The 140,161-nt window shown below is 38.6% G+C and overlaps 4 protein-coding genes, 2 long non-coding RNA genes and 1 pseudogene across 12 annotated transcripts; 5 read left to right on the top strand and 2 right to left on the bottom strand.

The window, feature by feature from the left end:
• Nucleotides 1–14,756: 14,756 nt before the first annotated feature.
• LOC125916919 (uncharacterized) lies at nt 14,757–37,152 on the top strand. Its single transcript, XR_007456060.1, has 3 exons — nt 14,757–21,561; nt 26,724–26,859; nt 32,205–37,152. It is a non-coding gene; the product is annotated as an uncharacterized LOC125916919 (long non-coding RNA).
• A 17,082-nt stretch (nt 37,153–54,234) lies between these two features.
• LOC125916925 (60S ribosomal protein L21-like) lies at nt 54,235–54,719 on the top strand (annotated as a pseudogene).
• A 1,637-nt stretch (nt 54,720–56,356) lies between these two features.
• LOC125916926 (uncharacterized) lies at nt 56,357–58,037 on the bottom strand. The gene is made up of 2 exons (XR_007456061.1): nt 57,479–58,037; nt 56,357–56,573 (listed from the first exon to the last, which is right to left on the bottom strand). It is a non-coding gene; the product is annotated as an uncharacterized LOC125916926 (long non-coding RNA).
• Nucleotides 58,038–58,048: 11 nt separating this feature from the next.
• On the top strand, nt 58,049–88,096 carry LOC125916922 (protein FAM133B). Of its 5 annotated transcripts, none has more exons than XM_049623171.1 (11): nt 58,049–58,174; nt 68,857–68,954; nt 70,777–70,855; nt 71,753–71,827; nt 71,940–71,972; nt 72,439–72,501; nt 73,067–73,159; nt 74,457–74,507; nt 81,820–81,912; nt 83,466–83,507; nt 86,601–88,096. In XM_049623171.1, exons 1-11 carry the CDS (start codon nt 58,151–58,153, stop codon nt 86,685–86,687), a joined length of 738 nt encoding a protein of 245 aa, XP_049479128.1. In that variant the 5' UTR covers nt 58,049–58,150; the 3' UTR covers nt 86,688–88,096. The 5 variants fall into 5 exon arrangements, with proteins under 5 accessions (XP_049479128.1, XP_049479127.1, XP_049479131.1 ...); XM_049623170.1 differs by having other exon boundaries at nt 83,466–83,513; XM_049623172.1 differs by lacking the exon at nt 58,049–58,174 and adding an exon at nt 58,344–58,523 and having other exon boundaries at nt 83,466–83,513.
• A 93-nt stretch (nt 88,097–88,189) lies between these two features.
• Nucleotides 88,190–110,119, top strand: LOC125916924 (calaxin-like). Of its 3 annotated transcripts, none has more exons than XM_049623177.1 (6): nt 88,190–90,389; nt 99,718–99,873; nt 100,126–100,230; nt 101,896–102,047; nt 105,263–105,367; nt 110,036–110,119. In XM_049623177.1, the coding sequence occupies exons 1-6, from the start codon at nt 90,242–90,244 to the stop codon at nt 110,072–110,074; spliced, it is 705 nt and encodes a 234-aa protein (XP_049479134.1). In that variant the 5' UTR covers nt 88,190–90,241; the 3' UTR covers nt 110,075–110,119. The 3 variants fall into 3 exon arrangements, with proteins under 3 accessions (XP_049479134.1, XP_049479132.1, XP_049479135.1); XM_049623175.1 differs by lacking the exon at nt 110,036–110,119 and adding an exon at nt 107,289–107,383; XM_049623178.1 differs by lacking the exons at nt 88,190–90,389; nt 110,036–110,119 and adding exons at nt 94,761–95,722; nt 107,289–107,383.
• On the bottom strand, nt 107,850–115,022 carry LOC125916921 (RNA-binding protein 48-like). The gene is made up of 5 exons (XM_049623169.1): nt 114,805–115,022; nt 113,963–114,153; nt 111,894–112,039; nt 109,859–110,421; nt 107,850–108,032 (listed from the first exon to the last, which is right to left on the bottom strand). Exons 1-5 carry the CDS (start codon nt 114,913–114,915, stop codon nt 107,946–107,948), a joined length of 1,098 nt encoding a protein of 365 aa, XP_049479126.1. The 5' UTR covers nt 114,916–115,022; the 3' UTR covers nt 107,850–107,945.
• A 186-nt stretch (nt 115,023–115,208) lies between these two features.
• LOC125916920 (peroxisome biogenesis factor 1-like) lies at nt 115,209–140,154 on the top strand (the record flags this gene model as incomplete). The annotated part of the gene is made up of 13 exons (XM_049623168.1): nt 115,209–115,402; nt 120,506–120,649; nt 123,450–123,533; nt 123,939–124,053; nt 124,142–124,827; nt 126,709–126,828; nt 129,029–129,112; nt 129,890–130,013; nt 130,259–130,359; nt 131,251–131,333; nt 132,449–132,581; nt 138,224–138,320; nt 139,984–140,154. Coding segments are annotated over exons 1-13 (2,071 nt in total), but the record flags the coding sequence as incomplete, so codon positions are not given.
• Between the last annotated feature and the right edge of the window lie 7 nt (nt 140,155–140,161).

Here is a 140,161-nt window from a genome sequence, read left to right as displayed (position 1 = left end):
AAAGTGAGCTCTTGGTTTTTTGTAACCTACTTTTCTCATGCAAAAATACATCCTGACCCTGGGGCAGCTGGGTGGCTCAATTGGATAGGCATCCACTTCAGCTCAGGTCATGATCTCACGGGTTCGTGAGTTTTAGCCCCGCATCATCTGTGCTAACAGGTTGGAGCCTGGAGCCTGCTTCAGATTCAGTGTCTCCCTCTCTCTCTGACCCTTCCCTACTTGCTCTCTCTGTTTCAAAAATAAACATTAAAACATGTGTGTGTGTGTGTGTGTGTGTGTGTGTGTATACATACATATATATATATATGTATGTATGTATACACACACATATCCTGATCTCATTTATGTGTATATAAACATTCACGGGCACATAGTAAGCATGTAGCAGATATTTATTGAATGAGTGAAATTTGCAAGAATTTTTAAAGCATACCTGTTATACCTGTTCTGATACTAAAGTTTTCCACATTTTCACGACGGTTTCGTTGGGACTAATTCCTGGAAGTGAAATAGTGTGGTGAAGAATATTAACAAACCTAAAGCCTTTGATGCATGGAACCAATTTGTCCTCCAGAAAGATTTTTATTCTTTATTTATGACAGTGGTGTCTTAAACACATGCCTTTCACTACATTTTTAAAGAGAAAGATTGGGATTGATGTGTTTGAAATACCATCCAGAGTAGGACGTAACAGTTGTCAGTTAGAAAATAATAATCGTCAAGTCCTCCTCTCTCTATGTAGATAGATTCTGTCAGGACCAAAAGATGAGGACTACTAACAATTTCCCAAACCCTTTACTCATCTAATGGAAAATTCTGTTAATGCAGAAAGCTCCAAGGTGGGATAGACTCTGATTTTTGCTGAGCCAACCATATATTATATCATATACCATACCATCCTCTCTTAGTATCACCTGCACTAGGCCTGGAGTCTGCTATGTCAAGGTAAATGATGACGAGAAAAACCAGGTTCCTGACTGTGATAGGCTAGCATTGAGTGGTACCTCCATTATCAACACAGAACCTCCAAGAGGGCCTCCTTCACTTGGACTTTGATGCTGGATACTTAACATCCTTGAACACCAGCATCCAGTGCAGTTTCCAAAGGTGGACAGTGCAAGGTGAAGGATACAGAGGCATTCTGTGGGCAGCTGAGCACTTTGCCCTCTTATGCCATGGCAGCCCTTACCAGCTGACTTCAGCCTCCAGCTGGTTGTAGCAGGAGGGTATTATGTCCTGATCCACACATTAGGCAGATCACTAAGGAGAACCAAGTAGAGGATATCCAGAGAGGTACTTTTGGATTCAGAAGATGAGAAATCAGTAGAACTACACCATGATTTGGATTTGCTTCTATTTTCCCTTTTGGCTTCACTGGCTCTCATGTTCTCAAGTGATGACAGTTAGGCTGATTGAGAGCCGTTAGTCAAATCCAGTAATAGTATTAATCTGTGGTTGGAAATGACTGTTAAAGTAAGTGCCAGCCTATTCAGTTGTGGTTTTTCTTCCAGCTTCCAATTGTGCCAGGCTTCCAGCAGAAGGAATAGAGGCTGTGGTAAAGGAAACCGTTGATAAACGAAAGAAACCAGAAACTGTCACTACCCATAACAACGAAACAACAACCAAAAAGTTAGAGAAAAGGTGGGGGAGACAAAGGAAATTGTACAAAGCGGCTTAACCCTGCACAGTCTGATGGGATCTTTGGGCATGAAGCTAACATGGTGGTACTCAGGCACTGACTCCAATTTTCCAGTGAGAACAGGAAGACTTTAAGTACCAAACCCGAGCTCTCTGGTAATACTGCTGAGCAAGAAAGCTTCTCTTGAGGGAAGAGAATGACTGGAGCTTAACTGAAGCTATTTTTATCAGCTTCCTAACATGCTCCTCAGTCCACTAATACACAAAGGAAGCTGGAGGTCTGGTCACCAAATTGTGTCAAAAGAGTTTACCCTATAAATCCTCTTTACTGAATTTTCCATGGCGAGTATTCAGTAAAGTTGCTACCACTCGTCAGTTATCAAGAAGTGCATGTTGTAACTGAGAAGTGCTTAGCAATCAAGGTTTCTGTTTGCTGTTTTTATTTTAAGAACTTTAGACTGACAGCTCTCCATGTTTTTTCACCAAAGCTCCAATTTTTTTTTTTAATACTTTGAAAAAAAAAAAACTATAAGTAAATCTGTATTCAGTGAACTGGAAAATTAAATGGATCTCTAAAGCAACAGAAGACACAAGTTCCAGAGTAATATTGAAGAGAGTCTGAACACAATACCCGGAATATTTCACTACCTCCCTATGAGAAAATAACTATTTTATCAGCTATTCTACCCTATTTCAGTGTTTCCGAGATGTTCATTTTTTTTTCATATTTGATTATTTCTAGAATCAGGATATAATTTGCGACTGGTAGCATCTTACATTTGATGAGATAGGGTGGTTGTGCTTGAAAAGCAGAAGTTAGTAATTTTCTTTGTACCATTGGTATCCAAGAGCTGGTTAACTCTGAGGGTCAAAAGACATTTTTCAAGCATTAGTAGGGAAAATGTATTTAATTTGTGGACATTTTCGTTATAACTTCGTATGTGAGTGATGGGACATTAAAGGAGTAGACTAAGGAAACAGAGTTCATGTTGTTCTCTTGGGTCACAGCTGGTCAGTGGCAGAGCAGGTCTGGAGTCCATGCCTGCTCTGGAGGGTCCATACAGGGTGTGTTGTCCTTCTGTCTGTCTGTTAGAGCCCACGCCTTGCAAAAGCAAGACTCTGTGAGGCAAACCCCATTTTCTCTGAAGCGTCCTTCTATCTGAGCATTGACCAAACGCCCAAACAAGTGGGAAGAGGTACCAGAAAAGGTCAGCCTGAAATGAGTGCATCAGTGAAACCTGAGACAGTAGGACATTGTTCTGTGACAGCGCTGTGGGATCGGTGTGGCTACGCAACTCAGCCACTCCTAGCTGAGCCTGAACACTCTTCCCTGGTATCAGAGACTTCCACTTCTCAGGTGCCAGGCTTATCTTTTGAAATAAATCGTGTATTTAAAGAACAGTACTCATGTTAATAAAATAATAACATCAAAGATATCCTAAAGGTATATTTTGGTAAATTAACATGCTGTTAATTATATCATATACCATACCATCCTCTCTTGGTGTCACCTGCACAGTTGATACTGCACACAGGAGAGTGGTTTGGTTACCGCATAAAGAAAATTTAAATGTCTTTGAGACTTCAGAGCATGAAAACCCGAAGTAATCCAAGGTGTGTGTTGGTTACATGCTAAAGCAACACAACCTGAAAGTGGTTTTTTTTTTTAATGTTTATTCGTTTATTTCGGGGGGTGGGGCAGAGAGAAGGGGAGAGAGAGAATCCCAAGCAGGCTCTGCACTGTCAGTGCCAGAGGGTGACATGGGGCCCAAACCTACAAACTGTGAGATCACGACCTGAGCTGAAATCAAGAGTTGGACACTTAACCAACTAAGTCACCCAGGTGCCCCCTGAAAGTACTTGTCTTAACCAAATGTTTCATTTGTATGACTGGCATAAAACCTCTTGCCCATGATAACCCTTCTCTTATAAAGTCAAATACGTGGCAGATAGACTCCTACCTCCCTAGAGAATATGCAATGTGAACAGATTGTAAGTAGAATCCTCTGCCCTCAACCTCCTCATTCTTATAAATTCATTTGTTTTCATAAATAAAACAAAGACTGTGCTGAGGCCAAAGACTGACCTTAATATTTGTTTGGTAACATACGTTTTTCAATGTGCTTTGGTAGATTGCATTTAATATATGATAAAATAGTATCAAGAAGCAGTCGGAATTAGCAATATTGATTCCAGCTCCTACACTTACCACATACATGACTGCGTCTGTTTAAGTTACAAAACTCTCCTGAGCCCCAGCTTCCTCATCCATAAAATAAAGCTAGTAAGGACTACGTTTCAGAGTTGCTTGTAAGGATTAGCAAAGTATGTCTTACCTATCATTCTTACCCCATTTCATTAAGCAAAATTTATATGCCTGTGTTAGAACTGAGAAGTAGAAATTCACAGAAGTGTTACCAATGATAAATAAATATAAGAATTAAAATGTTCAAACTCACTACTAATGGGGGAAATACACATTCTAATAATAATTTATTAATGTGTTCAGAGAGAGGGAGTGTATTTCATTTACTACTGTACTGAAGAGGGAGAGGGAATGATCTAACTAATGAGCTTTACTGCCATGGATACTCAATAAGGAAACACATTTCCCCCCATATTTGTCCTTTTCCTGACTGCATCATCTTTAAATTTTCTAAGCCAGTGATCTTTATGAATAGCCCAGCAGAATATCATGGGTAAATTAAATTCAGAGATTTTTGTTCAGAGATAGGACCAAAGCAACAGCATTGCATTTTCTTTGCACATTGAGACACAATGAGAAAAAGAAACCACGAAGGGGGTAGGAATGGGGGGGAGGTAACACAATATTAAGCAAAAAGGAATAACTTTGGAATGAAAGTTCATTACATTTGCTGTTTGATAGATAGCATTACTTCCACTGAGAAGCTAATTTTACTTCTCACTGGCTCTAACTGCTTCATCCACATAATTTATTATTTTGGTAGCACGTCTGTGGTATAGAGTAGGGCAGAAGCTGTGATAACCGTCCTTTAACAGATGAGCAAGAGGTTAAGTGGCCTGCCTGCCTGCACTCAGTGATTTGTTAATCAGTTACAGAGTCAGCATTAGGAGCTGGGTCTTCTGTCTCCTGGTTTATTCTCCTTTCCATTACACATGGCTGAGTGCTTCTATCTTGTTCTACAGAAGTCTCTACAGGGCACACACCCCTGCCCTGTTCTAGAAATAGCATTGTTACCCGATAGGCTGGTCTGCCAGGGTGACCATTTTCAAATGTTTTGGGGAGCTAGGATATAACAGGGTTTTTTTCCCCAAGAGGAAGTAGCAATGAATCCTGCACCAAAAATAACGCCTTAACTGCTAATTCTGCTTAGTAGGTGGTTTCCCAAGGATGATCCAATGCAGTGAGTCATCAATCTGAGTGCTTATTAGCACATTATTTCTCTTTTTTTACTAACCCCTGGTGCTTTGGGTTGCATGTTTTTTAACCTTTACAGCCTTTCTGGGAGGTTTATAGTCTTCATACTATGAATATAAACCATTCCCCCCAACATCTCCCTCTTTTCCTTCTTCCTCCACTCTTCAAATCTAAGATAACCCATGACTCAAGAACAGTCAGGATTATGACCTCAGACAACAGAGTGACATGTCTTCAGAGTTGGTAGTAGCTCCATTTCATTCCCAGTAAAAATTAAAAATGTAGACTCAGGGGCGCCTGGGTGGCTCAGTCGGTTGAGCGTCCAGCTTCGGCTCAGGTCATGATCTTGCGGTTCGTGAGTTTGAGACCCACGTCGGGCTCTGTGCTGACAGCTCAGAGCCTGGAGCCTGCTTCAGATTCTGTGTCCCCCTCTCTCTCTGCCCCACCCCTGCTTGTGCTCTCTCTCTTTCAAAAATGAATAAACATTAAAAAAAATTTTTTAATGTAGACTCATGTGAACAAATGTGTGGGACCTATATCCAGAAAACTATAAACTTGATCGAGAGATCTAAAATGCCTACATAGATGTAGAGAACAGTTAAATGTTAGAAAGATGCTACATCTTCCTGAATAAGAAAATTGAATATTGAAATTAACTCATGGGTTTATGCAACTTCAATCAGAATCCCAGGGGGATTTTCTAAAATGCATCTGAAGAGTTAAACTCGTGAAAATAGCCAAGAATTAATTAATACACACACACACACACACACACACACACACACACACACACGAAGGGAAACTCTCCACCGCGAACCACTAAAATGCATTATGCAGCTACAATAATGAAAACAATTTAGTACCAGCAGAAGAAATGATAGACATTTATAGAACTGAATAGAGACCCCAGTTTAGGAAGTGATGTGACTTATCAAATTCACAAATTCTGGAGGACAGACTGGCTTGTTCAACAAGTAAGATAGGGTAACTAGTCAACTTGTTAGGGAGGGTGGGTGGGGAATGATAATCTAATTACTTAGCGTGGAGCAAATAATAGTTTATTTAAGTATTAGAAATGAAACCATAAAAGGATAAAGAAACTACAGGAAATACTTACAACCTAAGAATGGAGTAGACTTTCAAAGCATTAAAAAGTCACAAAGAAACAGACGCCTGGGTGGCTCAGTTGGTTAAGCATCTGAGATTGAGCCCTGCATCACTCTGGACTGAGAAGTACGGAGTTTGCTTGGGATTTTCTCTCTGCCCCCTCCCCTGCTTGCTCTCTCTCAAAAATAAATAAATAAACTTTTTTTTTTAAGTCACAAAAATATTTGACTGTATAAAAATTGAAAACTTTAGTTCATCAAGAAATAAAAATACCTCAAAAAGCATACGGTAATCTTGGAAAAAATGTTTGCAATGAGTATGACAAAGGCATAATAGACTTCATGAATAAAGAACTCTTAAACCAATAGCATACCTCAGTGTAGCTATACCATTTTCCTATCACATTATGCCCATGTCACAATGCTAATAAACAGGTTTTGTAAACAGTACAGTTCAGATGACACAAGAGAATGAGAGAAATTTAGATCTTATTTTTCATTCACATATTCTTTGTTCAAAGGCAGTTTAAGGAAACTACACATTATGCTATAAATACTTGAGGACAGTTTGTCCACATTGACACTTCCATTTCCTAAAATGAAACCCTCAGTGGCCCACAGGGAGAAAAAAGCCTGGCTTTGTTAACCAGCTTTATTTCAACAAGCACATCCATATGGTAAGAACTTCCTCTGATGAGTCATCCACAGTTGTCAAACATCAACTTTCCTTTGTTTGACCCGTGCAGAAATAAGGTCTGTGGAAGCACAATGCAAGAGTCTGAATCATTTAATTGTGTTTTTTTTCATATCTGAATTTGCATCCGTCACAAACCCAGTGTGTACACCCTGAAAAATTACATTCCTCAAATATCACTGAAAAAATCCCATTCAAATGGGTCTGTTCTGTCTAGATAGTCTGTGAAATTTCTAAGGAATGTTGTGGGCTTTGCTTCCTGTGCTAAATTGTTGAGTTATCACACATTATTGGATTCTACCCAAAATGTACTGGATAGGAATATTATATTCATACAGGATACCAGTTGTCTGTAGCATTCAGAAAGGAAAAAAGAATAAGATGACTGCTGCTCCTTGTCATAAGATATAAACTCTATCTAAAAGGATAGGTAGAAATATGTGTGCAAAATATTTTTTTCTTAAATATGTCCTTGATTCTTCTCTTTATAGAGACTTGAGTTGTATTCATTCACAGCTTTGTTATGACTGCTAACCACTGTCTTGTCTCTTTGTTCTTGTTCAAACCAAGGACTACAGAGCTGGGATTCAGATTCTGCTGTGGGGCATGGTACCATCCTTAGTTTATTTGAAAGGGAAGACATCTTTAGAGATACCATCTTATCCATTTGTATATAAAAAGAGAAAAATAATTGAAGTGATGCTGTGTGATTTTTTTTCTTCCACATACTTTTCTCTATTTTCCAAATTTTCTTCAGTGCATATATATTTTATAATCAGCAAAATAACTTGTTATTTTGTTTTAAGTAGGCTCCTTGCCCAGTGGGGAACCCAAGGCAGGGCTTGAACTCAGAACACTGAGATCAAGACATGAGCTGAGATCAAGAGTCAGATGCTTAACTGACTGAGCCACCCAAGCACCCCATATTGGTTATATATTTTAAAGTACCCACCCATCGTTAAAAATATAAATGCAATAGGGACACCTGGGTGGCTCAGTCGGTTAGGCGTCTGACTGGCTCAGGTTATGATCTCATGGTTCCTGAGTTCGAGCCCTGCATCAGGCTCTGTGCTGACAGCTTGCTTTGGATTCTGTGTCTCCCTCTCTCTGCCCATCCCCTGCTTGGGCTCTGTCTCTCACTCAAAAGTAAATAAATAAACATATGTGTGTGTGTGTGTGTGTGTGTGTGTGTACATACGTACATACATACATATATATATATATATATATATACACAATATATAAGCCTTTTATTTTTTTAAGTTTATTTATTTATTTTGAGAGAGAGACAGAGTGCAAGGAGGGGAGGGGCAGAGAGAGAGGGGGAGAATTTCAAGCAGGCTCCGCATTTCAGCACAGACCCCAACTCAACACTCGAACTCACAAAACTGTGATATCATGACCTGAGCTGAAATCAAGAGGCAAACACTCAACCAACTGAACCACCCAGGTGCCCCTAAATAAGCTTTTTAAAAAATTAAGGTGGCTCTTGAGTCAATAAAATTTTATCCAGAGAGAATAAATGCTAACTTTTGCTGACTGATCACTGCACTAATTTTTCAATCTTAGTGTCATATGTAGACATCACTAACGTTTAAGGGCCAGCACCCATATTTGTATGCTAAGCAGATTTTTTTTTTAAGGAAAAAATGAGAAAATCAGTCTTCCACTGTTTGGAGTATTTTTAACCAAAGATTGAATCCAACTTAAGGATATTTTTGGATCATTTGTAATACTCTCCGAGTGATACTTTTGGTTCTCTTTTGAGCAGAGCTTTTTTTTTTTTTTTTTTTTTTAATAAGCCACTTCAACCAACAGACACTTCTATTTGAGAAAATTTCTAGTGATTATTTTCCCCCAAAATCAACATTAAAAACCTTCATCCCTGGATTATGTCATTTAGCTGACAGATGGTTGATGTCAATATTACAGTGTTTGCAAGAGAAAGCATGTGTAAGTGAGCATAAAGGAGGTCAGAACTGCCTACTAAAAGACCCACAACAGAGCTTGTAAGACTCTCTTTGGTGAAAATATTGTGTCAAAGACAAAGTCTGATGGATTCCTAGAATAAATTTAAGAAGTGGATTTGAAAGCCACATTTTTGTTACCTTAATATGTGTAATATTTGCTCTTGGAGTATGTCATTATTAGACAGGCTAACTTTTACATTTGCTAACTTTTATTCCTTGTGTATTGCTTTGATGTCAGTTTATCAGAGAGAAAAAATTTGATTCGCCTGGGTCACCTTGATTGCCATGGCTAGTTTATTTTCCATATGTGTTCCTGATTAGTCTCCGCCCTCTCTCCTGCTATACCTAGGCAGTACTTCAGAATTATTCTCAGCCCAGCTCACAGCCTATTGCTACCAGTCGATGAGGTTGAACAAGATGAATACTTCTTGTCATCTTAGATGAGTAACTCCACCCCAGTCTGTATTGGTGGTCACCTCTTTAGATCCTGCACTTCCCTCAGACTGGGTCACCATACTGTAGACAAAGCCGCTGGCAGTGCTCTTTCCTTAGGCAAGATACACAGTTGACCCTTAAACAACAACTGTATTTGCTACAGTTAAAGGCACCAAACCCCTCCCCAGCACAGTTGAAAATAGGTATATAACTTTTGGCTCCCCTCAGACTTAACTATTAATAGCCTACTGTTGACTGGAAGCCTTACCAAGAACATAAACACTTATTTTATATGTTAGATGTATTCTATGCTGGATCCTTCCAAGAAACCTGGGGAAAAGAAAATGTGACTAAGAAAATCATAAGAGAGTATTACAATACTGTTAAAAAAAAAAAAATCCTCATACAAGTGAGCCCATGCAGTTCAAACCTGTGTTGCTTAAGGATCAACTATGTATAGCTTTATGAGGTCATTTGCTAGAAGAGAGTAATAACATCTTGAATTATGGTAGGAGGAGGGAGCTTACCAATAATCTAGTCCCTTATCACATAATAGCAGTCAGTTGTTAGGAAAAAAAGAGAATGAAACCTGTCTGAGCCACCTTCATTCTTACTGTTTTGAGAGATGTTTCTCTGATTTTTCAAAACAGCCCTCAGAAATAACAATGAAAAAAATTTTTTGTAGATTTCTCTCTCTCTTTTTTTAATTTCCTTTTCTACACCCTCTTGTTCTGGGTTTCCTGGATAGTGTAACCAACCACCCCATTTGCCTGGAACAGAAAAGCTTCTTGGGATACAGGATTTTCAGTGCTAACACTAGGTCCATTGTGGGTAAGTTGGTCACCCTGTTTCTGGGGTGCTCTACCCAAATGGCCAAGTACTGAGAAGCATGGGTGCTAAGGTTCTCATTCATGAACCGGCTAGCTCCCTATTACAGCTTTTCTTTCTCTCCTAGGAAGGCACAGTATAAAGAAAGGCTAGGACTGTGGACAGATGATTTTATGATGGGGTCTAATGAGTTTCAAGTTTGGTTGAAGAAGGTCTCTAGTTCACAGTTCTGCAGAGTGAAGGTAATTAATAATTAATTATTAATTATAGCCCAATTAATAATAAATTAATTAATTTATTATTTAGCCCAATTAATAATAAAAAGCCTGACTAATTAATCTATGGCACCGATTCAGCCAGATGTCCTGGTAATCTCTGATCATTTTTCTGTGTTTCCACATACCACCATCACCCTTGCCCCAAATGATCTTCCAACAACATTATCATTAAAGTTTCTCAATACCAAGCCCAACATAAAATATAGTGAGTATTACAGCTATAGTTTCCATATGGGAGAAAGATCCATGCCCTGGGTTTGTTTATATGACAGACCAGAAGACCGCTTTCCCCAGGGCACTGAACCTAAGATGTCTGGCTGTTAGTGAAGCTTACTGCCCATGAGGCGCGAGGTGCTTCTAATAGGCGTCACAGGTCACACATTCTGGACTGTCTCCAGTTTCCTGGTAATTAGTAATACTGATATAAATGCTTCACCTTGCGAGTTACCTCCTTTTAGGTTTGACTCAGATTTATTTTCCCTGTGCTAAAACTTTCTTTCAAATGCAGTATTATATAGTATTTGGTCAGACAACAGGGCAAGAGTGAGGACAAAAATGTAATAATGCAACTAGGAACCCAGCTGGTAGAAAATGCTCAACGTACGGCCATTTCTTCCCTGCCTTAAGAACTCCCCTGAGCCATATGAAGGGAGAGCAAGAGATAAGGGAGGCACTGGTAGAGTAATGAACATGTAATTTGGCAAGAAAACTTACCAGAAAGTATGTAAAATGAGTACTTGGATCCCAGACATGGAATGAGACAAATCATGTTTGTTGCTCCTATTGGAAAAGAACGCGTCCAGCTTTCTAACTTTAAAAGTCGGAAGGGTATTGTATTTAGTAATATGAGGAAGGAAGTGTTACGGACTGAACATTTGTGTCTTACCACCACTACCGCCAAACTAAGATGTTGAAGCCTTAACCTCCAATTTTGATGTTATTTGGACACAGGGCCTTTGGGATTATTCGGGGTTAGATGAGGTCAGGAGGGTGGGTCCCCCATAATGGCATTAGTGCTCTTAAAGAGAGATCAAGGGAGCTTGTTGCAAGTGAGTACACAGCAAGCAAGTGGCCATCCACGAACTGGGGAGAGAGTCCTCACCAGACACCTTTGTCTAGGACTTACAGCCTCCAGAACTATGGGAAATACCAGCCTGTGGTGTTTTGTTACGGCATCTCAAGTTGACTGAGACAAGAAAAGCTGGCGCTGGAAGAACAGAAAGATAATTCTGTAATTAAATAGGTATTTAAAAGCAATGATTATTTCTGGCAAACAATAGATAATTAATACTTATTGAAGTGCTTAGAAATGATCTTTTTTTATCTTCATGACCACTTAGGCTTCTTGAGTCATATATAAAATTGACTAAGTCAGTAAATGTATTAATTTGTAAGTTTCGTAATGTTTCAGAAGTCTCAAGTGGTTTGGTGAAGTCTGGTTTAGTTTTAATTCTCAATTTTGAATTGAAAAGTGGTGGGGTTTTCCTCTCTGCCTCTCTCATGTTCTCTCTCTCTCTCTCTCTCTCTCTGTCTTAAGGAAGTTACTCATACATATGAGCCCTCTATGGAGAAATAAATTATTCACATCTGGTAACAAGGAAAAAAGTAAATTCAGCTATTTATTTGTAAGGAAATGACCAGACTCCAAATCCCCTACTATGGACAGATAGGGCAGCACACTCTCTAAATTGTGTTCATCTGGCCTTTCCTGTGAGGGGCACCTCCCTTTCCTGGTAGAGGTTTTTTCCTATCTGTCTCTGTCTCAGTGACAGAACTTCATCTCAGATTCTTCTTTTTGCCCTAGTACTTGCCTTGTATTACTTGGGCTTTTAATTTTTTTTTTTTTTTTTTTTTTCTCACTTGCTCTTTCCCACCAGCCCTTCCTTTCTGGGCTGGTTTCCTTCCAGAGCCTCTTTCCCCTCCACACCCTTTTTAATCCTTCACTCTGTTTGGCCTTTGCTACACTTCTTTTCATCCCTTCTCTTTCTTTGTCTTCCAAAGAGCCCATCCCTGGCCTGCCTACCTGATGAAGTAAAGCACCTGAGGGCAAAGTTCCTATCCAGCATGCCTCTTGCTGCTTCTCGGGTGATTTCGGTGGCATTTGAGATGTAGGAGACCAATGGTCAGCCAGCCCACATTTTTAAATACCCATTAGTTGCAGGATGATACCGTCTAGTAATACAGTAACACAGGCCAGTTAAAGCATAAACAGATACAACAATATAAATCAAATCGGTTTTGGCTCTAAATGCCTACACATCTATTCATATATATATATGTGCAAATACACATGCTCACACTTGAATTTCCCAGAGATGAACCAAGGGCATGAATTTTGAGATGAGAAGAACTGACGTTGATGGGAAGAAGGGAGAGAAGGCCTTCTCAGTGCAGGGAACAGTAACCACTCCTGTGTATTAAATGAGTGCCAGTCATGGACAGAGTAAGCAGTAAATTATGTGCCCTGGATACAGAAGCAAGTAAGGGTTGGCCCTGTCCACAGAGAGCTTCCAGTTTGGCTGGACACCAACAAGTAACCGAGTAATAGAAGTGGGTTAGCAGAAGACATGGGAATGCAGAAGTGAGGTGGGCAGATTGCATTCATTTAGTACTGTATTGCAAGTAACAGTGTTGGGGGTTTTTTCTTCTGATTTTAAAAAGTTATTAGGGCTCATAAAATGCTCAGTGAAGAATATTAGAAAAATGCAGAAAACAAATCACCCATAATCTTGCCATCCAGAGGAAAGCAAAAGATAGTAGTTCTGTAAGCCCTTTTTGTACAAAGACTTTTTTTGTCTTATTATTTAGTTCTAATCTGATAAATCAAATGTTTGGGGAAATCCAGATTCTTATTAGTAGGTTATTCAGAACTTCCAGAGCACATGTCTTCAAATGGGTACTTGACCGAATATATGGTAAAATAAATGTTTGTCATTGTATTCTAATACCATGTACTTAAGCCTTTTTATATATATATTTAGGCCTAAATCAGTTTTTTTACTGTCCTTCTGAATCTGTAATGTTTGCTTGGAAATACAGTTTCTTAACTATTTTTTAAAACTGCTTTATTGACATAAAATTCACATACCATACCATTCACCAATATAAATTGTATAATTCAGTGGGTTTTAGTTTAGTATATCCAGAGTTGGGCAACCATCACCACAGCCAATTTTAGAAGATTTTTATCAATCCAGAAAGAAACTGTATACCCATTAGCAGGCACTCCTCATTTTCCCCCAAGCCCCCTAAACTTAAACAGCCATTAATCTACTTTCTGACTCTCTAGATTTGCCTCTTCTATATAAATGGAATCATATGATAAACATGGTCTTTTGTGACTGGGTGCTTTTACTTAGCATAATGTTTTCAAGGGTCATTCATGTTGTAGTAGTGCTTCATTCCTTTTTATGACTGAATGAAACTCCATTGTATGGCTCCACGGCATTCTGTTGACATTCTGTTATCCCGTTGTTGGTTGGTGAACATTTGGGTTGTTTCTACTTTGGGGCTGTTATGAATAATGCTGCTGTGTGCATTCATACATTTCCAGTGTTTGTGTGCACATACATTGCCAGTATTCTCGGGTATATACCTAGGTGTGCTAAACTATCATTTGCATGTTTTTCATTCTCAGATTTCAAAGCATTGTTTTATGCATTATTTTGTATTGTAAAGGAACATATTTAAAATTAATTACCTTCCAATCTTCTCCCCACACCACCATCTCCCCACCTTTTTCATTAAGCTTGATTTTACTAATACTGGAAACTTAAAACCACACTGCTTCTCCCAAGTCTTGTTGAGCCTTTTTTTTTTTTTTTTTTTTTTTTACCAAATTCAGATCACCTTCCCTTAAATGTCTTTGTGGCCTTTCCCATTTGCTTGTCCACCTAGTTTAGGTCCTTGTCATCTCTTTCATACACTGACCTCCCCACTGGCGCCTCTAGTTCTGTCTCTGTCCCCTCGGAGTGACTCAGTAAATCTCTGCCATATTAATCTTTCTAAAACACAGCTTCTGTTTCCTGCTCATTGGAGTCAGATAGACCAACTTAGCCACTTACTGAATAGAGTTTCCTTGGATAAGTTTCTTTAGTTCTCATCTGTAAAAGGCAGTTAATCAGACCACCTCCCAACATTCTAGTAAAGATTAAATGATTGCCTTGAACTTTTGTCTCCCACCAGTAAAATGAGATAAACATCTTTAATTCATGATCCTGCATTTGTATCTCTTGTCTCCCAGAAAGGCAAGGATCATTATGGTGATGTGTAATACATATATCTTGTAAATATTATACATTTATATTGTAATGTATTTATATCAAAATGTGTAATATAAGTATATGTATAGTATATATTAAGACCATATATTATATAATATTTATATTTAATATATTTTTAGGGGGAAGGGTTCTCTCCCAGCACCTAATGCAGCCCTGTGTGCTTAGTGAGTGATCACTCAATTAGTGTTTACAAAGTAAATCAATTAATTGGTTTTCTGCTTAAGGTGGTTATTTGAATAGGTGGTAATTGAAAGGTGATAACATTTTTAAGTGAACAGATAATAGCTCTATCTAAAACTGAACATGGGAGCAAGTATAAAATAGTAGGAAATATTTTTCAAAAGGTCATTTTATGAACATGGAAAATTGCTCTACTAATCAAGAAAGATAGCAGTTAAAGCATAGCTGCAGGTCAAATACAGGTTACAGAGGTGTTCTATAGAGTGATCCATGATTTCCTCATCTTTTTAGTACAATGAACATATTGTAACCAAACGTAAGCTTTTCATCTTCCTTTATGTGTGAATCATTTCCTTTCTATAGCAGACTTATCAGCATACACGTCTCATCTGCTAGAAAACATACCCTACTTCTAAATGTTTTCCACTGTTTATTGAGCTTATGAATGACATTTATATGTTCTTTTAGTTGTTTGTTTAAAAAAGCATGTAATCTGAAATGTGGTACCCTTTGTAATTTGACCCAAGGAAATTCACTTCATGGTTAAAAGATAGGGTGCGTGAGTGTGTTGCCAAAACTACATACAGAGGAAGAAATTATATTGCCAATTCAAAATTAATCAAACTTTATCTGAAAATTTGACATTCTTTCTTTCTTTTCTTGATGATAAAGGTGTAAAAGTTGTAAGGGTGTATGACCCTAGCAGAAGAACTACTAGGCTTTAATATGATTTGGGCATCCACCAGGTGGTGACAAATGTCCTCTTCCTTTCTGGTTCACTATGTGAAATACTTTGTCATCTGTGTATAATAGTGGCCAAGGAGCAGGAGAACTATCTACCATGTGTGAGTGTGAGAAGGTATGTGTGTTTAGTTGCCATTTATTTTATAGGTCTGCTATAAACTGGACATTTTACAGATAAAGCAAATAAGATTCAAAGAGGCTAAGTGACTTTCCTAGGGTCATTCAGACAGAAATGGCTGAGTGGGGATTCACACCCAAGATAGTCCATCATCAAAGTCTATGCCCTTTCTCCAGTCCTGAAAAATCAACATGTCAGGGGAGGGGGACTGAAGGTGGTGTGCATTAAGGCTGAAACTCACAAATTCAAAAAAACTTTGGGAAAAATCCTTGCTAAAGAAGACCCCAAGAACCATTCTTGTTTTAATATGACAGTGCCTACGCTCATATGAGAAGAAAATTGAGTTTGCTGTGGTTTGAAACGAATGCAATCTGCCATTATATTTGGCAACAATCCTTTTAGTTAGAAAAAATGCTTATATGTATAAATTAAAATTTTTTTTTCAGAAAGAGTTTATCTTATCAGCATTAACTATTACCAAGTATAACAGTGAAGGAAGATATTTGAAGAAAATACTTGGAAATAACCTAAAATTCTCTTTCATCAAAACATAGTGATACTCAGTTTCAGATATTTCCCCCAAATATGATGTATCTTGTCAAATAAATTGGCCTCAAAGGTTGAAATGGTAAGGCCTTCCAGTACAGTCTTCTGTAGTTTAGGTGGGAATTTGAAATAAAAAAGAGGTTGAGAGCCATGAGAGGCAGAAGGAGGTTTATGCAAAAGAATGTGAATAGTCCTAGCAAGTGAGTGTGGAGAAAATCTTCTGAGGAAAACGGAAGACCATAGGCCAGGTGAAGGGAAAAGAAATGTATAAAATTAAAAATGGTTTCATGAAATGTAGATGCAACAAAGGTCTTTAACAGATAATATTTGCAAGCCACTACCCAAACCTTTGCTTAAACTACTGAGAAGTGATCTGAAGCAACTAATAAATCAGAGTTTTTTGTTATAGTAAAGTGCATAAAAGTTACTGACCTTAAGTAAGGTCAGTATAATAAATAAATAAGTAAGTCCTGTATAATAAAGGGATTTTTTAATATATTAATCCAGTAAAACAATTGCACAGTTTTTATTTGGGAATGTTCTTGATAGGCATAATCTTTCCATTTTACTAGTTAACCCCTCCAAAAACTGTGTATATAAAGAAATGTTTTAAAAAATGTAACACCAAACTTCAGATTTACTGCTTTCAGCAGAATATCTCTTCTATTAATTTTACTTTTAAGTAATTAGTGTAAAAGAATTAGTAAGTATGTTAGCTGGGAGGCTTATGGGATAATTTAGTGGATCCTCTCCCTACAGTGACTCAAAAAAAAAAAAAAAAAAAAGACTTTTTAAGAGCCTTTGTCTCATGATATATAATAGAATATTCCCCTTTCATCTTCAGTTTTCAAGAACGACCTATATAAATATACCCTAGGATTTCCACAAGAGATAGACTTTTAGGCACTAGGCAGAAACAGAGTTCAGAGTTATTTTGGACCTCCTCACATTGTCTCTGTCTGATCATCTCTAGCTCAGTCTGTGTTTCAGTCTTCTGTGTCTTACTCTCCCCCATGTTGGTCCTTCAACCCTCTACTTCCTTCCTTCCAGCTCAGCCCTATGTCATGGTAATAAAGAACTAGCCAAGTTTGACTCATGTATTTGTGTGTTTTAGCTGAATCATTCGTACAATTATAAAAATTATTCAAGGCAGTAGAATTAAACTCTCCCTCACCACTAAACCAAAGAATATAGTCAAAGATTATGTCCATAATGGTCCACCTAAGATATGACATAAATTATATGAATTGAAGGATATTTAACTCAGCTTATCTGAGGAAGGAAGAAATTTTCAAAGTAACCTCAGTGAAAATACAATCCTTCTGGCCTGATGCACACAGGTCAGAGACCTGATACAGCCAAGACTTATGACCATGGAGCCTTAAAGACAGATTGTATCGGGGCGCCTGGGTGGCTCAGTCAGTTAAGCGGCCGACTTCGGCTCAGGTCATGATCTCGCGGTCCGTGGGTTCGTGCCCTGCGTCGAGCTCTGTGCTGACAGCTCAGAGCCTGGAGCCTGTTTCAGATTCTGTGTCTCCCTCTCTCTGACCCTCCCCTGTTCATGCTCTGTCTCTCCCTGTCTCAAAAATAAATAAAACGTTAAAAAAAAATTAAAAAAAAAAAAGATTGTATCATATAATGTCCTTGATGATCTTATTCTTCCATTTCCATACTCTACCATAGCACCCCCAAGAATTCATCGTGATGGAAGGTTTCATCTTTCCTCTAACTCCACCTTAACTCCCCATGGTCCTGACAAACTTAGCATCCTCTGTCATAAAACCAGCTCAAACTTGAGAATTTTCAGTCAAAAACTGAATGGATGGTTCTAAGAGTTTGATCACATTCATGACCAACCTTTTGGTCAACTAAGAGTATCAGTACCAGTACCAACTAAGTAGGTCTGTTACCCACTTCATGTGACTCCTTTTGATCATCTTGTGACTTTGTTTTTGCATCCAGAGACCTATCTTATAGGAGTTATTGCATGCAGTCAGGATTTAGTGGTTCTGTATAACTCAAGCTAATCCATATCTCTTATAAAGCCAAATTAATAGACTACAGAGTCACATGCCAGGTCTTCCTGTGTGGCAAAAGTCATCTTGGGCTGTACACTGAATTGTTGCTTCCAAGTTTCTAGTATTCCCCATAGCAGGTCACAGAAAAGTGGTTATGATTAAGACCTTCTGCTTGTTGCACTCATCAAAGGATGCCAAACTAATGGGCCAGTTCTAACTCAAGGATGTAAAGCACATTCCATTTTGTGGGCCAAGTCCAGCCAATAGAGATAAAACTTTAGGCTCTCACAGTGTGGTAGACTATATGACTTGAAAGCCCTCTGCTAAAACATGTAGCAAATGTAAGATAAAATATAGCAAGCATTTGCTTGACTGCACAGGGGAGCTAGCAAAGATGTTAAACTATTGCCAAGAAAGAAAAAAGGGAGCTGAAAACCAAACCAGTAAGGGCATAAGCCACTGCTACCCCTGAGCTTCAGGCTTGGGTCTTGGTACCCCTCTCTGGAAAAAGGTGCTCTTCTCCTTTTACCTGGGAACAACATCCATTTAAGTTAGTCTTGCTTTGTTTATTTCCCAGTAGCCACGGCCAGTTGATTTTAAACGGTTCCATGATTCTCAAAGACAATTTCACCCTTGCCTCTGTGGATACCAGTCTTCTCCATGAAGGGTGAGGGGCTTGGCATGTTTACAAAGCTGCCTGACCAGCTCATCAGATTAAATGCATGCTCTCTGTTCCCTCTGGGCCTACTCACCTGGCATGTCCATCACTCGAGCCATGTGAGATACCTGCTAAACAAAGAGGGGTCATTTGTGTTTGTCCAAACCTTGTAATGCTGGTTACACTTAGTTTTGTAATTTCATACTTTAATATTAAGGAAACAGATGAGTGTGAAAAGAAGGAGCAGTGTTGTTTCTGTGCAACCCAAGTTCTATGCTTTGGAAAGGAAAAAAAAAAAATAACGTACCAATTAAGATGTGAGCAGAACAGCTGTAAAAGACTACACTGGGGGAAAGAATGTAAAAATCTAGAAGGGCCTAACACTGTATGTTAACTATACTAGAATTAAAATTAAAATTTTAATTTAAAAAATCTAGAAGGGCCATCAGACAGTAAGTTTATGGAAAACATAGAAAACTTCAGTCAGTCTGGTGGATTGCTTTGTTCCTTGTTAAAACGGCAAGAATTTAAAGACACTTGGACAGTTGCAGAGTAGTATGGGTACAGAATCCCGCAGACACCTGCTTGTGAGACACCACATTCTCTATAAAGTGCCCTTCACACATTCTCTGTGCTGTTTCACCCCACAGCCTCAGCGATAGGTACTGTCTATGAGTGCAGAGGACATTAGTAAACAAAATAAATGTATCATAATATAATAATGAAGCAGATAGGCTTTGGGGCAGGGCAGACCTGTTTTGAATTTTAAGTCTGCATTTTGTTATTTGTCCTTAGGTAAGTCATGAAACATCTCCAATCCTATTAGCTCAACAGCAAATAGGGATAATAATAATAACTACCTTGGTCCTGAAATTTTTGTGAGAATTAAATGAGATAATGTTTGGGGAGCACATGGCACTATGTCAGATTCAACATTAGTGTTCTGGAAATAACAGCTGTTAAGATTCCATTGTTTGGCTTTTCTAAAACTTGCTCTTTGAAGACCTGTCTGGATGGCTTTCAAAAGCCGTCTCCCTGGTTCTTTCCGAACTTGGCTGCATTAGTGATGTGGGAGTTGCCTATCTTAGTTTGCTATGGCTGGCATAACAAAATACTAAACGCTGCGAGGCTTAAACACCATAAATTTATTTTCTCACCATTCTGGAGGCTAGAATCCAAAATCAAGGTGTCAGCAGATTTGGCTTCTTCCGAGGCCTCTCTCCTTGGCTTGCCTTCCTGCTGGGTCCTCACATAATCATTCCTCTGTGTGCACACATGCCCCTGATGCCCCTGTGTGTCCAAATTTCCTCTTTTTATAAGGACACTAGTCAAATGGGATTAGGGCTCACCCTAATGACCTCATTTTAACTTAATCACCTCTTTAAAGACCCTATTTCCAAATACAGTCAGTCCTCTGACTGGGGGTTGGACTTCAGCATGAATTTTGGAGGGGATACAGTTCAGCCCATAACATTGCCACAAATTAATTATTTTTGGCTGCATTTGCAAATAACCCTTTTAAAGAATAAGAACCTGAAAAAAATTAAAAAGAATAAGAACCTGAATAGAAACTATGGTTGAGGGATTTTAAGATATCTTCTAGCCACTGAAATGCTAGGACTTTGCAGGATTCTCTATATATGATCTATATAACAAGTTTACTTATTATGCCTAAAAAATATTTAAAAGGTTTAAGGCTTTATAAAATAATATATAATACTTATATTTATAACTTGTATATAACATTTTTAGAGTACGGTCTCTGGTAATAGGCTAAAAATAGTTTTTAAAGCACATTGTTGAAAAATGCCTGTGAGGCATTGAGCAGGGGGTTAAGAAACATTTATGTGTGTACCATAGGAATATATTAAATGAAATATTTATTAACTGAGCACCTGTTCAGGTACAGCATTAGGCCAAAGATTAGGGGCAAACCAGAGAAGTACTTGCCCTTGAGGGGTATTGATCTACTTGAGAAAATGCCAGAAATGTCACCAAGTGAGCTCATTTAATTGCCAGTTAAATTCTCAGTGTAGACACTGAGGCCTGTGTGTTCACAGTCACCTCTGAAGCCAGGAGTGATGGTTGGCTTCCATAATGTGACAAAGGAAGGTGAAAATCAGAGAAATAGGTCCAGGGGTTTTCTCACTGCAGCGTCAGGACAAATGGAAACAGAAAGCCCTGAGGAAGTACTGTATAGCAGAGAGGTGGGGCAAGGGTGCTCAGAAAAGAATCTGACTAAGAGCAGTTTCCAAGCCCACAGACCCCGCGGTTCAGACTAGGACAGTGATGTGTTCCACCCTTTCACTAAGTTAAGTAGGATTTTGAAACTGAGGAATGTATATGCTGGTGGCACTGTTTTGGAATGAGTAAAAATAGGATAGCCATGGTTAGAAAACGTGGGAGTCAGGTACCACCAGATACTTAGGAGAGATCCTCACCATGAAGTGAAATGCAAGAAAAACCTTCATTTACCAAAGGAAAGAGGTCTCACTTCTTTACCTCATCCTCACCCTTAAGGAATATTTTACTTCGCGTAAACCATGGTAATGACCAATATGATGGAAATGTAACTTGAGAAAATCCTGTTTAATGTGTATCTTTACTCTTCTAGGCCTCTTTTTCGTGGAAGTTCAGACGTTGATCAACTTGGAAAAATCTTGGAGTAAGTAGTAACTCTAATTTTGCATCAGCATCTGTAGCATTAAAACATTTACAGTGCCTTTCATCTAAAATGTTTATCTCTTGTCCTTCCTTCCCCAAGCTGCTGCCTCAGACAGTGTTACTATTTGTGTGGTGAGTGGGGACATGGCAGACATGCTGTTTTATGCAGAGCCCATCATGACATGTAGCCTATCCGGGCTCTGTTCTGGCAGCTTGTATGTTGTTCGTGTGGATCTTTTCGCTAATCCTCCTTCTCCATTTGGCTGAGCTCCAGTTCTTTTCAGATGTGTTGTGTGCTTGGGCCGTTTCAGATGTCCACTGTCAGAGGTGGGGCGCTTGGTAGCCTGGTAACCCATTCTTGCCCACTGGGCTTCCTGTCCCCATTGAGTATCCTTTTGTTATCCAGATTGGTTTTGCATTGTTTTGTTTTCCTGGGCAAAAGATGGTATGCTACACAACCCATTTTTCTTGGGAGCACCAAAATAGGAAATGAGAATCCTAGATTCTAACCCTACATCTGTTGCTAAATAACTATGCAATGTTGAGAAAGTCATTTAAAATGCCTCATAAAGTGCTTACACAGTGCCTGGTGCATAGTGAATACTTTAAAAATGGTAGCTATTATTATAATTCATCCTTAATTGTTTAACCTTTTTGTTCCTTAACTTCTTCACCTGAGTAATGAAACTTTGGATGTAAATTCTAGGATTCTTTCTTGTGCTTAACATTCTTTGGTTCTAATTGTCTGTTACTTGGCTTGTTGATGATTTGCAGAGTTCCATTCATGTCTACATGTTTATGCATGTGGGGGTATGTATGCTTTTATGTTTCTAGAATGTTCAGAGGGAGCTTTTCTTCTCACAAAGCATGAAGCATGGCATCCTTTTGGGATATGTGCTTGTGCCAAGCCCCATCAGAATTGGGGGGGGCAGAAATAGGGCGCCTGGATGGCTCAGTCAGTTAAGCATCTGGCTCTTGATTTTGGCTCAGGTTATGATCTCCCTGTTTCTGAGTTCAAGCCATGTATCGGGCTCTGCTCTAACAGTACAGAGCCTGCTTGCGATTCACTCTTTCCCTCTCTGCCTCTCTCTCTGTCTCTCTCTCTCTCAAAAATAAATAAATAAACTTAAAAAAAAAAAAGAATTGGGGGGAGTAAGAAAAAAGTGGGGATTCTAGAAACAAAAATAACCCTGATCATTGGTCTATAATATTTTATAGGAATCCCAGAGATTTTTATGATACTTTCAGTCCATCTGTAAAACTGATGAAAAGTATCCCTAAAGAAAAGAATTATATTTTAACACTGTCTACTCAAACAGGACTGCTTAAAACAGTTGGAATAAAACTGGAACCTGAGTTTTGTCTTTTAGTGACTAGAAAGCTTCAGTAGGCTTCCATTGGTGCTATTGCCACTGCCGAATCAGAACCCAGTGGCCTTAAGGCCTAAAAAATATTTGCTGATTTTATTGCCTGGGGGCTTCCCAGGTCCAGGGAAGCTGCCAAGACTACCACTCCTCCTCTTCCTCCCTCTCCCCCCACCCCCCCCAAAGCCACCTCCTACCACTACTACGGCGTAGACAGTGACTATTACTGCTATTACTGTCACTCCATAAGGTAGACAGATTCAGGACAAAACTCATGTTCTCCCTGCTTCTGAATGTCAGCTTCTCTGATCATACAGTGATAAGCCCTCCATCTATTCTTCCCCCTCACTGTGTATTTTGTGTGCAGTGCAGTGGGAACTTGAAGCAGGAACTGTGAAAGTCAGACCTACCAGTGACTCTGTTTAAAGGAAAAATGATCTTGACCGAAGCCAGCTTGCCAGACATTGAAACCTGTCACCACCTTTCCCTTACTGACACTACTGGGGCGTTCTCTCCAGCCCCGGGGTCTGCTTGTTTCGGGTCTGAGATGGACCCGAAAGAACCTTTGACAACCATGTTTGACTTGCTTCCAGTGGAAAGCCAGTTCCACTTTTGGCAAAGGCCTGAGACCCTAGGTTGCCAGCAAAAAAGAAGCCATAAAGTTCTATATATGTTGTGCCTTCAGATATTACTTCTTGGTTTCTGGCGTTGTTTCACTGAAATTATGTTCTGTTTACTCTGCGTTTGTTACTTTGGCATAAAGAAAAGGGACAATGCTGCACCCTAGTGTCATTTCTAAAGTACTTGAGAAATGATTTCTGTCCCCACTGCCATTTATAGGTTTTGTGCTCTGTCAGTCTTTCCAGTACAAATGTCAACTTTTAAGGCTTATATTCAGCTGTCCAAATACTGAAACTTGATGCAAGCACTTGTTAATGGACCTATCAGAATTTCACAACACTCATATATGGGCCATAAAAGTTCATACTGGATGTTAAACTGAAAAAAATTTTTTTTTGAGGAAAGCCACATTCACATTCTCTTAAGGGCAGAAATGTTTCTGCACTTGGAGACATTTATACTTTCAAAGAACAACAAGTACTTTGAAAGTGAAACTAAATGCTTTTAGCTCGTGACATTTTAGAGCATTTTTAGGAGCAGAGTCATAGTTAAATGGAAACAAAATATTGGATTTGGAATAAGGAGAACTGGGTTCACTCGAGTGAGCTGAACTCGCTGTGTGTGACTTTGGCAGTTGATTTCACTCCTGTCCTTAGTTTCCACATCTATAAAAAGGAAGTAATAACTGACCTACATGTCTCAGAAGGTTGTTATGAGATCAGAGGAGGTGATAGATTTAAAAATACTTTTGAAAGTTATTTCTATAGGTAGCTATGTATATATACATGTAATTATACACCACATATACACATACATACAGAGACGCTGTTTCTTTAAGGGCTTTTGGCAGTCAGCTGCCCATATCGCCAGATTTATTTCGACATAAGTATATTCAAAGCTGCAAATAAAAAGATTTTAAATTGTTACTAAGAATTATTATAACTGATTTCTAGATGATTGGTGATGATATGCAAAAAATGATATACAAATGGCTAAAAAGCTGAAAATAAAAGGAAGAAAATTTTTAAAGTTTTTAATAAGTATTCTTTTTTCTTCCTCTGCCTATTCCATTCTATCCAAACACACACATTGATGTCCTTTAATAATCAATAGTGCTATCTTTTTTCTCTTTGCTCTTATTCTAGATCTTGCTATTAAGCAAATTTGTATGTTGCCCAAGTTATTTCCATTTATTTGTTCTGGTAAATATGTCCAAGAATCTGTCTTTATTTGCCTCAACAACATGGCTTTCCCAGCATGTCCAACAGATACAGGCATACAGTGTCTTTCCCCGGACACCCAGTAACAGGTGCAATTATGGTATGAGTATTTGCTCTTCCCAGGTGAGGTCTGTGACCTGGGCTCTGCTGAAATAAGAGAAGGAGGAACAAAGCCTTACAGAGAGCCTGTGATTTTCACCACCACATCTTCCTAAAACCTGGGAAACCCAATCAGGAGAACATATCTCAGGACCTCAGTCCCAGGCCAGCACCATCTCTAACTGTAGTTAAAGTAATTTGGTCATGGGGCACCTGGCTGGCTCGGTCAGTAGAACATGTGCCTCTTGATCTCAGGGTTGTAAGTTTGAACCCACCTTGGGTGCAGAGATTACTTAAAGATAAAATCTTAAAAAAAATAGTTTGGTCAATTTGAAAGCTATATATTCTGTCCACTAAATTATAACTTTTAGTTCGGAGTTAATCAGAGTCTGTAAGTGAGATGTAATTTCTTGTGTCCCTTAACTTCCCTTGTTCAAACCTACTTACTATCTATACATAAACTTTAAATAACATCTCTATAGTGTATAAGTTGCATAAGGCCACTGACAATATTTCTGAAGAACCTCGGCACATATCAGTAGGACTCAAGCAGTTCATATTTTTAGCATGATAGCAATGCATTGCCCACACATTTTAGATTAATAGCATTATTTTCTTCTCATGATAATAATAATGGGTAATGTATTGATATTGACAAGTACTGTTTATCAGGCACTGTGCTATGCACTTTATATAAATTATTGCTGTAAATTATCATTTTTTTCTTTTATTTGTTTATTTTGAGAGAGAGAGAGAGAGAGAGAGCATGTGTGCTTGAGCAGGGCAGGAGCAGAGGGAGAGAGAGAATCCTAAGTAGGCTTCACACTTAGTGCAAAGCCTGATGCAGGGCTCAGTCTCACAACCAGGAGATAATGACCTGAGCCGGAATCAAGGCTCGGACGGTAAACCAACTGAGCCACCCAGGCACCCCTAAATTGTCGATGTCAATAAAGAAAGACACTAAGAAAGAAGCTAACTAATTTGTCCTTACCTAGCAATAAGTGGTAGATGCAGAATTTGAACCTAGGTCTACCTTTTCTAAAGCCTGTGCTGTTTTTTTTTAATTTATTTTTTGTATTTGAGTATAGTTGACACACAATATCTATGCTGTTTCTATATCATTGGATCCTCTCTCCATGTTTCTGATTCCAGAATGATTTTCAGCAGAAACATAAATGATACTGTCTTTCGTTATTGTTTACTCTGGAATACCATAAAATAGTTTGGTAATATAAAATATATATAAGCTAAGTTTAATTCAATTAATTTGAAATTAAATTATAAAATAGCGTGTGCCTGATAGTTACACAAGATTAACATACTTTTTAGCCTCTTTTTGGTCTGATTCTAGTGTATATAATTACTGTTTGGAGAATTATTCTTTAACCAAAAGTGCAACCAAATTTATGTGTTAATCATGTTAGATGAGCATCATAAAGCATGTCAGTATGAGTGTTTGATCAGAACACAAAAAGCATTCTCGGGTGTAAAGGAAATATTATATGCTCTTATGAGCCTCCTTTGAACATATAGGTTCTACTCTGTCAGTACATCAGGACTTACTGGTAATATAATAATTTCCATTTCTGCATCATCCTATATATTTGGTATCTGCTACCAGAGTAATCTTTTATCTCTTCCCAGTGAATTATACAATTCTCCCCTGAGATCACCCTGTGATCACCATACTGCAATAGGACAGAAAGAGATGAGAATCCCGCCAGTAATATAAGTGAGGGGCTCCTGGGCTCTGTGTCCCCCATACCTGCCTCTTAGACTGTACCATCATCTAGAATTTGGTAGGAAAACAGCTTCAGCATAGCATCTAATGCTTATGTTCACATGTGGTTCTTTTGTAGTGTAATTGGACTCCCAGGAGAAGAAGACTGGCCCAGAGATGTCGCCCTTCCCAGACAGGCTTTTCACTCAAAATCTCCTCAACCAATTGAGAAGTTCGTAACAGATATTGATGAACAAGGCAAAGACCTACTCCTGGTAAGTTCATGCGGTGCAGAGTTGGTCTGCACTGGGCGGATCAGAGCCTTGCCCTGTCCACTGGGTGGTCTGCTAGGTGGTGGGCACAGTATCAGTTCAGCATCATGTGCCACAACCACACAGGGCCGAGGCCACAACCACACAGGGCCGAGGCCACAACCTCTCTCTGCAGCTTTCATTTCCACACCTGCAGCAGCTGGTGGCTTTTGATTCTGGAATGTCTTCATTTCCTATAGAAAGAGAAAGAGAAAGAGTCTGATCCACAAACTTTCAATCTGCCATCTTTAAATGTTCGTTTGAATGCAGCCTTTGAAGCCTCTCAAATTCATCTAGACATATGCTTCTAATAAGTATTGAATGTGCCATGCACATATAAAATACCTCACTGAAAATAAGGACTCGTGTTCAGCTTAAGATTCAGACTCGTAATATTTGGCCTTGTATGTAATTCCCTAACGTGGAGGACAGAAAAGTAGGTAGAGGAGTATACCTGTTGAGCTACTCTTGGTGTTCAGAACCCAGTGACTGATGAGTGTTTCCTTTACCTACTGAATAACAACCTATGATAGCTAGCCAAGAAAGTACTCCTAGACCTGGAGGAGCTAGTGCTCCCATTCTGTCAGTGTATTCTAAATTTCAAATATAGACCTAAGAGTCTATAGGTCTCAGTAGAAATGTTATACCTTAGCTCTGTGTGGACACAGCCATTGATTGGCATGTTTGCAGAGCCACGGATTCTCCCGGTGAAAGCCCTAAGTCCCATCTTCACCTGATGGGGGCTCATTTTCTGATGCTTACTCTACGGTTCCCTCCACTGCAGCATTATGGAGAAGGACAGCTATTTTCCCTCCCCACCGTTTATTTCTAAGACACTCACTGAGAACTTTGGCCCACATCCTTTGAAACAAATTCTTATTAGAAGGGAGAATATTCTCCTATACCAAAACTCACTATATATACACACTTGCTGGCTCACCTACTATTTAGGAAAATTTTTTCTTGGTTTCAATTAACAGACAAGTATTTGCATTACCTTAAGAAAAGGAGGTTTGATGGAATGTTTCATGTGGCCTGGAAGTGAAAAGCCATCCAGAGTGTAAATGCTCTCCCAGTCCTGCTAAGAGCATCACCTGCTCTTAGCAACTCTGCTTTTCTCTGCCCTGCAGGCCTTTTCTCCTCTTCATTATTTCTTTTCAGTTGTGCTGTCTGCTCCCCTTAACTTTGGCTGGCCCCTGACTATCAGAATTTCAGCTAACTCATGGATCCTTTCAGCTCTAACCCCCACCACTAACATTTGCTCTGTTAGTATTTCCTACATCAGATTCCTGAAAGGAAGAATGTGGCTGACACGCCTCACCTTTTTGCCAACCCATGATATGGGTTGCTGCCTAGGGCCTGCATTCCTGGTCCAGTCAGCTATGCTAGGAGGGAGGGAGAGATGATGTGTTATAAAATATGGCCACCATAGGCTTTCCTTTTCAGCAAGAACTCTGAATGAAATGCTCCTCTTAGAAGAAGATTCTGGACAGTCAGTCACAATGATAAGCAACTTTAGTAGTGAAGTATTCCACTTCTTCAGCTACTGGGACATCCAAAGACAACTCAGAGTCTCTCAACATCATTAGGAATCACCAAAAGGAACTTAAAATGTAAAGCTAGTGGACAGTGCCACATGCTCATTCATTCAGTGTCTCCACTGGTGGTGCTGGCTTTCAAAGTCAGACCACACACTAGTGCTGGACTAGAGAAGTAGCAGGAAACAAAGAAGAAAAAGGAACAAAGAAACTACCAAAGAGAGAAGGAAGAGGGTGGACAAGGAGTGTCAACAGAGATTAGAAAAAGCAAAGGAAGGGAATAAGAAGCAGATTCAGTGACCTCAGGACTAGAAGCAACTTAAGGACAAAACATAGTAATCCGAGGGCATTCAGGGAAAGGATAGCCCAAGACTTCAAAGCCTAGAACCCCCTGAAAGCTCTCACTGTTTCATGCTAGAGGGACAGAAGGTAGAACTGTTATAATGCAGAAGAAAGCAGGCTGTTCAGTACCAGATAGGCAGCTGAGATCCCGGCAGGACTTGTTGCCTCTATTGAAATTTATTCAGTAAGGAAGGAAAGTGAAGGGTATTTTAGGAAGTTGTTTTATTTAAGATACAACATTTAAAAGTTTAGCACTGTGAGAGTTGTCCTTTGTTTTATCTGAAATAAAGGCTGACTATATAATGCTCAGCCATGTATGAATGGATATATGCATTGACATTTATAAATGCTCTCACATACATATGTAAGTTGGGCATATTAATAAGACCATTCAGAGGAAAAATTATTTTTTAACAACCAGAACCTACCCATCTTTACAAGCTTTGTCCTCTCCATCGTGGTTAACTGGAGAGGCCACGTACTTATTTTCTTGCTGAAAAAAGTTTTAGAGTTTCTGCTAACTGCTTTCAGGGCCTAAGGTATATATTTGTGGGGGCTGGCGGAGGGGACGGTCCTTGGATTAGTCTACTTTTGCTGCATAACCAACAACCCCCCAGAAATCTCACTAGCGTACAACAGTAAACATTTATTTCTTGCTCATGGGTCTGCAGATGGATAGACAGCTCTGCTTTAGCCTATGGGTCAAGTACAGGTCTTCTCCATGTGTCTCATTCTAGGGCCCAGAACAAGAGGGGCTTTGGCTCCCCAAGGCCTGTTTTTCTCATAACAGATGTTATGATGCTCCCAGAAGGGCAAGCAGAAACACATGATGCCCCTGAAGGCCTAGGCTTGGAAGAGGCACCCTGCTACTTCTGTCCACATTCCATTGGCCAAAGCAAGTTACGTGGTCAAGGCCAACTCTAATAGAGGGAAGAACACTCCTCCCATGAAGGAAGGGTGGGAAGAAGGAGGCTATGTGCTGAAAAATGATCCAGTCCATCATAGTATTCAACCCTTACTAAATAGCAATCCCAGAAGCTAATTTTATAAGACAGTTATTTGGCAAGTAAATTAGATTTTCTTAGAGAAATAATATTCTTACAGAAGATTTTGGATTAATTCTCAAGTCATCCAAATTGCTCTGTTGAAGTAGAGCAATGATAGAACTTAGCCACCATTTCTATGTTCTGTAGAACATAAAGGATTAAGACTTCCAACTGGAGATTCTCACACACTTCCACATTAGGCTAAGGATTTCTCCTTCTCTCCACCGTCTTCCCAGCTCTAAGCCATCAAGATAGCTGTGCGGACAGGCTTCCTCCGAGACAGTCCTCTAGGGACATGTCTCTCTATCTTGAACATACTCCCACATTTTTTTTTCTTCTTTCCTATGTCCTAGGGATTACATTGGCTGCTTCTTTCTCTAATGCCGCTACCTAATTTTCTCCTTCCTAGACTCTGGGAAGAGAGAACCCAGGCTTAAGAGTTTTGCCCCTGCTCTTCTGTCCTTACAGAATTCAGCCCATGCAAAGCTTTTCTCACAATGTTTATTGCTGTTAGGGAGAGTAGAACCATTCTGCCACCAAGCTCCCTCATCTGCTTGCCTTTTGGCTCTTTGGTTTTCAGGAGACACTCTGAGAAACTGGCATCCATGGACTGGTGGGGAGTTCAGGATAAATAAGATTTCAGGGGACCCAAATTTGCCTGGAATTATATATAGAGTTTTCTATTTGTGAGTGTTTTTCTAGGTCAGTAGCATTCAACAGAGTGTTAAAGCGTCCCTAATCGTCAAGATCTGATGGAGACTTTGAGGTCCTTGAGGGCAAAAACCCAGATTAAATGGAAGTCAGCATAACCATGATAATGTTAAGTCTTCAGATTACATAGAGGACTGAAATTCATAGACGTGTCAGATACCCAGCTCACTAAAGTGGACACTGCATCACAAAGACGGAGAAGCTGGTAGAGTTTCTCTCCTACTTGTGTGTTCCTGGGCGATGGATAGGTCTTACTCATCCTCCACTAGTGCTTACCACCTGCTAGTCACTCTGGAGGTGTTGGTGGAAGGACAGGAGGAGGAAGTGAAGAACAGGATTACCTGGGGTTGGTGTGGAAATGGAACTAAGATTAGGGAAGCATTCTGTCTAATTGATTATGAATTGTCAGTTTGAGAATGGAGATTGCTGCCCCAGAGGTTCACCATCCCCCCCCCCCCGCCAACCCTTTCACCTTCTACCTACACTTGAGTTGACAGCCTGGAATAGAGTTTAGTACCAGAACTGAACCTAATGGACATTGCTGCTGCCCATGAGGCACCTAGACATGCACCAGAGGAAGGAATCATTTCCTCTGGATGGTGCAGCCCTGGGCCAGAGTGCACAACTTGCTAGCAGGTCAGGGTAAGTTGGGCCTAGGTTTTAGCCCTTACTTGCCCTCCTTAATAGAGAAAACCTTTATTTCCTGCTTTAAAATGTATTTCCTTTTTTTGGTTTTCTTGTTATTTTGTTTTGCTTTTGATATTAGAAATATGTCAGAAACAAGGGCGCCTGGGTAGCTCAGTTGGTTAAGCATCCGACTTCAGCTCAGGTCATGATCTCCCAGTTCGTGAGTTTGAGCCCCGCGTCAGGCTCTGTGCTGACAGCTCCGAGCCTGGAGCCTGCTTCAGATTCTGTGTCTCCCTCTCTCTCTGCCCCTCCCCCACTTATGCTCTGTCTCTCTCCGTCTCTCAAAAATAAATAAACGTTGAAAAAAAAATACGTCAGAAGTTGTTACTGTAGTTTAATAATTACCCTCTTACCCCTAAACAAGACAACTCCGTTCCATTCCTGACTCATCAACAAACCTTGGGGAAGAGTAAAAAGTTAGGGTGACATCTCTGACTACAGCACTAAGTTTTCTAGCATTGGAAAAATCACTACCTAGGGGTTCCTGGGTGGCTCAGTCAGTTAAGCGTCCAACGTTGGCTCAGGTCGCCCCCTCATCAGGCTCTCTGCTGTCAGCACAGAGCCCGCTTCGGGTCCTCTGTCCCCCTCTCTGTTTGCCCCTCCTCTTCTTGTGCTCCCTCTATCTCAAAATTAAACTTAAAGAAAGAAAAATCACTACTAAATAAAGTTATATACATACTATGATAATACTAATAATATCTTTTAAAGGACCTGGGATAGGTAGAAGAGAAAGCCTGGGGAGGTAAAAGTACACAGGCAACCCAAAAGCTATTGCTTTTTCCTGAAGGGCAGTTTATACATTGAGGACATATATAAGATAAGATATATATAAGACTGTCTACATTTTATTTAGTGTCCCATGAAGTAGATACTCATTCTGATTCTAGACACACTTAATTCATGGCAGTGAACAAATGGATAACTGTGTAAACACATTATTTAAATGGACATGTTTTATGTCAGTTATTTTTTTTCTTTATCACAGAAGTGCCTAACCTTTAATCCGGCCAAAAGAATATCTGCCTACAGTGCCCTGTCTCACCCCTACTTCCATGATCTGGAGAGGTGCAAGGAGAATCTGGATTCCCGTCTGCCTCCCAGCCAGAACAGCTCAGAGATGAATACAGCCTGAGGTCCCGACGGCCATCTTGAGCTGATCAGCGGGAGAACACCCCTGGGGGCTGATGGGCCCCCCCTGAGTAAGCCCCGCAGAGCCACTGAGGATCACTGGCTGGGGACCTTCTAGTTGCCGTCGTCTGGACGGGCTCTGCTTCTCCATGGAAACCGCCTAGTTTACTGTTTTGAAATCAATGCAAGAGCGATTGCAGCTTTATGTTCATTCGTTTGTTTGTTTGTTTGTTTGTCTGTTTGTTTGTTTCAAGAACCTGGAAAAATTCCAGAAGAGAAGCTGCTGACCAATTGTGCTGCCATTTCATTTTTCTAATCTTGAATGCTGCCAGTGTGGAGTGAGCAATCCAGGCACAGCTGAGTTATGATGTAATCTCTCTGCAGCTGCCTGAGCCTGCTTTGGTACTTTTGAGTGAGAGTGTGCACGCGCGTGTGCATGCGCATGCATGCGTGCGTATGTGTGTGCGGGAGATTCTTGATTTCTTAAAGTGTTACTTTCTGTAAACAACAAGAATAATTGAATTTTAAAGACTCAAAGTGACCTATAAATAACAGGTGTCTATTGACTAAAGGTGATTTACCAGAATGGGCTTCTCAAATTACACAGTTGAACCTATGTCCTCAGAATTTCTTTTATGGCCAAAAACAGTAAATTTGTTAGAAGTAAAACATTCACTATCTAGATGAAGTTTTATACACACAACAAAAAGAAAAAAAATGCTAGTATCTTTTAAGAGACCTGTTTTTTAAAGCATACACTCTCTTTACTCTTGATAAAAGCTGAAAATTACTCACTGTAAGTCCATTTTAACCTGTATTATATGCTTTGTTATTTCTTTTGAAAAACACCCTATAAGCTTTTTCTTACTTGCTATAGATTTAGGGAGTGTACCTCAAATAGGTAAAATGGTCAAAAAAAAAAAAAAAACAATTAGAGAAAGCCTTTATTTCCTGATTTGAAATCTGTTTCCTTTTTGGATTCTGTTGTTACTTTATTTTGTTTTTTTGATTTTAGGAATTTGTCAGAAACTGTTTCCTGTTTTGACTCAGAGAATAGCTTTCTCTGACGAGACAGGAATACCATTTAAGTTTTCCCTATTACACTGTACTTTTTCTGCCATGCACTGCCTTGTTTGCAGAGTTTCCATCTTATCTCCTAGGGCCTCTAGTATATATTACTACCATTACATAACTAATAACAGATTGTTTAAGCCGTTCCCATGCACCTCCTGCTTGCTTTCTTTCAGTGAACCTTTTGTAAATAGTTAGATTCAGATTGTGGCTTAATGGATCCAATTTTTCAGCCCTAACAGGGTCCCCTAGGCTCTCACTCCAGTGTGATCTTCCCAGCCAGCATTTGTTGTTGTTCCCTAGCCAGTGAGTGGAGGATTGGCTCTTCTCTATCACCAGCACATAGATTGCCTTAAACTGTTACTTAGTGTTTTACAATTTTTTTAGAAGATGTCCGTGTAGAATCGGAGAGAATGTCTTTAACTATTTTTTTTTAGACGTATATATTTACCCTATAAAATGATCTTTTCTCCATCTCCCAGGCTGTGCTTATTTCCAGTGCCTGTGCATACTCCCTCTCCGTGCAGAGCCAGCCTGACCTGGGCATTGTGAACAGCTTTACTTTTTCTCTCGCCATTTTCTCTACCGTTCTTTATATTTCATGTCATCTCTGCCTTATGTGTGGTTAGTACTCAGTTAGCTCAAGTAACCCGAAGACGCAGAGATGAAGTATCCTTTTGGAAGTTTAGCTGTCTTTGCTCTCTGACTCATGTTTTGAGTACATGCAACAGATAGGCTATGTTTAGAGTTAGGGTTGTCAAAGAATGAACATCGCTTCACTCAGTAGAAAATGTTCCAGTTGATGTTTATATATTGTCTAGCCTTACTGAATTCTTCACAGCTTAATATTCTATACTACCATGATGAACAAGGGAAAAATTAAGACTTTTCTCCTTGAAAGCTTTTTGGGTTGGAAATTACTCTTTTTTTAATATGTATATTGTTTAACATTTTTCTAATTCAGTAACTTGAAGAGCAGGAAAATTGGTCTAAAGCTAGATATGAATGAGAAGATGGGCCACAAGAATGTTTGATGCTTTCTTCCTTGTTGACAATATTGCTTATGTTTTGTCATCACTGTAAATGCTTGAGATATAATGAATCCATAGCAGTCGGGGCAATGTCTCCCCTGGAAAAGTGATTTCTGCCTTTCCTTTGAAGACATTTTTTGCTGGGCCCTAGAAATTCAATTTTAAAACTCAATATAAGTACTGATTTCATCATGTGCTTTCTGGTTAGTATCCATGGCTAGAGTGAACATAAGTTGAGTTTCTGCTTTTTTCAGGTTTTCAGAAGTTCTCTCAAGAAAAATGCAGCCGTTCTGAACTGGAATTTTTCAGCATTCTTGGGAATTCTAAACAAGCAGAGAGCTCCACTTTATTTCTAGCATATACTTTTGGTTCATTTCTCAGTAGTGTTTATGAAGAAAACTTAAAGCACAAACATTTTGGCATGAGATTCATTAGATGCTTGGCAAATTATCCCCTGAGAGGCAGAAGGAGAGGGTATCTGGCCTCTCTGACCCCAGCTCTTCCATCTGTGTGGTTCTTGCAGTTGAGTAATTACCCTCGTTTTATGTCTTTTACATCCAGGCTCACCAGTTCTGATATCCAGATGCCACACGAGCCCCCTTCCCATTAGGGCACTTTGAAGCATATAGCAGCATAGGAATTTACTGAATACAGCTTATTCTTCTGTGACATATGGTTTCAAACGTCTTTGCCAAAAGCCAAGCAGTGGTCAGCTAAAAAAGTCATACTGCCCCAGGGATATACTGAAGCAGCTTATATCAATAAAAATACGGTGTCAGATTCAAAATCACATTTATATTCACATTTGAGGGCTGGTGCTAGAATGTGCCTCATAGTTTCTATATGATAATTGTTCTCTTAGGGCCCAGGCATTGTGGGAACCATAGTGCATGGTGAAGTTGTAACAATCCCACTTAAGAATAAGAGAGAAACCTGTCCATTTCAGCATTATAAGCTATCATGTGGCAAAGGTAATAAAGCCCTAATCTTACAAACTTAAAAACACAATACCCAGTGCATTGGCACCTCCCACTTTGTCTCTCCTTGAAAGTAGATAAGAACCCAAGAAACAGAACCTGTTTTAAACAAGACTTCGGAGCCATTTCATCCCTCTGTATTCTCATGATTTTCTCTCAGGAATCACACACTAGGAATGGCATACTTTTCATTTAGCCCAAGGTGTCTTACTAAAATAAAAATAGTTCAAAATATTTACCTAAGAATAGAATCTCAGCCATTTAGTTTTAAGTAAAAATGAAAATTTCAGAATGCATGGGATGTTAATATCTTAAAGAAAATGTACACCTTTCAATAGAAATTTATCATTTGACTCCAGAACGCAGTACTGTCCATCTTGATGGGGGGGGGGGGTGGGAAACAACCAAATAGTACCAAATATTTTGAATCTTAAATTATGTATTTAAATTTAGCTTTTAACTATATGCCTCTTAAGGTCAGTAATGGCAGTCCTCATGCCATTATGGAAATTAAAATCATGTAAGCTTCCTAATATCACAAACATATTAAAATTCTTCTTTCCAAAGAATTGCTTTTAAGTGACAACTTGGCTATTTTTATGATAAGCACAGAAGAGAGTGTCTCACATTTTCCAAAAGCAGGCTTTTGTTGCATAGTCAGGTCTAGGAAAGAGTAATATTAAAAGTTAATAAGCTGCTGTAATTACTTAATTGTGTTAGTACAGTAACTATAGAATATTCACCCTGGAAAGAAAATGTTGAGACATTATAAGTTCTTAGGTATTGACAAAATTCAAAAGAATGCATGTTTTACATTGTGACACATAAAAACAGTGCCTTTATTTTAAAAAATAAAGATGGTAGCATGATTTCTAAATCTTTAAAAGGCATAAAATAATGGACAATGGATAGAGGAAATTCTAGAGAAAATGAAGGTATTCAAAGAAGGATAGTTTCAAAGTTAGATATATTTTGAAGGATAAATATTTATTAGCAAATATATTGTAAGAATTTCTATTAAAGTCATCCGGCAACTATGAAGTTGATAACGTTCCAAAACATGTTTTATGGAAAAGCCTTTCCAAGCAGTTACCATTTCAAAGGGTGACCTGAGCAAACTACCATACTCCTTACTTCGTGGGAAGAAGCAGCCATGTGAAACTAACGCTTGTTATGCAAGCCTAAGAATGTTCACTGTAAATAATAATAATAATAAATTTTAAAAAGGCACATATTTCCTGTGCCACCAAGATTTTTTGAAAACTGGTAAAACCCAAATCCTTGATCATATGCACTTGATACATTCAGATGTATGATATGGAACATAGCTACATGTTTCCACGGTAGAAAAACTTACTGAGACTGCAAAAGCCTATCACGCAATAGAAGTCCCCAGGTAATTAGTAGTGGTGTTCTCTTCAAAAGCATACGAAAATAGCATTTTCATTTCTTATTAATGCAATTTTCAACCTAGTGGTGTTACATACCTATATCTCAAGCATTTCTGACTTGTACTTTTTCAGAAAATAAGCCACAATATTCCTTTGGCCTTTTCTATCTTCTGACCTTTGTAAACAACAGAAATGTAGAAAGAGGAGGGGTCTGATTTTTTAAATGTTTTTTTTCCTCAGTTTGTTTGTTTGTTTTAATGACGTACGAATCAGCTCTTCAAAATGTTTTGTTTCTTAGCATTCCCAGGGAGTTGAGATAAATGAATGAACTTCCATCAACATATTTATGTTTCCTTGATACTGGTGCTCTGGCTGTCAAGAAGAAAACAAGAGCCTCTTGAAAACTAATACAGGCTTTTTTCAATCATCTATTTAAATATTGTTACAGCAGTTTGAAGGTTATATGGTAGGAAAGTGAGATGATTTTTCTTGGAAACCTCTATTTTAAAATTCACACTGTCCTAAGACATGGGCTTTCTTCTTTTATTCCAGTATTTTTCACAAGGTGGCACTTTGGGGCTGGGGGCCTGGGGGTGGGGGTGGGGGCTAGGGAGGGGGAAATCTGAGCAAAGCTAAAGAGGTACTTCTAAAATCTTCATTCTAACCTTGTTTTTCTGCACATATTTTACTCTTGCTTAGCACTTGTTTGTCAGGATGATGAACAGTGTTCGTAACATTCTAGAACTTAAATATTTTAGTTGTTAGCTAGGTTCTGAATGATGATCTGCAGGGAAGTTGTTCTTGAGAATGGATAATATACCCATTTTGATCATTTAAGTGCATCAAGAGAGCCTAGTCATCCATTTTTTCAAGAAGCATTTTTTTAAGGTATTTAATTACCTTACTTTTATAGGTGCAGAAGTTACAAGGATGTACAGGCTTATTAGCTAAAAGGCAACACTCATCTGTGAGCAGGGTAGTTTTGTTAGGAATGTAAAACTCCTCCAGTGGCCTCAGCCAAAAACACCTATGCCCACTGTCTGCTGTTCTCATATTTCCTACCATGATGGTCTTTAAACACTGATTAAAATTTTAAATCCTAATTTAAAGATCAGATGAGCAAAGAAGTAACATCAGTATATAAGTACACAAAACTATTTTTTTTCTAAAGAATTGCCATGCTGAAATACAGCCCTTAAATGCTAAAAGACCTGGTAATTTTTTTTTTACATTTATGTAATCACAAGTGTAAATTCACAAGAAATTCTAATTTTTTAAAAGTCCTGTCCAAGCATGTGAGCATAATAACCTAGGAATATATTTACATAAATCTTTAATTTCTCCATTAGTGAAATTCTTTGGCAACTACATACACACACACACACACACACACACACACACACACACACACACTCCTATGTTTTAATTCACAGGTCTGCTCAGAGACGCATTACCCCCAGATGATTTTAGTTAGTTTTAGAAATCCTTTTCCTCAATAAGTGTCACAGAAATTTAGGAGGAAGGAAATAGTACTTTTCAGAGTTTCCTTATTAGCACGGCATAACAAGGCAGTTTATTCCTTCTGAGTGGCAGAAACTCAATCCTGCCTGCCTAACTTTCCTGCAGAGTAGCGGGCAGGCGAGTCTCACTAATTCATACTGAATCAAAATGGGGCTGTCACCCTAGGGGCTGTCAAAAGCTCTTCGGGAACCCAGCCTCGTCCCTCTGCTCAGAATCCCACTGAAGTAGATTCCAATTTAAGCCCCTAAATGGAAGGCCGAATTCCAACCTCGAGTCTGTTGTCAGTTGGGCCAGTCTGAACTCTATTTGCTCGCGGTGAACACTTGACGCCCACCTGAAAACCCTCTGGGAGCGCTGCGCCGTCACTCCGCCCCTTTGGCCGCAGAGAGGCAGTGGGCGGAGCTGGCTGGGTCCCGCTCGCCGCTCACCTGTTCGTGCCTGAGATGACGTACAGACCCAGAGGGCTACTGTCCGAGGTCCATGTGCCCTGCTGCTGTTTCAGAAGCACCTGTTCTGCCGTCTTAGGAAATAGAATGCCCCTAGAAGCAAACGGGTGTCTTCTGTGCATAAGTAAGTACAACACAATTCTTCGAAAGTTCGGGTATAAAGAGATGCTGGTCTGTATGAAACGTCTACCAGGCATCTCTCAAGCTCTAAGCTCAGCTTTTTTTTTTTTTTGTTTGTTTGTTTTAAAGAGAAGATGTATAATTACAGGAAAGATTTTTTATTTTTTTATTTTCTATCATTCTACATATACGATGGCAAAAGATAATGCGTGGAAGAGTTTTGTTTTGAAAATGTGTTTATTTTCTGCTTAGGCAAAAGCTCCTAACTCTTTCGTTTCTGATCTCTTCTTTTGTTTTTGTCGAATAGTTAAAGGTATGTAAGCAAATTATCTCATGTAGTGTAGGGGATTTTCCTGTTTGGAGGAAACTTTTGTGTGAATTGTTTTGTCAAGCAAATAATCAACCCCTTCTCTACTTGAGGAGTTTGAATTGTCACATACAGGTTTCCTTAAAGGGGGCACATAACTGTACATATTGCTATAAAGAACTGTGACCGTAGCACTAATGAGCAAGCATAGAGCCCCACACAGTTCATTTAATTTCTAACGCTCTGTGGTTTCTGGCCAAATTCTGTTGACATGCTTAGGTTACGGTCCTGAAGATACCCTTTGTACCCTTAACTTGAAGTTTTCTACTCTTAAGTAATTGAGATGCAATAATATGTATTAGCTAGCAATATTTCTGTGATCACCAGCAACTCCTGATTTAACCTAGAAGTCTCTGAATAATTAAAATAAATCCCAGCAGTAATACATTTCTTGAACCACCCTCCCCCAGGTGCATTATATAGCTTATCATCTTGGTCCTGTGTTTGCAACAATGTATACGTGAATATTAGAGTTCCTCACTTAACTTTGTATTCATGTGTTTTCCTATGACCAGTAATAAATATATTAGTTAGTACATGGAATAAATAGCAGCAACGACACCTAGAATCAGCACTTAACAAGGTGGGGAATTTCTATTTCAAGTTGTTCTGCATTTGCGTAAATTATTTCTGTTATTATTCATGTATGTTATTTATTTCTGAATCACACTAGTCCTGTGAAAGTGCGCCTTAAAGGAGATGGCATTAGGATTTGCATTTAATGTTCATTACCATGGTCTTGATGGAGCTAAGTAAATTAAAATTAGACTAAGCCCCGAAATAAGCTGCATGCATTTTAACATGATTAGTAGAACTTAAGTTTGTAGGTGTGGTATTTTCGTATCTAGGTGTTTTATCATTATGTAAAGGAATTCAAGTGGAGGACTTTGTAGCTTTTCTTTTGTCAAATATGCGTATAGTATAGTGTGAAGATACAGCAAAAATTAAAACTTGAGATACAAAGCATCAGATACTGCCTTAATTTAGGGACTCTGCCAGATGGCCATCAGAGTAGAGGCCAGGCAGAGACAGGGGCTTGGGTGGTGCCTCCTCTTACCTGGCCTCGAGAAGAAGCTTCCCCCTGATATCTGGTGCCCTTCTGGTATCGTGTGCCGTAGTGGGAACAGGTGGTACTGTTGCAAGAACAGCGTGAGAATTTTCTGTAGAAGTAAACTGTCAGCTTGTGCCTTGAGGCTTCCAGAATGTGTCGGATGGAGAAGTTCAAGTTTCTGTGCTTCAAGCACCTTGGTTTTGTACAGAAGCGATTCACTCTGGTCATAAAAGCAAGGACTACATGTACAGTAGTCAACAATGGATTTTAACAACCGACAGTCCCCAGCACCTCAGAAGCATGTTGCATTTCTGGTATTTTAGGTTTTGATCTGAAGGTTAATCGGCAAGTGTCTGGTATAGAAGAACAGTAGGTGTTAAGAAAAGCACAATATCGGTTCCCGTAGAAATTAGAACTAGAGGGTTTATAGGATTATCATGTCAGAGATGTCTAAATGCATGTTTTCACTGTAAAATGTAGTAGCATAGTGTCTTTGCATTCCCATAGGGCCTAGTTAAAGCTTTTATTCGAGGTTTTCAGCAAAGCTGTCATACCCAGTGAGCTTTTTCTTTTCTTTTTTCTTTTGTTTTTTTTGTTTTTTTTTTGGGGGGGACTTATAACAGAAACTGTGTTAAACGTAGGGAAAAAATGTTAATTTGGACACTTGACTTGTTGGTTTCTGTGTTTAAAGTCACGGTTCTGGAGATGTAGAGATTGTGCATGTGCATGTGCACGTCCGATACTAATCTAGGCTGTGTGAACCAGCCCAGGATAACCGATGTCCTCCCAGGCCCTGCATCCTTCCTCCCTCCCTCCCACTGCTCCCTTCCCCTGACCCGTCCAGGCCTGTCTGCATGGTGCTCTTTATTCTCTTCGGCCACTCTCTGGGCATCAGGGACATGACAAGAGAGATGCTTTAGGCATCACGGGTGTGCCTGCCCAGGCTTGGCCACCACTTTTACTTGACCTTTGGCTGGGCACAGAGTGTGCTCACAACACCAATCACAGATACCCTCTAGCATGTTTGTATGCATCTTGATTTCCAAACCAAGTCCTCTACAGAGCATTCAGTTTTGGCTGTGGTACAAAGAGAAAAACTAAACAAGACTATAAGCCACATTCCAGGCTGCTGTTTTCTATCCATCTACAGGCCATACTTTTACTGTATTTCTTCATACTTGAAACTCATTCTGCTATTTTGATATCAGGGTACAGACTTACAAGGGTGCATGTTCCTTAAAGGTGCAAAATTACTCTCATTCCATTTGCTCATGTTGCTACAGAATGCTGTTTTGGTGCTTTGAGTTGAGCATGTCAAAGAAGCAGTGTGGAAATTCACTGCCTGGAACACAGTCTTACAAGAATGTTGGCAGATGGCTTGGTGTTAGGTACTGCTTCTGCTCTTTTCTCTGTACACAAGGTTGAAAGTTACCACACTGGCCTGTCAGGTTCACCTGGGTATCCTTTCTCACAGAGCACAGAAACCCTGTGCTCTCCCCAAATGTGGGTGCGGTGCAGCTCTCTGAAAGCAGGGACCTTTCTACATACCAGATAATTTAGCCCGCAAAGAAAAATGGCTGTGGGTGTAGACAGGGGCAGGATGGGAAAGGCCCTCTCACTCTAGCGACCATCCCTCCATTCCGTACAGAAAGCTCTCCTGGGGCAATAAAAGAAAGAAAGAAAGAAAGAAAGAAAGAAAGAAAGAAAGAAAGAAAGAAAGAAAAGAAAAAGTGAAAGAAAGAAAGCTTATCTGTTAAGATACCCCCTTCATAGCATCCTGAGCTAAATGATCTCGCTTCTTTCCCTTTAGGTAGTTTGAAAAGACAGGTCAGTTTATCTAGACTATTCCTACCTGAAGAGGAAAATAGAAAAGTAGATTGTTTGTATCATGTAAACTATGTAATCCAAGGACTGCCAAAACTAACATCAAATCCCCCATCACTAGAAATCTGTTTAAGTAGCTCAAGTAAAAGATGCTTTATGACTGGGACTGCCTGAGGTCAGAGGCAGCCATTCTAGCATGCGCCGTACTCTGAGACTTATTTGGAGAGAGAGAACTGCCCGTGCTGACGCTGTTACTGTGGCTAAGGTAGCATGTCAGAAAATTCAGAGGGTTGCAGATCACAGATCCTTTGGAAACTGGATGTCTTACCGGGTGCTAGAATGCAAATTTAGGTATTTATTGTCAGATAATGGAATTCATTGTTTTATAAGAATTAGTGTTGAAACGTCACTGTCCAGTTCATTGTTTTCACTTATTCACAAGCGAAATTGAAGCAAAAAGAGCAAATGGTTTGTATATTTGTCATACCTTTTGTATTTCTTACAATAAAAATATTGGTAGCAAATAAAAATAATAAAAAACCCAACAATCTTAGACTGCTTTCTTGGAGACGAATTACTATCCTAGCTATTTTTCTTTTTACTTAACATAAAATGAATATAATTACGGTGAGTAAAGTAAGTTATAATTAAATAGCACATTTTAGCATGATGTTTTCAACTTTTGTTACAAGAGACTCCTTTTCGGGCTTCAGATGTGTTTAAAAACTAAATAGCAGCTCATTGAGCTTAAAGTTTCAGTAACAAATGTTTAATTAGCTCTTACTAGTTGACATGCTAAACTCTGACAACTCAAAAGTAAGACATGGCAGTCCTTTCCAAAGCTTACAGATGGGGAATGTGAAAAGGTTTGTATGACCAACTGCTGATAATCTGGAGATGAGCAGAGTTTTCCCACTGGAAATGATGCTTGAGTGGACTCAAAACCAAAAGTCAAGGTCTGCCAAGCATACAAGCAGAAATACTTTGCATTTGTAAAGGCATGCAATTATGAAAGAGGGAGCAGGAAGATTGGTGAGGCCACCCTGGGGGCAGTGGCTGTTAACATCTGGTTCATAACCTACAGAAAGACCTATAATCTCACAGCATGATCTATTATACACACATGTGCACAGATCCACACATACATGTACTGGAAAGTTACATTTCACAAAATGATGCTGGGTGCCCCACGTGTTCTCTTTTCTATTTTGTTATTCTCCACTCTGAAAATACTGGTGGCAACTCACTAAACTGATCCCATAACCCCGCTAATAGGCCATGACTTACAGTTTGAAAACAGTAAGGGGGGATGGGTATATGCAGGAATCTGGAGGTGATGTCGAGAAGGGTTTAATATGCCATATAAAGGAATTTGGAACCACCAAAGGGTGTTAAAGAGGAAGACAATTTCTGTTAATGTGTGCCTCTTGTTCGACTGCTTATATACAGAGTGACAGATGAAGCAGCTGCTGAGTTATTAACACAGCAAATCAGAAGTGTTGCTTTCTCATTCATTCTCTTCATGTATGATATCAGGGTTTTTTTTCTATAATTTATTTGTTTAATAATTTGCATCCAAGTTAGTTAGCACATGGTGCAACAATGATTTCAGGAGTAGATTCCTTAAGCCCCTTACCCATTTAGCCCATCCCCCTTCCCACAACGCCTCCAGCAACCCTCTGTTCTCTGTGTTTAAGAGTCTCTTATGTTTTGTCCCCCTCCCTGTTTTTATATTATTTTTGCTTCCCTTCCCTTCCGATCATCTGTTTTGTATCTTAAAGTCCTCATATATGTGAAGTCATATGATATTTGTCTTTCTCTGACTGACTAATTTTGCTTAACATGATATCCTCTAGTTCCATCCACATAGTTGCAAACAGCAAGATTTCATTCTTTTTGATTGCCGAGTAACACTCCATTGTATATATATATATCTTCTTCATCCATTCGTCCATCGATGGACATATGGACATTTGGGCTCTTTCCATTCTTTGGCTATTGTTGATAGTGCTGCTATAAACATTGGGGTGCATGTGTCCCTTCAAAACAACACACCTGTATACCTTGGATACATATCTAGTAATGTAATTGCTGGGTCGTAAGGTAGTTCTATTTTTAATTTTTTGAGGAAACTCCATACTGTTTTCCAGAGTGGCTGCACCAGTTTGCATTCCTACCAGCAGTGCAAAAGAGATCCTCTTTCTCCGCATCCTCGCCAACATCTGTTGTTGCCTGAGTTGTTAATGTTAGCCATGTTGACAGGTGTGAGGTGGTATCTCCTTGTGGTTTTGATTTGTATTTCCCTGATGATGAGTGACGTTGAGCATTTTTTCATGTGTCGGTTAGCCATCTGGATGTCTTTGGAAAAGTGTCTATTCATGTCTTTTTTCCATTTCTTCACTGGATTATTTGTTTTTTGGGTGTTGAGTCTAACCCTTTATCTGACATGTCATTTGCAAATATCTTCTCCCACTCTGTTGTTTGCCTTTTAGTTTTGCTGATTGTTTCCTTTGCTGTGCAGAAGATTTTACTTTGCTGAGGTCCCAATTGCTCATTTTTGCTTTTGTTTCCCTTGCCTCTGGAGACATGTTGAGTAAGAAGTTGCTGCGGCCAAGGTCAAAGAGGTTTTTGCCTGCTTTCTCCTCAAGGATTTTGATGGCTTCCTGTCTTAGGTTTAGGTCTTTCATCCATTTTGACTTTATTTTTGTGTATGGTGTAAGAAAGTGGTCCAGGTTCATTTTTCTGCATGTTGCTGTCCATTTTTCCCAGCATCATTTGCTGAAGAGACTGTCTTTGTTCCATTGGATATCCTTTCCTGCTTTGTCAAAGACTAGTTGGCCATACATTTGTGGGTCCATTTCCGGGTTCTCTATTCTGTTCTATTGATCTGAGTGTCTGTTTTTGTGCCAGTACCATACTGTCTGGATGATTACAGCTTTGTAATACAGCTTGAAGTCCGGGATTGTTGATGCTTCCTGCTTTGGTTTTCTTTTTCAAGATTGCTTTGGCTATTCGGGGTCTTTTCTGGTTCCATACAAATTTTAGGATTGTTTGTCCTAGCTCTGTGAAGAATGCTGGTGTTATTGCGATAGGGATTGCATGGAATATGTAGATTGCTTTGGGTAGTATTGACATTTTAGCCATATTTTTTCTTCCTATCCAGGAGCATGGAATATTTTTCCTTTTGTGTGTGTGTGTGTGTGTGTGTGTGTGTGTCTTCTTCTATTTCTTTCATAAGCTTTCTATAGTTTTCAGTGTATAGATTTTTCACCTCTTTGGTTAGATCTATTCCTAGGTATTTTATGGTTTTTGCTGCAATTGTAAATGGGATTGATTCCTTGATTTCTCTTTCTGTTGCTTCATTATTGGTGTATAGGAATGCAACTGATTTTTGTGCATTGATTTTATATCCTGCAACTTTACTGATTATGGATCAGTTCTAGCAGTTTTTTGGTGGGATCTTTTGAGTTTTCCATATAGAGTATCATGTCATCTGCAAAGAGTGAAAGTTTGACCTCCTCCTGGCCAATTTGGATGCCTTTTATTTCTTTGTGTTGTCTGCAGAGGCTAAGACTTCCCATACTATGTTGAATAACAGTGGCAAAAGTGGACATCCCTGTCTTGTTCCTGACCTTAGGGGGAAAGCTCTGTTTTTCCCCATTGAGGATGATATTAGTGGTGGGTCTTTCATATATGGCTTTTATGATCTCAAGGTATGATCCTTCTATCCCTACTTTCTTGAGGGTTTTTATCAAGAAAGGATGGTGTATTTTGTCACATGCTTTCTCTGCATCTATTGAGAGGATCACGTGGTTCTTGTCCTTTCTTTTATTGATGTGATGTATCACACTGATTGTTTTGTGGATATTGAACCAGCCCTGCATCCCAGGTGTAAATCCCACTTGGTTGTGGTGAATAATGTTTTTAATGTATTGTTGGATCCAGTTGGCTAGTATCTTGTTGAGGATTTTTGCATCCATGTTCATCAGGGAAATCGGTCTACAGTTCTCCTTTTTAGTAGGGTCTTTGTCTGGTTTTGGAATCAAAGTAATGCTGGCTTCATACAGTTTAGAAGTTTTCCTTCCATTTCTACTTTTTGGAAAAGCTTCAAGAGAATAGGTGTTAACTCTTCTTTAAATATTTGGTAGAATTCCCCTGGAAAGCCATCTGGTCGTGGACTCTTGTTTTTTGGGAGATTTCTTTACTGGTTATGGGTTGATATCAGGTATTTTTAAAGTAGTCCTCCAGAATTCCCTGGGAGCTTTCAGTAGGACTTGCCTTAATTTTGTGCAACAGGTCCTGAATTGCATCTAAATTTTAAAAATTTATATGAAATATTCGGGAGGGATCATACAGAAAGTCAAGAATATGGCCTTTATTGAAAAATTGAAAGTTTGGGGTGCCAAGGTGGCTCAGTTGGTTGAGTGTCTGACTTCAGCTCAGGTCATGATCTCACGGTTTGTAGGTTCGAGCCCGGTGTCAGGCTCTGTGCTGACAGCTAAAAGCCTGGAACCTGCTTCGGACTCTGGGTCTTCCTCTCTCTCTTTGCCCCATCCCCACTTGTGCTCACTCTCTCTCAAAAATAAATAAATATAATTTTACAAAATTGAAAGATTGTACTTTAAGAAGTCACTCATATATGTTTCCACAAACTGTGGGCATCAACAACCAGGTTTGACTGAACCATTTTCTTCAAAAGCAGCACACAGAGAGATCCTTCGGTTGAGCTCTAGTTATCTCTGCTGTGCTCACTTAGAATTTCATTTTATAAAAAGCCCAAAGGCCTTTGCCACTGATTTTTGCCCTTTGAAGCGTCAGCCTAGTTTACTGCTATCTAGGGAAGAACTCCCAGCAGGGATGGGCCCCAGGAGATCACACTTGTTCTGCAAATCCCCCCTTTCCTGGATGGAGCAGATTGGGGAACCATAGCATCCCAGGGGATATGGGACCGAGAGACTGTGCATCCGTCTCTTCTACGTCTGTGAGTGCTATCTATAAATACAGAGCTGCAAATAGCTGTATTTCTCCCTGTGTACACAGGGAATCATGGGGTGCTGATCCGTGGAGATCGAGATGGTAATGTGCAGAGACTGGATCCAGACAACCTTCTGGCTCCTCTTCCCCAGGCTCTGAAACTCCCCATATCCTTATAATGAAGTCTGTCTCTAGCTTTTTTTCTTTTCTCCGATTAACTTACGTAGCTCAAGTAAATTTCTATCAATTGCAGCAAAAATCCTAACCCAGCTCCCTCTCTCCTCTATCAGTACTATAACTTGAGGTCGCTGCTCTGCACTGTAATTTCAAACTATTGAAAAGCTAAGTGCAAGAGTAGTATCCTTATTTAAATGTGGATAAAAACCATGATAGTGGAGCCTGCAACTTTTCAAATGGGGATTCCCAGAAATCTGGAGTATAAGGGGAGAATACAAAGCTACACATAAAAAGATCTACATTCCTCAAACATCAATTTTCTTAAAAGAGAAAAATGTTTCATTAAGAAAGACGCTATTTTCAAAATAACATTTAAGAAGACTGGAATAGAATGCAAAATTAAAATTTTATAATAATATTGATGACTTCAAAGACATTTCATGACTTCAGTAACTGCCCGGGACTACTACATCAACAGACCCCACCCCCTACTACAATTCACTCTTTTGCAGAACATTTTGAGAACACTTGTAATGGGGCCCATTGTTCTAAATCCTGTACCTCCTTTGGTCCCCATGATTCCTCATTGGAAAATGACATCTATTATGACAGTGTATTCAAAAAGCTGATAAGGAATGTCAAGTTCACTCCTATTCACTCAACGTCTACTGGCCGCAACCTTTCAAACAGCATATGATACAAAGATGCAGAAGTGTCAAAAGTGATGGTTTGTGATAAAAGACCCTCTCTCCTGCTTGTTGGATTTCATTGTGATACAGTGTTACTTAACTGTATGTGCAGCAAAATAATGGCGCTCTCAGGGAGAGAACAAGGGAGGCAATTAACATTCAAGGAACCACCGGCCGAAGTGCCAGACATTCTGACATGCTATACAAATACAAATTATCTTATTTCCTGAAGTCATTCTCTCCAAGTCAGAAGTAGATGGTGGTGTTAGCTTCAAACAGTCCTGGCATACGATTGCATATAACACACAAGAAAGAAATATGAGCGTATGCTCTAGGGTTTAGAAGTGAATAAGTGAATGAGTTTCCAGTGACCAGATGATTTATATGTAGCTGGTGAAATAAAATGATTACACGTTGACCATAAAATAACTTTAAAAATACAACAACTAAAGGAAAAAATACGTTTCTTAAAAACATACAAATTCTACCACCTAGATAAGACTACTGCTAATATTTTGATAAACAATTTCTAGATACCTAACTTTACAAAGATACATCAATATAATTTTATACCACAGAAATGGGCTGTGCACTCCAATAAATTGTGCTTTGGGAGTTGTTTGTTTATTTGTTTACATAATATCCTGGATAATTTGTCATTTGAATAAATACAAATTTACATCACCCTTTAGTATGGCTGTATAGTGTGCCATTGTGTAAATGTATTCTAATATACTTAGTCAATCCCCTATTGATAGACCTTTCTCCCCAGCCATCCCATTGTTTTGTATATGAAACAGTGCTTCCATGAGCAGTACTATGAATGCATCTATTTGCACACATGAGTTAGACTTAAGTCATCTAGTCACTGGAAACTCATTCACTCATTCAACATTTATTGAACCTTTACTCTGTGCCAAGCACCTTTAAACTCTATAGATACAGCTGTGAACAAGACAAATATGGCACTTGCTCTTGTGGAGCTAACATTTTAGTAGGAGACAGACAGTAAATAAATATGTGCTCAAGATAATTACGTTATGATAAGTGCCATAAAGAAAAGAAAGACGTGATAAGATAAAAAGTACTTGGATCATGGTGGGCAGGAAAGGCCCTGTAAGAAGCGTTGAGTTGAAGCATAAAGGAAGAGACAGGAAACCAGGTGGAGTACTGAGCGTACAGGCACAGAAAGGAGGCCGATCTGCTGAGGGCATAGAGAGCAGAGCGAGGGGAGAAGAGTAGTCAGAGATGAAATTAGGGAGGTGGAGAGAGAATGTTAGACAAACTCTTCGAGAGACTTAGCCATGAAGCGGAACAGAGAATTGAGGTACAGCTTGAAAAGGATGTGATATCAAAGGAGGACTTCTTTTCTGAGTCAGATGGAAGAGAGTCTGCTGGGGGGGACACAGTGATTGAAGGGGAAGGAGTGAGAAAGAACAGCAGCAGGAATGAAGGAGCACAAGAAGGAGAACTGCACTTTGATAGAGAAAAGCTCTAATAGGAGGGCCAGCAAAGACAGTGGGTGCAGATTTAAAGATTTGGTGGTGGGAATATTCATTGATTCGTTTAGTATTTATTGAGCACCTGTTACGTGCCTAGCCCTGTCCCAGGCACCGGGTTATGGCAGCAGACAAAATAGTGAAGATTTATTGCCTTAATGGAGCTTATTGCTACTGAAGGGAGGCAAGCAAATAACTATCACAATATATCTAGGATGTTACGCAAGTGCTGTAGAAAAAAAACAAAACAGAGAAAAGGCAGAGAGAGTGCTATGGGGATGCAATTTTAAACAGGATGAAAGCCTCATGGAGAAGGACATTTGAAGACCTTAAAGAAATGAAGGATCCAGGTGGAGATGTGATGAAAGAAATAGCAAGTGCAAATGCCTTAAGGCAGGAGCATGACAAAGATTGTCAAAGACCAGCAAGGAGACTGGCGTGGCTGCAACTGATGGCTAGAAAAGGCTGGGAGATATCCAGAGAAGTAAGTGGCAGGGGGAAGCATATCTTGTAGGGGCCTGTAAGTCAATGTAAAAACTTTGTCATTTACTGTGAATAAGATGGAAAGCCATTCAAAGGTGAGATGCACAGAACTGGCACACGATCTGATGTGTGTTTTAAAGTACCACTCTGGCTGCTCTCTCGAGAACAGACTTTAGGGTAGCAAGAGCGGAAACAGGGAGACCAGTTAGGTGGCTCTCGATATAAGCCAAATGAAAGATAGCAGGGGCTTCAATCAAAGTGAAAACAGTGGAGAAGTGGAAGAAGATTATATTTTGAAAGTAAAGTTGACAGTATATACACTGAGAGAGAAGAAGCTAGAACGTTTCTAAGGATTTTGGCTTGAGCACTTGGAAAAATCAAATTGCCATTTACTGAGATGAGAAGAATATAGGAGGAGCTGCTTTTAGGGGTAATACTGAGAGCTGGATTTGGAACGTGTTAAGTTTGAGATACATATTAGACACTGAAGTGGGGATGTTGACAAGGCAGTTAAATGTGAATCTGAAGTCCAAGGAAGAGGTAGATTGGAGATGAAATTTTTGGAGTCATCAGTATATGAATGGTATTTGAAGCCAGAGATTGGATAAAATCACCAAGGGAAAAAGTATATATAAAAGGAAGAGATCGCAGAACTAAGCCTAATATTTATAGACCAGAGATGAAGAAGAAGAAGCAACAAAGACTAAATGGCCTTTAGAAGGAACATGTGGTGATGTCTAGAAAGTGAAGAAAAATCTTTTGAGGAAAAGAGAATAATCATTGTGACAAATACCACTGAGGGGCGCTTGGGTGGCTCAGTCGGTTAAGCGTCCAACTCTTGATTTTGGCTCAGGTTGTAATCTCACAGTTCATGAGGTCGAACCCCGCATTAGGCAGAGCCTGCTTGGGATTCTCTCTCTTCCTCTCTGTCTTCCCCTCCCCCTTTCTCAAAATAAATAAACTTTTAAATAATGCCACTGGGGCACCAGGGTGGCTCAGTAGGTTAAGCGTCCGACTTCAACTCAGGTCATGATCTCACTCACGGCTGAAGGGTTTGAGCCCCGCATCAGGCTCTGTGCTGACAGCTCAGAGCCTGGAGCCTGCTTCGGATTCTGTGTCTCCCTCTCTCTCTGTCCCTCCCCCACTCGCACTCTGTCTCTGTCTCTCAAAAATAAATAAACCTGAAAAAAATTATAATGCCACTGATAGGTCAAGGAAAATGAGGGCTGAGAAATGACCATTGATTAAGCAATATGGAGAATATGAGTGACCTTGAAGAGAAGTCCTGATGAAGTGGTGCAGTGGCAAAAATTCTCTTTAGAGTGGATTCAAGGAAGAATCGGTTGGTACGTGGATGTGGAAACTGTTAGATATAAAGCGAGAGGTACTAAGTGTATCATAAAAGATGTGAGGTGCAGAGTGTGACCCGGTACACTACTGAGCCTAAATAGACTTTAAGTTCAACTTACTTTCCTCCTAGGTTCAAGAATGAGGCAAGGGTGTCAGTTTTCACCACTTCTACTCAGTATTGTGTTGGGGGTCCAAGCAGTACAATAGGCAAGAGAACAAAAGGCATATAGATTGGAAAGAAAGTAAAGCTGTCATTATTCATAGGCTGCATGAGAGTCTGTAGAGAAACCCCTAAAGAATCTACCGCAAAAAAACTAACAGAACAAATTCATTTAAGAAGGCCATAGGATATAAGTGCAATATACAAAAAATAACCACATTTCTGTCTACTTTAAAATCAAAATTGCAAACCATAATTTAAAAATACCAATTAGAGGGGCGCCTGGGTGGCTCAGTCGGTTAAGCGTCCGACTTCAGCTCAGGTCACGATCTCGCGTCCGTGAGTTCGAGCCCTGCGTCGGGCTCTGGGCTGATGGCTCAGAGCCTGGAGCCTGCTTCCGATTCTGTGTCTCCCTCTCTCTCTGACCCTCCCCCGTTCATGCTCTGTCTCTCTCTGTCTCAAAAATAAATAAACATTAAAAAAAATTAAAAAAAAAATACCAATTAGAGTGGCATCAAAAAAACGAATGAAGTCATACTGGATTAGGGTGGGCCCTAAATCCAATGACTGTTAGGCTTAAAAGAAGAGGAGAGGGCACACAGAGACACAAAAAAAGATGGCCACATGAAGACAGGGAAAAAGATTGGGATTATGCTGCTCCAAGTCAAGGAATGTCAGGGGCTAAAAGAGGCAAGGATGGACTCTTCCCTAGAGGCTTCACAAGAACCATGGCCCTGCTGACACCTTGATTTCAGGCCTGATGCTTTGTTGTGGCAATTCCTAGCAAACTAATAGAGGAATGCAATGGCAGAAGGACAATCTTTTCAACAAACAGTTCTGAAGAAATTGGTTATCCATATGGATACAAAAATGAATCCTGACCTGTACATCCCACCATGAAAAACAATTAATTCAAAATGGATCATAGGCCTAAACATTGTAGGCTAAAACTATAAAACTTGCAGAAGAAAACATAGGAGAAAATCTTTGTGACTTTGGGTTAGGCAACAACTTCTTAGGACACAAATAGAAAATACTGATAATGGCACTTCATCAAAATTTAAAACTTTTTTCTTTGAAAGGAATCATTTAAAAAATGAAAAGACAGGGGCGCCTGGGTGGCTCAGTTGGTTGAGCCACTGACTTTGGCTCAGGTCATGATTTCACGGTTTGTGAGTTCAAGCCCCGCATCGGGCTCTGTGCTGACACCTTAGAGCCTGGAGCCTGCTTCGAATTCTGTGTCTCCCTCTCTCTCTGCCCCTCCCGCACTCATTCTCTGTCTCTCTCTGTCTCTCTCTGTCTCAGAAATAAATAAACGTAAAAAAAAATTTTTTTTTTTAAAGGAAAAGACAAACCACAGATTGGGGAAAAAAGATCCAAAAATATATTCTGGGATTGATATTCAGACAAATGATCCAATTTTTTAAAGTACTTATTTATTTATTTATTTATTTAGAAAGAGAGAGAGAGAGAGAGAGAGAGAGAAAGAGATAATCCCAGGCAGGCTCCATGCCCAACATGGAGCTGGATCTCACAACTGCGAAATCATAACCTGAACCAATATCAAGAGTCAGTCACTTAACTGACTGAGCCACCCAGTGCCCCATCCAATTTTTTAACTGAGCAAAAGATTTGAAATAAAACTTCACCAAAGATCATAGGCCGAAATAAATAAAATAAGTACCTGAAAAGGTGAACAACTGCATTAGTCATTAGGGAAATGCAAATTAAAACCACAGTAAGATATCACTACACACCTCCTAGAATGGCTAAAATTTTTCAGTTTGACAACTCCAAGTGTTGGTGAGGATGTGGAACCACTGAAATTCTCACCATTGATCTCACCAATGCAAAATGATACAGTATGCTATTTTGGGAAGAGTTGAGAGTTAAACATACACTTACAATTCAATCCACCAACCTACTGGTAGTTATTTACTCAAAGAAAATCAAAGCATATGTGCACACACTTATATATGAATGTTCACAGAAGCTTTATTCATAATAGGCAAAAACTGGAAACAATCCAAGTGCCCATCACAATGTCAATGAAGGAGCAAATTGTGATTTATAAGTACAGTGGAATACTACACAGCAATAAAAAGGGACAACTGTTGCTACACACAACACAGGTGAATCTCAAAAGTATCATTAAGTGGAAGAAATCAGACACAAAAATATATCTCATATTTGATTGCATTGATATGAAATTCTAGAAAAGGCAAAAAACCATACTGACAGAAAATAGATCAGCCTCCCACCCTGGGAGACAGGGAAGGGAATTAACTGCAAGAGGGCACAAAGGCACTTTTAGAGAAATGAACACATTCTATATTTTGACTGTAATGGTCAAAATATAGACTAGGCATTTGTTAAAATTCAACAAACTGTATATTTTAAACTGGTGAATTTTATTATATGTAAGGTATTCCTCAATCAAGTTAATTTTTTAAATTAAAGGTGTTCTCTTTCATTGCTAGCAAAAGTCAACCTGAAATAATTGGCAAAGAACTTTTATAGCTTGTGAGTCACCTCAATAGAGATGGGAACAAGAGGAGAATTATAGTAAAACTGTAACACGTTGATTTAGTTGAAGCTCTAATGAACATCAGGAATTTTCCTTTCTGACTCACTGTGCTTGGTAACTTCCACTGCCCCTGCCCATTAACAGTAATGAACCATGGGTTTACAAAAGGAAATGTAAGTAAAGTAAATGGCTCCCTTTTGGACGAATCGCCATCTTCCAGTAATTCACCAAAATGACCAACACAAAGGGAAAGAGGAGAGGCACCCGCTATATGTTCTCCAGACCTTTTCAGAAAACACGAAGTGGTTCCTTTGGCCACATACATGCCTATCTACAAGAAAAGTGATATTGTAGACATCAGGGGAATGGCACTATTCAAAAAGGAACGCCCCAGAAACGTTACCATGGCAAAACTGCAAGAGTCTACAGTGTTACCCAGCATGCTGTTGGCATTGTTGTAAACAGACAGGTTAAAGGCAAGATTCTTGCCAAGAGAATTAATGTACATATCGAGCATAGTAGCACTCAAAGAGCCAAGAGAGCTTCCCGAAGTGTGTGAAGGAAAATGATCAGAAAAAGAAGGAAGCCCAAGAGAAAGGTACTTGGGTTCAACTGAAGTAACAGCCTGCACCACCCAGAGAAGCACAATTTGTGAGAACCAATGGAAAGGAGCCTGAGCTGCTGGAACCCATTCCCTATGAATTCATAGCATGATAATTAAAAAAAAAAAAAGAGAGAGACCGCAAGACTATAAATAGATAGATGACAGGTAGATAGACAATAGATAAAGTGAATGGCTATTTGGTTTTCATGATTCAAAATCTTTTAAAAAATGTATCTTTTTTATATTTTTTGCAGTGAGAAATACACCTGTTTAAAGCACAAGATGATCATGTTTACTGGTCACTGTTTTCTCTCTGTGTAAGTAAAATTACATCCAGAACTGACACAGTGAGAGAGGAATCAGAAAGGGGAGTTGATTAGTTGAGCAAAATTTTAATAAAATAAATCAGAAAAGAAGGCTATATGGTGAAAAATATGCCCCCCCAACACTTCAACTCACTAATACTATTATAAAGTAACTAGCAGTAAGAGTTTAGTGTGTAAACTTTCCAGAAATTTTCCTGGACATATTCAAGCATATATATGTAATAAGTTAAACCATATGATTGCCATTCATATAGGTTAGAAATTGCTAAATATCAACAATTTCATATGGTTCAACCAATATATCCTCTTGTTAATGCACGTGCTCTCATATTCTATATACTCTTTTAAAATTTTCTCTCTTAATAATGTATCATGCCTATTTTTCCATATCAGTACATACAGCTGTACATCACTTTCTAAATACCTGGGTAGTTTGCCATTGCATGGATGTACCATACTTTATTTTACCAGTTCCTTTGTAATGGATATTTACCTTGGTTCCTGTCTTTTCCTGTCTTTTCCAATTAAGATAGTTGGATAATCACATGGCTATGTCTTCAAACATGAAAGCTCCATGCTTCCATCTCAAGTCTAGGGATATGCCCACTCAAACAATGAACACTTGCGTTTTGTGGATTGGGTTTCTGTGTCTCTGTTGTTGAAATTCTTATATACCCACACAACAACAATGAAAAGTATATAATATTTAACTACAGTATTAAATATGGATACAGATCCAAGTCAGTCCAAGTGTATTTAATGTTAAAGATGCCTTTTGAGTTAAAATCATTGAATGCTATTCAAGTTGAAAATCCCTGTACCAGCGAATAATAATAATAATAATTATTATTATTATTATTAGACCATCACTATTTGGAGCTTTGTGTTTTATCATTGCTCAAGTTATTCCTTTATTCAAAAACTTTGCAGAATAAAATAAAACTTCTTCCCTTAGCATTCCAGGCCCTTTGCCTCTAGCTACAATGTACCTTTCCAGCCTTGCTTCCCCGCCCCCCTAGCACATTTGGTCTATGCTGCCACACCTGATTACCTTTCCTTTTACTCAGACTGTTCCCTCTGTTTGCAGTATCTTTCCATTTCAGCTCCTCTGTGGGAGTTTGTCACCTTCCCAATCCACCTGTAATGACACTTCTCTATCCCTCATCCTTCAAAGGCAGTGTGATATTGTAAGGAAAGTGTAGGCTTTCAAGTTTGTCACACCTGTATTTGAAGCCCCAGCTTCTCCACTTTCTAGCTATGGGACTTGGGGCAAATTACCTGGCTTATCTTAGCCTCAGTTTTTCTCATGTGAAAAATGGAATGCAGTTGCTTAGTTCTGTCTACAACATTTGGGAGGGTTATATAGGTCCATAGCTAGAAGGGAAATGTGTTTATTAGCAAATCACACTGTACAGAGGAGGTATAAAGCATTTCTTTATTCTTCTGATTGAGTCACTGTAAGTTACATCCTGAGAAGGCCAGGACCAACCCTTTCTTTATGGAGTCCACTCAGGTGAGCTCCCAATTGCTCTGGCCTTCTTCATTATTTCTACGGGTCATTTTCCTGCTTCTCTATCCTCCCATGGCATCCATGTACCATCTGGAATGTGCTGTATACATTACCAGAGGGGGAACCATCTACAAGAAACAAAAAAAAAATTTCTGTTGGATTATATCATTATCATATTTTAAAAATCTCTGTACTCTGTATAACCAGCCAAAGGAAGTCAAAGGTAAGAAGGAGCTAAAGAGAAAAACTGTATTCTTTCACAGATATCATAATGCTTATGTTGGAGCACTGGAAATAATATCTATGAAGTTTATAGACTATTAAAAACACTGTAAAGTAGCCATGAAAAAAAAAAACTTTAATATTCACAGATTCCTGTCTTCCTCTTGTGCATACTGGGAAGCCTGTCTTTGGTGGAAGTCCTCAGCTTAAATCAGGGGTAATGGAAGAGGAGGAGGAGGAGGAGGAGGAGGAGGAGGAGAAATGAGACTAGAGGACCAATTTACAGTAAAAAGCAAAATGAATTACTCAGGAGAATGAACATCTAGTGGGGAGTAGAACCACCAATGGCTGCATTTAAGAGAGTTTGGAAAATTTTTGAGAGAAAATGGGAGTTGGCAGCATCTGTTGTGCAATGCAGTATGAGAAAGGGGAGAGAGAGATGGAAATTGGGAAAGAGGGGTGTTTTTGTTTTTGTTTTTTAATGTTTATTTTAGAGAGCTTGCGGATGGGGAAGGGGCAGAGAGAGAGGGGGAAGAAGATCCAAAGTGGGCTTTGTGCTGACAACAAAGAGCCCCATGCAGCGTTCGAACTCACGAGCGGTGAGATCATGACCTGAGCTTAAATTGGACGCTCATCCGACTGAGCCAGCCACCCAGGCGCCCTAGGAAAGATAATTTTAAGGAGTGTTCATGTATATAATGATATAAGCCTATTTTGCTTTTTTCAAGAGTCCAAAAAAGATTAAAGTTGATTTTCGATTACTTTCTAATGACATTGTGCTTAGATGGGCCCAGAGTGGCCCAGCTCTCACCATGTCGATAAATACTTGGCTCTTTCTCTGGAACCCAGATCACCTCCCTTGAAGTTTTAGAACTGTATTTACGTTATTATGACACATCGTGCAATAAAGTTGTCTCTGTGTATGTATATCCCCTAGCAGGTTGTAGATAGGCCATTTGAAAGCAGGTTTGGTGTGTTTTAATCATCTTCGTGTCCACCGTATCCAGCTTCCCATCACCTAGTCTATGAATTGCCCACCGGCCGGACTCTGAGGGAACATGTCTGTCCTGGTCTTCTCTTTACCGCCAGCACTTGCACTATGTTAAGCCCACAGTAAGCGTTGGGATAATCTTTGTTTCCCCTAGAGTAAGGATTTCAGCGCATAAGGAATGGAAGAGAGTAAAAACGTCTAAGCCGAGTTGGTGAGAACGCAGTACAGAAGAGCAGTGGCGGCCGGCCCGGGGCTGGGTGGTAACGAACAGGAATCGGCCAGGAGAAGCCTGGGAGAAGCCGGTGATCGCCGGCGCCCTCCTCTCCTCCACAACGGCAGGTGGCGCTGTGGTCGGGTGCGGCCGCTAGGTTCGCGAGGCGCCTCTCTCTGGGCAGGGTGGGGAGTAGGCAGAAGGACCTGCGGCGGGCCCATCTCGGCCGCCTCTCTGGCTTGATCTTCCTCGGCGTCTGACTGTGAGCTTAGTCCTGCACCATGGGGAAGCGGGACAATCGAGTGGTGAGTACTGAGTGGGGAAAACAGTGGGGCGACGCGGGGCCGGCGGCAGGGGAGCGGAACCCCTTGCTCTTCCCGACGGGGCCTGAGGGTCAGCAGCGTCGCTCGGACCTCGAGCCTGGAGATCCAACTCCCCCCATCCCCGTCGGCCCCAGACGCGCGTGCGCCGAGCACGCAGTTGGCGCTTTCGGGCCCCCCACTCTCTGTCCCCTCTTTCCTCTTCCCGTGTCCCCCTCTTTTTTTCAACCCCGCTGCACCTTCTGGCAGTGCTTCCTAGCTCCCTTTCCTCCGGTACTCCGACTAGCAGTGCCCAGTTTTTACAGCTACAAGGGCTGGAGGAGTTCTGTCTCCTGTACGTTTGTCGTAAGTCTGAGGCCCACAGAGGCCCCGGGACTGGCCCCCTACCCGGTATGGAAGATCTGGCTCCGCGCCCCTGTCGTGCGCACGCTGGTGGGATGGAGGGGCGGAGGCCTCAGGCGCAGCTCCTTTTTCTGGGCTTGCTGCGCGCCTAGTTTTAGCGGCAGGTAGACTCCCGTTTGAGGACCAGGATCGAAACATTTGGCTTCGTGTCCTCAGCGCCTAGCACTTCCTGGCACTTAGTAGGACCTGTGTACGAATGAAGGGTGAAAAACAATTGCCTTTGAAGTCAGGTATAGATGGCAGTGTCAGTTTGGGGCCCTCAGGGGTCGGGTGACTAGGATAAGTTGCTTTTCTTCTCTGAGCCTCTGTAAAGGGGCATTAGTGTTATCCACAGCTTTGCAGAATAGTTGAAACCGCAAAAGGCAAATGGCCAGAGAACGTTTGGCATGGAAGTTGTTCTAGTAAATGAGATAAAAGAGACACAGGAATGTAAGAAATAACATGATGATGCAGTTTCGAAGTTCTTGAAGGTATTCGAAAGAGAAGGTACTTTGGACAGGAGGAGATGGGAAGAAGGCATTCTAGATGGCTACTAGGTTGGTTTGGAAAGTCCGGATTATAAATCAGACTGGATGGGCCATAATCATTAGGGATTAACAATAAACTTAGGTTGCAGCCTTCAAGTTCCTGGATTTGTGATCGACTTTTAACCACCGAGCAGCAAAATGAAAAAAAATAAATGCAGTTAAAGTTAGTGTACTAAATTGGGGTGCCTGGGTGGCTCTGTCGCTTAAGTGTCCGACTTTGGTTCAGGTCATGATCTGTGGTTGGTGGGTTCCAGCCCCATATCGGGCTCTGTGCTGACAGCTCAGTACCTGGAGCCTGCTTTGGATTCTGTGCCTCTCTCTCTCTGTCTGTACTCCTCCTCGCTCATGCTCTGTCCCTGTATCTCAAAAAAATAAATAAACGTTAAAAAAGAGTTAATGTACCAAATTTAATGAACTTTTATATTCAATGATTATTGCCTTTTTGGGTTGGGAGGGCTACTAAAAGAGCTTTACTTTTATGATACGGTGACATTTCTTCAAAACATTTGTTTTAATTTTATATACTACTCATAATCAGAGATGTTTAGGAACCACAGTGGTGAACTTTGATTACAATGTTAAGGAATGTTCTTTTCTCCTGCTTTCCCGGCTGTGGGTCAGACCTTGTGGTATCCAGTTTCTCATAGGGTTGAAATGGTGTGCTGATGGAGCATCCTTATTAGGTTTGAGGTGTTCAGAGTGTTTTGACTCTTTAAACTGTGGACTTGAAAATTTAGAAATCACCAGACCTGGGATATGGTTTCATATAGAGGCCTAAGATGTTTTGTCTTTGTTTTACTTAGAAGTGTTGCTTTACACATACCTTTAAAGCATTTGAAACTTTTCAGATTAGCTTCATTTTACTAGAACATTTTGATAATAACTCTGGGCTCTACTTATTAGTTGGTATGCTTTTGTAGCATAGAGTGTTCTGGTAACATTTTATTTGCAGTTAAAAAGTGGAAAAGAGGGATGCCTGGGTGGCTTAGTCATTTGAGTGTCTGACTTTGGCTCAGGTCATGATCTCGAGGTTCATGAGTTTGAGCCCCCCCGTCGGGCTTTGTGCTGACAGCTCAGAGCCTGGACCCAACTGTTTCAGATTCTTTGTTTCCCTCTCTCTCTGCCCCTCCCCTGCGCGTGCTCTCTCTCTCTCTCTCTCTCTCTCTCACAAATAACATTAAAAAAATTTTAAAGGTGGGAATGAAAACATGAAATTAAGATTTAGAAGAGAGATTGTCTAATTTTGTGTTCTCGTTGCATGGAGGAGGAGACGGAACTTTTTTTCTTCCAAATTTTTATTTAAATTCTGGTTAGTTAACATATAGTATCATACTGATTTCAGGAGTAGAATTTAGTGACTCAGCACTTAAGTATAATACCTAGTGCTCATCATAACAAGTGCCCTGCTTAATACCCATCACAGGTTTAGCCCATCCCCCACCTCCCTCCATCAACCCTCGGTTTTATTATCTTTCATTAAGAGTTTCTTATGGTTTGTTTCCCTCTCTCTCTCTCTTTTTTAATGTTTATTTTTGAGAGAGAAGGAGAGGGAGAGAGAGTGTATGTGATTGGGGGAGGGGCTAAGAGAGAGGGAAACAATCCGAAGCAGCCTCCAGGCTCCCAGCTGTCCGCACAGAGCCAGATGTGGGGCTCAAACTCACGAGCATGAGATCATGACCTGAGCCAAAGTCGGATGCTTAACCGACTGAACCATCCAGGTTCCCATTTCCTTCTCTTTTTAACCCCCTTCCCATATGTTCATCTGTTTTGTTTTTTAAGTTCCACATAAGAGTGAAATCATATGGTATTTGTCTTTCTCTGATTGACTTATTTCGCTTAGCATAATAGAGTCTATCACCATCCATGTTGTTGCAAATGGCAAGATTTCTTTCTTTTTGATGGCTGAGTAATATTCCTGTGTGTGTGTGTGTGTGTGTGTGTGTGTGTGTGAGAGAGAGAGAGAGAGAGAGAGAGAGAGAGAGAGAGACATCTTCTTTATCCATTGGCTATTGTTGATAATGCTCAAGGAGAACATACCCCTTCGAATCTGTATTTTTGTATCCTTTGGGTAAATACCTAGTAGTGCAATTGCTGGGTCCATAGCGTAGTTCTATTTTTAACTTTTTGAGGGACCTCCATACTGTTTTGCAGAGTGGCTGCACCAGTTTGCATTCCCAGCAACAGTGTTAGAGGGTTCCCCTTTTTCTGCATCCTCAACATCTGTTGTTTCCTGTGTTAATTTTAGCCCTTATGACAGGTGTGAGGTGGTATCTCATTGTGGTTTTGATTTGTATTTACCTTATGATGAGTGATGTTGAGCATCTTTTCATGTGCATGTTAGCCATCTGGATGTCTTCTTTGGAAAAATGTCTATTCATGTCTTCTGCCCATTTCTTAACTGAATTATGTGTTTTGGGGTGTTGAGTTTGATAACTTCTTTATAGATTTTGGATACTAACCCTTTATCAGATATGTCATTTGCAATTATCTTCTCCAGTTCTGTAGGCTGCCTTTTAGTTTTGTTGATTGTTTCCTTCCCTGTGCAAAAGCTTTTTATCTTGATGAAGTCCCAGTAGTTCATGTTTGCTTTTGTTTTCCTTGCCTCCTGGGACAGTGTGTCTCGTAAGAAGTTGCTATAGCCAAGGTCAGAGAAGTTGCTGCCTGTATTCTTCTCTAGGATTTTGATTGTTTCGTGTCACACATTTGAATTTATTTTTGTGTATGTGTAGGAAAGTGGTCCAGGTTTATTCTGTATGTTCTGTGTGGTGATGCCCAGCACCATTTGTTGATTCTTTCCTACTTTTTCAAAGATAGTTGACCATAGATGGAACTGTTTAAACTGGGACCAAAACTTGGGTCATTTGGTACTTAGTTCAGTAGATCATAACTTTTAGATTTTTTTTTAAATGTTTGTTTATTTGTTTGTTCGTTTTGAGAGAGAGAGCACACACATGAGCGGGGGATGGGCAAAGAGAAGGGAGAGAGAGAATCCCAAGCAGGCTCCATGCCCAGTGTGGAGCCTGGTGCAGGGCTTGATCCTACAACTGTGACACCACAACCCCAGCTGAAATCAAGAGTTCAGTGGACTGAGCCACCCAGGCACCCCATTATAACTCTTGGTTTTAAATAAAATGAATGTTTGCCTCTGAAAATAATGACATGTTTTTCTTCATACATTGATGGTAAATTCATAGTTCTAAAGATGATAGAGTTGCTTTCTAAAAAAACCATAAAGTCCAGGTTGAAAGTTTTGTTGTTGTTTTTGTTGTTTTTTAAAGACTTACTCGGGGCGCCTGGGTGGCGCAGTCGGTTAAGCGTCCGACTTCAGCCAGGTCACGATCTCACGGTCCGTGAGTTCGAGCCCCGCGTCAGGCTCTGGGCTGATGGCTCAGAGCCTGGAGCCTGTTTCCGATTCTGTGTCTCCCTCTCTCTCTGCCCCTCCCCCATTCATGCTCTGTCTCTCTCTGTCCCAAAAATAAATTAAAAAAAAAAAAAAAAAAAACGTTGAAAAAAGACTTACTCTGGGGTGCCTGGCTGGCTGGCTCAGTCAGTAGAGCATGAGACTCTTGATCTCAGGGTTGTAAGTTTGACCCCACGTTGGGTGTAGAGATGACTTAAAAATAAAATCTTTAAAAAAATAGATTTTTCAGAGTGGTTTTGAAATCACAGCAAAATTGAGCTGTAAGTGCAGAGAGTTCCCATATATTCCATGTGCACAGTTACGCACAGCCTCTCCCTACTTGCAACCCTGCTCTGCAGGGCGTTGTTATAGTTGATGAACCTATCTGGCCACATCATTTTCACCTGAAGTCCGTACTTTACATTAGGGTTCATTCTAGGTATTGTACATTCTTGAACAGTTATTTTTTTAACTGAACATTTTAGTTCTCAAGATTTATGAAGAGCTGTTAAATTCATAATGGCCACCCTTTGTCCTCATTGTTTTCCAGAAGTTTCATGTTCTATTTGGTTACTTTGTGCCCTCTAAAACAGATGTATCCTCTAGGTAAAAATAGGTAATCAAAGTAACAAATGAAGTTCTGCACATTTTGTTCTCACATTGCTCTTTTCAGTACCTGCCCACTTACCTATTCCTTCAGTTTGATTTGCTATCCTGAATTTCAAAAACAAATTGCTTTGTTACCAAACTCATGCAGCAGTTTGGAGCCACAGACAATTCTAGTTATATATGAATACAAGTATTTGATTTGTAAGGTCACAGCATTTAATGTGATTAAGTCATAGTGAGACAGTTCAAGAAATTGCACAATTTCTGTGTTTTAACTGGTGCCTAACCACCCAGCCCCTTAATGTTAAGAACATTGTTTTTAACACTGCTGCATAATAAGCAAAAAGGCTTTATCTTTGTAAAATTAATTTTTTTGTTTTAAAAGCCTTTCTGTTCATAGTAAAAAGAAGCACTGTTGCTTATTGATTATGAGCACAGACCATCAAGTGTTTTTGCAAGGAGCCTGGCATATAAGATGTCTTTAATAAATATTGCTATTTTTAAAAAAGTTTTATTTGTTTTGAGAGTGCTCACATGAGCAGGGGAAGGGCAGAGAGAGAGGGAGAGAGAAAATCCCAAGCAGGCTCCCTGCTGTCAGCTCAGAGCCCCCCAATGAGGGGCTTATGACCTGAGCTGAGACCAAGACCTGGATGCTTGAGAAACTGAGCCACCCAGGTGCCCTTTGCTGTTTTTTAAAATAAATATTACTGGGGCGCCTGGGTGGCGCAGTCGGTTAAGCGTCCGACTTCAGCCAGGTCACGATCTCGCGGTCCGTGAGTTCGAGCCCCGCGTCAGGCTCTGGGCTGATGGCCCGGAGCCTGGAGCCTGTTTCCGATTCTGTGTCTCCCTCTCTCTCTGCCCCTCCCCCGTTCATGCTCTGTCTCTCTCTGTCCCAAAAATAAATAAAAAACGTTGAAAAAAAAAATTAAAAAAAAAAATAAAATAAATATTACTGTTATAGTTGAAATAAATAATTGAGATATTTGGAGTGTACTTAAGCGAACTAAGGATAGTGTTTATAATCAAAAGCTTATGTTAAGCCTATTACATAGACAATGATAGCTCTTGTAATTGTATCATAAGTTGTCTGTGATTAATAGTCTTAGGATGTGAATATACTACTTTACTATTTAATTTTCCTCTGAAAAGTAAACCGTAAGACAGACTGTATGTACTTGAGGGAAGCAATTTCACAGTAGACATAACAAAAAAATGTTAATGTACTTTTAAGATACATGCGAGTATATTTGAAGACTATAAAACATGGTGAATGTGTTACAATTTTTTTTTAAGTAGGCCGTATGCCTAAAGTGGGGCTTGAACTCATGACCTTGAGATTAAGAGTCACATGCTCTACTGACTGAACTGGTCAAGCGCCCCCCAATTTTTTTTAATTAAAGTGATAAGTTGTCACTGTACTGTTTGTGAATTTTTACTTGAAAACAGTTCAGCTCTTGGAATTGGAGTGGCAGTATTGTGAGTGAATTTTTCTCATTTTGTTTACCTTTATTATTATGATAATGTTTGTGTGTAGTTTTTTTGATTTTTTTCATTTATAAAGGTAATGAATTGTTATTTTTAAAAAATTTTTCCATTGGGGCGCCTGGGTGGCTCCGTCGGTTAAGCGTCCGACTTCAGCTCAGGTCACGATCTCGCGGTCTGTGAGTTCGAGCCCCGCGTCAGGCTCTGGGCTGATGGCTCAGAGCCTGGAGCCTGCTTCCGATTCTGTGTCTCCCTCTCTCTCTGCCCCTCCCCCGTTCATGCTCTGTCTCTCTCTGTCCCAAAAATAAATAAACGTTAAAAAAAAAAAATTAAAAAAAAAATTTTTTTCCAGGGTATGTTTTATTCATTTTTTTGGTATAGAGAGACAGAGCATGAGCAGGGGAAGGGTAGAGAGAGGCAGATGTAGAATCTGAAGCAGGCTCCAGAGTCTGAGCTGTCAGCACGGAGCCTGACACAGGGCTCGAACTCACGAACCCCAAGATGATGACTTTGGCTGAAGTCGGATGCTTAAACTGACTGAGCCACCCAGGCCCCCTAATGCATCTAGATTTTTTAAAAATCTATAGTTGTTCATTAAAATGGCATCTTATATTTTGGCAACCTGCTTTTGCTTCACATTTAGGAAATCTCAGACATCTTTCCATATCAGAAACTATAGATCTCTCTTTTTATGGCTACATAGTATTTCATTTTGAAGGTATATTTTAATATATAATTAATGAATCTCAATTTGATGGCTCTTTGGGTGTTTTCAGTTTTCCCTATTTTAGTAATTTAGTTTTGAACATCCTTGTATATATTTGCATTCTTTGGAAATAAACAGTTTTTACAGTTTTAAACTTAAGATATTTTACTGGTAAGTGCTACTAAAATTATGACATAGGACCAAAGAAATGGGAAGGTGATAGATATCTCCTGTTTTAAAAATGATGAACTTAGCTTTGCACATATATTTGCTTCTGGTTATTAGGATTGTCAGTGTCATTATTTGGGCCACAGTTCCTCTATTGCAGCTTCCATTGGTTGTCATATTTCCACATGAACTACATGAACTGAGTGAAATTCTCAGCAGAGGCAGTTGATTGAAATACTCAAAGACATAACAGTTGATGTAAAGAATGTCACTATATGCCTCTCTCTTGAGTTGGATTTGATATTCACATCTAGCCCTGACTCTGTAAACATGCCTGACATTAGGAGTTCTAGCATTAATTCCTGCATGGAAGAAAATTATGTTAATGGATTTTTTCATCCCACGTAATTAATTAGGCAGTATCCGGTTGAATGGGACTAGTTCTCAGTTTGTACTGTTTATAGTAGTTTTATGTTGTTTGATCTGCCAGAGAAATCTGGAAATAATATAACTCATACTTGTTTTGAGGGTGGGAAATGTTGGTTATTTTCAAGGGTTTTTGTTAAATAAAATGCAACAAATACATTCTTTCACTTCTTTTGGAATATTAGGTCTTAAGTTTAAGGCCTTAAAATCAATGTTGATAATAGTCATTTTTGACCAGAATTCTTTTTGTTTAAACAGTGGAAGAGTTTTTATAAATGATTGTTGACTTGGATTAAATTTGGAAAACCAAATATGAGGATCAAGGAGTTGACACTAATTTAAAGACCAAATTTTATATATGTTGGACAGTTAATTTTAATAAAACAGTATCTCTTTGCTAGATAGTGTCATTAATAAAGAAACCTGCTTTATTTTGTCTGGATATGTTTTTTTTTTTTAAGTATCTAAAAATGTGTTTTTCTGTCATAGTAAGTTCAGTATAGACAGCAGAATTTGATTTTTGTAGAGTTCCTTATTGTGTAAAAATAAACATAACATAAAGTTCATTGTCTTAGCCATTTTTAAGTGTTTGTCAGTGGCATTAATATATTCACAATGTTGTACAAGTGTTACCACTGTCCATTTCCAGAACTATTTTTTTTAAAGTTTATTAGAGAGAGAGGGCACACATGTGTGTGGGGGGGAAAGGGGCAGAGAGACTCCCAAGCAGGTCCCATGCTGTCAGAACAGAGCCTGACTCAGGGTTCAAACCTATGAACCATGAGGTCATGCATGACCTGAGCCGAAATTTGACCCAGATGATCAACTGACTGAGCCACCCAGTTGCCCCCTCCAGAACTTTTTCAGCATCCCAGATAAGAAACTTTGTACCCGTTAAAGAGTAATTCTCAGTCATTTGTTCCCCTCCAGCCCCTGGAAACCTTTTTACTTTCTATCTCTATCCATAATTTGTTTATTCTAGATACCTCATATAAGTTGAATCATACAGTATTTGGCCTTTTATATCTGGATTATTTCACTTAGCATGTTTCCACGGTTCATCCATATTGTAGCATGTTTAAGAATTTCATTCTTATGCAAGGTGGCATCTTGCATTGATGCATCTTGATTTGCATTTTCTTTGCATTTGCATCGTGATTTGCATTAATGGATTGTCAGTGTCATTGGTTGGGACAGTGACTAGGGAGTTGAACATCTCTTCATGTGCTATTGGACATTTGAATATCTTCTTTAGAGAAATGTTTATATAAGTCCTTTGTACATTTTTTAATTGGGTTGTTAGAGTTTTTTGCTGTTGTATGATTTCTTTAGGCATTCTGGATATTAATTCCTTGTCAGATCTGTGAGTTGCAAATACTTTCTCCCATTCTGTGGATTGTCTTTTCATTCTTGATAGTGTTCTTTGATACACAGATTTTTTTTTTTTTAAGTTTATTTATTTTGAGAGAGAAAGCAAGAGCAGAAGCAAAGGAGGGGCAGAGAGAGAGGGAGACACAGAATCTGAAGCAGGCTCCAGGCTCTGAGCTGTCAGTACAGAGGCCGGTGCAGGGCTCCAACTCACAAACTGTGAGATCGTGACCTGAACCAAAGTCAGATGCTTAACCGACTGGCCACCCAGGCACCCCAATAAACAGATATTTTAATGTTGGTGAAGTCCTGCTGTTTTTTTTTCTTTTGTTGTCCATAATTTAATATTTGACGTTAACAATTGGCAAGTAAAATTGCCATCAGTATGGCATAGTATTTATTTCCTGAGATAAAAGATATAGTAGAATAAGTGATGAATTTAAAGTTCGATCTTTGGGACACCTGGGTGACTCAGTTGGTTAAGCATCTGACTCTTGATATCCACTCAGGTCATGATCTCGCTCTCCTGGGATGGAGCCCCACATCAGGCTCCCCACTGGGCATGGAGCCTACTTGGTAGTCTCTATTCCTTCCCCCCTCTCTCTGCCCCTCCCCCACTCTCACTCTCTGCCCCTCCCCCGCTCCGTCTCTCCTCTCTCAAAAATAAATACACCACTTAAAAAAAAAATAAAGTTAGATCTTTAATTATTTTGCAACCAAGTTTCTTAATTTGCCAGTAAGCATAGTGTTACCATCTCATGGGGTTATTGGGCTTTAGGAGAAAACATAAAATTATCTTACAGTAAGAAAGAGGTATCATTATTATTTTTATTAAATCTCTAGTTTAAAAAAAAAGGTGGGGGGGCGCCTGGGTGGCTCAGTTGGTTAAGCATCCGACTTCAGCTCAGGTCATGATCTCACGGTCTGTGAGTTCTGTGAGTTCGAGCCCCACGTCAGGCTCTGTGCTGACAGCTCAGAGCCTGGAGCCTGCTTCAAATTCTGTGTCTCTCTCTCTCTCTGACCCTCCCTCCGTTCATGCTCTGTCTCACCCTGTCTCAAAAAAATAAATAAACGTTAAAAAAGTTAAAAAAAAAAAAAAAAGGTGGGGTGACACCTGGGTGGCTCAGTCACTTAAGTGTCTGACTTCAGCTCCTGTCATGATCTCGCGTTTGTGAGTTCGAGTCCCGCATTAGGCTCTGTGCTGACAGCTCAGAGCCTAGAGCCTGCTTCAGATTCTCTGTCTCCCTCTCTCTCTGACCCTCCCCCTTTCGCACTGTGTCTCCCTCTCTCTCTCTCCCTCTCTTTCAGAAATAAATAAGCATTAAAAAAATTTTTTTTTAATTTTAAATCTCTGGTACAAAAAATTTTTTTTCTATGTAATAGTGATATGATTCATCTCCTGAACTTCTGAGACTTAATAGAGTATTAATTTTTTTTGTAATGAAAACTCTGGTTAGATTATACATGCTTAGTTGGACATAGTATGCATTTATAATAAAAATTGCTTGGTGAGTAAGTGAACATTTGCATTTTTGATTTTTTTTTTTTTAATTGAGTTAATTTTTGTTCTTTCCTCAAGGCCTATATGAACCCAATAGCAATGGCCAGATCCAGGGGTCCAATCCAGTCTTCAGGGCCAACAATCCAAGATTATCTGAATCGACCAAGGCCTACCTGGTATATGTGTAACAATTTAACCATTTATAAGATTTTCATAGATTTTTTAAAGGTTACTGTTACAGTTTTAATTGATTGCAAAGCAGTTGTCAGATACATAATTTTTTGAAGTGATATTCATTGGTGCTTTCTTTTCAATGTATGAAATACACGCATCATGCATGAGCATAGAACAAATATTTGAGAAGCCACCACCCTGTGTAGCTAAAGAGCTAGCAGTTAACCTTTCATATCAATCTCTTCTCTATCCCCTAAAAGAGACCTTAAGCTTGCAGTTTTAAGCTATTTAAAATGGTAGGTTTGACTAATCTCGCCCTTCATTGAAGTGTAAGTAGGTGTTAGGAAGGATAATGTTAAGCCATGTTTCTATTCTTACCTGATGGCTTTTCAATAAGTTGAATTTCCCATTTAAAAAATTTTTGTTTTAAATTGTTTTTTGGGTTTTTATTTGCCCTCATTGAGTAACTCTGATTATTTGTAAATAAAGCATCACAGCACTGGCCTTACTTTTTTTTTAGTACGTCTTATTATTAAATATCAGGCTCCTGAGATAACTTATGACAAGTTTCAGAGTTGTTAGCTTCATAATGCTTGTAAGTGCCCCTAAAAGCTGGATAACTATGGTTGAAAGTTGTGCTTATATGTAACAAGGACTCTTCCTTTGAGTTAAATAGAAAGTAAGCCATGTCTGCCTCTTAGAGTTTTCATGAATGCTGTTGTTGACTGTTGCAGCATACCAGAAAATTATCCCAAAACAAAATACATTTTACCTTCAAAATTGGTGAGAAGAAATGAACTTTAAGGGGAAGTGCTCGAGAAAGTATATTATGTGTGTATCGGAGTCCCCCAAGATAGCCCTTCAGTTGTGTAATTTGCTAGAAGGACTCCCAGATAGTTGTACTCTTGGGTAAGACTTATTACACTGAAAGAGTACCAGCCACAATCAGCAAAGAGAAAAGTTGCATGGGGTGAAGTCCAGGGGAGATTGGGCTCAGGCTTCCAAGGCTTCTTCCTATATAGTCACATGGAATGTGCTTAACCCCCACAGCAATGAGTTGTGTTAACATACATGAGATGTTGCCAACCAGGGGAGTTCATTAGAGACTCAGTGTGCCCAGTGTTTTTACTGGGGACTAGTCAGCCTCTCCCTATCAGATCCCAGAATCCCAGACTCCCTGAAGTATAGGTTCAGCCTAAGCAGTAGTATTTGTACAGATAGGCACAGTGAGCCACTCTTAACGGAATGGTAAGGAGCCTTCAAAATCCAAGTTCCCAGATGCCAGCCAGGGCCAAACTTGTAAGCAGGCCATTCTGAGAATTAGCAATCAGGCATGTTGTACCAACTCTTCTGTGCAGTATGAGAGGTGCATTGTAAAATAGATGTTTAATAATAAAATTTAGTAGTTTAAATAGACCTTAGCTCTCCCTAACACTGAAACTATCAGCTTTGGGACCCTAGGCAGATTTCTTACCTGCCTCAAGCTTTGCTTCGTATCTGTAAAATTGGTGTAATAATACTGTGTTTTCTCACAGGATTGTTGTAAGGATTAAAGGAAAATGTATTGAAAACAGTGCTCAAATGTTTGGTGTATTAGCTCTTGTAATCCATGTTTGGGAAAGGAATAATCAGTGTTATTTGAAAGACTGTGTTAATGATAATTGACTTATAAGGCTATGAACAAAGAGCTTTAAAATGTGTCAACACTGGAATGGAAGTTTATTAGGATACTAATATTTTTTTATTTACGAAATTTTGGTTTTGTTTGTAAGTATTCATCTCTAATTTGAATTGCTTGAAAACTTATGTGTCTATTTTATTAAGGGAAGAAGTGAAAGAACAACTAGAGAAGAAAAAGAAAGGCTCCAAGGCATTGGCTGAATTTGAAGAAAAAATGAATGAGGTTTGTAAATAGTACCTGTTTGAAAAAATAGACACATATGTTTTCTTAAAAGAAATATGACATTGGGGCGCCTGGGTGGCTCAGTCAGTTGAGCGTCCGACTTCGGCTCAGGTCATGATCTCATGGTCTGTGAGTTCGAGCCCCGCATCGGGCTCTGTGCTGACAGCTCAGAGCCTGGAGCCTGCTTCGGATTCTGTGTCTCCCTCTCTCTCTGCCCCTCCCCCCGCTCATGCTCTGTCTCTCTCTGTCAAAAATAAAATAAAACATTAAAAACAGAAAAAGAAATATGAAATAATTTTTTAACAAATCAGGGGTCGGGCATGGTTTTTAGGTTTAAGGGCGCCCTGTACATTGAATACAGGTTTGTATATAAATGCACGATTTCTTTAAAATAAAAAGAGCAAAAAGTTAAAAAGTGGAAAATCATCTTACAGTAATTTAGGTCATCTGGGTTCTTCCCTTTATCTTCCCCTGCCCCCATGGCCCCATATTGCTCTGAGTTTTCCATGATGTTTGCCTGTTTTGGTCACAAACATGTATGTAGTATTTCAGGTACAATATAGATTAATTCAGTTTTTACTGTCTGGAGAGAGAATCTAACTCTTTTTTTTTTTTTTTTGTAAAAAAGAAAAAAGTTGTCAGCCTCAGTGATAATACCTACTCCTCTTCTCAATATGCACTGGAGAGCTCCCACTCTTTAATATCCCCCTTAATAAAGAGCTTTTAGAGGATTCTTTGGTGACAGGGTTCTGGCACCTGGAATACCTTTTCCCTGTTCTTAGAGGCTGAGATGGTGAGAGGTAATAGAGGATAGAGGGAAGGAAGTAGTAGCTGTCTATATCAGGTGTGTTAGAAGGGGATAGATAGCCTTTGATGTTGTTCATAACCTTTTTGCAGAACTGGAAGAAAGAACTAGAAAAACACAGGGAGAAATTATTAAGTGGAAGTGAGAGCTCATCCAAAAAAAAGCAGGTAAGAGTTTAATGTTGTTTTTAATATCACAGTTGGGTGTACTAGTATCAGTATAATATTAAAAACTCATATCAGCTTATTTAGATTTGTACTTTTATTTGTTTGTTTTTAGAGAAAGAAAAAAGAAAAGAAGAAATCTGGTAGGGTGAGCAAAAGTTTTCCATTTTTCTAAATGTTACGATTAAGAGCTTACAAGAAAAGTAAGATAATTTATACAACCTGTATGCTGACTGTAGATGAGTCAAGGAGCCTGGAGGTCCTTTGGTAGATATGGGTGATTTTGTTCTATTAGCAATATAAAGAAAGGCACCACCTGCCTTATAACCTAGTAGTAACTCCTCTGTTGCTATCAGGGAGGGAAAGGGGAAAATTGACTACCATTGCCATATCTGTTACTTTGTTGAGCCTTTTTCGTGTGTGTGTGTGTGTGTGTGTGTGTGTGTGTGTGTGTGTAAGGGCGTGTGACATTTCACTTTTTAATGTTTAAGTCTTCAGAATAATACAGCATCTGTTTCTCAGCCACTAGATTGATTTTGTTAAGTATTTGAAAGACTTAGTAATAAAAAAATTCCTGCATCTCACAAGCTTTAATTGTTTTGTGCTTGGTCAAGTATTCATCTTCTTCTTCATCAAGCTCTGATTCTTCCAGCAGTTCTTCGGATTCTGAAGATGAGGTAAGGTTTGCCTGTGATGGCTCATGAAATAATAATCTCTAATTTATTTAATGACAAGAGGAAATCCATTATGTAATATTTTAGAAATGTTGACTTGCAGGTTTTGGTTAATTATCCATAACCGAGAGCACTGACAGGAATGAACAGCTAGATACTTAAATATTAACATATTTTTTTATATTCCTAAATTTATCTTATTCACTTAAAAATATCAGAGAAGAAATACAGTTTAAAAATCTAAAATGCTATCTGACTAGAAGCTAGAGGGTACGTGTGACTCAAATTACTTGACTTTTTTTTATAAAACAGGAAGGTTAGTATAGGTTATACTTTACACAATTATTAAGGGGGTGCTTGGTTGGCTCATTCGGTAGAGTATGTGACTCTTGATCTCAGGCTCAGGAGCTCAAGCCCCACATTGGGCATAAAGTTTACTTTAAAAATACTGTTAAGTAAAACATGTATTTACAACTTGGTTCTTTCATGGATAAAGTTTTTATGTTAATAAAATGCATCAATTATATTTTTGAAACAAAGCAAATGTTTGTAAAAATGTTTTATATAGGATAAAAAACAAGGAAAAAGAAAAAAGAAAAAGAAGAATCGTTCACATAAATCTTCTGAAAGCTCCATGTCAGAAACTGAATCGGACAGTAAGGTAAAATTACTTAAATTAGCAGCATTTTGGATAGCAAACCACATTTAATTAGCTTCTTTTAAGTCATCCTATCTTAAATTGCTCTCAGTTTGGAAATGAGATACTATTTTTTTTGTACTTTGATGGTCTGTGCCATTTAATTGATATACTTAATATCTTACATATGGTTTTCAGTTGTTCTCTAAGTACTTCCACATGTCTCCATCTCTCAACATTTCCATGATAGCTTTATGATAAATGTGACAGATACTATTTTTTCCATTTTCATAAAGAAGTCAGAGTTTAGAGAAAAAAACATACTGTACTATCTGGTCCAGTATCCTATTCCTAAATCTGCTCTGTACTGTCCAGAATTGTGAAACATAATTGGCATTGGCTCTCAGACATTTGTGATAATAAGGAATACATGCAAGTTGTAATAAAAGTGTAGATTCCTGGGCCTCATCGCCAGAGAGTATGATTCAGTAAATCTGATTAGGCTCAGAAGTCTACATTTTTAATAGATGTTCTCTATGATTCTGATATAGGGGTGTCCTCGGACCACAATTTGACAAACACTAACCTAGGGTCTCAGAAAAACAAAGCAACTGTCTGGTTTTGTGGCAGATCTCTACTAGTCCTAGTGTCATTTCTTTTGACAAAATTCCTGGCATCCAGAAAGTATTCAGTAAACACTGGTTTTCTTTTTGTCTTTTAAGACTGAAGACTTAGTCTCATGATAATGATAGCTAATATTTGTCCAAGTGCCTCCTCTGTGTTAGGCATAGTTCTAAGCACTTGACATTTTAACTCAATCCTCATCCACTTTTTGGATAAGGAAGGCTCAGGGAGGTTAATGGCTAGAACTGAAACAATCAAAAGAAAGAAATTCTAGCCTCTCCTCCTTACGAGGAGAGTAGGAAAATGAGATTGGTGGACGTCCACACTCAGTGTGAATTAGAACTCCCATGCATATGACCACCACGGGCAAAAATAGGCAGATGGCATTAAGTCTTATTTTTTAAATAAACTAGGTGGTTATTATAGATAATCTGTCATTTGAGGTATACCTAGATTTGATATGTAGCTAGATAAATGAAGAATGCCCATTTCCTTACAGGCACATATATACACAACATAACGTTCCTCCTACATTTTCAGAATAAAATTCTGGTGTTGAAGTAAACTTTTTCCAGTTTATATAATAAATTGAGTGAATCATAGAGCAAATCACTGTTTTGGTATTTTTGTCCTTATACTATTATGCTGTATCTTTTAAATTTAAAATTGATATATATATATATGTTTGTGTGTTTAGGATAGTTTAAAAAAGAAAAAGAAGTCAAAGGATGCAACTGAGAAAGACAAGGTAATTATAATTTTACATTGCCTTTAGTCTGTCATACAATACTTCATTTACTTCAAAAAATTGACAATATGTTCTCCCTTTTAACTTAAAGAGATTTATTTATTTTGTTTTTATAGCATTTCTCGCTGATTTAAGGAAATCATTTATTGAATTCATAATTGAAGGTTAAAAGATCACAAAAGTATTCCTGCAGAGTTTGAGTTTGTACAGATTATTATCTCAGATTAAAAATTCAAAATGATGGAGATTAAATATTTCCTTTGTTTCTTCAAGTCATTTTATTTTATTTATTTTTTAAATGTTTATATTTTGAGAAAGGCAGAGTGTGAGCGGGGGAGGGGCAGAGAGAGAGAGGAAGACAGGATTGGAAGCTAGCTTTGCACTAACAGCGTGGAGCCTGCTTGGGATTCTCTGGCGCGCACATGTGTGCTGCATGTCTCTCTCCCTCTCCCTCCCTCTCCCTCCCTCTCCCTCCCTCCCTCCATCACTCTCTCCCACTCTTCCTCCCTCCCCCGCCTCTCCCCTGCTCACATTCTGTCTCTTTTTCTCTCAAAATAAATACATAAACTTTTTTTAAAAAGTTAAAAAAAAAGACTTTTTAATTACAGAACCTGGAGTTCTGTTTCAAATTGAATACATCGTAGATAAGTTTTGAAAAATCTTTTTACTACTATGGATATTTTATTTTTATTTATACTTAACTATAAATAATGCAAGTTTATTCCTGTGTTTCTGATGTACAATTAAAAATCTTTTTCTGGTTCTTAGTAATAAAAACCTAAAGGAAGCAGTTACTAATGAAAGAAAACTACAGATCAGTGTCATTATATTTTATTCAGTCTTTTTAAACATATTTTTTAAATTGGGGTGTAATTCACATAATATGCTATTAAACATTGTAAAATTACAATTTGGAGGAATATTGTGTATATACAGTGTTGTGCAATGACCACCTCTGTAGTTTAAAAACGTTTTCATTACCCCCTCAAAAACAACCCATACTCATTAACTAATTACCATTCTCCCTTTCCCCCTTCCCCTAGTAACTTCTGTTCTGCTTTCCATCTCTAGATTTATATATTCTGGATATATCTTTGTTCTATTCTGTTTTGTGTTTTGTTTTGTTTTGTTTTGTTTTGTTGAATCAAAAGTGGAACTTCATGGACACCTGGCTGGCTCAGTTAGTAGAGCATGTGACTCTTGATCTTGGGGTTGTAGGCTTGAGCTCCATGTTGGGTGTAGAGATTACTTAAAAATAAAATCTTTTTTAAAAAAAGTAGGAACTTTAATAAGTGTATCACTTGTATTTACATTAAAATAAATGGAATTTATTAGAATTAAAACAGTCCTTGCTATTTACGAATTGAATGTATAAGACAAATTATCCTTTGTATTTGTTTTCTGTTTGTTTACAAATTCAATAGTATTACACTTTGGAAAGCCAGTTACTTTTTGTTAACTCTGATACAAATATAAGGTAGCATTAACATAGCATATTCTACAGATTTAAGGACAGGTAAAACTTAGCATTAAACCCTCAAACACTGCTTCTTCTCCTACATTTTTTGGAGTAAAACACTGATATTCTTTTGTAGACTGTTTAGCTTAGGCCTGATTTTTTAGTGAGAACCACTCAGCAAGTAGGTGATTTCAGTTCCACATGGAAGAGCTTCAACAGAAGCTTTCAGGCAGCACCAAGGGCTGGGTGTGCCAAACCCCTGCCAGCTGTGCTGGTCACTGGGGCTACAGCTGGTAGCTTGTAGTGAAGTCAAGTGAAGCTTAACTTTACCGGGGCAGGTTGAAGAACAATTCTCTTATAACTTCCAGGGCTAGATCTTGACAGGGACACTCTGTGGATCACAGAGGATGACATAGACTCAGGACAGGTCCAGGTCCCTTCCCCTCTGAGTATATCATTTAAAAGCAGTCACACAATGTATTGCTTTTTGTGTCTGGCTTCTTTCACTTAGTGTAAGGTTTTCAAGGTTCATCCCAAGTGGTAGCATGTATCAATACTTCATTCCTTTTTATGGATGATTAATATTCCACTGTGTGTGTATGCCACAATTTGTTTATCCATTTGTCTGTTGATATTTAAGTTGTTTCTACCTTATGCTGTTGTAAACATGTATGTACAAGTTTCTGTGTGGACATATATTTTTACTGATCTTGGATATATACTTAGTAATGGTTTTAATATCAATTTGCAAATAAAAAAACCCATTTAGACACTAAAAAAAAGCCATCATGATCAAAATGGGTTAATTTGAAGAATTCAAAGATAAGAACTTTATTAATACAATTTGCCATATTGTAGTAACTGCCCAAATGAAAGAAACCGTAATTGCCAAAGGGATATGATGTAATTCGACATTAATTCCTGATTTTCTAAATCATTATAGAATAAGTAGTACCTTTCATATTTAAAAAGATATATGTGTTAGGGGCGCCTGGGTGGCTCAGTCAGTTAAGTGACCGGCTCAGGTCATGATCTCATGGTTCATAGGTTCAAGCCCTATGTCGGGCTCTGTGCTGACAGCTCAGAGCCTGGAGTCTGATTGGGATTCTGTGTCTCCCTCTCTCTGCCCCTCCCCGACTTACCATCTGTTTCTCCCTGTCTCAAAAATGAATAAACATTAAAAAAATTTTTTTAAATACACGTGTGAAACTAAAAACTGGTAGTATACAAACATGAAATACTAAAACAACTGCATTGTGATTTTGTACTTCAGTATAAGGTACAGAGTAATAATGTGTTTTTACAGAGTAAAAGACAAATAATACAATAAACAAATACCCATATACATATCAGCTGGAGTTGGCAAATGATTTACATTTTGTCATAGTTGCTTCAGGTCTGGTTTTATTAAAGAAAAAGTACAGGGTGCCTTGGTGGCTCAGTCAGTTGAGCGTCTGACTTCGGCTCAGGTCATGATCTCACGGTTTGTGAGTTCGAGCCCCGCGTCAGGCTCTGTGCTGACAGCTCAGAGCCTGGAGCCTGCTTCAGATTCTGTGTCTCCCTCTCTCTCTGCCCCTCCCCCACTCACACTCTTGTCTGTCTCTCACAAATAAATAAACATTAAAAAAAAGAAAAAGTACAAGACACCCTCTCCTTCCTTAGAGGCAGCTGTTTCTGAAATTAATGTGAATTTTTCCCATCCACATTTATACACTTTTATTGCATAAGTATATGTTCTTAAATAGCATTAGATATTTTGCATTTTCAAAATGGTATCATGTTTCCTTCTGGCACCTACTTTTTTCATTCAGCATTGCTGTGGACATTTATCCTTGTTGATGCCCTCAAGTCCTTTTGCTTATAGTATTCTGTTATATTAATGTGCCATAATTTATTTCTCCATTCCTTTTTTAAATTATTTTTATGTTTTAGAGAGCATGAGCAGGGGAGAGGGACAGAAGGAGAAAGAAACTCAAGCCAGGCTCCATGCTCAGTGCAGAGCCTGATTCAGGGCTTGATCTCATGACCCCCTGGGATCATGGCCTGAGCCGAAATCAAGAGTCGGACACTCAACCAGCTGAGCGATTCAGGCGCTCTTGTTTCTCTATTCTTCTGTTTTTGGGACATCTAGCTGTTTTCATTTTTCAGTAATGCAAACAGTGCTGCAGTGACTATTTCTTATCCATTTTTCCTTTTCCACAAGTTATCATTACTTTTCTAAGACACACCTGGGGAAAAAGGAAATAAATAAGATATACCTGGGACTATAATTTCTAGGTTCAAAGATGTTCATACATTTAACTTGTCTAAATTTTGCCCACCCAAATGCTCATTAATTTGTGTCCTGCTAGTAATGTATTGACCGTACCCTTGTTCCACATACGTGATGGTCAACACTATGAAATTTCTTTTTGCCAATTTAATATGTGAAGATGGTTTAGCCTCTTCATTTGCTTATTAGCCATTCAGATACCATTTTCTGTGAATTGCCTATTCATAGTCTTTGCCTACTTTTCTGTTGGTTTTTTGTTTTTATGACTCATAGGAGTTTCATATTTTAGATATTACTCATTTTTCATATACATGATGAACATTTTGGGGTCCATGGCTTCTCTTAATATTGTTTAGAGTGACTGTTATAATCATAAAAAGGGTGTAATTTTTTCCCTTAGGCAATATTCTTTGTTTTTAGAGTTTTCATTTTAATTCCAGTATAGTTAGCATAGTGTTATAAAAAAGGGTGTGATTTCAAGTCATATATCAGTCATTGTTTTCAGCTCGTTTTTAAATTGTTACAAAAATGGAATATGATACCTAATAATAGAAGGAATATTCTGTTTCTAATAGTAACAAGACTATATAGGAAATTTTTAAAAAATTGATCAGAACTTACTTGAAGAAAATATGCAAATCTATTCAGAGAAGCACATGAAGATGAAGATTCAGTAAATTTTCCTGGGTATGAGCTATCCTATTAGACATTAATGCTTTGGTTAAAAAATAGTGTGGTATGGTACAGGAATAGAAAACAACAACAACAACAACAAAAAACAGTGGATAAAATGGAACTAACAGTTGGGGGAGGAGGGAACAGTCTGGAGCCCAAGTAAAACTTTGTAAGTATTTGTGGAACTTAATATATGATACAAGTGGCTTTTCTTGGGACAAAATGATTGTCCGTTTGGAAAATATAAAGCTGGGCACTCCTTAAGGCCAGATAAATCCCAAATATGTCTGTTTTAAGTCTGAAAGTATAACTGGAGAAAGACCATGGAGAATATGGTATTGGGGTGGAGAAGGCCCATGACTCAAAACTCAAAACTTTTGACCAGATAATTCTAATTCTGAATGACAAAGATCACAAAAAAGTAAACCATGAACAAAGTTTAAATATAATGAACAAACTTAGTAAAAACTAGGAATACATAATTTAAAACTTCGTAATTAAAAAATGATACTTTATATTTGCTGTGGAAGCAAAGGCAGAAACAAATACCTTATATACACAGAAAAAGTGGTAAAATTCATGTTTAGGCATTTCTTAAAATACGACTGTATTCCAATTATCTGAGATTAATATGATTGATAAAAGAGCCCGATAAGGAGGCTTCTTGGTAAAGTGTGATTCATAAATGAGTGAAATAAATGATTGAGGGGTGGTGGTGGGAGAATGAGCAAATCATTTGGGTGAAGGCTACTTTGGTCTTTCATTTAAACATTGTTATTAGGTAAAGATTTTGTACTCACGCACCCTTTACTGTATTTCAACTTTGTTTTTGTTATTTTTTAAGTTTATTTATTTATTTTGAAATAGAGAGCGAGGAAGTGCGAGGGAGGGAGAGAGAGAGAATCCCAGGCGGGCTCCATGCTGTCAGCGCAGGGCTCAATGCGGGGCTCGATCCCACGAACCATGAGATCATGACCTGAGCCGAAACCAAGGGTCGGATGCTTAACTGACTGAGCCATCCAGGTGCCCCTCAAGTTTGTTTTTATTACTTATTTATTTATTAAAGTTTATTTATTTTGTTTGTTTATTTGGAGAGAGAGAGAGAGAGCACAAGCAGGGGAAAGTCAGAGTGAGAGGTAGAAAGAGAGAATCCTAAGGTGCCCCCAGGTGCCCCTCAACTTTTTTTTTTTTAATTTTTTTTTTAATATTTATTTATTTATTTTGAGACAGGGAGAGACCGCATGAACAGAGGAGGATCAGAGAGAGAGGGAGACACAGAATCTGAAACAGGCTCCAGGCTCTGAGCTGTCAGCACAGAGCCTGACGCGGGTTTGAACTCACAAACCGTGAGATCATGACCTGAGCCACCCAGGCGCCCCTCAACTTTGTTTTTAATAGCAAAGAACCCATATGTATGCCTGCCCTCCAAAAAGAGATGGGTTAAGTAAATTCTGGCATATGCTGTCAATGAATGTCAAAGGCAGCCATAAATGACAATGTCGTTGCATGAAAAGGTACTATTGGGTGAGAAGAGCAGGTTCTAAACAAGAATTTATGTAAAATAGTAAATGTACACACAGAGAGCTGTTTCCAAAAATCTTCATGATGTTTAATGCCTGGTACTGGGCTTCAGGTGAATTTTCTTACAGTGAGCATTTATCATTTCTACCAAAATAATAAGCTGTTTGCAGAAACAAAATTAAATCACCTGTAATATAACACAGATCATCACTGTTAGCTTATTTTCTATGTGATTTATTTTTGTCCAATAATCTTCAAAATTGGGTCCATGCTATATAGTTTCGTGGTTTTTTTCTATATGATTCAGTAGTGCTCATTTTTTCCATTGTAGTTTTTTTATTGTTACGAACTAGTCAGACATACAGGAAGAGTATATGGAAAATAATAAAATGACAACCTGCATATCCACTATGAAGCTTTAATAAATCTTAACATTTTGCTGTACATCAGATGTTTTTGAAATTTTTTATTCCTCAGAGTGTATATTTTTAAGTGTCTAATAACTCCTTCAGTCTTTCTTCTTCCCCAGAGTTACACATTTTCTCATCATTAAGAATACTTAGAGATGAAGATTTTTTTAATATGAATTTAACACTGGGAACATACTAAAGTAATTTATACTGTGTAGAGATCTTTTTCAATTATCATGATTACCCTTTGGTGTGTGTGTGTGTGTGTGTGTGTGTGTGTGTGTGTAGCACTAGGCTTTTCTGATCCAACACTGGGTAGAAACAAAACAATCCAAATACAAGGGACTTAAATCTTATGCCACCTGTATGGTTTCTTATGAGTTTTTATAATTCTGTCATTTATAATTAAAATAAGAGGGGTGCCTGCCTGGCTCAGTCAGAAGAGCATGTGTCTTTTGATCTCAGGGCCATGAGTTTGAGCTCCACGTTGGGTGTAGAGATTACTTAAATTAACAAATATTTTTTTAAAAAAAGGCGCTTGGGTGGTTCAGTCGATTGAGTGTCTGACTTCGGCTCAGGTCATGATATCATGGTTGTGAGTTCAAGCCCCATGTCAGAGGCTGTTCTGTCAGTGCAGAGCCTGCTTCAGATCCTCTGTCTCCCTTTCTCTCGTCCTTCCCCCACTCATGTTCTCTCTCAAAAATAAATTAACTTTTAAAAAAAAGGAAAAAAATGAGGATATTACATCTAAAAGGACATGTAGTTATGTCTTTTAGGGTTATGTAATAAAAGCATTATTTTATTGGGGTTAAAGACTGAATACTGGTGAATGTCATCAATTTTAGACATTTCTAAAATGAAAATAGGTAATTTTTGTGATAATTGGAGGAATTGTTAAATAGAACTTAGAAGCGAATTTGTGTGGCATAGCATTACATCTTTTTGAGTCAACATACATGTATTTATTTTTCATAGGACATTAAAGGACTCAGCAAAAAAAGAAAGATGTATCCTGAAGATAAACCTTTATCATCTGAGTCCTTATCAGAATCAGATTACATTGAAGAAGTAAGTATATGATCAAATCCATTTTCTTCACTTGAAAATGTTATTTGATTTTGGGGTGCCTGGGTGGTCTAGTTGGTTAAGTGTCCACCTCTTGATTTCAGCTCAGGTCACAATCCCAGGGTCATGAGATTGAGCCCCACATCTGACTCCGCACTGACAGGGAACCTGCTTAAGATTCTCTCCCTCTGCCATTCTCCCCCCATCATGTGCATGCTTGCTCTCTCTCTCTCTCTCGCTCTCTCTCTCTCTCTCTCTCTGAAATATAAAAATAATTGTTCAGTTACTTGATTTTAATAAAAGAAATTAGTTAAAAGAAATACGTCATGAATATTTGATTTACTCACTTCTCTAGTAAGTGTGCTATGAAAAAGAAATGGAAGTTCTGTTTCAGAACGAGTTTTTCATTTCCTAGAAGATAATTAATTATATAGCTAATATTATAATTAACCGTATTTACAAATATCTATTCTGAGCTATTTTTTAATGTTTGTTTATTTTTGAGAGAGCACAAGATGGGGAGGGCAGAGGGAGGGGAAGAGAGGATCTGAAGCAGGCTTCGCACCGACAGCAGCGAGCCCAGTGTGGGGCTTGAACTCATGAACCATGAGATCATGACTTGAGCTGAAGTTGGACACTCAACTGACTCAGCCGCCCAGGCGCCCCTATTTTATTTTATTCTTCTAATATTTACTTTTTACTATACTGCTATTTTGATTACGTGAAAGATGCTGTTTGATGTGTAGTGTATTGAAACCTAGCATTCCCTTGTTTTTATTTGGAACTACTACTATTTAAGAAGTAGAACAGTGATGAGATAGAGCAGAAATGTTGCTGTGATCTTTTTTCCTATCTATAAGGTTGAGAGGAGAATTAGGTAGTCTCTATACTATGGTCCTTTTCAACTCTGATACTCCTATCTTGGATTTTGTTAGATAATTTTAGGTCTGTAAGTTACCATCTTTAAAGTGTTTTTCTCTTGGATTTTGTTTCCTCATTTGTAAAATAGGGCCTATTGCTCCCCTTTTGTAATAGTATTTTGTAATACCCCCCTGAAATGAAATTGAAATGAATTGAATTGAAATTGGCAGCATATATGTATGTATTACAGATCTGATCTACACATTTTATATTAATATCCCCTAACATATTTTTTTTAATATATAAGAAAATATTAATGTATAATTTTACTAAATTTTATTTCAGTGCATAAATGCTGAGTGTGATAATACCAGAATACATAAAATCTTAAGACGTAACAAAATCCAAGCTGTAGCACGTACATTACATAAGCCCTTCAAAAACTCTAAAGTAACATTGTCATCAATGCATTTTCCAAAACTCAGTAAAGCTCTGGATGAATGAAACAAAATACAGTCTTCCCTTTGTTTATATGATATCTGCATTTCTGGGATGTGCAAACAGGGATTTAAGGTATAAGAAGGCATTTAAAATGCCATTTGATTGTCAAAATGGTTTTTACATATAAATTTTAAAAAAATGTCTTGAGTGCAAGTTACATATTTGTCTTCTCAACAAAAATTCAAACTTTTTAGGTACGAGCAAAAAAGAAGAAAAGCAGTGAGGAACGAGAAAAAGTAATAGCAAGTATCATTTAAATTTTTTACATGACAATAGTGTGGTTCTTTTTGTTAAGATAAAATGAATCCTTATAAAGCATGACTTCATTTACTGGGCCTAAATATTTATTGGGAAAAATGTGGTATTCAGCTTTACTTAATGGGTTAAAGCAAGTTAAATTGGCTTAGGAGAAAGGAAGAGTATCCTAGTAGTAAACGTGTCCTGTTTCCATTTCAGTGTTTTATTCAGCATTTCATTTTATTTTATTCCATATTCAGTGCTGTTAGAAATAAAAACTCAAACTTTTTTTGATTTTCTTAAGCTGTAATATGAAATATGAGATTTAAGTATGGTGATTCCCTCATCTTCAATAGAAGTTACTTTCAGATCAGCCAAACCTTATATAACAACAGAAAAACCCTCTAAGCACAGGACGCAATAAATAATGTGACAACATAAATAATTCACTAATAAAGATGATTCTTTTGATTGTTTCTAAAGCCAGCTCTGCTATTATGCAAATTGAGAAGTATAAAAGGAGAAAGAAGGAAGAGGAGAATAAAGAAAATGGAAGTGATATTCAAATGAGAAGCAGACCAACCTGGGGAAAGTAGATAACAGATTATCAAAGAGTAATTGCAGACCATATCGTTAATTTAGGAGCACTCAGTATAAGCATGGGTGATTGCCTTTGAAAATATTTTCTTAGGGAGAGGTAGAAGAAAAATGAGAACAGCATCTTTTGTAGGTTTGAGGGTTAGCTTCCCTTTCCCGGAATTTCCCTCACTCTTAAATGAGGGTCTTTTTCTGGTAGAAAGAATCACCTGGGAATATATGACTCAGAAGTAACATTTACTGTACTTCATGACCAAGGCGATATTTAAGAGACTTTTTTTTCTGAATGGGAATATAATTTGAGTGAAAACTGCTTTGGTCTTTGGTTCAGATTAACTAAGACATAATAGTTAATTTAGGATAGTTCTAATTTGTACTTGCATACCACACTGTTTTCGTGCATTCAGCTAGCATATGTTTATTAAGCATCTCTATGCAGGCACTATTGGTGTTAGTAGTGTTGCTATAATGGAATACAAGATGGATAAGAGGATGATATGTAAGAAAGTGACTTTGGGGAAGGAAAGCCTTTTTGAGGAAGTAAAATTAAGCTGAAATAGGATTTACAAGAAAGAACCAACCATGTGAAGGTCAAAAGAAGAATATCCTAAACAGAGAGAAGAGCTGAGGACCTGTGGTAGGAATGAGCTTGATTTGTTTGAAGAATGGAAAGAGTAAGCATGGCTTACACCTAGTAGATGAAGAGGAATTGCATACAGTGAGGTTGGGAAGTAAGCAGAGGCCATGTCACGTAGCCAGGTGTTTCAGTTTTAATCAGAATGCTTTGGGAAGCTATTTTGAGTGTTTTTAACAAAGAAGTGACCTAAATCAACTTTACATTTTTAAAATACTGTGGCAGAGATGGAGTAGAGAGAGGTGAGGAATGGTGTTCGTATCACAGTGGTAGTAGTGAGGATGGACTGGTGTGATGGATTTGAGTTATGTTTTTGGACTTAGATGGTAGGGCTTACTTGCTGCTTTGGATGTAGAGAGTGGAGTTAAGACAGAGTAGAGCCAACCGCAGCTTAGTTTCTTTGCCTTAATAGAGGTGCCATTTACTAAGATAGCTAAGAGAATTTGGAGAGAAAAATTAACATTTTTATGGTAATTTTAGATACACTTGTTAGGTATCCAGGAAGAACTCACAGTCTTGAGTTCAGAGCAAGGACTAGATAGGAAGATTTGGTATGTAAGTACTATTTAAAGCATGGGAGACTGAGAGAGCATGTGGAAAAGGAAGGAGGTCCTGAAAGGTCAAGCAGAGGAATAAGAACAAGCACGGGAGGTGAAAGGGTCTTTGCAGTAGAAGAAAGCAGCAGATTGAGGTGTTGTGGAAGCCACGAAGAAAAGTATTTTAAAAAGAGAGTAGTCAACTGTGCTTTTATGAAAAAGCAACCTAGACCCAAAACGTTAAAGGGCCAAATACAGGGAATTTTGTAAAATTCCCTGTGCACTTGATCTTTTCATGAAGAGAATGATGAAAGTTAGCTTAAGGCTGCTAAGTGGTAGAGACCTTTGAGAGGGGCAGGGGGATTGTGGAAAGTTCTTATTGATTCAGAAATGATAGGAAGCTTTGCTTTTGCTGTCTTTACACGTCTCCTTTCTTGCTTTTTTTTTTTTCCTTTCTTGCTTTTTATTTTCTTTTGCAACAACTAGTCTCTCATTTGATACCACTTTTCTAAGTATCTGTTTCTAAGAGTTCTGCCTTCTCTTCTACATCAGAAATAGTCACAAGAGTCAGAGTTCAACAAAATTGTAGCTGTCTTTATCTAGTCATGAGTTGACTACTTTTTCTAGGCTTTAGTGGCATTTTTGTCTAAAAAGTAAGCATCTGAATGCATGGCTGGTTCTGCAGGTACAGTGTATGACTCTTGATCTTGGGGTTGTGAGTTGAAGCCCCATGCTGGGCATAGAGCTTACATAAAAGCTTTTTTAAAAAATTAAAGTTACTAAGCTAAGTAGACTTTTCAACTGTACATCAATATTTTGTACCAGTTAGTTGTTGTTAATTTAATAATTAAAATAGTTACCAGTGAAGACAGGACCTAATAATTATGTTCCTGTTTACCCAAAAAGTACCAGATTTAATATATATTTTTTCCAAAAACTGTCATTTATAAAAACAGTTGTGTTTTGCTGTGATATGAGGACTTCTTTGCAATAACTACAATTACTTCGCCTTTACAAATTATATAGTATGAGATACAGCAGTTGATATGATTATTCATAGAATTTATTTTCTATAGAAAGTTTTATTTAGAAACTACATTAATGTGCTGATGACTTAAGAATTTTTCCATATCTTTTTGAAAACAAGCACTCTTAGTCCTCATGATATTAATTATTTAGACTTTTCCAAAAATGTTCCGAATAGTTTACTTGGTTGTGTAGATTGTTTGAAATAATTATATAGTAGCTTAGAAGTACCATGGTAAAGTTGTTTTAGACTTGCATATTTTCCTGTAGAAATGTCTAACAGGGAACTCTCTTTACAGGAAAAAACAAAAAAGAAAAAGAAGCATAAGAAACACAGTAAGAAGAAGAAAAAGAAGGCTGCTAGTTCAAGTCCCGACTCGCCATAATATTGAGAAAAATCAGGATTCCTTTATAAAGAAAGTGCAATGTCTAAGGAAATCTCAACTGTGAAAATTATGACATAATTACTAAAATGCATGAATTTTCTTGTTTTTAGAATTATTACTGGACTATTCAGTAGCCACTTGGATGCCTCTGTGTGAAAGGGCCATAATTGTTGCCTGCTGCTTGAACATCAGTCTTTTCTCTTCCAGTGCTTAACAACTCTGGGAGATAATACATTGCAGTTGTGCTAGTGGTTAAGATATTTGGGGATAAAGTTAATATTTTTGACTTGAAGTATCTAATGATAAATCAACAGAAATCGAATCTGGATATATCATTAAGATGTAATTAGAAATGACCAGATGACTCGAGTTAACATTTTGGAAATAGGGATTACATTGATATTTCAAAATCCTTATTCTGTAGATAAGTGTATTTTAATTTTTTCCCCTTATATACTTTTATTTACCCGGGGAAGGAGCTTTTAGGGTTGGGGGGGGGGTGGTTTGCTATCTCTTTAGCTAGCAGAATAGCGTGCCTTTTATCCTCACACATCCTATTTTTGTGGACACAGTAGCCATGCTTCATGGGGAGGTCAGAGCTGGTACAGCAGTCTTGCCCTTAGACATCCTTGGACTCTTGTCATTTGCTGCTTTAAGTGAACCAGAGTAACAGCCTTTTGCAGCACGACAAAGCCCTAAAAGCTCTGGGATTTACCTCCACTTCAATAATACTGAATGTTTTTTAGCATTAGAATGTGTTATAACATTTGAATTAATTTTGACTACACTTTGGCTTTGGAGAGGAATCATTTTCAATAGACACTGGTACTTTTTGAACTTGATAGCTAAAGATTATAAAATGCATGTTTTATACTGTTAGTTTTAACCAGTCAGGAAAATTTTATGTAACCAGTGATAGTTATTTTATTTTTGTATGAATTTTGTTTAGGCTGCAGTGTTTAGCTTTTATTAACTCCTTATTCTTGCTATCTTAAATTCCATACTGTGTTTAATGGCATACTTGCCAAGATACTTAGCATGTAAAAAGAAAAAAGCAGACTTCTAATTTTTTTTTTTTTTTTTCCAAACAGCTTCATATTGAAGCTGAGTCTTACCATAAACAAGTTGAGTGGCAGGCCTGGTATGCTGTGTCTTGTTACATAAAGCTATTGCCAGAATCTTAGTAAATATAACATTTTAGAAATTTGTCTTTGTATATTCATAACAAATTATGACAAGTTAAGTGAGAATTACATTATTGCTCTTCCTGTCATATTTTACTAAGATTTTGTGCCTCATATCTACTGCTGAATTGTTTACTAGTAACGTTAAAAGGAATTGATAAATCATTTTCACTTTACATTTTTATATAATCAGGTAACATGAAATATAATTTGATGTACAATTTTGCCTGTTTCAGAGGGTGTGCTAATTATAGTGGTATATGCACAAAACATTTTGGCATGACAAGAGGCTGAATAAATAGCTATTTTACTTAAAAATAGCTGTGTTCTTATCAGCTCCCTTTGAGTTGCAAGTAAAGTTATAAAGATTAAGAAACACTACTAGGGGTTCAATGGTAGGTGGATAAGACATATCCCCAAATTTTTAGCTGTAAAAATTATTTATTTCTTGGTAAACTTCCTTAAATTTTATGCTTAAAGCTTCATACTCTTTCCTAATAAAAGATATGTAGGGGCACCTGGGTGGCTCAGTCAGTTAAGCATCCAACTCTTGGTTTCGGCTCAGGTCATGATCTTGAAATTGTGAGATTGAGACCCATGTTAGGCTCTGTGCTGACAGCGCAGAGCCTGCTTGGGATTCTCTCTCTCCCTTCTCTTTCTGCCCTCTCTCTCTCTCAAATAAATAAACTTAAAGAAATAAATAAAAGATATGTATATGCTCTTGAGTACACAATAAGTTTTGAGGAACATTTTTTTATCTGAAAGGAAGTTTCTTAGAATGGTTGTTCAAGAAAATGCTAAAAGATAAGTTTATCAGTTTATTTGGTGATCAGTTTTGGTATGAGCACACTGGTCCAGAATGTGATGATTATATCAAATTAGAAAGCAACGGTTATTAGACCGAGGAATAAGGTGACCTGGCAGAAAAACTGTTCTTTCCAGGCTGTGTTGACTGTCTGTGAAACACCTTTTTCATTGCTTCTGTGATGGTAGCCTTAATAGTCTTCTTTCTAATAAGCTATGGGAAGAAAATTTGATAGAGTAATGTTATGTGCAAGTCCCTAACATTTCTTACTTCTTCTTTCCACCAAACCACCCTTTTTCTTGAATACTTTTATACCAGTTTTATAAACACAGGGCATGTTATGTGGATAATGATGCCAAGGTAACCGCAACAAAATTGATGAGTGTCTGAATCGAAAAATTGAATTTATACCAGTACTTCTCTGTCTGATTGTTTTGGATTCATTTGGTTGCCTTTAGTATATTTAGGTGTTTTATTTTAAATACCGTAAGATTGTTCTGAGTTGACTTTATCCAGAATATAGGTTCATATTCCTCCAGTCAAGGTGTGCTAAAAGCCTATTGCCTCATTTGCTTTCATTTCATAGAGAATAATAGACTAGCCTTGGAGAAACTGAGAACAGTTATTCTTCAGACTTAAGTGACAGGTTTCACACTTTTAAAACATTGCCAGTTTTCAACTTAATTCAGTGAACACAGTATTTCCTAAAGAAAAGTTTTGGGAGAGCTTTTGTGTTCCAGTTGTATTTGCATTATTTTACTTTTTTATAATTTGTTTTAATTTTTTTTGTAATCTCTATACCCAACATAGGGCTCAAACTCATGACCTCAAGATCAAGAATTGCACGCTCCTCCAGTCGAGCCAGCCAGGCGCCCTACATTTGCCTTATTTTAAAATTTACTTTATATTTTATTTAAAATTTGTAAGAATATTGTATTCTAAATTCTAAAATTCATTCTGGTACATTTTCTTGCCTTACTATAGTGAAAGCCAGTAAACAGACTAGGAAATGTTTGTTCCCTGTATTAGGATTTGACAGTAGAGTTAGAACAGTTATTTTGGCCAGCTTTGGCATAGTCACACCATGCTTTCTTACCAGTCAGTCAGGTATAAGTTGGAGGGGTACTAGTGGGGTTTTACATTTTTCTAGGAGCTCCCAGATTGAAGTCTCTCTTACGAGAAGATGCTTAAAGTTTTTTAAAGGAGGTTACGTAATCTTTGAAGGAGCTATTTATAGCCTAGAAAAATATGTCCACTTAAAAATAAGATCCTTATAATTTTATTTAGTTGTGTGTTCAGATAGGAAGGAAACATTTTCAACCATACAGTTTGTGCTGAGGAAATATAAATGACAATAATATCAAGTACCACTTTAAGTGGTGTTTAGCCCTAAAGAAAAGATAAATATAGGAATTGCTGTAATATTTCAGATCACAGTAACATTCATGGAATCATTGCATTTGTTTTGAGTGCTAACAACCGTTGTTGCATATTTTTGCAATCACTTGAGAACCTTCTGTGGTTGCTGGAACGTTGCCGCCGTCACATTCTGTTGGTATAGAGTAATGAACTATGGAATCAGTGACAATCCAAGACATGTAGGCTTGGAACTAGGCTATCTTAGAACTCTACAGTGTGTTGAAGCAACACTTGACATGGACCAGAAGACTCTGAAGAAACTGGTGGAATCCATTAGTAATACCGTCAAGAACTGTGAGTACTAACCAGACATCCAGCACTGCCTGAACATCTTTATTCAATCAAATAGAAACATTGATAGATACATTGGACATTAACAGGTTCTTTGTAACACCCAAAATAGAGTTCCTCTAATTTCTGTCTAATGTTTTGGCCATTTAAAAAAATAGATTATAAGGAATTTACAAGATCCCTGCATTACACTGAGAATATTTTAATCAGGTTCCTAAAATATATTTGTGTATGTGGAAAGAAGAATTTGAGAACTTATGTGACATATGTACTAAAGGATTATCTGCCAACCAGGGACTCGTTCTGTTAACAGTCTGAAATTTAATAAGAGATCTCAAACTCTAAAGGTTTACCTTGACCAATTCCCTGACACAAAACCCATAGAGGCAGAGGATTGATAGAGCTATAGAAGATATTTTAGTTGCTGAAGAAATAAGCATGGTACTTTGCACATAGCAAATGTTTATTAAAATTAATGTAACAGATTGGGGGAGGGGGGAATCCTTGTCCTGACAGACCTTAAAAAGTATCTTGTCTCACGGGCATGACAACAAGCAATCCTGACTGAGATCCATTTTGACAATGTCTTTAGACTTTGAGGAAATGACTTTTATTTCTGACACTAGTACAGCCTTGTTGTTGGGCACTTCCATTTTTCCTTGTGTGGTCTCAGTAGGTCTCAGTAGTACCACCCTAAGAATCTCGTTGGTAGACTTAATTCAGTTTTCTCTCATTCCAGTTATATTTTAAATGATCCTCAAGCACTTCTAGGGCCTGTTTTTGCAATCTTGCTGTTCTTCAACCCTTAAAATCCATCTAGCAGATTTAACCAAAGTTGAATGTAATATCTACTGTTATTTGCCGTTTTCTTTTTCTTTTATTTTTTGGAGATCGGTTTGCTTTCTTTTTAATTTTTTAAACATTTTTAATGTTTATTTTTAAAGATTTATTTATTTTTATGTTTTATTATTTTTGAGAGAGAGAGGGAGACATAGACTCCAAAGCAGGCTCCAGGTTCTGAGCTGTCAGCACAGAGCCCGACGCAGGGCTTAAGCCACCCAGGTGCCCCTTTAATGTTTATTTTTGAGAGAGAGAGTGTGAGTGGGGGAGGGCAGAGAGAAAGGGAGAGACAGAATCTGAAGCAGGCACCAGGCTCCCAGCTGTTAGCATAGAGCCTGACATGGGGCTCGAACCCATGAACTATGAGATCATGACCTGAGCTGTAGTTGGACACTTAACCAACTGAGCCGCCCAGGTGCCTCTGTGTTTTGTTTTGTTTTGTTTTTTTAATTTTTTTTTTACATTTATTTATTTTTGAGAAACAGACAAAGCGTGAGCGGGGGAGGGGCAGAGAGAGAAGGAGACACAGAATCTGAAGTAGGCACCAGGCTCTGAGCAAGCAGTCACCACATAGCCTGATGCGGGGCTCGACCCCACAAACTGAGATCATGACCTGAGCTGAAGTCGGACACTCAACTGACTGAGCCATTCAGGTGCCCCTATTTTTAATTTTAAGTTTATTTTGAGAGAGAGACAGCCGAGTGGGAGAGAGGAGAGAGAGAGAATCCCAACCAGGCCCCGCACTGCCAGCACAGAACCCAATGCGGGGCTTGAACCCACGAAGCCGTGAGCTCATGACCTGAGCCAAAACCTGGAGTTGGACACTTAACCGACTGAGCCACTCAGGTGCCCCTATTTGCTGTTTTCTTAACCTGAGTTTTAAACATTCAAAAGGAAATTTTGCATACTTTAAAAATCTAACTCCTCTCCCCATCCAAATGAAACTACTTTTAGCCAGCTACCCAAATGTGTGTTTAATACCATAATTTGTTATTTGAAAACAATTCTCTGAAAGTATAGGTAATATAAGTAAAGAATATGTAATACTAGATCAGGCCCGCTTCCCATACAGTCTCCTACAAAGAAGATACTGAATAGTATCTTTCAAAAGAGGAACGAGTTGCATTCCTTTTGCAGAATTTTGACACTAAATTAGGATCAAAAGTTCAGTGTAACCAGATTACTATTTTATACTGAGATTATTAACAACTCATGTTTATTAAGCTCTTCATTGGGGAAATGGTATGCTTAATGGTTTATCTTCATCTTTAAGTCTCAGGAAAAAAACCCAATGAGGTAGGTGAAATTTTCCACATTTTCAGATGAGGAAACCAAGTCTCAGATTGTCTAAAATGACAGTGAACTTTTCTGGTGGAGGCAGAGCTAGAACCCAGGTAAGTCTGATGCCAGAACATGCATTTCATCTTCATTTCTCGATGCAACTAATAAGCATTCTAGACTCTCATGGTCATTCTGTATAGTACTGTCCCATAGTGAATGCAAAATAAAAATTGTTGAATTCAGCTCAGTTCTTGGGTCCTTGAGTTGAAAAACCAGACTGGCCTCTCATGACTGGAACTTGGGTGTTTTTTTGTTGTTTTGAGATTTTGTTTTTAGTTTGTACACCCAACATGGGGCTCAAACTCACAACCCCGAGATCAAGAGTTATATGTTCTACTGACTCAGCCAGCCAGCCAGGTGCACCTAGAATTTGCTTCTCAATGGGTAGGACTGGGGAGAGCTAACAAATAGTAACCACCTTGGCCTTCCCTTCTCAGGAAGAGATTGTATTGGGGTGGCTGCATGGCTCAGTTGGTGGAATATGTGACTTGATCTCAGGGTCATGAGTTCGAGCCCCACACTGGGGGTAGAGTTTACTTAAAAAGACAAAAGGGATTGTCTTACTATTTCTCTTGGTGTACATAGATAGTTTTAGTTGTCATGTGCCAGAAAGTTGAGATGGCTTTTCTTGGGCTTTGCTTTAAAGTTTCTTAAGAGGGAGGCTTCATAATTTACTAGGCCTACATGTGCCACATGGCTTCTTGAGTCCAAACTACTAGATTGCGTGACTCTGATCCTCCACTATTTCCAGTGACCTCACGAAGAAAATTCATTACCTTACCAAGCAGCTGTTGATTTTTTTTCATACAGCTCTAGAATATAAAACATTGTAGAGCTGTATTCCAGTAGAGTAACCACTAGCAATGTGTGGCTATTTACTTAACATTTTTTTTAAGTAATCTCTACACCTAAAGTGGGGCTTGAACTCGTGACCCTGAGATGAAGAGTTGTCCCATGGTCTACCAACTGAGCCAGCCAGGTGCCCCATTTTTTAAAAAGTATGTGTGTGGCTATTTAAATGTAAATTAAAATTAAGTAGAGTTTTTTAAATCTTTAGTGGCAGTGGCAGATCATTACCTCAGGGCATAGTAAATGGCTTCATGTGTGTGCAACCTATGCGTTGTCATGGGGCCCCACGCTTAGTTTAATGCTCCACTAACACTTAAAATTAATGTTTTCAATGAGGGACCCATGTTTTCTTTGCATTGGACCCACAAGTTCTGTAGTTGATCTTGGCTGTATACCTCTTATTCATAGTATGGTAGGAGTATCTCCAGCATCAGAATCACCTAACGATGCTTACTGAAAATGTAGATTCCTGGATACCACCCTAGGCACATTTAAATATCTCTGCGAGTAGAGCCAATCATCCAGATTGTTCACTCCATTTATTCTTAGACACACTGAAGTATAGGGTTTCCTGATGAATCCCTAGTCTCTCCCAGGTGAAATTTCAGTTCTATCAACCTAATTGCAATCACAGCTTGATTAATAGTGAGTTAGGAATTGACCCAGTCTTATTCACACATATTGTTCAGCCATAATTTTTACACATATAGATTAAGAAATTTTTTTAAAGCTCAGTGAACAATTTTAAAACTTTCTAATAATTTCATGTTGTTTGATTCAAGTGATTATTTTGGCAGCTAGAGCTTACTTTGGATCCTGTCTCCTCCAGTATATTCCTTTACCTCATTTGTGTACAAGGAGTTATCATTTACTTAGCAAACATTTATGTGAGAGCCTACCATTGTGCTTGGCACTACTGGATACTGAGTAGATAATTGACATAAGAGTAAGAGATTTTTGTTATATGCCTTCCTAAAATGCAAATATTATGTGGATTTTTTTAATATGTATTTATTTTTGGGGCGCCTGGGTGGCTCAGTCAGTAAGCATCCGACTTCAGCTCAGGTCATGATCTCGCTGTTCATGAGTTTGAGCCCCGCATCGGGCTCTGTACTGACAGCTCAGAGCCTGGAGCCCCCTTCAGATTCCGTGTCTCCCTCTCTCTCTGCTCCTCCCCCACTCACACTCTGTCTCTCTCTCTCAAAAATAAACGAACATTTTTTTTTTAATGTTTATTTATTTTTGAGACACAGAGAGACAGAGCATGAACAGGGGAGGGTCAGAGAGAGAGGGAGACACAGAATCGGAAACAGGCTCCAGGCTCTGAGCTGTCAACAGAGAGCCCGATGCGGGGCTCGAACTCACGGACTGTGAGATCATGACCTGAGCTGAAGTCGGACGCTTAACTGACTGAGCCACCCAGGCGCCCCTAAACGAACATTTTAAAAAAATGTTTTTTAATTTATTTTGAAAGAGAATGGGGGAGGGACAGACAGAATCCCAAGCAGGCTCTGTATAGAGCCCAACAGGAGGCATGATCTCACAAATCGTGACATCATGACCTGAGCTGAAATTAAGAGTCACGTGCTTAACCAACTGAGCCACCCAGGCTCCCCTAAAATCCAAATACTTTGTGAACTGCATTTCTCTGATCCACTCCGACTAGAAGGAGGAAATAAGTTAAATCTAGTATGATTAGCCCTTATGAACTCATGAGCCCTGAGTGTTCGTGAGGTAAAAAATACAATTGATCATCTCTTCTGGGACTTAGCCCAGGACCACCTATAGACCCATTGGTCCAATATTTGGCTTTCACTTCATTTGTCACACATAACATGGGCCAATATGTATGCATATATAGGTAAGTATACATACATATTTTCCAGCTTTGTCTGCTGAGAGGGCTTGGAAATATTCCACTGTACCCATCCCAGCTCCTGGTTATGTATTGGGCTTAGAAATATTCATCTCCCAGTAGTAATAAGCACACCCAGTGCATAATCCTTGGTGTCTAAATACCAGTCTCCAATAAAAACAACCAGGATTCCTTGAAGAAATAGCCACACAGAGTGTAAAGGAAAACCTATGCTATGCCTTGTTTCTCTTTTACTGACACTACTGCTACACTTCTTGACACTTCCAGTCTCCAACTGTGTGGTTTTTTCAAGCAAGCAATTTTCTGTGACATCGGCCGGGTACCCTACAATTTCTCAGTTCTGACACTACCTGAGATGGCATCAGATCCTGTACGTTGAGTTCAATGCCACAAGACTGTCTCCCACTTCAGATGCCCATCACAAGTCCAGGTTGTTACCTGCATTTCAGACTAACTGGCTATAAATTTGAGGCCCAATTAATTTGCTAGAGCAGCTCATAGAACTGAGGAAAATTGTTTACTTAATAGATTACTGATTTATTATAGAAGGATACAGTTTTTGAAATACAAGGATACAATCAGGAGCAGACAGCAGAGATGCACAGGGCAAGGTATGTAGGAAGGGGCATGGAGCTTCCATTCCCTTTCCCAGGACTTTCATATGTTCACCATCCCAGAAGCTCCCTGAACACTTTGGGGGTCTTCATGGAGTTTTCATCACATAGGCACCATAGGTCATTAACTCAATATCCAGCCCCTCTGCACAATGGGGGATACAGCTGAAAGTTCCAAGCTTTTAATCATGGACTTTTAATCAAGTCTTTTTGGTGACTAGCTCCCAGCCAGGAGCCACCAGTAGTCGCCTCCTTAGAACAAAAGATTCCTATCACCCCTGATGTTCTAAGGGATTTAGGAGCTTTGTGTTGGGGGCCAGGGTCAATGACAAAATTGAACAAAAGATACTCATGCTGTTCACATCATTTAGGAAATCCCAAGAGTTTTGGGAGCTATGTGCCAGGAACCAGGGACAGAAACCAATATATATATATTATATATATTTTACCTCACACAGGGAAAATATAAGATTGGCCTGGCAAGTAGTGCCAGAAAGCGAAGAAGTGAAAAAGCCAATGGGGTTGTGTGATGTGAAACATACAAGAGCCAACTTGAAAGCTCCCAAGGGCCAAAACTGGAACAATTTGAGTAAGATGACAGGATTGTGATAAAATAAGTGTATGTGACCCCCCCCCCACACACACACCCTGACATAAATAATTGAGTAAATAGGGAAAAAAAGACCTCTTGCTTTCATGAAAATTCCAAGTAATAGTATAGATACTCCTTCCCAAGAAGTGGAATTACATTTTCCCTAAAAGATTGGCTTCCAAAGAATAGATTGTGGAAAGGATAAATAGCAACTACAGTGGAGAACCCGTAGACTAGCGTAATCAAGTGATCAAAGTTCTCAGCAGTTAACCTTGTATGTGTCCCCCTGACATGTGAGAAGAACAGCAATTTATCTCTAGAATTCACCCCCCAAACCCCTAACCACAGCTTATTATGCAAAAAAAAAAAAAAAAAAAAATTAGACAAACCCAAATTGAAGAATATTATGCAAAATGAAAAGTCAAGGTTGGGCCCTCTGGGTGGCTCAGGTTAAGCATCCAACTCTTGATTTCAGCTCAGGTCATAATGTCACGGTTTGTGGGGTTGAGCCCTTGTCCATGCTCAGCATGGAGTCTGCTTGGGATTCTTTGTTCCTCCCCTGCTCATGCCCTCTCAAAATAAATTAAAACTTAAAAAAAAAAAAAAAAGTCATGAAAGACTAAAAACTATCATAGATTGGAGGAGACATGCCAGCCAAATGTATCCTGGCTTGGATTCTGGAATCAAAAAAAGAGCATTAGTGGAAAAGTGGTAAGATCTGTAGTTTAGTTAATAATGTGCCGATGTTCGTGTATTCATTTTGATAATTGTACCACGGTTCTGTAAAGTTTTAACGGAGAAACAGTGAAGATTGGGAACTCTATCATCATTGCTTCTCTTGTGTAAATCTAAAGTTATCCCAAAATAAAGTTAAATAGCATGAGCCAGTGCCTAGCACCTCACAATTCTCATTACCCAAGATCTTTCAAATATCATTTACAATGGTTCCTGGACCGCATGAGTAAGGTCTTTAGCTGTAATGAAATGTGGGCTTACATGGATAAAACTCAGAAAAAATTACTACCTGCTGAAAATTGTGCCTAAAATCCTTGATAGCTGTGTTGGATGACTTGTTAATATTTGGCTCAGAGCAGCATCTGACTCTTAAAACCTCCCTTTCCTCAAGGAGGAAACTATTGTTGGTGCTAACGTTTGCACTCCCGATAATTCTCCATCAGAGTTAAGCAGGCTGACTTTCAGGCAAACATTAACATACTCTACACTTCATACAGCACATCCACATCTGAGCTTCCTCTTTCTCTGTATTTTTTATGAGAAAAAATTCTTTCCAAGTTTTTGTCCTCAGAGCAGCTGCAACCCCTTTAGTGACCTAGCCTTGAAAAGTTCACACTGCCTCATTTCCACTGAGCTCTACTGGTTGAAATGTCAGAAAATGCCTTCCCTGTTTCAAGTGAAGGAGACAGATCCCATCTCAGAGGAGTATCAAAGTCTTTGTAGAAAGAGCATATGGGATGGCATAGACTGTTAAAATTGTTTTGGGGAAGACACAACCTTGTCACATGTGGACTCATCATTCATAATGTGGTTTTGAGAATCTACTGCCAAAGTGACCCTCCTTAAGTGCAAATATGATCCGTTAACTTGCCAGCCAAAATTTTTCAGAAACTCCCCATTGTAAAGTCTAGTCTGCCATGTGGCCATACCAACCATCTGCAGCTAGCTTTCAGAACATACCTTCAAGCTGCCTCCTCTGGCAAGTGACCCCTCCTCCTTGGGACCTTTGTTAATTTCCTGCTACCTCCCCAGTTGATTATTCCTTCTTTTGGGTCACTGCCAAACACCATCAATCATAGTGCTTGCACTTTTTTTTTTTTTTTCTTATCTCTTAGCCAAAGTGTAACAACTTTGTGGGCAGAAACGGTGGTGTATTCACTGCCCGGTTCACAGGAGGCCTTCAATATAAATTCTTATTGGATGGGTAAAAATGAGCTTTTTGTCATATTTCTGAGCTTATAGTTACACTGTGTAGCCTGCTAAATGGAATCCCTTAATTCTCAGTCCTGATCAATGCATTAAAATCACCCTGCACTTCTTTAAAAATACCCTTTTCTAAGTCTGGACTGAAATCCAAGTGTGTGAATATTGAACATTTCTGTTTGAAAATTAGTCACCAAGTCCCACTGATTTTCTGCAACATCTCAAGCTCCCTCCCACTTTTTCAACCCTCAGGGCTTAGAAGAGTCAACTGAGGTCTTGTTTTTTAAAAGCTAATTCCTGGGTCTGATGTTAGTGATTCTGACTTGGTAAGTCAAATAAGGCTTGGGAATCTGCTTTTGAACAAACAAAGGGGAGGCTATGGATTTCTCTCATTCAGATGGTCCTGGACGGTCCATTAGAAACACGGCTCCAGTAAAATGTAGTTGATCCTTGAACAAAGTGTAGGATATAAGCACCAACCCCTGCAATACAGTTGAAAATCCATATACAACTTTTGACTCCCCAAAAGCTTACCTACCAATAGCCTACTGCTGACCTTACTGATAACATAAACAATCAATTAACCTATTTTGTATGTTTTATATATTATATACTGTATTCTTAAAGTAAGCTAAAAACTTTTAAGAAAATCATAAGAAAAATACATTTACAGTACTGCGCTATATTTATTTTTTATTGCATTTAAGTAGACCCACAGTTCAAACCTATGTGGTTCAAAAGTCAACTGTAAATGTTAATTTTCTGACTAGGCATTCAAGGCCCTCTGCCATCAGCCCGTCCTCTTCAATCTTGTTTTTTCACTTCTTCCTAACTTGCTGTGCTCCCAATAAAGCATGTTCAACTTCAACCACAATTCTACCTCTTTCCTTTACCCATATTATCTCTCCCTGGAATTCTCCATTTTACCACCCCCAACACATTCCTTCCTGTATAAATACAATGTATCCTTCCAAGTCTCTGTTCAAAGTCTACTCCCATGAAAATGACCTAACTCCTCTTTCCCACACTGATTTCTCTTTCTTCACATGTCTGTAGTAGTGAGCATTATGTTACATAATTTTTCATTTACATACCGTCTTACGAGTCTTCTGGTGACACCCACCTTAATTGCGTAAGCCCTTAAGTAACAAGTGATGTCATTCTGTTTTTAATCACTAGAGCATCTAGCATCATAGGAAAAAAATAGCTGCTTAGTAAAATATTTTTAATTGGAGTACTCATTAAGTCTAAGTTGTACTTATTTGTATTTTTATTTTACAGTCAAAAAAAGTGAAGTAGAATGTCTCGTAAGACTTTTTCACAGCTTGGTGGAAAGAGCTAATGTAAGACTTAATAACCTTGGGCTAGATCGTAATGCTTTTGGAGCAATCCTGCACAGCGTATTTGGAATGACTGACGATATGCTAATGAACAGGGGTAAGAGGCTTAAGAAATGGAAATGGGCCAAGCTGAGATGGCGATATATATGGTGTTAATAATTAATATGTGGCAAACATTTTTGTAATGACAAAATATATATATATACACACACACATACATTTCCAATAATTTTGACTCTTAAAGATGGCCAAAACCTTTTTTTCCTCTCAATTTGGGAAGAAGGTTTATATATTTGAATTATAAAATAGCTTTAAATTACAATATACTTCTATGGTCTTTTTCTTTCAGTATTTTTTGTGTTTGACAAAGACCACGATAACTGCATAAATGTGAAAGAGTGGGTTAAAGGATTATCAGTGTTTCTTCGAGGGACTTTTGAAGAAAAGCTGAAGTGTAAGATTTCTATATGTGATTACTGACTTAGTAATATACAGTGTCAATTTTGTATTTAGTGAATGCTTAAACAATTTTTAAAAATATAAAATCAATGTTCTCTATAGCAACCTTTCAAAAATAGTTTGTGACAGCTTTAAAAAAAAATCAAAACAGGGGCGCCTGGGTGGCTCAGTCGGTTAAGCAGCCGACTTCGGCTCAGGTCATGATCTCGCGGTCCGTGAGTTCGAGCCCCGCATCGGGCTCTGTGCTGACAGCTCAGAGCCTGGAGCCTGTTTTGGATTCTGTGTCTCCCTCTCTCTGACCCTCCCCCGTTCATGCTCTGTCTCTCTCTGTCTCAAAAATAAATAAACGTTAAAAAAAAATTTTTTTTAAAAAATCAAAACAAATGAAATGGGTGGTCTGTTTCTTGGGAGGTCCTTTAGACCTACACTTCCTTCACTGGTTCTGTCATGCCTAAATGTCACCAGGATGGGTCTTTGGGTCAAGTCCCAGGCGAAGACGAGCTAGTCAATGTCAGGGCTTGTGCCAACTCCGGGTTTCCCAGGCTGGCACTGGGCTCAGCAGGAAATGTGCCTTGATATCGGGCAGTGCATAAGTCACAGTGAAGACATTCCTCATCTCTTGAACAAAGAAAATAAATGTGAGGGATTGACACAAAACAAAATGAAATACACATTAACCACCAATATTCTAGTGTTAGAATTTGTGTAGATCAGTGAAGAGAGGAAAAGAGATTGAGGACAGAGAATGCCCACAGGAAGAATGGTTACAGAGAGAATTTCCTACAGGAAAGATATGTTAGTAATTCCAAAGACAAAAATCTTCCCATTCACAATTTTGCCTAGAAGTGAACAGCTCTGGCCTCACCTCACCTGTACCATTGTTGTGATGTGTATTTTCTATGTTTTATACCTCTGGGTCCAGGTTTTGGGGTGAGGAACCCAGGAAAGAGAATAGGAACAATTTTTTTAAGTTTATTTATTTAGAGAGAGAGAAAGAGAGAGTGCAGGAGGAGCAGAGAGAAAGGGAGAGAGAGAATCCCAAGCAGTCTCTGCACTGTCAGCACAGAGCCCAACATGGGGCCTAAACACACAAACCATCAGATCATGACCTGAGCCGAAACCAAGAGTTGGATGCTCAACCAAGTGAGCCACCCAGGCGCCCCAAGAATAGGAACAATTTTAAATGACAGTTTTCTAGGGAACAATTGCTTAAAGTGTCAAATTGCTTAGGAAAAGACTGCAGAATTCTGAGTAAGTAAACAAATCTTTATCCCTTGTTCTTCCACTTAAATTTGGATTTGGAATGTTGAAAAGAAGATCCCTAAAGTTAAACACACATTTTACTTATTTATTATTACTTATTTACTTATTATTTATACTTTTACTATGATTTCTTCTAACAGTTTCATGGTTTCAGGTTTCATAACATTTTTAAACTCTCAATTTCAAATTCCACATTCCAAGGAGTATTTAATCTTGTGCCAATAAGTATAAAAGGTGCTTTATTTTAAAATTCATCTGTCATATAGACCAATAATTGTAGGTTGTATAAATTGTTTTTATCTTTTTAAAAACTATATATTAAAATAACTTAAGGAGAAGACTAGTGATATTTTAACTGTTCTTATCCAAGTCTTTACATTTCTTGTGCTTTGGGCAGTCTGTTTTGAAGTTTACTATTTGAATGGTGATGGTTACATTTGTCGAGAAGAGATATTTGACATGTTAAAGAACAGTCTACACCAACAGTCATCTGAAGAAGAGAATGATGAAGGAATAAAAGAGTTGGTAGATATAACACTGAAAAAAATGGTAAGAATGAAAACCTATAAGCAGATATTGGGGAAAGCTAAAGACAAATAAATTATTTATTTCCCTTTATAATGAAAGTAACCTTTATGAGGACAGGAGATTTTGTTCTCTGCTCTATCCATTGCCTACAACAGTGCCTGGATGATAGTGGGTGCTCAATAAATACTTATGGAATGGCTGGGTGATTAAATGAATCACTACACAAAATATTAACTGTATTATTTTAAAATATTTTACTCAATGTGGGGGTTGGGAGGGAGTGGTGCAGCAGATTCAGTTTGTGTAAAATTGGATGCCACTCTAGTCTGTCTGCATGACCTTAGCCCTCCAATCCATCTAAACATTCGTTATAACAAAATAACATAATAATTAAAATAGCTGTCCCTTATAAAGTACTTAACTATATGCCAAGGGCCTTCATAGAACTTTAATATAGGAACTCATTTTACCCTCAAAACAACCCTATGCAGTAGAAATTACTATCTCTATTTTACAGATGAGAAAACAGAAATACTAATAGTTTTACCCAAAATCATGATAGAAAATGGGGTGCAGAATTCTTCTTTCAATGAAACAAAAAGTACCACTTTATTATGGACATAGTGATTTCTTCCCTTTTCTTACTATGCCCCTATCCTGGATACCAGTGAAAAGTTGTTAACTCTAAAGCATTCTGGACCCAGCTCATTTCCATTACTCTGGAGATGAGGAAAGAAATAGATGATGGGGGCTGCCAAGTCTTAGATTCAGCTAACACAGACTCCAGCATACCTTCTTCCTTCAGAAATACTCTCACTGGGGATGCCTGGGTGGCTCGGTCAGTTAAGCATCTGACTCTTGGTTTCAGCTCAGATCATGATCTCATGGGTTTTGTGGGTTCAAGCTCCACAAAATAGGGATTAAGAAATACTCTCACTAGCCACTGCTAGGGCTGAGGGTAGACTTCTTGAGAGACAGTATTTTCCCCAATTCCAAATTCACTCTTTTTTTGTTTAATTAAAAAAAATTTTTTTTAACATTTATTTATTTTTGAGAGATAGAACATGAACACAGGGGAGGGGCAGAAAGAGAGAAGGAGACACAGAATCTGAAGCAGACTCCAGGCTCTGAGCTGTCAGCACAGAGCTTGATGCGGGGGCTCGAACCCATGAACCATGAGATCATGACCTGAGCCAATGTCGGACACTTAACTGACTGAAACACCAAGACACCCCTTTAATTTTTTTTAATGTTTACTTATTTTTGAGAGAGAGGAGCATGCGCGCATGAGCGGGGTAGGGGCAGAGAGAGGGAAACACAGGATTCTAAGCAGCCTCCAGGCTCTGAGCTATAGCACCGAGCCCGACGCAGGGCTCAAACCCACAAACTGCGAGATCATGACCTCAGCAGAAGTTGGACACTTAATCTACTGAGCCACCCAGGCATCCCTCTTCTTTTTTTAAAGGACATGTTATGGAGTGAAATTTTTCCTTTTTTAATTTTTATTTATTTTTGAGAGAGAGAGAGACAAAGCATGAGCGGGGAAGGGGCAGAGAGAGAGGAAGATACAGAATCTGAAGTAGGCTCCAGGCTCTGAGCTGTAAGCACAGAGCCTGACATGGGGCTCAAACTCATGAACCATGAGATCATAACCTGAGCCAAAGTTGGACGCTTAACTGAGCCACCCAGGTGCCCCTGGAGTGAATTTTTTTCTGGTAATTACTCAAACCTTTCTCTAAGTTAGACTCTCAGCAACCCTGAGTTATGCTCAGAAGTGAAAAAACAAGGACGCATCAAATCAAACCCAAACTGAATTAAGCAGTTAAAGCATTTATAATCTACGTATATGGTCCCCTGCCCCTCCCGTGATTTAATCCCCCACAGTCCCTGTCATTAATGCTCCACTCCAGGCAGGTCTGTCTTCTTCCTGACTTACATCGCCTCATGTGGTCAGACTTCAGTTTGGGCCATTCTTCTGCATTTCCACCCCAGACCTCTTCAGCTACCTAAAAGTCCTCTCAATCATCCTTAAAGGCCTCCCAGTAGTCTGCAAGCATCTTCTTATGATTCTAGTCCATCTTGAACTGTTACTGCTCTAACTCCCAGTGCCTTGCTCCTTAAGTGAGTAACTTCACTTTTATCCTTTTTACATGATGAGCTCTCAAGTCAGAGATCCTTTGAGGAACAAATTCTACTACTAAAAATTAAGTTTGAAAATCTTTGCCCTATGGCACTGATTTTATCACAAATGTAGCACTATGTGTCCTCTTTTTGTTTTACTCCCCAGTTACAGTATAAATCCTTTAGAGACACGACCATATTTTATATATTTAAGGTAACTCAGGTGTCTTAGTCTGCTTGGACTGCCATAACAAAATACCAGACTGGGTGACTTAGACAATAGGAATTTGTTTCTCAAAATCCTGAGACTGGGGAGTGCCTGGCTGGCTCAGTTGGTGGAATGTGTGACTCTTTATCTCAGGGTTGTAAGTTTGAGCCCCTGTTGGGTGTAGAGATTACTTAAAAATAAAGTCTGCCTGAGTGGCTCAGTCAGCTGAATGTCCAACTTTGGCTCAGGCCATGATCTCGTGATTTGTGAGTTCAAGCCCCGCGCTGGACTCTGTGCTGATGGCTCAGAGCCTGGAGCCTGCTTCGGATCCTGTGTCTCCCTCTCTTTCTGCCCCTCACCCATTCACACTCTGCCTCTCTCTCAAAAATAATTTAAAAATATTAAAAATGAAATAAAATAAATAAAATCTTAAAAAAAATCCTGAGACTGGGAAGTCCAAGATCAAGGTGCCAGTCAATTTGCTTCCATAGTGAGGGTGCTCTTCCTTGCTTGCAGACAGCCACCACCTCAATGTGTCCTCACATGGAAGAGAGAGGGAGCTCTGGTCTCTACTTACAGAGATGCTAATTATATCATGGGGGGGTCCACCTTCAATACCTCATCTAAACCTAATTACCTCCCAAAGACACCTCCCAAATCATCACATTGGGGGCTTTAACATTGGATTTAGAGGCAAGAGGGACACAAATTTTCAACCTATAATAACAGGTATTCTAAACAGACTTCCAGGAATAAAGTAAGTAGCCTTGATAAATAAGTACCTTTTGATTTATGTAAGTAGTGCCCACAGAAATGTAAACTAATAGTTTTACTTGGCAAAGAGTTATTTTCCATGCAAAATTAAAAACTACCCTATCATTTATCAAGAACTCATCTTCCTCTCTAGGATTATGACAACGATGGCAAGATCTCTTTTGCAGACTTTGAAAAAGCAGTTAGAGAAGAGAGACTTTTGTTGGAGGTATTTGGACCGTGTTTACCAGAAGCAAAGGTACAGTGCCAATAGCTCAAAGTGGTTAAGAGCAAAGTTTTTAAGGGATCAGACAGTAATACCTGGACACTCACCTCTGTAGGGACTTTAGCCCACAGCTGAAGTTCAGGCAACCATGACGATCTCAGCTCCATCCCCACGTTTTGGGAATCAACAATAGTGAGGATTCTATTCAACAGACTTTTTGAGCTTGCAGCCTCTTTAGCTATACACAATTCCTGATTTCTTGTATGTTAATATTTTCCCAAAGAAAACTAGAGTCTATTGGCAGGCTTAAGGGATAGAACATTGAATAGTGTACTCAGCAAGTACCCACCATAACTGCCAGGACAAAATTCGATCTCTTTCAACCCAAATGTTGCCAAACCATGAGAATAATTATTAAAAATCTTGAATACATTTAAAGTACTTTATAGTATTGTGCTTAGCAAGGTTTTTCATGTATGAATTTGACAAGTTTTCTGAGCCAGAAGAGCCAGCCTAATAATTTGACACATTAAAATTTCCTTTAATTCTTCCTTTGAAGAAGAAAAGTAGAAACTTTTTAATTCTCTGCAGTGATCTAGATGGCGATTTTATGCACAAACTTGCATGTTAAGTTCTCCTATGCTATCTTCGGCTCATTTCTCTAACTTGTCCCACTGTAGTTTATTCCTGGAAATAAATAGTAAAATGCAGTGTGTGAAAGGCACACTTCTCATTTTGAGACTGATGGAGGAAGCCACATAGAATGGACTGGATTGGAGCAACTACTTAGGTCAGATGGAACACCAACAGATCTCCAGTTGCTCCCAGAACTCAGTAGCCCAGTTACTGAGAACCTTGCTACTCACCAGCAGCAATGGTGTCACCTAAGAACCTGGGGAAAATGGGGAATCTCAGGCCCCAACCCAAACCAACTGACTCAATTGTTGTTGTTGTTGTTGTTGTTGTTTCTATGATGCTTGACACAGCAAAGGTTACTTCCACTCATCTTGATCAAATATTGTGCATGTTGGTGGGGATGGGGAGGCATGCTGGCTTCCATGTGGTCACTGGAAAGATCTTGCAAAGTCCTGAGAAGATCAGGAATCCATTCAACAAAACTGAACCCACTGAGCAGCTCCTCCTTTTAAGGCTGTCAGATAATTTTTTTTTTTCAGTTGTGGTAAAATACATCTAACACAAAATTTACCCATCTTAACCAATTGTAAACATACAGTTCAGTGATGTTAAGTACATTCACAATGTTGTACAACCAATCTCCAGACTGCTTTCCATCTTGGAAAACTGTAAACCGTTCTGCATTCCCATAACCCACCAGCTTCTGGCCACCACTATCAGAATCTACATTTTAATAAGACCCTGAGGTAGAAATTCATAGCACCTTAAAGTCAGAAGCATGTTGTAGACAGTAACTTGCTCTTTCCAATTCTATGCTTGGGTCTCTAACGTGTCTTTTACCTGGGAGTTCAGCAGAAAAAAATAATTACCTTACAAGGAAGTAAGGCCAAACCCCTTGCCTCCAGCTTCTTTTAATACCATCTACCATTTGGTGCCATCCCAGCAAGTTTGAATCAGGTCATAACTGATGATGAACCTTCTTAACCGGTATGTTCAAATTCAATCCATTAGGTAAGAGGCCTTTAGGTATATAGAGAAAAGAAAAACAGACAGTTTGGTATGGGCCTTCTCAAGTTATTTTTAGCAGTTAAAAAAAAAAAAAAGGACACAGCTTGAACATACTCGTTCCAGTTTCCAATTTTGTAGTCTGATAGGACAAACAATGTAGGTATGCTAAATGTACGGGTTAGCAGTCTAGGATTGACAAATACAGATTTGTTTCTGCCATAGATAAGCAAATTCTTCTTAGAGACTAACTAAAGAATATAGGCTCCTAATTTCAGCTTTGTTCTAATAGTTTAACTTTTTTACTTTACAGAATTGTATTGATTTTGAAGCCCTGGCATTCAGACACATCCTGAATTCTAGTTTTTGAATGTGAAACACTTAATACTTGTATTAAAATCAGAAACAAATCCTGGTTGCCTGTCTTTATTTGCATTGTAAAATTTTTATCTTTTGTTCATTTAATTTACATATAACTATTGCAAAGTGAGAAGTAATAATAGAAAAACACTTTCTGTAATATTAAGTAATGATAAACTACTTTTGTTTTTTAAGTTAGCCAACGACCTTGGCCCCTGTGGGAAATACTTTCACAACCCTCTTTTCTCCTGCTTCCTCAACCAGAGAAGTTGGAAACCTAAAACATTCACCATTCCAGACCTTCCCAGTTAGGAACAGCCATGAGCCCAGTTCTAGCCAATAAAATGTAACCAAAGTCACTGGATGGAGCTTCTGGAAAACTTTAATTTTTTTTTTTTTTTTTAAGGAACATATTTGGCTGACATGTATTCTGTGAATGATAAGCTAATTTTAAAAGATGAACCTTTATTAGATACAATAGCTTGAATGGTATCACAAAGAGGAGTGCACTAAAAAATACCAGCAGTAAAATCTCTTAAAGAATTAAAATGATAGGCTAAAAAATAAAAGATAAATAGTCCCTTAGAAAATATAATTTGCTGCTGGCAATCTATATTCTTCTTCTTTGTTTTAACGGACGACTTGTATGTACATCTTCCAGCTTGTCTTCTGGAGGTTTTGGCGTAGATGAAATTACCTAGTTTAAAAAAAAGAGAACCACCAAAACTTAGTTTTTATAGTACAAGAATAAATAAACTATTAGGAGAGGTAGGAGATACATCTAGTAGTTCAATTCTTGCTGTCACATTTAAGGCAGTTAGCCCAATTTCAGGTTACAGCCTATGGTCTACGCACAAAGTTTTCTCTCCAAACACTGATGGGAGTAAAATTTCTAAAGCCATTTAACAAGAAAAAAAAAAACTTGAGGGGATAAGAGTAAACATATATTCTACTTTAACAATCCTTTATAGATGTGAAGTCACTTGCTATTTTATAGACACAGACAGAGATCTCCATTCTGTGTAACCTGAAACACTGATAACATTTGATGTATTTACAGACTTGGAGGCTTGACCGGGGCGGGGGGGGGGGGGGGGGTATGAAAAATTGGAGAGATAAGTAGAAAATGGTATAATCCTCAATTTCCTAGGGAAGTGAAACCAAACACATCATTGGAAAAAGAGTTGACAATGAGTTAAAGCAGAGTAAGACAGTCTTCACTTAACATGTAAAATTATTAGAAACTGTGTAAGTTGTATTCAGTATTTCTCCATTTTGTTGTTCTATTGTCTCCTTACTTAGGATTTGGACCTAACAACTTTTTTCTTGAAAATGTAGTCATTTCTGGCTGAGGGAGCTATGTATCCGCATCTATGCCTCAGTTCAACTGTATCTGAAGGAAGAAAAGGGCCAGCACAAACTCAAACATTTAAAAAGAGACTTAAGCATGGAAATTGTGTTCACAGACTTTTAATATTATAACATAAGCCCTCATCCTTAATCAGATAGTAATTTTCAGGTAAAAACATATACATAAAATAAATGAAGCTACCTTAGATTCCCTTAATCACATTGTAAAATACATTTACAACTGCGTGAAAAGCACTTTCTGAACCTCCAGAGTTAAAGTTTAAAAGAAGGTTCTTTTCCCTCAGTTTGATTTACAAAAGGCTTACCCCACAAAAAGCTATCTTTCAAAAGCTAACTCAAACGTTAGCTTTCTTTTATTTGTGCTTAGAAAATGGAAAATGATTATGTAAATATGTAAAAAAATTAGTACTTAATTAGGACAGTTGAGTTGTAATCTAAGAAGTTTACATTTTGAAATGCAGACCTTAGGGCCTAGTCTTTAGAATAATCTCACCTCATTCTATGGCTATCTTTATCAAAGAAGCAAAAACCATTCTGATGTAATTTGTAAGAACACTGAACTTGAGAAAAAGTTTTCCTTCAACACAATAATTCTGTACTTTGACTCATAACAGAACCATTTGGGGAGCTTTAAAAAGAGAGGGCCTGGGCTCCACTCTCACAGATTGATCTCACGGACTGAAACCACTGCTTTTATGTTTTATATCTAGAATGACATAGAATATGTTCTGTTCATTTTTTTAATGTTTATTCTTGAGACAGAGAGAACAACTGGGAGAGGAGCAGAGAGAAGGGGACAGAGGATCCAAAGCAGGCTCCTTGCTGACAGCAGAGAGCCTGATGCAGGGCTCAAACTCATGTACCAAGAGTTCATGACCTGAGCTGAAATCAAGAGTCAAATGGTTAATTGACTGAGCCACCCGGGTGCCCCTGTTCTGCTCACTGTTTAAAGCAAAGGCTAATGATACCAAAGCACATACTTTTCTGTTCGTCAGATTCAGTTAATTCAACAGGAACTGTAGAAAAACACATCAAAAAACTGAAAACAAAAAAAAATTAATGACAATACTTTAGTTGCCACAAATCTCCATTTAGTTGTTAGCCCTATAACCAAATGGTCTCTTAAAACAGTTTTTTTAAAAATGATCTTACCTCTTTAAGTTTATTCCGAATTAAATTTGCTGTCGTGTTCAACGAGTCATCGTGCATATCCACTTTGGGTAAGTCTGGTAACAGAGGCCCAATCATAACCTCAGTACTACTCGTGCTTGTTCCAAGAAAAGTTCCAATTTTACGATCATCTTCTCTTCTCCTTTTCCGCTCCTGCAGTTGTGTTGTCCTAGGCATAAATCTGTCAACTGCCTCTGAAGAAGTAATAGCCTGTGCGCCAGGGCAGGCCGATGAATTTTTAAACGGTTTCACCCGTATTTTCTGCAAAGAGTCACTGTGCATACAATGCTCCAATGTTTCTTCATGGTTTCTACCATCCTGAGAGAAGTTTGATGCCCTGTCCATATGCTCCCCTGATGAACATGTACATTTCGAGGAAAAATAACATAAAGGCAATTCACAAGAATAAGGAAGACAAGGATCTGAGTTGCCAGTAGAAGTGTTCAAAGTGGCTGCACATCCAGAGGTCTCTGAATGGAAGTCCTGTCTAAAATCTTGTGTGTTTTTAAGCTCCGTAACCAGTTTCTTCTTTGTCACGTAATGATCTTTATGTTACAATTTAAAAGATGAGAGAAGAGGAAAAAAATGGTTCGTTTACTGTTTTCATTATTCAGAAATGTGTGATTTTAAAAACAAACACTACTTTAAAATGTTAACAAATGCTACCCTGAAAATTTTTTTTTCTTGAGCAGGTAATACATTCATGTGTTTAAAAAGCATAAAGGGTATATTAGTGTCATGCTTCACGCTTTCTTTACCCCCTATATGCCTGGTTTCCACCCTCCGCCCATAAGTAATCCCATTCTTACTTTCTTATTTATCTGTCCAGTATGTCTTACTTTTCTTCCCCCTGCCTACTCCTCTTTTTTCCCCCATAATAGCCATTTCTCTGCACCTTTGTGTTTTCCACTTAATTGTAGATCTTAGAGATTTTTTTTCCTAGGTCATTACATAGAATGCTCCTTTTTTTACAGCTTTGGAGCATTCTACTACATGAATGTATCATGCTGCTTAGTTGGTTTGTTAGTTTTTAAAGGAGGCAACAGGCTGGACCCATATTTTGTAATTTTATTTGGCACACAAACATAAGTTCTCCTGGAGCTATTCACATATCCCACAGGTTAAAAGTTCATTGTCTACAAGTGATCAGGGACTCTCAACAGCTCTCTTGCCAAATTTTCAGGTAAGTTTTCCAAGAGTCTTCCTACCTTCTATCTCTCTTCACCTCTGCCACCTGCCCTTTCCCTAATCACTCATTATATTCAATAGGTGTCTGCAAAATGACTTTGTCCTTCAACTAAAGGGTAGATATTTAGTAATGTGGATTTCCAGTACTATTCAGATTTCAGACCACACACATTATTTCAGTCTAATTCTGAGTACTCTGTTCCTACAGTCCATGTACCAAAGCCCATGGCTTCATTCCAGGCACCTAGAATTTGTGTCTAGGAAAACTCAGTTGGGCATATGGGACACCTGGCCAGCTGCTGGTCAAAAGTGGAACTTTTCCACAATTAGCAGTTTTAGATTAGCAGTTGGTAACTGGTCTGCAAATCATAATTGTTTCTCATTGCCTTTAGGTCAAACCTTAATTCCGCAGCCTGTGACACAATGCCCTTCATGATTCAGTTCCTGTCCTCTTCTCTAATCTTCCCTCTCACTGCAATCCCTGTGTTGCGGTTATCCTGTACTATTCATAGTTCCTTCAAACGCATACTGCTCATTTATTCCTCTGGACCTTTAAACTTTCTACCTGGCCTACCTTTCCATCTCTTCCTCTTGCCTCCTGAGTAATGTCTACTCCTTCAAAACTCAGCCACCTCTCTCATCCTATAGGAAGGCTTCCACAAACCAACATCTCTCCCTTTCCAGCCCATATTCCATAAGAGTGCTGCAGAGTTCTTAAATATTGTGATCATTTATTTGCCTCTCTTCGCACCAGACTGGGAGCTCCATGATGATATACCTAGCAGAGTGCCTTACACGTTGAAGGTGTTTAGTAACAGGCTTTCCATACCTTTATTTTTAGTAGTTCTTGCTATATAAGCCTTCCTCTCCTGTAATTTTTTTCTAGTTTCTTCAACTGTTTCAAATTCTGGAGCATAGCACACGTGAAGCAGTCCACCAAAGAAACTCTGTTCATCCATTTTTCTCTTGGCTGTCCTAAACAGAAATACATGATAGCATGGTTTATTAATCTTGACTTACTTAGGATGATAGCTGAACTAGGATTCAGTGCATTGATCTAAACAGTAAAGTTCAGCTTTTGTTATGTGTATATACTTCCTATGGGTTGGGAATTAAGATGTTCTCCTTATGGATGGTATTGATTCTACTGATGTAGGGAATACTCTTAGAACTCTCTATAGTGCTAACAGGTTTTGAGCTAAGTCATCCACACATATCCAGACCCCCTTTAACCAACTTAGGATCCCCAGCAGTTAACCTGAGGTACACAATCTATGGTCATGAAATACAGATTTCTCTGTGTTAATTAAATGGCCCTTAAGAGTTAGCTCATACCCAGTTTAGTCTTCACCACAGTTTTGTTCCTATAATGGGATTCGTATATAAAAATTAATAATATTATAATTATAAAATCTTCAGTAATTGAGTAAATGCTGAATATATAACTAATCAATGACAAAGTCAAAGAATGGTATTCCACAAATATTTATTAAACATTTATGACTGGCCAGGCATTATACTACAATAAATATTTAAGTACTTCTGTGCCCAGGGATAATGATAAAAATACTGAGATTTTTCATGCACCAGGCAGTGCCTGAAATGCTTCACCTGAATTAATACTTCATAAAAACCCTATGATGAAACTGAGGCCTAGGAAGATTTATAACTTAGCCATGCTCACATTGGTTTGTAGAGCTATAATTCGAATCAAGATATTGAACTTCACATAATGTACTATGTGCTATGGGAGGTGCAAAAGTTCTAGCAAATATGATTCCCTGACCATGAAGAGCAGGCTAGGGGAAAGTGATTAGGGGAAGTGAGATTACATATAAGAGCAAACTGAGAATAATATACAACCACATAAAATCAAGTGCTTTTGTGGCAGGCTGCAAGTGCTATTTGTAGTACAGAAAGAAAATATGAATGATGGGGCTCCTGGCTGGCTTAGCTGGGTAGAGCATGCAACATTTGATCTTGGGGTTGTAAGTTTGAGCCCCATGTTGGGTATAGAGATTACTTAAAATCTTTAAAAAATATAATAAAGAAACTATGAATGGCAACAGCCAAAGAAGGATGAGTCTTGGAGCAAATTAGTGACAAGAATGGGGTCAACATAAAACTAGATAAGGCATTTCATACTTCAGCCTTATCGGAGCAGAATTTATGTTAAAGAGAAGACTGGAGGGGCGCCTGGGTGGCTCAGTTGGTTGAGCGTCCGACTTTGGCTCGGGTCATGATCTCACAGCTTGTGAGTTCGAGCCCCGCGTCGGGCTCTGGGCTGACAGCTCGGAGCCCGGAGCCTGCTTCGGATTCTGCATCTCCCTCTCTCTCTCTGACCCGTCCCCGCTCACACTCTGTCTCTCTCTCTCTCTCAAAAGTAAATAAATGTTAAAAAAAAAAAAAAAAGAGAAGACTGGAAAAAATGGGGTCAATTCACATAGATGCATAACAATAAGAACTTCAATACCTAACGTTTACTGCATTCTGAACAGGGCACTTAGCCCTTTACATAGGTTATCTCATTATCCTCACACAACTTCAGTGAATAGGTCCTTTTACCATACAGATTTTACAGAATAGAAAAAAACCAGGCTTACTGAAGTTAAACAACTTGTCCAAAGTCATGATGTTAGTAAGCAGTGGAGCTCAAAAACTTAACTCCAAACCCATTTTTTATCTACCACAATACACGACAGAAGATTCTTAAGCATGGGAATGACACAATGTGAATAGTGTTTTGATAAGGCTAACGCTTAAGACTAGAGTAAGACCAGAGTAATACGGGCAATGTTAGGTTATTGGGTAATTCAGGTATAAACGAGGGAAAACCAGGGCCAAAATGATAGCAATGGGGATGGGGGAGACAAAACTTATGCTTAACTTGCAAATTACCTTGCACTTTGTAGATTCATAAATTTAATAAGATAAACTTCTGTAAAGTCGTCTGCTGGGTATTCATCTAGAGCATTATATTGTTCAATTGCACCATACAAAGCAAAACGCTCAACTAATTCCTTCATCGCTCCCACTGCAGGAACTCCTTGTATTAACAAGTACCGAGATTCCAAATTGATTGTATATACCTAAAAGAAATGCAAACACATAAAAATATACTTCCCCAAAAAGCCTAGGACAAAACTATTTTTAAAAACTGCTCTAGGGTTAATGAGTACACTTATCATGAAGAATACTGAGTAATATACAGAATTGCTGAATCACTATATTGCCCACCTGAAACTAACAACACTGTATATTACTTACACTGGAATTTAAAGTAAAAAAGCTTAAAAAAAAAAAAAGCCTCTGAAAACAAAAAACATTCTGTTCAACCTGTCTGTAGAAAAAATAAAAAGTAAATTCACCCCACGAGAATCTAACTAAAGAATAAATTTTCTTCAATCGACATGTTTTCCAGAAGTTGGCTTGGGAGAAGTTACTACAAAGAGAGAACAAATATTCATTGAGTGCTTACCACGCACCACGCACTATTGTAAACATGAAAGACGCAATGACTAACACAAAGCACTGTGTTTGCGGAGCTGACGTTCTAGCAGTTGACCGAAGGGTTCTTGAGAATCTTTCGTAACTTGAGTACCAGAGATTCTCATATCCATCTCCAATGAGTGACGGATAGGATCGCAGCCTTTCAAACCTTTATTTACATATGCTGGGATGTGGAATCACAGTGAAAATAAAACTCTCAAGGACAAAGGATGAAACCGAAATCACTTTACCTTGACAGCACGAGGCCGTCGCCCCTCCCGATACTTGGCCCGCGTGTCGCATACAGTCCTCTGGACATGGTGATCAAATACACCTCCAAGCTCCCCGCCACTACCCGCCATCTTGACGGCTTGGCCCCTTGCGAAAACGACAACATCCGTCTCGTCGCACTCCCGCTCACCCAATAAGAGGGGGAGATAGGTCAAGGCGTGCCACGATTGGCTGGAGAATCGATAGCGTCGGGCATCGTTTCCTGTGAGTGTGACTTCGGTGAACGAGATGCCGCCCTCCAGCGGACTGGCGGAGAGGCCTCGGAGAGTTGGAGGAGCTTGCTTGCCCGCCCGGTACGGGGGCGAGGCGAGAGGGGCGTGGCCTCAGGGGGCGGGGTCGATCGATCTTCTCAGGTTCTGACACCCTAGGCAGGCCCAGTGGCCCGAGTCCGCTGGAGCGTACGTTCGGGGGAATTTGTGCTTGCCGGCGATGTGGGGTGGCGATCGCCTGGCGGGTGCGGAGGGTGGTGGGGTAGCGGTGACTCTGGTCTTCACCAACGCTCGAGACTGCTTCCTCCACTTGCCGCGGCGTCTCGTGGCCCAGCTTCACTTGCTGCAGGTAAGGCGCCGGCCCTGGACGTGGGCTCCCAGCCCGGACTCGGGGCACCTGGTCGGCAGCCTGGGGGCGGACCGAGTCAAGGTCTTTGAGGGACGCGGCGGCGGCTCGGGCCTCTCCCGGAGGCGTGGAACGGGCTGCCTTTCTGTCTCCGCTCAGCCGTTCCGAGGCCAGACTGAAAGCCCCTCGAGGGCAGGGCCCGCGGGGGGCACACTCTGCAGCCCACACCATGTCTGGTGCAGCACTGGGCCTTAAACTTATCCTATTCCAGGTGTTTTCACTCGCCAAGAGTGGGCTTTCAAACATCCCAGTATTCTACGTGTGCTTTGGGAAATATTCCTCACTCCAGTTTGGAAAGGCTCCTGGGAAGTCGGTAATTTTTATTACCTTAAAAAATGTTTTTCCTGCTAGTGATTTCCTGGTTCCTGCCCGACTGCCGTCCGGGCCTCCAGAGGGAGGGGCAGATTTGGTTTGCAGAGTCCCTGTTAAGTGAAGGGCACGTTAACAGAGACTAAGCACCGTCTCCCTGAGCAGGGTAGGTTAGAAAATGAAGGTTCTTCCCTGTGTCGCCGATGCTCGGAACCCATCCGAGGTGTACCAGGAATGTGCAGTAGAATTATGCATACATACTTGGAAGTACAGAGGTAGGATTGCTTGAAACTCTGTCGTCAGTTGCCCTTCTAAGCACTGGCAGAGACAGCATCCGTATTTTCATAAGTAGAAATAGAGGCACATAGTCTACAAGTATGAGTGTGCTTACGCGGGCAGAAGGATAGGATATTTGAAATCCTCAGAAATCGTGGATGCATGGTACCCAGCACTGACTGGTCATGCAGGAAATATTTAATAGTTTACAATAATTTTTTTTATTTTTTATTTTTAACATTTATTTATTCTTGAGACACACAGAGAGAGACAGAGCATGAACGGGGGAGGATCAGAGAGAGAGGGAGACACAGAATCCGAAACAGGCTCCAGGCTCTGAGCGGTCAGCACAGAGCCCCATGCAGGGCTTGAACTCACGGACCGCGAGATCATGACCTGAGCTGAAGTCGGACGCTTAACCGACTGAGCCACCCAGGCGCCCCAATAGTTTACAATAATTTTAAGTATCCTACTTTTTCACTTTACTTCTCTGTAGTTTTTTCTAGATAATTTTCCCCCTAGAATTACTGGGCTAGAGGGCATGGGTAATTATTAAAGCATAAAGTCATGAGTTGGGAGTTAATGGGTTGAATTATTTTATTTGGGTTGAAGCATGGAGTACATAATATCTATAATGTTGAAATGAGAAGAGGGCCAGAACAATGGCCTTCTGGCCTGTGTCAGACTTACCTTGAGCTTTTAAAAATACGAATGTTCTGGGGCGCCTGGGTGGCGCAGTCGGTTGAGCGTCCGACTTCAGCCAGGTCACGATCTCGCGGTCCGTGAGTTCAAGCCCCGCGTCGGGCTCTGGGCTGATGGCTCGGAGCCTGGAGCCTGTTTCCGATTCTGTGTCTCCCTCTCTCACTGCCCCTCCCCCGTTCATGCTCTGTCTCTCTCTGTCCCAAAAATAAATAAAAAACGTTGAAAAAAAAATTAAAAAAAAAAAACAAAAAACGAATGTTCTGTTCCTTCCTCAGGCCTACTGAATCAGAATCTTGGGGAGTGAACTTCAGGCATCTGTAATTTAAAAAGTAACTTTGGGCTATTTGGATGTACAAGAATTGAGACCCACTGTTACAGATTCCTAGGTTGTTGATGGTGAAAGGGACGTTGGGTATCTAGGCTATTTCTGTACTCACTGGCACTCCTAGGCTGGTATTTCCACACTGTTAATTTGTCCTCTTGTCTCTCACTCATTGTGCAGCACTGTTTCTTCCATAACCCTGCTCCTTTCCACTTGTGTATTTGTGCTTTTCTTTCTTCCCAAAATGTTTTCCCTCCTTCCATGACTTTAAAAACTGAGCATAATCAATCTTACCTCCTCTGCCTAGCTTTCAGATTCTCTGTTGCTCACTTGTGTCTCCTTTTCAAAACTTCACTGCTCTGTTTATGTGACACATCTCCCTTGTCACGCTCTGTGTTTCAAGTATTGTTTTGTTTATCCAAGTCCTTATTTCAGGACTGGGTACCCAGTAGATGCTTTAACTCAGGATTTTTTAATCTTGGCTCTTTAGGCTAGATAATTTTTTCTTATGGGGGATTGTGCTGGGTATGGTAAGATGTTTATAGGAACTTTGCTCTCTAGGCCCTACATACCAGTAGCATCTCTCCCCTTCAGTAGTGACAGCTAAAAATGTCTCCAGACATTGCCGGATGTCTCCTGGGAAACAAAATCACCCTTGCGTTGAGAACCATTGCTTTACCTGAGTTATTTTGTCTGTATGCTAGGCTCAGTGCTTGCTGTGACGGCTGAAATGGGGGAAAGGATTCACGTCCACACTGAATTCAAACAAATAAACCTAAATGGCCATCCGGAAATGGCCAGGTACAGACTTGTCATTTCTTTTGTGTTAGCAAAAGATAACCTAGGCCTCAAATCTGGCCAGTCCTAAGGCATGACTACCTGTGATTTCACCTGAAAGTTCCCTCCGGATTATACCAATACCACAGGTAATGGCAAAAGCAGATATTTATTGATTGAATTTCTGGGAGAGGAGCTCCTCTCTTTCCAGTCTGTGGGTTTCTTCTCTTTACCTGAGTGCCCAGTGGTTCTGCAGTTCAGGTGGAAAATGTTTTACATGAAAATGGACTCACAATATTAGTTTGCAAAATCCAGCTGAACGTGTATTATGATTATGGAGCTGGTTATTACACATTGACCAAAGGAATAATTGAAGTATTTTTCCTGTTTAATAAAGTCAGTTTTTCCCTTTTCCAGTGAGTTGGTAGAATTCTCATTTTTGATATTTCAGGCCATATTTTGTATCTCCTTATTTAACGTCTCTAGTTTTAAACGTTTCTTCTGTAGGGGTGCCTGGCTGACTTGGTCGGTGGAGTGTGCGACTCTTGATCGCGAGCTTGTGATTTTGAGCCCCACATTAGGTGTAGAGATTACTTAAAAATAAATAAATTTAAAACCTGCCCCATTTAAAAAAATAAAATTTTCTTCTTATGAAATAAGAGTTGATCTGGATTATATGCCGCTGACTGATGAAACTGTGGAAAACACCCAGGGAGTTGGTCATCTTCACCCTGTAACCTCAGCTAACATACTTACAGCTGACATAATAATCTGGAATTTGACTCCAGTCCAGTGCTCTGTATACTTTATTACACTGTGCTTAGCATCAGCAAGAACAGTTAGATTATCCTGTGAATTGTGAGAAAAATTATACAATTAAGAGATACACGATGACTTTCTTGTATAAAAAGTTTTAATAACATGGTTAGTTGGAAGTACATTATATTGCCTCAAAATCCTTTGAAATTTTTCCTATTTAAAGAAACACAGTAGGGGTGCCTGGGTGGCTCAGTCAATTGAGTGTCAGATTCGACTCAGCTCATGATCTTGTGAGTTCAAGACCTACATGGGGCTCGCTGCTGTCAGCACAGAGCCCACTGTGGATCCTCTGCCCTCTCTCCCCCTACCCCGCCCGTGCCCTCTCTCAAAAATGAAATATTTAAAAAAAAGAAAGAAGCACAATAAGCAGCCTATAACCAGTTTTGAGGTAGTAAGATTTGATGGAAATGAATGAATTTAATATTTAACAATTCAGTGCATCAATGACTTAATTTTAATATTAATAAATGACTTTAATAATACTAAAATGTCATGAAGTGGTAAGTTTTCATGGTTATCAATGAAGTCCTTTTAATTTTTTTAAGTGTTTATTTTTGAGAGAGAGAGAGAGAGACAGAACAGGAGTGGGGGAGGGGCAGAGAGAGAGGGAGACACATAATCTGAAACAGGCTCCAAGCTCTGAGCTGTCAGCATAGAGTCTGATGAGGGACTCGAACCCACGAACCATGAGATCATGACCTGAGCTGAAGTCAGACACTCAACTAACTGAGCCACCCAGGCACCCTGAGAACACATTTTTTTAAATAAATATTTTTATTTTTAAGTAATCTCTGTACCCAACATGGGACTCAAACCTAGAATCCCGAGATCAAGAGTCGCATGCTGCACCTACCGAGCCAGCCAGGCGCCCTGAAAATACATGTTATATTTTGATTTAATTACTTGCACATACAATTTCTTAGTTCTAAAGCTTAAAGTTATTTAAGAAGCTGCATAATATAAAATTTCTGGAAGTGTACATAAGAAGCTGCTAATAGTAATTACCTCTGGGAACAGGAACCTGCCTTCATGTTTTATGCTTTTGTAATTTTTGTGGTTTTACCATGTGCATTTATTCCCCTTTAATAAACATACTGTTACATTAAAAAAATTTTTTAGTGTTTATTTATTTTTGAGAGAGAGAGAGAGAGAGTCAGAGTGCAAGCTGGGAAGGGGCAGAGAGAGAGGGAGACACAGAATCCAAAGCAGGCTCCAGGCTCTGAGCTGTCAGCACAGAGCCCAACATGGGGCTCGAACCCACAAACTGAGATCATGACCTGAGCCGAAGTCGGACGCTTAACTGACTGAGCCACCTAGGCGCCCCAGTTATATTTTTAATGATCATGATATATTTCTACTTACTGACTCATGCTTTACCAAAATGGTAAATTTGTAACTTATTTAATGATATTCCTATTAATAGATATTTGAGACAGTTATAAGTTTTTAGTGTTACAGAAAATACTGCAGAGATATGTTTTGGTGTGGTTTTCTTCAGTCAATCATTAATTCAGAATAAATATTCAAATATATACATCTAGCTCAAAGTTTATATAAATTCATTGGCTACCTGTTGCCATTTTGAATTCTGGAATGGTTGAATCAATTTGTATTGCCATCATAAGAATGTAAGAGTATTGGTTTCACCCACAGCATCACCAGTTTTGGGTATTAGAAATGATTATAGTTTTTTAAATGCTCTAATGTGCACAACCAAGACCTATCGCCTATCTATAGAACTCTTTTTGTATGTGTGGATTGCAATAATAGTTTATCTTTAATGTGAATACAGAAAAGCACACAAAAACTCTCATACACCTCCTTTCTTCTTTAATAAATAGAATCAAGCTATAGAAGTGGCCTGGGGTCATCAGCCTGCATTCTTGAGCTGGGTAGAAGGCAGGCATTTTAGTGATCAAGGTGACAGTGTGGCTGAAATTAACAGACAACTTGGTCAGAAACTTGGACTCTCAAATGGGGACCAGGTGAGTACAAAATGTGATGACTATAACTTTTTCCTGATGTCACATAATATAACAATGGAAAGTAAACATTCAAATTAATTTTTTAAGGAGGTGAGATGACACCTAACTTGTGTGCTGCTATAACCAGTCTAGGATATGCAAGTTGACTGTAAACTCTGTTGTTAAATCTTTATCTTGTATTCTGCTCCCTAGTTGATTTTGTGTTCTATCTATTTCACTCACTTTCCAGGTTCCCTGATTTTGTTTGTGTGCAATTATTTTTACTTTATGAATTATTGAATTTTACTTACTATTACTAGACTTCATTTGCTTCCAGCAAATCTTCTAACCTTCCAGAATCATACTTGATTTTTAAAAAATCTATCCAACAAAAAAGTTGTTATTTTTCTATTTTTGTCTTGCCTATGAATTTAATTGTAAACCTCAAAGCTTAAGGACTTACGTCTAGTTTTTCATTTTATTGTATTCACCAATTTATGTCCTTCTAAATACTTTAAACTATGGAAATAATACACATTCATTGCAAATATTTTACAATTGAAAGTAAAAAAAATGGATTTCTCTAACCCCAGCCTCAGAATGAATGTGTACTGTATGTTGGGATCTTAGTACACCTTTAGGATTTAAAGAATGGGAGGAAGGAAAGGGAAGGAAGAATACACATTTTCTTTTTTTTTAATCACACACATTTTCTGCAGTTCTCCCCCCAAAGTATAATCAGAGGTACCTTTCCACATACTACAGTATGCATTGAACATCTCTGAATCCGTATAGAATGAAACATTACAGATTGACTTACAGAGTCCAGGGGGCTACACATTGAAAATTCTGATAGATGGGCTAAACTGCATTCTATTACCAGCTTCCCATAACAGTATATGAGAATGTTACATCCCTTTATCTTGGTTTGAACATAGACTAATTTTGTTCATGCTTGCTTTTGATAATGAGAAAAGGCCACTAATGAGAAATCCATAGTCCTAGTATTAGTCCTTCGCTTACCCTAAGTCTTTGTTAGAATCTTAAAACTTTAGCACCAGAGTGACTTAGACTCACTAATTTTGGTTCCTTGCTCTACAAACCTAGGGAGACAGAACATTTTGCCCAGGATTACACAGCAAGTTAAAGTTCTGCTCTCTTAGAATATGTGGTACTTTCCAGAGAGAAACACCAGCTTCTTGTTCCTGATCTTGATGTCTTCATCTGCCTCTGAACAGGCCTGTTGGTTTCTAATGCCTGTTTGCTTCAGAGTGAACTTTTACCTGATTTTCTGCAGATCTTCTTTATTGTAGCAATACCACTAAGTCACTGTCTCCCAAAGAATAGGAACAAGGTGAACTGGCTCGCCCAGGACTCTAGCTTCTTGGTGGGTGGGAGCTGCTCTGTGCTTCCCTGGAATCGCCCCTTTCAAATAGGGTGTATGGGGAAATACTAACGGGAAATTCACTGAGGGTGAGGCACTTGGGGGGAATTCTGCTCCAATCCGCAGAAGCAACAAAGGAAGGGCTGGTTAACTGGAGCATGTAACATTTGGTGGCTTTGGATTTTACTCCTCAATCCTCAGAAATGCCTAAAGAAAGGGAAAAGAAAGTTAGGTGGTAGATTGCAGCTTCTTGAAACACTAACATTTCTTTCTTTCTTTCTTTTAAATTTTTTTTCTTTTATTTTGAGTGAGAGAGGGAGAGAGAGTGAGTGCAGGGAGGGGTAGAGAGAGAGAGAATCCCAAGCAGGCTCCACACTGTCAGCATGGAGCCCAGTGCAGGGCTCATGAACTGATGTAGGGCTCATGACCATGGTGAGATCATGACCTGAGCTGAAATCAAGAGTTGGACACTTACTGACCGAGCAACCCAGGTGCCCCATCTTTTTATTTTTTTTTTAAGTTTTATTTATTTATTTCTCCATCTCACAACCCCAAGATCAAGAGTTGCAAGCTCTGACTGAGCCAGCCAGGCACCCCAAAAGACACATTGGCATTTCATATGTATCTGTAGACTGGAATGAGGGTATATTTGTTTTACTTTACTTTTAGCTGTGAATGTTTATACTTCTAAATAATTTTCTCTGATCTCTGAGCATTTTTTTTTTTTTTTTTTTTTACTCTTCTAGACTTTCTAGAAGTACCATGCAGGTTAGTTATAAAACTAAAAGTCTTAAAACTTCTAGAAATAATAGAGTGTGTATATGCTAGATTAAGCCATGACTTGATGACATTGTTTCCTCTTCTATTTTCTTTTAAGTTTATTTATTTATTTTGAGAGAGAGAGAGAGCATGGGCAGGGGAGGGGCCAAGAGAGAGGGAGAGAGAGAGAATCCCAAGCAGGCTCCATGCCATCAGCACAGAGCCTGACGTAGGGCTCAAACTCAAGAACTGTGAGATCATGACCTGAGCCGAAATCGGACGCTTAACCAACTGAGCCACCTAGGCACCCCTTCTTGCATTTTTAAATTACATTTCTTTTATTAATGGTTATCTTTATTTTGTTTTTTTTTTTTTAAATCTGTTGTGCTAGGGTGTATTTTCTTTTTTTCTGTAATTAGTTGTGAAACAATTTTTCCTAAAATTTTGGAGTATATGAAGGCCTAGCTAAGAATAGGTACTTAATAAATATTTGTCAAATGAAGGTCCACCAAGTGCAGGCAGGCACACACTCACACAGGCACGCACACTCGTTCATTCACTCACTCACACTTTATTATTTACCTAAAGAGAGAACTTCTTCTTTTCTAGGGATGCAAAAAAAAATTTTTTTTACAAAAAATATTTTAAAAGTAGTTTTACATTTTTGATTTATTCCAGGTGTTTCTCAAGCTGTGCTCCCATGTGGTGTCTTGTCAGCAAGTGGAGGTGGAACCCCTATCAGCAGATGATTGGGAGATACTGGTAAAGAAAACACAATGAGAATTAGCCTGGTTTAAGGTTAAACTGCTTCAAAATAGTTGTTTGTTTGTATTGAAGTATAGTTGATGTACACAGTAGTTTCAGGCATACAACATAGTGATTCAACATCTCTGTACATTACGCTGTGCTCACAAGTGTAGCTGCCATCTGTCCCCATACAACACTGTGATGATACCACTGACTATATTTCCTGTGCTGTACCTTTTAGCCCTGTGACTTACTCCTTCCATAACTGGAAGCCAGAATATCAGTGTCTCTAGATTTCTCTTTTCTGAGCTTCATTATATATTCTGAGCTGGTTCGAGTTATAAGAACTTGTGATTTCCTTACCAGACACAGAATGGACTAAACATGAAGTGAATTGATTTTTTTGTTTGTTGGTTGTAGGAACTGCATGCTGCTTCCCTTGAACAGCATCTGCTAGATCAAATTCGAATAGTTTTTCCGAAAGCCATTTTTCCTGTTTGGGTTGATCAGCAAACTTACATATTCATCCAAATTGGTAGGTGTTATATTTTTCCACTGTACTCCATGGTAATGCATCCATAGCAGAGGTGAACACGTACTAATGAGCTTTATTTTCCACACAGTTGCACTGATTCCAGCTGCTGCTTATGGAAGGCTGGAAGCTGATACCACACTCCTTATTCAGCCAAAGACCCGCCAGGCCAAAGAGAAGACAGTTTCAAAAGCAGATAATGCACATGGGAAATTTCACAATAGGTCTAATAAAACAGAAGTTACAGTTGACTCACCATCCATGCCAAGCTTATGGACTTTGATAGGAAGCATTTTTTCTTTTGGGTCTGAGAAGAAACAAGAGCTGTCTTGGGGTTTAACTGAAATGAATGCATTCAAAAATATGCAGTCCAAAGTCGTTCCTCTAGACAATATTTTTAGAGTGTGCAAATCGCAGCCTCCCAGTATGTGTAATGCCACAGCAACTTCTGAGTTTCGCAAACACTATGCCGTTCATGTATTTCCATGGGACCAGGAATATTTTGATGTGGAGCCCAGCTTTACTGTGACCTATGGAAAGCTAATTAAGCTACTTTCTCCAAAGCAACAGCAAAGTAAAACAAAACAAAATGTCCTGTCACCTGAAAAAGGGAAGCAGATATCAGAACCACTAGATCAAAAACAAATCAGCTCAGACCATAGTCAAGAAGCTGCTAAGTCCTGTGTGCTAAAGGTTGTCTGGAATGGACTTGAGGAATTGAAGAATGCCATAAAGTACACCAAAGACATAGAAGCGCTTCATCTTGGGAAAGTGTGGGTTAGTATAAATTTTATTATGAGAGAGCAATTTCATGTTGCTTGAAATTCTCCAAACTATGAGTTAGAATAATATTTTATATACAATTTGAAAATCAGTATAAGAAGTGGTGTCTAAAGTCCCTGCAGGGGCACATTTCTGATTATATGGTAAAGTCCTTGCTTGGGTGAAAATTGTGTATATTCTGGTTAAGTAAACTTGGACAGCTATAAGCTTAGATAGTTATAGGCCCAGAGAGGTAAAAATTACTTGCCTTAGGTTACACAATAAATAAAACTAGGATTTACGCCCAGGTGTGCCAACTCTAGAGTTCATGCTTAGCATGGGGTGCCCTACAAAGCCTCACAATTTTTTGTTAAAGTGTATTTATTTTGAGGGGGCGCCTGGGTGGCTCAGTCGGTTAAGCTTCCGACTTCGGCTCAGGTCATGATCTCGCGGTTCGTGAGTTCGAGCCCCGCGTCGGGCTCTGTGCTGACAGCTCAGAGCCTGGAGCCTGTTTCGGATTCTGTGTCTCCCTCTTTCTCTGACCCTCCCCTGCTCATGCTTTGTCTCTCTCTGTCTCAAAAAATAAATAAAAACATTAAAAAAATAATAATTAAAGTGTATTTATTTTGAGAGAGGGCACATGCATGCATGAGCAGTGGAAGAGCAGAGAGAGAAAAAGGGGGAGGGAGAACCACACTCTCAGCATGGAACCCTACATAGGGCTCGAACTCACGAACCCTGAGATCATGACCTGAGCCAAAATCAAGAGTCGGACACTTAACCGACTGAGCCACCCAGATGCCCCATGAAGCCTTACGTTTTTAATACCTGCCAAAGGTTTGTTCCCCAGTTCCTGAAAGCAGAGGAGGGACTTGTTATATGTTGGGGGAAATGCCCAGGTAGGGAGATACCTATGGTGTGAGCTGGCACCAGGATGGGAACGTGTCCAGAAGCTGCTTACCCTGATGAGGTCAGCTCTTTAACTGTGGGCCTGGCGGGGAGGTGGTGGGGGGTGGGGGGGTTGGGGGAGAGAGGAGAGCAGCTGTTGTTTCATCTTCTCATCCCGGCCTCAGGTAGTAATGCTTCATTTATGTGAAATGAGTCACTAGCCCCCTCTTACTTGAACTTAATTTGAGCATTGTAGAGTGAGACTTCATGGTGATAAAGGGAGGAAATTGTTAGGGAAGAAAAATGGGAAAGGAAAGGGGTCATCTTTGTAGATTTCTTTTACTGCCAGTTTCACATACGACCTCTGTGCTGGCAACTTACAAAGTTTTAATATCTTTGGCTTATATCATTTTCTAAAATTCTAGACCATCAGCTCATTATTTTCTGTTAGCTCTAAACTCCCAGTTTAAGAGATCCTGCTACATCTTCAAAATAAAAATGTCTAACACTGAACTTGTTAGGACTTTCCGTCTGTGAATGGTTCTGCCACGTGGTGGGAATACTTTTTTTTTTTTTTCCTTATGAATATGTGGTGAGTACGGGGTGAAGAAGTGCCAGGTAAAGGCCTGGAGACCATATAAGATAGCAGCAAGGAGTCCACACTTCCCACTCCACTTTAAAGGTTGGCAGCCGTGGGCACTGAACAGTGGTGGTACAGCAGCAGGTGCCATCCTGTACTCACACAGGCTTGACTCAAGAGAGCACAGCTGATGGATTGCATTCTGAGGAGGGTGTGAGAAGAAAGAAATGAAGGGAAAAAACTAAAATGTTTGTGATACAACAGTACCTGAACATCCATCTGGTTACTCTCTGAATCATGATAACGCAAATTTACTTACCCATTAATTTACCCGAGTTTATGAAAGTTAATACCAATATTTACACTGTGGAATATTTTTAAATCAAGTTTTAGACATATTTATATTTTTATTTATTTTTATATTTCAGATTCCAGATGACCTGAGAAAGAGACTAAATATAGAAATGCATGCAGTAGTCAGAATAACTCCAGTGGAAATTACCCCTAAAATTCCAAGATCTCTAAAATTACAACCTAGAGAAAACTTAGTGAGTTCAAATTTATGTTTTGTCAGTTGTTTTACACATCTTATGAGATGCTTTGGCTAAATAATAAGAATGTTGTATTTCTTTTTGCTAGAAGGGCGAAGAAGTCTTTTTTGTGGTAAAATATATATAACAAAATGCTGTTTTAACCATTTTTAAGTGTACAGTTCAGCGTTAATTACATTCATAATGTGCAATCATTGCCACATCTATTTCCAAAACTTTTCCATCTCCCCAAACAGAAACTCTATGCCCAGTAAGCAATAACTCCCTATCCTGTCCTCCCCCAGCTCCTGGTAACCCTATGTACATTCTGTCTCTGTGAATTTGGTTATTCTAGATATTTCATATAAGTGGAATCATACGGTATTTGCCCTTTGTGTCTGGCTTATTTCACTTAGCATGTTTTCAAGGTTCACCCATGTTATAGAATGTATTAGAACTTCATTCCTATTCATGGGTAAATAATATTCCATTGTATGTATATACCACATTTTGTTTACCCATTCATTTGTTGATGGACCCTTGGATTGTTTCTACCTTTTTGGCTCTTGTGAATGATGCTGCTATAGAACCTGTTTGAGTCTCTGCTCTCAGTTCTTTTGGGTATATACCTAGGAATTGAGTTGATGGATTTTATGGTAATTCTGTGTTTAATTTTTTGAGAAACTAAGAAGTCTTTAGTAAGCAACACACATATTATGTATATTGTGCCAATGCAAATATGATAATTTAGCTTTTTTTTTTTTTTTTTTTATTAAGTAAGCTTTACACCCAACATGGGGCTTGAAATCATGTCCCCAAGATCAAGAGTCACATGCTTTATTGACTGAGCCAGCCAGGTGCCCTGATAATTTGGCTTTTAGAAGATAGGTATTTTTGCTATATTCATGTAATTTTTAAAAATTTTCCCATATTACAGCATTAATATTGCAACCAAAAGAGTGCTAGACTGCTCGCTAATAGAGTATTATCACCTGTGCCAGTTTAGTTTACCAGTTCTCAGAGCACTACAATCCAGGAAAATTACTGTTTTCTAGGTTTTGAAACTTCCAAACATGACTTTATCCTTCTCTGATTATTTGAATGGCCCTTTTGGGTCTTTAGGATCATGATGGTCATTATAGCATGGAAGAGCCATTTTAACAGAACTTTGATGAAACCCCAGATAAGATTGCTTGTATTATGTACTGGAGAAGAGAAAAATAAATAGAATAAATGCCATTTCCACAATAGTATGGAACTGAACATTTAACACATTGGCAGAACCGTACACAGTGATTTCTAGTTTTAACTTTTTAGCTAATTGATCTTCGTATTTTTCAAAAGTTAGGTCTTGTGTACAGACATTTGACTTTTTTTTTTTTTTTTGTCTCAGTATGAGGCTCTTAGTGCAGAATTCCTTTTTTAATCCTGAGTTGCATATTTTAGTGGAACTTTTAGGATGTTGGCAGGTGTCTCTGGGGTGATTATATCTCTTAGGACCTAAACATGTCTGATTCTAGAGGAACTGTGAGTTGCTTTCTGATTCTTCAGGTCTTGATTTTAAATATATTTTTTTAAGTAAACTCTACAGTGGATGTGGGGCTTGAACTCATGACCCCAAGATCAGGAGTCTCATGCTCTACCAACTGAACCAGCCAGGCGCCCGGTTTTAAATAGTTTTCATTTTCAGACTTCCTTTAAGTCTTTAATCCCATTGCCCAATAAAATCCAAAGAAGTGACAGATGGTTTCTGTGATCTTTAAGAATGGGAAAGCGATGCCTGTACTTAGTTTAGCCTGCTTTTGTGGTGATCAAGTTCTAAACCAAGCTTAATCAGCAGAGCTAAGCTTGACTCTGGATGAATAGAGGCTTATTTTCCTAGGCAGATATTAATGATCTTTCCTATATGAATTTTTGTGTATTCCTGTTTTTGTCTTCATGTAGGTTTTAAAAACTTAAAAGCTTTAAAAATTAATAGTGTTTTTCTCAGAATTTCTTTATACCTTTTAACATATTAACATTACACTTACTGGGTATAACAGTACTACAATCTGCTTAACAGAAAAACAAAGAAAAGTGACTTGAACATACAAAGAATTTATTTTTCTTATGTACAGAGAAGTTTGGAGGAGCTCATAGGTGGTTAAACCATGTCATCAGGGACCTAGGCTCCTTTGGTCTTTCTGCCATCCTTAGCCTATAACTTTCCTCCTCTTAGATGCAAGGGATTTGCTGTACGTATAGGCATCACATATGCGTTCTTGGCAGAAGGAAAGACACAAAGCAAAAACCTCCTTGCAAGGTTTGTATACCTTTTAATTAGAAAGAGAGGCCCTTCTCAACAATTGCTGATTGCACACTATTGGTCAGAAGGGAGTCACATGTATGTTCACACATATGCACACACAGGTCCACTCTGGGAATTGGAGAGTTTTCTTTCTCACCTCTTTAATAGAGGGAAGCAAGGGAGAATGGAGTTGGAATGGTTTTCCATCCAATGAGCCAAATTATGGTATATGTGTCACTGGTCCTAGAGGTAGGGAGTGTTAAAACTTTGCCACTTGTGTAAATGTTTCTTCCAGCTTCAGTGTATTCCTTGTGCTGTAATATCAATTCCCAGATCTGTGCCTCTAAATATGAACATCCTTCCTGGTTTTGTTTGGTAAGGTTTGCTTTTTTTTTTTTTTTTTTTATGTTTAAGTTGTTTCTTTTTAGTTGCTCCATTTAATAGATTATAAAATTGAGGTTGAGACAGTTTCATTAATTTGCCCACAGTCACACAGATAATAAATGGTCATGCCAGACTGGTGTGCACCTTTAACTAGCACATTTATTTTTGCCACACTGTTGTAGAATGGGTATACCGTGATTTACTTCCCCAGTCTCCTACCAATGGATACCATCTTATGGTTCTCACATGAGGTGAGCAAGGCTCAGAGAGGTTAAGAAGCTTGCTTAAGGTCCATCAGCCGTATCAAGGTTTACATATTATTAGCAAAGTAAGGTGTTAAACTAAGGATGTTAACGTTAAATTTAGGTATTTGGATAATTCATTACTGTTCTTCCTTTTCTCTGGCAGCCTAAAGATGTAAGTGAAGAAGATGTAAAAACTGTGTTCTCTTCATGGCTACAGCAATGTACCACTACCACACTTCCTTTGATAATATCAGAGGAAGAATATATTAAGCTGAGAATTAAAGATGGTGGGTAAATTTTGTTATTTTGATATTTTTCCTACTAAAGAAGTGAAAAATTTTTCATTGTTGTTACAACCTTTAATACATGTGAACAGGAAGCATAATAATGATAAGTAAATGGTAGATTTTACATATTGAAGAATGCTTTTATTTAAATTTAAAGAAATTTGAATCTTAAATTATCTGTTTCAGTACTAACTCACATTTATTACTTGTTTTTTTCTTTTTCTTTTTTTTTTTTTTTTTGATAGAGTTGGAGGAGTTTTCTCTAAATATAGTTCATTCTGGGGAAAAAGAAAAAGAAAACATTTTTTTATTGAGTCCCAATCTGCTGCAGAAGATCACAATACAAGTAATCACATAACTATTGAATCTTTAATAAAATAATATTTGTCACATTGGATCAATAATAAAGTATGAATTTACCTGTAAGACTTTGCATCCTGAAGTGTATTAGAAACGTGAATGATAAGAGTAAGGAATAACTTGATTTAAAATATTTTATTATATAGTCTCTTTAAGTTATCTAAACAAATTGATTTATCCTAAATTTAAAATCAATGCACAATTAAGTTTCAAGGATAGAATTGATTGTGTTAACTGGCAGATAGATCATGATTTCAAATTATTCTCGTATTGAAACAAAGGAAAACTTAGCTTTTGGGATTTGATTTTTAAAATTCCTATTTTTAGTTGGAGTTCTGCACAACCCATATTATTTTGTCACTTCTTAAATTCTCAACTCTTCACAAATATTACCAGATCACTTTTCTTCTAGCAGTATTTTAAAAGTGGTCTTTTTTAGAATATTATGTTTTAGCTAGGATATTCATTCCCATTGTTAAAGAATTGAAGATGCTCTAGTCGTTTAGAATTTGAATGGTTTGGAACTAGACCTTGTCTCTACTTTTGAGATAAAATTGAAGGAATACCATTCAAAGAAGATACAAATGGTAGAATTTTGGAGAGTAAAAATGACACAAATCAAAATTATAAATAAAGATGTATGTATCTGCAAAATGTATGAAGTAGATGACATTCTTTACTGCTTGGATGAGTAAATTATGTTCCTTGGATGAATAAATTATGATTGTCAAGGCTAATTTGAATAATGATCTTGCATGCACAATATATCTTTTCTTGGTGGTGTAACAAAATCAGTAATCAATCTCCTAGGACCCAAGAAAAACAGGCTACAGATATAACTTTGAAATGTAAAATTGATTTTTCCTTGCTACTGTAGGTCCTTCTAGATCCTATGGTAAAAGAAGAAAACAGTGAGGAAATTGACTTTATTCTTCCTTTTTTAAAGCTGAACTGCTTGGGGTAAGAAGTTACGGCCAAACTAATATGTTTACAGACATGTTTGACGTTATCTCTGGCAGGGTTTTTATATGTAAATATTAAAGTAGATGTTAATGTCATTGAATAATCTCAGTAATGCATTAGTAGATATTTTTTCAAGGATTGTTTCTGTTTTCACACCTAGCTTAGTAATTTGCCTTGTCTTCTTAGGTAACTACATAAAAGTCTGAAGCTTATTAGAAATTTTACTTCAAGATTTGATTTGTGAGAAGGAAACAACTGGTTATGACCTAGATCATATGTGCTCGAATAAAACAATAATTGTTAAGAGTTAATACATTTACTTTAAAAGTTAATCTAAAAACATTATTTGAATGTTTAAAAATATTTCAAATTAAGTTATTCCTTCAGCTATTTTATTAATGTACTAATTGGGATTATTTGTGTTTTCCTTAGCTTTTAAGACAAGTCTGAAAAGAACCTCCTGTTAACTTATCTCTTAGGAAATATGAGACTCTCGTATAAACATTATATCTCAGAATTCCTCACAGAAACCTTTAGTGGTTATAGTAGCAGTGATTTGATTTCCTATAATAGTATAATCTGTAAATGTTTTAATAAAAGGACTAAACCATAAAGTAACAATGTTTATAGCATAATGCTCATGTAGAAAGTAAAATCTCTTCAGTTCAGATTCTGATTTTCAGAATTTATATTATCAGAAATAAAGTGGTAGAGTCAGGAAGTAGGTTGAAGTTCATGCTTGTATAATCTACAAATTGAAACCGGATTTCAAAGCTTAATTTAAGAGGAAATAAGTCTTCAATTCTTTTAACACTTCAAATGCTCTCATTTATGATTTGTTGTTTGTGTCTGTTAAGACAAATTCCTTGAGATGTCCTGTTAAGACAAAACTTTTAGTTACTGTACATGTTTGAAAGTAATAAAACTAATTTTAAAAGTTGTGACTCAGATTTGGCATTAATTCAATACGCTGTCAACTAAGGGAAACTTTCTAACATTTTACTCTTTTAAAAATCATTAATTAGCCTGGAAAGGAAAGTTTCAGAATTTTTTACAGCTGGATTTTATCCTGCTTCAGCGTTTTATCATGCAATAATGTATATATTTTGCAGAGGAGTGAATTCTTTAGGTGTGTCTTCCATGGAACACATCACTCACAGCCTCCTGGGGCGCCCTTTGTCTCGGCAGCTGATGTCCCTTGTAGCAGGACTTAGGAATGGAGCCCTTTTATTCACAGGAGGAAAGGTACGTAGTTAAAATGTGCCCATTTCACTAATAACTAATTTTATTTTTTTCTTTGAGTTTTGATCATCTGTTATATAGAGTTGTTAATACAAGGTATAGGAAGTGGTGATTTAGAAAGGGGTGATGAATAAAATGAATAAGGTGTCGTGCTCACTGCCTTTTTTATGTATCATATGATACAGTTGTATGATTTTTCTTTTTTAGGGTGTTGATAGGGTTGATTTTTTTTCACATGTTGAACCAGCCTTGCATGTATGTAATAAATCTCACTTGGTCGTGGTGTATTTTCTTTGTATACATTGCTGAGTTCTGTTTGCTAAAAATCCTTTTTTTTTTTTAATGTTTTAAAAAAAATTTATTTAATCTCCATACCCAACATGGGGCTCAAACTCACAACTGAGATCAAGAGTCTTTTCTGACTGAGCCAGCTAGGCACCCCATTATTTGCTAATATTTCTGTTGAGGATTTTTTCATCTAAATTCATGAGCAACAGCCGTTGTTAATTATCTGACTTTAGCTCAGGTCATGATCTCTCAGTCCCTGGGTTTGAGCCCCGTGTCCAGATCTGTGCTGACAGTTCAGAACCTGGAGCCTGCTTCGAATTCTTTGTCTCCCTTTCTTTCTGCCCCTTCCCCACTCACACTCTTTCTCTCTCAAAAATATATAAACATTAAAAAAATTGTTTTAATTCATGAGCAATATTAGCCTATAGTTTTCTGGTTTTGTACCACTTTTGTGTGGTGTTGCTATTAGGGTAATACTGGCCTCATAAAATGAGTTGAGAAGTGTTCTTTCCTATTCTGTTTTCTAGAAGAGAGCATATACAGTTGGTATTCATTCTTCCTTAAATGTTTAGTAAAATCTCCAGTGAAACCATCTGGGTGTTGAGATTTTTGTCACCTTTGACTTTTTTTTTTTTTTAATGTTTATTTATTTTTGAGAGTGTGAGCGGAGGAGGGGCAGAAAGAGAGGGAGACAAGAATCCAAAGCAGGCTCCAGTCTCCAGGCTGTCAGCACAGAGCCCAGTGTGAGGCCCTGACTCATAAACCATGAGATCATGACATGAGACATGTAGGACACTTAACCGACTGAGCCACAGAGGCACCCCAACCTTTAACTTTAAAAAAAATTTTTTTTACGTTTATTCGTTTTTGAAAGACAGAGAGACATAGAGCACAAGCAGGGGTGAGGCGGAGAGAGAGGGGGACACAGAATCTGAAGCGGGCTCCAGACTCTGAGCTGTCAGCACAGAGCCTGATGTGGGGCCCGAACTCATGAACCGCGAGATCATGACCTGAGCCGAAGTCAGACACTCAACTGACTGAGCCACCCAGCTGCCCCAGGACCTTTAACTTCTTAATTATAAATTAAATTTCCTTAATTGTCTTATTTCACCATGGCAGACATTTGGTAGTTTGTAATTTTAAAGGAATTGGTCCATTTCTTCTAAGTTGTCAAATTTATGAGCATAAAGTTGTTTGTAGTATTCCTTTCATTATCCTTTGAATGGCTGTGGAATCTACTATGGTGTTCCATTTCCTGATTTTGGTGTTTTGTGTTTTTTCTCTTTTTAATCTTCATCAGTTTTGCTAGAGTTTCCCTGCCCTTTTTTTTTTTTTAATTTTTTTTTTTTTACGCTTATTTATTTTTGAGACAGAGAGAGACAGAGCATGAACGGGGGAGGGTCAGAGAGAGGGAGACACAGAATCTGAAACAGGCTCCAGGCTCTGAGCTGTCAGCACAGAGCCCGACGCGGGGCTCGAACTCACGGGCCGCGAGATCATGACCTGAGTCAAAGTCGGACGCTTAACCGACTGAGCCACCCAGGCGCCCCTCCCTGCCCTTTTAAAGGGCTTACAGTTTTATTCTTTACCAGTGCAAAATTGTTTTCAGAGGTACAGTGTGGTCTCTGTGAATCTTTGTTCTTTTATTCAATTCAAAATTTTAAGACTTTTTCATTTCCATTCACTTTTAACTTTAGTAAAATAACTCTTTTTCCTGTTACTAGTTCAGTTGCTTTCTTCTGATTCTTACTTAAAATATAACAGCTACTCCAAGAGTGCCTGGCTGGCTCATCAGTAGAACATGTGATTCCTGATCTTGGGGTTGTGAGTTCAAGCCCCACACTGGGTGTAGAGATTACTTAAAAATAAAATTTAAAAAAATACATATTTATATATACATATCTATATGCAGTAAAAAATATATATGTGTGTGTGCATGTGTATGTGTGTGTGTGTATATATACACATACATGTATATATACATAGTTATGTGCAACTACACCAATAACCCTAGTATTCCCTTTAGGAAACCAGAAAAAAAGAGCAAATTAAGTCCAGTGTAAGGAGAAGAAAAGAAATAAGAATTAGAGCATAAATCAGTGAATTAAAGACAGGAAATCAACAGAGAAAAGTCAGTGAAACCAAAGCTGCTTCTTTGAAAAGATCAATAAAATTGATAAGCCTTTAGCCAGTCTAAGAAAAAAAAAGAAGACACAAATTACTAATACCAGAAATGAAAGAGGGAACATCACTACAGATCCCATAAACATTAAAAGGATAATAAAGTCATAATAGTAATAGACAACTCTATGCCCACAAATTTGCTAACCATCTTAGATGAATGGACCAATTCTTTGAAACACACAAGTTCCCAAAACTTGCACAAGAAGTGTACAATATAAAAAGGCCTATAAGGAAGATATTATACCAGTTTTCTACAATCTCTTTCAGAGGATAGAAGCAGAAGGAATGCTTCCTAAGTCATCCTGTGAGTCCAGCATTACCTTAATACCAAAACCAGACAAAGACGTTAAAAGAAAACTGCAGACTGATAACCTCTCATGAACATAGATACAAAAATCCTCAACAAAATATTAGCAAATCAAATCAACCAATGTGTATAAAGAATTGTATACCATGATCAAGTGGAGATTTATCCCAGGTATGCAAGCTGGTGAAATATAGGAACTATTCTATGTGGTTTCTAGGTTTCTGTGTCACATTTCAAAATGCATCATCATTTTATATTTATTTTGAAAAAGCAGTATCGTATTGACTCAGACAGACTTTTCCATCTCACCTAGGGGTATCATGGGTAATATGAAGAACAAGCAGAAGACCTGGATTTGAGTCCCACCTCTGTCTTGTACTTTCTGACTATGACCACAGGGAGTTTTGTGGTTTCTTAATCTGCCTTCTTAGGATAAACCTCACTTAAGGGAAATAATATATGGGAAAGCACTTTGTAAACTCAAAAGTGCTATACAAGTGTGATTTACTTTGTGAGGAGAAAGCCCTCAAACTAAGCAAAGTATGATAGATGGGACCTGTACCCCAGCACCCTTAATTTCTCTATTTTTTGGAGCCCGTTGACTTTAAATGTAAATACAATTCTGTAAGGTGTAAGTGTGGTCGTATTTGTTGAGTGGCTGCTAAATTTCAGATTTTGTGTAACAAGCTTGGCTGTTTTTCCAGTCCACGGTGCTGAAAAACAAAATGTTAGAACTGGTGCAGGGCTGTTAAAGCTAGACAAAACAGCAAGGGTAGGAAATAATACTAGATCAAGGGAAAAAACCTATATTAAAAGAACTGTAAAAACCTGCCAACATTCAGCTTTTCTAGGGGGCACTATAGCAACAGTCAGCAAATTTTTTTTTTTTTTAATGTTTGTTTATTTTTGAGAGACAGAGAGAGACAGAGTGTGAGCAGGGGAGGGGCAGAGAGAGAGAGAAAGACACAGAATCTGAAGAGGCTCCAGGCCCCGAGCCGTCAGCACAGAGCCCTATGTGGGGCTCGAACTCGCAAGCGGCGAGATCATGACCTGAGCTGAAGTCGGACGCTCAACCGACTGAGCCACCCAGGGGCCCCGGTCAGCAAAATTTTAAATATGTGTGTGTACCTTTTGATACATTTATTCTGCTTCTAGAAATTTATTCTAAAGGTGTAATCTGACAAATAAGTTAACACATATATGGTTATTTATTTTAGCTTTATTTATAATAGCTAAAAATTAGAAACAACATTAGTATACATTAGGAAGGGGCTTATTAAACGTGTTATGTGCAGTATGTCCCACAGTGGTGGTGTGCTGGGGAGCCGAAGCAGCTCCATAATTGTGGATAAAGAGGACAGTGATTTATCATGAACCCACATAAATACTGTAATCCCATCTTTACAAATTTACTTAAATGTGTATGAGGTGTCTGGAAGGGTGATACCTCAGAACAATGGACTGTGGTTACTTCTGTGAGGTGGTAAGATTACAGAAAATTTTTTACGTTTCTCTTATACTAAGTGTTTACAGTTCCTTTGTATGCTTCACACGTTAATTTATAAACCTGGAAAAAAAATAAAGCTTTTACTTGAAAAAAAGAAGTACACATTGGATCAAACTCTATATAGTCTAGAGTCACTTAATAAAAAAGTAAATAGTTCTGCCCACTTTAATAGTCTCTGAGGGCTACATAGTACACTAAGGTCACAGTAATACTGTATATCACCAAGAAACTGTAAATTAAAATTGCAGTTAATTTAAGATAACAAGGAAGTGGGTAATAATTTTTTTTCACTGAAAATAGTTGAAATTAAATGGGATTAGGTTTCATTTCTCTAGAAAGATTATTTAATGTTTACATTATTCCCTTCTAGTAACAAATAATGAAGCATTGACTGTTTTTAAAGGTAAAAGATTTAAATATCAGTGATTTAAAAAATTGTAAAAACAAATTAAATGTTTATTTTCTGTCTGTGTGGTGTAATGAACATAGGACACATCCAGCTTTTAGCAGGTTAAAAGAAAAGACATATTTTGGTGATATCTGCATATCTTCCCCAGCAACTAGACCTGGTGTATTTTTTTTTAACTTTCTCAAAGCAATTGATTATTTTTAGTATTAGTACCAATTAAGGTTGAAGTTGGGGTGGGAAACGTACCTTTTTGGGGGGTTTATATTCCTGAGATTGGGTTGTCATCTGTTAACCTTGCCTGTGTTTATATACCACTTGAGTCATTCTATTAGAGCTGGGAAGCTAGAGCCTTCTGGGTTTTTTTGCAAAATATTACATATTTTTCTTTGCCAGACTTGAATACATGTTTAGGAAATCATTCTTTCCCACTTAATCCTGGAGTGCTCTTAAAACTTCCTGAGTCTCTGGGGCGCCTGGGTGGCTCAGTCGGTTAAGCGGCCGACTTCGGCTCAGGTCATGATCTCGTGGTCTGTGAGTTCGAGCCCCGCGTCGGGCTCTGTGCTGACAGCTCAGAGCCTGGAGCCTGTTTCGGATTCTGTGTCTCCCTCTCTCTGACCCTCCCCTGTTCATGCTCTGTCTCTCCCTGTCTCAAAAATAAATAAAATGTTAAAAAAAAAAAAAATTTAAAACTTCCTGAGTCTAGAGTTTCAGTCCTTCCTGTTAGTTTACTTTATGCTAAATGTCACGCACCATAATGTGATCCTAGAACTCCAGGGAGGTGGGTTTTCTTTTTTTCTTTTTTTTTTTTTACCCCCAGCTTTATTGAGTTAGAATTGACATAGAATGTTGTGTAGTGTATACTTGATTGGTGAGGCTGAGTCTTGGTTGCCACAGTAACAGAAGCTATTTCTGTGATTGAATATATTGCTTATGAAGCAATTATTTTCTAGGGCAGTGGAAAATCAACTTTAGCCAAGGCAGTCTGTAAAGAAGCATTTGACATATTGGATGCCCATGTGGAGATAGTGGACTGTAAAACTTTACGAGGTATGAATATGGTAACACTCTACATAAATCCCTTTTTTGCTAGAAAGGCAGAAATGTTATTTCATGCTGTTAATCTAGTAAGTACAAATATCTAATCTTCCCTTATCTTTTCTGTTAGTTGTTGAAATTCCTTAGAAAAAAAATTTTTTTCCTTTGGAAAGAGAGCATGAGCTGGGGAGGGGAAGAGGGAGAGAGAAAGAATCTTAAGTAGGCTCCATACCCAGCACAGAGCCTGATGTGGGACTCAGTCTCAGAGATCATGACCTGAGCCAAAATCAAGAATCAGACGCTTAACCGACTGCGCCACCCAGGTGCCCCAATTCCTTAGAAATTTTAAATCTTTAGCTTTCTAATATTTTCAGCAAAATTTTCTAAACTCTCTATACTTGATGGAGAGTCCCCCTCCTTTTATTTTCTTAGCCAAAACTCTTTGTAGACCATATTCCTGGAAATGCCAACTTAGACCATTCTGAAAAAGTTTGTATTTAGGATATACTCTAATGGGTGTAAATATTCCTAAATTGCTAGGGAAATTCGGCTGTGGACAGTGAAGAGGAGAATTGCAATTTACCATATATATACTTTCGTACTTTTAAAAATCTTTAATGCTTATGTTATCATCTATTTGATCAAAAAACAAGATTGGAAAGATTTTATTTTGAGTAACCTTTTTTTCCCCCCTTGGCTACCTCTACCTTGTCATCCCAACCAGTCCATGCTCTGTGTGTGTATGTGTGTGTGTGTGTGTGTTTTATGTCTACCATATGGTAAGAAACTAAGAAATAGCCTTCAAAAACTAATTAATTCATATGCTGCAAAGGTGGTTTTAGAGATACTGTCCATCTCTCAGAGTCATGCTTGAACTTCATGTAAATTTTTGTTTTTTTATATTTATATTTTTTTAATAAATTTTTTTTAAAGTCTGAGATAGTGTATGTGCATGAGTGAGTGTGCTAGTGGGGAAAGGGCAGAGAGAGAGAGAGAGAGGGAGAGAGAATCTCAAGCAGGCTCCATGCCATCAGCACAGAGCCTGATGTGGGGCTTGATCCCACGAATGATGAGATCATGACCTGAGCTGAAATCAGGAGTCAAATGCTTAACCAAAATAGCCACCCAAGAACCTCCAAAATTTTGTTTTTGACCTAAGTAACAGAAATTCTTTACATTGGCTTATGAATGTGTATGTTTTCTATTCTTTGAAAATTAAAACTTGGTAATTCACCAGGAAGTTTGAAGCCAAATGTATGATTCAAATATAGCAACTCTGGGATCTCTAGATAGCTACATTTGTGTTTGATTTTATTTGAATCTTGATCCCCTAGTCTTTCATTTATGTTTTTCCATATCCTGCTTTTATTTTGCTATTTTTTAAGATAGTAATTTTTTATGCTGTCTAAAATTTTCTGTGGAATGAGTCCAGGTAAAAATAACATGCATAGTATCATATTCCTTTTTTCAGCTTTATAAAATTCAGCACTTTACTGGGTCCTTTGAGGTTCTATTAATTAAACCACGTTAATGATCAAAGTTTAGTGATTGGTATATTAACAAAATATGGATCAAATTTTCATGGTTAAATCAATATTGAGCGTTTCTAATGCTCTGAAAAGGGCAACCTATACTTACCAGCCCTGAAATAACATTTCATATCTTGCATATTAAGGAAAAAGGCTTGAACACATACAAAAAACCCTGGAGCTGGCTTTCTCAGAGGCGACATGGAGGCAGCCTTCTGTGGTTCTGCTGGACGACCTTGACCTCATTGTTGGCCTGCCTGCTCTCCCAGAACATGAACATAGCCCTGAGGCTGCGCAGAGCCAGAGGCTTGCACATGGTAATGG

This window comes from Panthera uncia, unplaced genomic scaffold (genome assembly GCF_023721935.1).
Source record: "Panthera uncia isolate 11264 unplaced genomic scaffold, Puncia_PCG_1.0 HiC_scaffold_1320, whole genome shotgun sequence".
Lineage (NCBI taxonomy): Eukaryota > Metazoa > Chordata > Mammalia > Carnivora > Felidae > Panthera > Panthera uncia.
Note: the sequence above shows the minus strand (reverse complement) of the source record. Positions and strands in the feature narration are given on the sequence as shown.

What these genes read in the sequence shown, in the direction of transcription:
- LOC125916921 (XM_049623169.1), bottom strand. Translation starts at nt 114,915, where the DNA reads ATGGCGGGTAGTGGCGGGGAGCTTGGAGGTGTATTTGATCACCATGTC. An exon ending in GACGGCCTCGTGCTGTCAAG is followed by an intron (nt 114,154 to 114,804) that starts GTAAAGTGATTT and finishes CATTTCTTTTAG; the next exon opens with GTATATACAATCAATTTGGA. An exon ending in AAGAACTACTAAAAATAAAG is followed by an intron (nt 110,422 to 111,893) that starts GTATGGAAAGCC and finishes TGTAACATAAAG; the next exon opens with ATCATTACGTGACAAAGAAG.
- LOC125916924 (XM_049623175.1), top strand. Translation starts at nt 90,242, where the DNA reads ATGAACTATGGAATCAGTGACAATCCAAGACATGTAGGCTTGGAACTA. An exon ending in CGATATGCTAATGAACAGGG is followed by an intron (nt 99,874 to 100,125) that starts GTAAGAGGCTTA and finishes TTTTTCTTTCAG; the next exon opens with TATTTTTTGTGTTTGACAAA. An exon ending in TTTTGAAGAAAAGCTGAAGT is followed by an intron (nt 100,231 to 101,895) that starts GTAAGATTTCTA and finishes TGCTTTGGGCAG; the next exon opens with TCTGTTTTGAAGTTTACTAT.
- LOC125916922 (XM_049623170.1), top strand. Translation starts at nt 58,151, where the DNA reads ATGGGGAAGCGGGACAATCGAGTG. An exon ending in GGAAGCGGGACAATCGAGTG is followed by an intron (nt 58,175 to 68,856) that starts GTGAGTACTGAG and finishes TCTTTCCTCAAG; the next exon opens with GCCTATATGAACCCAATAGC. An exon ending in AATCAGATTACATTGAAGAA is followed by an intron (nt 81,913 to 83,465) that starts GTAAGTATATGA and finishes CAAACTTTTTAG; the next exon opens with GTACGAGCAAAAAAGAAGAA.